This window comes from Leptopilina boulardi, unplaced genomic scaffold, assembly GCF_019393585.1.
Source record: "Leptopilina boulardi isolate dan_hultmark-lab unplaced genomic scaffold, ZJU_Lbou_2.1 LbouV2_328, whole genome shotgun sequence".
Lineage (NCBI taxonomy): Eukaryota > Metazoa > Arthropoda > Insecta > Hymenoptera > Figitidae > Leptopilina > Leptopilina boulardi.
The window spans coordinates 819,610-963,788 of record NW_026137894.1 but is presented as its reverse complement, the minus strand read 5'-3'; the positions used below and the strand labels follow the sequence as shown (position 1 = coordinate 963,788).

Genomic DNA, 144,179 nt, shown 5'->3' with positions numbered 1-144,179 from the left:
ACTATTTTATTGCAATTTCTTGCACAAAATACACCTAAAAGTGTAGAAAAAAATCGACAGCCAAATCCGAGTAGAGGAAGACACCTATTACCACCAAAAAGTCATCCAACCCATAAATCCAAAAAAATAAAAAAGTTCCCAAAAAAATTCAATTTTTCTTAGGCGGACTATTTTATTGCAATTTCTTGCACAAAATACACCTAAAAGTGTAGAAAAAAATCGACAGCCAAATCCGAGTAGAGGAAGACACCTATTACCACCAAAAAGTCATCCAACCCATAAATCCAAAAAAATAAAAAAGTTCCCAAAAAAATTCAATTTTTCTTAGGCGGACTATTTTATTGCAATTTCTTGCACAAAATACACCTAAAAGTGTAGAAAAAAATCGACAGCCAAATCCGAGTAGAGGAAGACACCTATTACCACCAAAAAGTCATCCAACCCATAAATCCAAAAAAATAAAAAAGTTCCCAAAAAAATTCAATTTTTCTTAGGCGGACTATTTTATTGCAATTTCTTGCACAAAATACACCTAAAAGTGTAGAAAAAAATCGACAGCCAAATCCGAGTAGAGGAAGACACCTATTACCACCAAAAAGTCATCCAACCCATAAATCCAAAAAAATAAAAAAGTTCCCAAAAAAATTCAATTTTTCTTAGGCGGACTATTTTATTGCAATTTCTTGCACAAAATACACCTAAAAGTGTAGAAAAAAATCGACAGCCAAATCCGAGTAGAGGAAGACACCTATTACCACCAAAAAGTCATCCAACCCATAAATCCAAAAAAATAAAAAAGTTCCCAAAAAAATTCAATTTTTCTTAGGCGGACTATTTTATTGCAATTTCTTGCACAAAATACACCTAAAAGTGTAGAAAAAAATCGACAGCCAAATCCGAGTAGAGGAAGACACCTATTACCACCAAAAAGTCATCCAACCCATAAATCCAAAAAAATAAAAAAGTTCCCAAAAAAATTCAATTTTTCTTAGGCGGACTATTTTATTGCAATTTCTTGCACAAAATACACCTAAAAGTGTAGAAAAAAATCGACAGCCAAATCCGAGTAGAGGAAGACACCTATTACCACCAAAAAGTCATCCAACCCATAAATCCAAAAAAATAAAAAAGTTCCCAAAAAAATTCAATTTTTCTTAGGCGGACTATTTTATTGCAATTTCTTGCACAAAATACACCTAAAAGTGTAGAAAAAAATCGACAGCCAAATCCGAGTAGAGGAAGACACCTATTACCACCAAAAAGTCATCCAACCCATAAATCCAAAAAAATAAAAAAGTTCCCAAAAAAATTCAATTTTTCTTAGGCGGACTATTTTATTGCAATTTCTTGCACAAAATACACCTAAAAGTGTAGAAAAAAATCGACAGCCAAATCCGAGTAGAGGAAGACACCTATTACCACCAAAAAGTCATCCAACCCATAAATCCAAAAAAATAAAAAAGTTCCCAAAAAAATTCAATTTTTCTTAGGCGGACTATTTTATTGCAATTTCTTGCACAAAATACACCTAAAAGTGTAGAAAAAAATCGACAGCCAAATCCGAGTAGAGGAAGACACCTATTACCACCAAAAAGTCATCCAACCCATAAATCCAAAAAAATAAAAAAGTTCCCAAAAAAATTCAATTTTTCTTAGGCGGACTATTTTATTGCAATTTCTTGCACAAAATACACCTAAAAGTGTAGAAAAAAATCGACAGCCAAATCCGAGTAGAGGAAGACACCTATTACCACCAAAAAGTCATCCAACCCATAAATCCAAAAAAATAAAAAAGTTCCCAAAAAAATTCAATTTTTCTTAGGCGGACTATTTTATTGCAATTTCTTGCACAAAATACACCTAAAAGTGTAGAAAAAAATCGACAGCCAAATCCGAGTAGAGGAAGACACCTATTACCACCAAAAAGTCATCCAACCCATAAATCCAAAAAAATAAAAAAGTTCCCAAAAAAATTCAATTTTTCTTAGGCGGACTATTTTATTGCAATTTCTTGCACAAAATACACCTAAAAGTGTAGAAAAAAATCGACAGCCAAATCCGAGTAGAGGAAGACACCTATTACCACCAAAAAGTCATCCAACCCATAAATCCAAAAAAATAAAAAAGTTCCCAAAAAAATTCAATTTTTCTTAGGCGGACTATTTTATTGCAATTTCTTGCACAAAATACACCTAAAAGTGTAGAAAAAAATCGACAGCCAAATCCGAGTAGAGGAAGACACCTATTACCACCAAAAAGTCATCCAACCCATAAATCCAAAAAAATAAAAAAGTTCCCAAAAAAATTCAATTTTTCTTAGGCGGACTATTTTATTGCAATTTCTTGCACAAAATACACCTAAAAGTGTAGAAAAAAATCGACAGCCAAATCCGAGTAGAGGAAGACACCTATTACCACCAAAAAGTCATCCAACCCATAAATCCAAAAAAATAAAAAAGTTCCCAAAAAAATTCAATTTTTCTTAGGCGGACTATTTTATTGCAATTTCTTGCACAAAATACACCTAAAAGTGTAGAAAAAAATCGACAGCCAAATCCGAGTAGAGGAAGACACCTATTACCACCAAAAAGTCATCCAACCCATAAATCCAAAAAAATAAAAAAGTTCCCAAAAAAATTCAATTTTTCTTAGGCGGACTATTTTATTGCAATTTCTTGCACAAAATACACCTAAAAGTGTAGAAAAAAATCGACAGCCAAATCCGAGTAGAGGAAGACACCTATTACCACCAAAAAGTCATCCAACCCATAAATCCAAAAAAATAAAAAAGTTCCCAAAAAAATTCAATTTTTCTTAGGCGGACTATTTTATTGCAATTTCTTGCACAAAATACACCTAAAAGTGTAGAAAAAAATCGACAGCCAAATCCGAGTAGAGGAAGACACCTATTACCACCAAAAAGTCATCCAACCCATAAATCCAAAAAAATAAAAAAGTTCCCAAAAAAATTCAATTTTTCTTAGGCGGACTATTTTATTGCAATTTCTTGCACAAAATACACCTAAAAGTGTAGAAAAAAATCGACAGCCAAATCCGAGTAGAGGAAGACACCTATTACCACCAAAAAGTCATCCAACCCATAAATCCAAAAAAATAAAAAAGTTCCCAAAAAAATTCAATTTTTCTTAGGCGGACTATTTTATTGCAATTTCTTGCACAAAATACACCTAAAAGTGTAGAAAAAAATCGACAGCCAAATCCGAGTAGAGGAAGACACCTATTACCACCAAAAAGTCATCCAACCCATAAATCCAAAAAAATAAAAAAGTTCCCAAAAAAATTCAATTTTTCTTAGGCGGACTATTTTATTGCAATTTCTTGCACAAAATACACCTAAAAGTGTAGAAAAAAATCGACAGCCAAATCCGAGTAGAGGAAGACACCTATTACCACCAAAAAGTCATCCAACCCATAAATCCAAAAAAATAAAAAAGTTCCCAAAAAAATTCAATTTTTCTTAGGCGGACTATTTTATTGCAATTTCTTGCACAAAATACACCTAAAAGTGTAGAAAAAAATCGACAGCCAAATCCGAGTAGAGGAAGACACCTATTACCACCAAAAAGTCATCCAACCCATAAATCCAAAAAAATAAAAAAGTTCCCAAAAAAATTCAATTTTTCTTAGGCGGACTATTTTATTGCAATTTCTTGCACAAAATACACCTAAAAGTGTAGAAAAAAATCGACAGCCAAATCCGAGTAGAGGAAGACACCTATTACCACCAAAAAGTCATCCAACCCATAAATCCAAAAAAATAAAAAAGTTCCCAAAAAAATTCAATTTTTCTTAGGCGGACTATTTTATTGCAATTTCTTGCACAAAATACACCTAAAAGTGTAGAAAAAAATCGACAGCCAAATCCGAGTAGAGGAAGACACCTATTACCACCAAAAAGTCATCCAACCCATAAATCCAAAAAAAAAAAAAGTTCCCAAAAAAATTCAATTTTTCTTAGGCGGACTATTTTATTGCAATTTCTTGCACAAAATACACCTAAAAGTGTAGAAAAAAATCGACAGCCAAATCCGAGTAGAGGAAGACACCTATTACCACCAAAAAGTCATCCAACCCATAAATCCAAAAAAATAAAAAAGTTCCCAAAAAAATTCAATTTTTCTTAGGCGGACTATTTTATTGCAATTTCTTGCACAAAATACACCTAAAAGTGTAGAAAAAAATCGACAGCCAAATCCGAGTAGAGGAAGACACCTATTACCACCAAAAAGTCATCCAACCCATAAATCCAAAAAAATAAAAAAGTTCCCAAAAAAATTCAATTTTTCTTAGGCGGACTATTTTATTGCAATTTCTTGCACAAAATACACCTAAAAGTGTAGAAAAAAATCGACAGCCAAATCCGAGTAGAGGAAGACACCTATTACCACCAAAAAGTCATCCAACCCATAAATCCAAAAAAATAAAAAAGTTCCCAAAAAAATTCAATTTTTCTTAGGCGGACTATTTTATTGCAATTTCTTGCACAAAATACACCTAAAAGTGTAGAAAAAAATCGACAGCCAAATCCGAGTAGAGGAAGACACCTATTACCACCAAAAAGTCATCCAACCCATAAATCCAAAAAAATAAAAAAGTTCCCAAAAAAATTCAATTTTTCTTAGGCGGACTATTTTATTGCAATTTCTTGCACAAAATACACCTAAAAGTGTAGAAAAAAATCGACAGCCAAATCCGAGTAGAGGAAGACACCTATTACCACCAAAAAGTCATCCAACCCATAAATCCAAAAAAATAAAAAAGTTCCCAAAAAAATTCAATTTTTCTTAGGCGGACTATTTTATTGCAATTTCTTGCACAAAATACACCTAAAAGTGTAGAAAAAAATCGACAGCCAAATCCGAGTAGAGGAAGACACCTATTACCACCAAAAAGTCATCCAACCCATAAATCCAAAAAAATAAAAAAGTTCCCAAAAAAATTCAATTTTTCTTAGGCGGACTATTTTATTGCAATTTCTTGCACAAAATACACCTAAAAGTGTAGAAAAAAATCGACAGCCAAATCCGAGTAGAGGAAGACACCTATTACCACCAAAAAGTCATCCAACCCATAAATCCAAAAAAATAAAAAAGTTCCCAAAAAAATTCAATTTTTCTTAGGCGGACTATTTTATTGCAATTTCTTGCACAAAATACACCTAAAAGTGTAGAAAAAAATCGACAGCCAAATCCGAGTAGAGGAAGACACCTATTACCACCAAAAAGTCATCCAACCCATAAATCCAAAAAAATAAAAAAGTTCCCAAAAAAATTCAATTTTTCTTAGGCGGACTATTTTATTGCAATTTCTTGCACAAAATACACCTAAAAGTGTAGAAAAAAATCGACAGCCAAATCCGAGTAGAGGAAGACACCTATTACCACCAAAAAGTCATCCAACCCATAAATCCAAAAAAAAAAAAAGTTCCCAAAAAAATTCAATTTTTCTTAGGCGGACTATTTTATTGCAATTTCTTGCACAAAATACACCTAAAAGTGTAGAAAAAAATCGACAGCCAAATCCGAGTAGAGGAAGACACCTATTACCACCAAAAAGTCATCCAACCCATAAATCCAAAAAAATAAAAAAGTTCCCAAAAAAATTCAATTTTTCTTAGGCGGACTATTTTATTGCAATTTCTTGCACAAAATACACCTAAAAGTGTAGAAAAAAATCGACAGCCAAATCCGAGTAGAGGAAGACACCTATTACCACCAAAAAGTCATCCAACCCATAAATCCAAAAAAATAAAAAAGTTCCCAAAAAAATTCAATTTTTCTTAGGCGGACTATTTTATTGCAATTTCTTGCACAAAATACACCTAAAAGTGTAGAAAAAAATCGACAGCCAAATCCGAGTAGAGGAAGACACCTATTACCACCAAAAAGTCATCCAACCCATAAATCCAAAAAAATAAAAAAGTTCCCAAAAAAATTCAATTTTTCTTAGGCGGACTATTTTATTGCAATTTCTTGCACAAAATACACCTAAAAGTGTAGAAAAAAATCGACAGCCAAATCCGAGTAGAGGAAGACACCTATTACCACCAAAAAGTCATCCAACCCATAAATCCAAAAAAATAAAAAAGTTCCCAAAAAAATTCAATTTTTCTTAGGCGGACTATTTTATTGCAATTTCTTGCACAAAATACACCTAAAAGTGTAGAAAAAAATCGACAGCCAAATCCGAGTAGAGGAAGACACCTATTACCACCAAAAAGTCATCCAACCCATAAATCCAAAAAAATAAAAAAGTTCCCAAAAAAATTCAATTTTTCTTAGGCGGACTATTTTATTGCAATTTCTTGCACAAAATACACCTAAAAGTGTAGAAAAAAATCGACAGCCAAATCCGAGTAGAGGAAGACACCTATTACCACCAAAAAGTCATCCAACCCATAAATCCAAAAAAATAAAAAAGTTCCCAAAAAAATTCAATTTTTCTTAGGCGGACTATTTTATTGCAATTTCTTGCACAAAATACACCTAAAAGTGTAGAAAAAAATCGACAGCCAAATCCGAGTAGAGGAAGACACCTATTACCACCAAAAAGTCATCCAACCCATAAATCCAAAAAAATAAAAAAGTTCCCAAAAAAATTCAATTTTTCTTAGGCGGACTATTTTATTGCAATTTCTTGCACAAAATACACCTAAAAGTGTAGAAAAAAATCGACAGCCAAATCCGAGTAGAGGAAGACACCTATTACCACCAAAAAGTCATCCAACCCATAAATCCAAAAAAATAAAAAAGTTCCCAAAAAAATTCAATTTTTCTTAGGCGGACTATTTTATTGCAATTTCTTGCACAAAATACACCTAAAAGTGTAGAAAAAAATCGACAGCCAAATCCGAGTAGAGGAAGACACCTATTACCACCAAAAAGTCATCCAACCCATAAATCCAAAAAAATAAAAAAGTTCCCAAAAAAATTCAATTTTTCTTAGGCGGACTATTTTATTGCAATTTCTTGCACAAAATACACCTAAAAGTGTAGAAAAAAATCGACAGCCAAATCCGAGTAGAGGAAGACACCTATTACCACCAAAAAGTCATCCAACCCATAAATCCAAAAAAATAAAAAAGTTCCCAAAAAAATTCAATTTTTCTTAGGCGGACTATTTTATTGCAATTTCTTGCACAAAATACACCTAAAAGTGTAGAAAAAAATCGACAGCCAAATCCGAGTAGAGGAAGACACCTATTACCACCAAAAAGTCATCCAACCCATAAATCCAAAAAAATAAAAAAGTTCCCAAAAAAATTCAATTTTTCTTAGGCGGACTATTTTATTGCAATTTCTTGCACAAAATACACCTAAAAGTGTAGAAAAAAATCGACAGCCAAATCCGAGTAGAGGAAGACACCTATTACCACCAAAAAGTCATCCAACCCATAAATCCAAAAAAATAAAAAAGTTCCCAAAAAAATTCAATTTTTCTTAGGCGGACTATTTTATTGCAATTTCTTGCACAAAATACACCTAAAAGTGTAGAAAAAAATCGACAGCCAAATCCGAGTAGAGGAAGACACCTATTACCACCAAAAAGTCATCCAACCCATAAATCCAAAAAAATAAAAAAGTTCCCAAAAAAATTCAATTTTTCTTAGGCGGACTATTTTATTGCAATTTCTTGCACAAAATACACCTAAAAGTGTAGAAAAAAATCGACAGCCAAATCCGAGTAGAGGAAGACACCTATTACCACCAAAAAGTCATCCAACCCATAAATCCAAAAAAATAAAAAAGTTCCCAAAAAAATTCAATTTTTCTTAGGCGGACTATTTTATTGCAATTTCTTGCACAAAATACACCTAAAAGTGTAGAAAAAAATCGACAGCCAAATCCGAGTAGAGGAAGACACCTATTACCACCAAAAAGTCATCCAACCCATAAATCCAAAAAAATAAAAAAGTTCCCAAAAAAATTCAATTTTTCTTAGGCGGACTATTTTATTGCAATTTCTTGCACAAAATACACCTAAAAGTGTAGAAAAAAATCGACAGCCAAATCCGAGTAGAGGAAGACACCTATTACCACCAAAAAGTCATCCAACCCATAAATCCAAAAAAATAAAAAAGTTCCCAAAAAAATTCAATTTTTCTTAGGCGGACTATTTTATTGCAATTTCTTGCACAAAATACACCTAAAAGTGTAGAAAAAAATCGACAGCCAAATCCGAGTAGAGGAAGACACCTATTACCACCAAAAAGTCATCCAACCCATAAATCCAAAAAAATAAAAAAGTTCCCAAAAAAATTCAATTTTTCTTAGGCGGACTATTTTATTGCAATTTCTTGCACAAAATACACCTAAAAGTGTAGAAAAAAATCGACAGCCAAATCCGAGTAGAGGAAGACACCTATTACCACCAAAAAGTCATCCAACCCATAAATCCAAAAAAATAAAAAAGTTCCCAAAAAAATTCAATTTTTCTTAGGCGGACTATTTTATTGCAATTTCTTGCACAAAATACACCTAAAAGTGTAGAAAAAAATCGACAGCCAAATCCGAGTAGAGGAAGACACCTATTACCACCAAAAAGTCATCCAACCCATAAATCCAAAAAAATAAAAAAGTTCCCAAAAAAATTCAATTTTTCTTAGGCGGACTATTTTATTGCAATTTCTTGCACAAAATACACCTAAAAGTGTAGAAAAAAATCGACAGCCAAATCCGAGTAGAGGAAGACACCTATTACCACCAAAAAGTCATCCAACCCATAAATCCAAAAAAATAAAAAAGTTCCCAAAAAAATTCAATTTTTCTTAGGCGGACTATTTTATTGCAATTTCTTGCACAAAATACACCTAAAAGTGTAGAAAAAAATCGACAGCCAAATCCGAGTAGAGGAAGACACCTATTACCACCAAAAAGTCATCCAACCCATAAATCCAAAAAAATAAAAAAGTTCCCAAAAAAATTCAATTTTTCTTAGGCGGACTATTTTATTGCAATTTCTTGCACAAAATACACCTAAAAGTGTAGAAAAAAATCGACAGCCAAATCCGAGTAGAGGAAGACACCTATTACCACCAAAAAGTCATCCAACCCATAAATCCAAAAAAATAAAAAAGTTCCCAAAAAAATTCAATTTTTCTTAGGCGGACTATTTTATTGCAATTTCTTGCACAAAATACACCTAAAAGTGTAGAAAAAAATCGACAGCCAAATCCGAGTAGAGGAAGACACCTATTACCACCAAAAAGTCATCCAACCCATAAATCCAAAAAAATAAAAAAGTTCCCAAAAAAATTCAATTTTTCTTAGGCGGACTATTTTATTGCAATTTCTTGCACAAAATACACCTAAAAGTGTAGAAAAAAATCGACAGCCAAATCCGAGTAGAGGAAGACACCTATTACCACCAAAAAGTCATCCAACCCATAAATCCAAAAAAATAAAAAAGTTCCCAAAAAAATTCAATTTTTCTTAGGCGGACTATTTTATTGCAATTTCTTGCACAAAATACACCTAAAAGTGTAGAAAAAAATCGACAGCCAAATCCGAGTAGAGGAAGACACCTATTACCACCAAAAAGTCATCCAACCCATAAATCCAAAAAAATAAAAAAGTTCCCAAAAAAATTCAATTTTTCTTAGGCGGACTATTTTATTGCAATTTCTTGCACAAAATACACCTAAAAGTGTAGAAAAAAATCGACAGCCAAATCCGAGTAGAGGAAGACACCTATTACCACCAAAAAGTCATCCAACCCATAAATCCAAAAAAATAAAAAAGTTCCCAAAAAAATTCAATTTTTCTTAGGCGGACTATTTTATTGCAATTTCTTGCACAAAATACACCTAAAAGTGTAGAAAAAAATCGACAGCCAAATCCGAGTAGAGGAAGACACCTATTACCACCAAAAAGTCATCCAACCCATAAATCCAAAAAAATAAAAAAGTTCCCAAAAAAATTCAATTTTTCTTAGGCGGACTATTTTATTGCAATTTCTTGCACAAAATACACCTAAAAGTGTAGAAAAAAATCGACAGCCAAATCCGAGTAGAGGAAGACACCTATTACCACCAAAAAGTCATCCAACCCATAAATCCAAAAAAATAAAAAAGTTCCCAAAAAAATTCAATTTTTCTTAGGCGGACTATTTTATTGCAATTTCTTGCACAAAATACACCTAAAAGTGTAGAAAAAAATCGACAGCCAAATCCGAGTAGAGGAAGACACCTATTACCACCAAAAAGTCATCCAACCCATAAATCCAAAAAAATAAAAAAGTTCCCAAAAAAATTCAATTTTTCTTAGGCGGACTATTTTATTGCAATTTCTTGCACAAAATACACCTAAAAGTGTAGAAAAAAATCGACAGCCAAATCCGAGTAGAGGAAGACACCTATTACCACCAAAAAGTCATCCAACCCATAAATCCAAAAAAATAAAAAAGTTCCCAAAAAAATTCAATTTTTCTTAGGCGGACTATTTTATTGCAATTTCTTGCACAAAATACACCTAAAAGTGTAGAAAAAAATCGACAGCCAAATCCGAGTAGAGGAAGACACCTATTACCACCAAAAAGTCATCCAACCCATAAATCCAAAACAATAAAAAAGTTTTCAAAAAAATTCAATTTTTCTTAGGCGGACTATTTTATTGCAATTTCTTGCACAAAATACACCTAAAAGTGTAGAAAAAATTCGACAGCCAAATCCGAGTAGAGGAAGACACCTATTACCACCAAAAAGTCATCCAACCCATAAATCCAAAAAAATGAAAAAGTTCCCAAAAAAATTCAATTTTTCTTAGGCAGACGATTTTATTGCATATTCTTGCACAAAATACACCTAAAAGTGTAGAAAAAAATCGACAGCCAAATCCGAGTAGAGGAAGACACCTATTACCACCAAAAAGACATCCAACCCATAAATCCAAAAAAATAAAAAAGTTCTCAAAAAAATTCAATTTTTCTTAGGCGGACTATTTTATTGCAATTTCTTGCACAAAATACACCTAAAAGTGTAGAAAAAATTCGACAGCCAAATCCGAGTAGAGGAAGACACCTATTACCACCAAAAAGTCATCCAACCCATAAATCCAAAAAAATAAAAAAGTTCCCAAAAAAATTCAATTTTTCTTAGGCGGACTATTTTATTGCAATTTCTTGCACAAAATACACCTAAAAGTGTAGAAAAAAATCGACAGCCAAATCCGAGTAGAGGAAGACACCTATTACCACCAAAAAGTCATCCAACCCATAAATCCAAAAAAATAAAAAAGTTCCCAAAAAAATTCAATTTTTCTTAGGCGGACTATTTTATTGCAATTTCTTGCACAAAATACACCTAAAAGTGTAGAAAAAAATCGACAGCCAAATCCGAGTAGAGGAAGACACCTATTACCACCAAAAAGTCATCCAACCCCTAATTCCAAAAAAATAAAAAAGTTCCCAAAAAAATTCAATTTTTCTTAGGCGGACTATTTTATTGCAATTTCTTGCACAAAATACATCTAAAAGTGTAGAAAAAAATCGACAGCCAAATCCGAGTAGAGGAAGACACCTATTACCACCAAAAAGTCATCCAACCCATAAATCCAAAAAAATAAAAAAGTTCCCAAAAAAATTCAATTTTTCTTAGGCGGACTATTTTATTGCAATTTCTTGCACAAAATACATCTAAAAGTGTAGAAAAAAATCGACAGCCAAATCCGAGTAGAGGAAGACACCTATTACCACCAAAAAGTCATCCAACCCATAAATCCAAAAAAATAAAAAAGTTCCCAAAAAAATTCAATTTTTCTTAGGCGGACTATTTTATTGCAATTTCTTGCACAAAATACACCTAAAAGTGTAGAAAAAAAACGACAGCCAAATCCGAGTAGAGGAAGACACTTATTACCACCAAAAAGTCATCCAACCCATAAATCCAAAAAAATGAAAAAGTTCCCAAAAAAATTCAATTTTTCTTAGGCAGACGATTTTATTGCATATTCTTGCACAAAATACACCTAAAAGTGTAGAAAAAAATCGACAGCCAAATCCGAGTAGAGGAAGACACCTATTACCACCAAAAAGACATCCAACCCATAAATCCAAAAAAATAAAAAAGTTCTCAAAAAAATTCAATTTTTCTTAGGCGGACTATTTTATTGCAATTTCTTGCACAAAATACACCTAAAAGTGTAGAAAAAATTCGACAGCCAAATCCGAGTAGAGGAAGACCAATTTTATGACCATTAAAGCGATTTTCGTCAACAAAAATTTTTCAAAAAAATTCAATTTTCCTTAGGCAGACTATTTTATTGCAATTTCTTGAACAAAATTCACACAAAAGTGTAGAAAAAAAGTGTAGCAACTATGTTTTGCCATTGTTTTATGACATAATCTCAAAATAAAAAGTAATTTTTAACAGCAAATAAAACTATAATAAAATTAAATTTCCATGCAAAATATTTTATCAAGTAATAATTATTTAATAATAATATTTATGAAATTTAAATTATTTAAATAACAATCAATTAATTTAATTAATTAAAATAATAATTTATATATTAAAATTATTACCGTAAAATGGGGTAAAGTCGGCCGGCGCTTTAAATCATTTTAAAGTTTAACTATTACTTTTTTCCAGAAGAAATCCGAGTTTTATTAAAAATGTAGTTAGAATTAATGTAAATTAATAAATGAAATACAATATTTAAGTGTTTAAAGCGCCGGCCGACTTTACCCGCAATCGCCGACTTTACCCCATTTTACGGTACTTTTTTAAATAATTAAAGAAAAATTAATTAAGTTAATTTTTTAAAAAAATTTAACAATTTTTATCTAAGAATTTTATTAACAACTCAAAAGAAATAAGTGATTTTTTCTTTATAAAAACTAAAATTTATTTGTCTTTTTTGTAGTATATTGTTTATATTTTAGATAATAAGAAAAATTATGTTCCTAAGTTTTAATAACATAAATATAAAAAATAAAAATAAATAATTCCATATTTAATTTTTTTGTTTAGTGTTGGTGTTACTATATATTTGAAGTTGGGTCGACTTTGGAATTATTATTTGTCAGGCTAGAATTGTGCATTCTTCTGTTTTTGTTTTGCGTTACAAGTTTTTGTTGCTTACTGATTCAATCAATTACTCATTACAACTGATTGTAAGACTGTAGTACATTTTTCACTGATTGTTATTTTTGTCACAAAATATAGGGTAATTCCCAGGAAAACTCTCATGGTCCTGGCAAATTCATCCTTAAGTAGGGCAAATCCTTGAGAAACCGTCTCAAGCATGGACGTAAGAAGTAAATGGACCCAGCACGTTGTATGTTTGATAGACAAGGGGGGTAAAACCGATCTTCGGTGAAGGGTGAGGCATTGGTGGAAGTACGTTGATAGGCCGTTTAGTACGCTTGCGCCGGCGCGCGTAATTTAAAACGAATAACATAATTATAAAAAGTAACTTGTAATAAAATCCGTAAATTTCAATCTAAAAAAATATGTTTTTCAAAAAAGTGTCCATTAAATTAATTAATAACATTTTTCTGTAAATATTTAATATGAAACAGATATTTTCCAAATACAAAACAATATGCAATAAATAAAATATAACACGATATAATAATGTTATTAATAATACAAAATGAATTATAAAAAAATTAATAAAAATAAATTATGAATAGATACATTTAAAAGAAATATGATCAACTATTTCTATAAATAATGAAATTAATAATTAAAAAATGTCACATAAAAATTGTTAAAAACATAACCTGTACCGTGAATAAACAGAGAAACACGAGATAAATACTTACCTGTGATATGTCACATTTTTCTTATTTCTATTTGTTTTAATAGTCCGAGAATTTTCACACGTTTTAATAATGCATTTTTCATATTTTTTTACCATGTTTTACTTATTCTAAGATTATAATAGAATGCATAATTAAAACCGCTAGACACATTGTCAACAAACAATAGTCGATTTCCATTTTGCATCGTCTGCTATACACGACGCAATGTTCGACCAATCACAGAATTTCCACCAATTCATGCGCACTGAACAGTTCTCCTCTTACCTACATGAGTCCCCACCCCGCAACTTTGTGCTGGGTCCATTTACTTCTTACGTCCATGGTCTCAAGCCATTACTAAGGCCTTGCCAGTGTGCCATTGCAGACCCTTACCAGAATCCAGGCGTACTGGGAAGGTCCCTGAGAGGCCTAGACCATAATTTCTGCACGGGTGACTCAAGTTCATTTCCAGGTGAATTGAAGAACATTTTGTTTGGAAGTGAACATAAAAATTGTGTAATGAACGTATATAGGTTTGCAGTGTTTTAAGGATGTCCTAAAAATACAAAGACTAACAATAATATAAGAAAAAAAGAAATCTAGATATAGAAAGACGCCTCGTATAAAAAATGCATGACAAACTCAATTGTTAAATTGCAATAATCATAAAATGGGTTTCCTTGTTTTTAATGGGTTCAGAGAAATAAAGTTTAAGTGTTCAACTTGGGACAGTAAATGTCAGTGAATTACATGATTGTCCGTCGTGTCGCGCGCGCGTGAGAGAGTGAGGAGGAAAAAGTTTACGCGAAATAATTGATAAATGTCCATGGTCCTCCGGGGGGTCAGCAAGGTTTTCGGAGAGTGAGTGAGTGAGTGAGAGAAAGAGGGTTTTGGTGGAGTGATTTACTGCGAAGTAGGGGAGTGAAAACTGTTGTCAGGGAGTACCGCCTGTGCGAACCGTTACAGTCGAGTGGGAATAAAAATTGTTTTGCTCGGGATAAAAAAAAAGAGAAGAAAAAAAAATAGTTGCCACAGCGAGTTCGCATGTCGTGCATGTCTATTAGACTGCATTTATGCGACATCGTCGACGCCAGGAAATGTCACTTTGAGTTCGATATTTTGCGGTTTCTATCAATGACACAAAACTTTCCTTTCTTTTTCCTCGCATTGAAAAGGTTTCAATTTTTAGGCGAAATCTTTTCAATACTCGTCGCGTTTTTGCTTTGAACAATTTCATTTCTATGGAGTATTACAAAAATGAAAAAAAGTTGAGTTTTTATTTTTTTTCTTCTCATTTTTCTGTATATATATATATATATTGCATTTTAATGTGCTATGTTCATGTTAATTATTTTATATATGTTATAAATTTAATTATTGGTTTTGTTAGATTTCGTTTAATTAAATATTTAATTATAATTTTATATTTTTTAAATCATGGGAATTTTTTTTAACTATTTTATTGTATATATAAATAAAATAGTGTATATGGAAAGGTTGCTACTTTGCTTTTAGCAATGCAGAAGTATATAGATTATATGTATAATCGCAGCGGACATAAAAGAGAATGCCTACGTTACCGACTTTATGTACGGCAGCACTCTCTCGAACTCGAAAATTTTGTCGCACATGGTTGCAGTTGAACAGGGGTTTTCCAACACTTGCACTTAGGTCGTTAATTTTAACGATCATTTAAATGGTAATTGACCAATCTAGTGGGTTTGCTTTGTCTTTTAACGATCATTAAAACCTATTATTTGAATACAAATGAAAATTCAAAAGGAAATCACATTCTAGTTTAATATCTTTATTTAATACAATAACATTAGTATATATATATATATATATATATATGTTAACAACACGCAACTATTAACATATTATTATAACTAAAATAGAATATATTTAGACGATTCTCCAAAAAGAGGAAATTTTCATGCTTTTGTTTTATATTATCTAAACATCATTAAATTATTTGCTTTTTTACATCAATTTAGTGAAAAATAGCAATTCGGTATGTCTTAACCTTTGAGTAATCGACTTTAAATTATTATGGCTTTATACTCAACATTCCAAGGGTTCAGGAATAAAAATTTACTTGACCTTAAATGACCTACAATTGTGTTTGAAATGTTTTTATATTGACCTTGAAATGACCTTGAATTGTCCGTAAATTGTCCTTGAATGACCTTGAATTGATTGTGAAATATAATTTAGTTGGCCTTGAATGACCTTCAATTTCCCTTGAACTGTCCGTGAAATGTCCTTAAATGACCTTGACTTACCCTTGAAATGACCATAAATTTACCTTGAAATGTCTTTGACTTGTTCGTGAATTAATCTTAAAATGTCCTTGTGTTGATCTTAAATGACCTTCAATTGCCCTTGAAATGTCCTTGAATTGACCTTGAATCACCTTAACTAGGACTTGAAATGATTCTGAAATGTCCTTAACTAGCTTTTGAATTTTCCTTGACTTCTCCTTTAAGGACCTAGACTTTCCCTTGAAATGACCTTGAAATATCTATTACTTGACCTTGACCGTTTCTAAAGGATTCGATACTTAAAATCCTGTTTCGATTATTCTGAAAGGAGTAAAAATTTGATTGAGTCAGACATTCCGAATCATTTAATGTTACATTCAGTAGTGTAAGCCAATTTTTGTCAGACAAAACATCTTACATTCTTGTAATTGACGGATAGTAAAAAAAAATTTAATAAGAAAAAAATTGTGAAATTTGTTATTGAGAGAGAGGAGATAATGATGTTAATTTTGGAATAAGTAGTAAAAGTTTATTTAAGTCAGACTTTCTATTTCATTGAATTTCCTAATCAGTATAGTGTATGTCAGTTTTAGGTGGCTAAAATGATTAAAATGATGATAATTAATAAATTTTTCGGTATGTCTTAACCTTTGATCAAAGAAAAATTTGTCAAGATAGGTAATATATTTCTTTGAATCAAAGAAATTTTTTTTCTGTGTGAAACCTTCCGTTTTCATCCAAGTTACGTTTTATTAAAAAAAAATTATGTCGTGACGGTCAGGCGACAAAGTTCGTAAATTTCATACTGACTTGGTGACATATAATAAACTTGATGAAATTGTTTGAAATTTGATGACAAGAATGAATGTGTATGGGTCACAGTTGAATATAAAATTAATCTGTGACAGAGAGAGAGAGAGAGAGAGTGTGTGTGTGTGTGTCGAAGAAAAGCACTAAAGCCCTTTCTATGAAAAGCTAGGGCAGCCTTTTGGGTTAATGGCGACGGTAGCTGCAGTGAAGTGGCTTGATATGCTGTTTTATTGGCCAACCGCGCCAGTTAGTCTTCGCTTAGGGGTCGGAGTTCGTCCGTAAACGTCTGGGAACCTGACTGCCGCGGTGAGGAATACGTACAGTCTACTGGCAATCGTAAATCTAGTTGCCGGCCTCTTCGACTTACCGCATTTCTCCTTGCCCTGACCCCTACAAAACGACCTGCAATTCTCATGTGCTAAATAACAAAACTTCATTTCATCCCTCTAAAACTCAATTATATTCTTCCATTCAAACGCATTATAAAACTATATATATATATATAAAAGAGAATGTTGTTAACCACGTTCTGTTTTTCGTGTTTAACTTTTTTTTTTAGTAAATAATTAGCTAACTTTAATACGTAAACATTTAACTTTAATTTTGAATAGGTATTAAAAAAAAGGTACAAAGTTACATGTATTTACTGTCAAAGGAAAATTTTCTGGATGTTTTTTAAAAAGTGTTTTTTCCGACTTTTACTTTTTTTGTTTGTAGTCATGAGTAGACCACCCTGGAAAAACCATGTTAAAAATTCATTAAATATTTATTGAATAATTATTCATTTAAAATACATTTTAATGAAAATAATAAAAATCAAACATTTTAATCATTAAGTTCCGTTTTATTGCACTGTTTCATGACTTTTTGCAATACTTTTTTATTTTATTTGAAATTTGGACAAAATATCTTTACATTTAAAAAAATAATCTTTATTCATATTTGCAAGGACAAGAAGTAAAATTCGAAGGCTTTAAACTAATGTGTATTGTCGCCGGAGAGCAACACCTGACGGGTGTAAAAAGTTTTCTAATTTTTCTTCTCAACGCCTTATGCATTTTAACAAAATATAGTATTTAATAATAATGGAGACCCTCTTTAAAAACGTAAGAATTTTACAATTTTATAAATAAATACTCTTTTGTGTATAATTATTTAATATTTCAAAATTATTACTCTCTAAATGTGAATTAGTAAAAATGTTTACTAATTTAAATTAGTGACTCACTTTTTGCTTTATAGAATTAGTTAAATTTTATTAATTGTTAGTAAATGTTACTAATAATTAGTAAAATTTTACTAATTGAGAAGCAAAAAGTGAATCACTAATTCAAATTAGTAAACTTTTTTACTAATTCAGATTAAGAGAGTAATGTTAACGTTTTTATAATTATTATATAATTTTATATGTATTATAAATTGAATCAATAAGTTCATGATGCCACACGGTGCGCCCGAAGGTGGTTTAAATAAAAATGAATTGGCACTTAAAAATTCTTTTTGATTATGATTCTTAGATGAATAACAAACTTTTGTCAATAGTTTTTAAAATCAGTTTACGTGTCCGATTTAAATAAAATTGAGTTTTTATATAAAAACAGTGTTTTATGGGGAATCAGAATTTATTTAATCTAATAAATACTGTAATAAATGATAAAATAATTACTTATTTTCAATTTTACATATAAATAATTATATTGCTGTAGTGTTTGTGTCCAATTTTAAAAAATTAAATTATAATGTTAAAAGAACGATTTTAAGAGTGACAAAATTTATTTAAGAGAGTCGAATGGTCTCTGAAATTTTTTGGCAAGAAGAGACCTTTAATTATCGCTCTATAAAACGGCAATAAACGTGAAAATGATAAACATTGATTTTAAAATACTTTCTTCTCGAAAGACGGACACTTTTTACAAAAGCAGCTAGAGATCCTTATCTTATATAAATTTCCAAAATCCTAAAAATTATACGAATCCATACAAAAACACGATTGCAAAACGAAAAGTAATATAATGACAGGTACATTACCTCCTGCCGCCGTCAGATGGCAGCAGCATGCAGGGCGCACAAAGTCGCAGCTGTTATTAGATTACTTTTCTACTTTTTGTTTTGCAACCATGTTTTTCTATGGATTCGTACAGTTCTTTAGATTTAGGAAATTTATAAGATGAAGATTTTGGCTGATTTTGTTAAAAGTGTTCGTGTTTCGAGAAAAATATATTTTAAAATCAATACTATTTCACGTTCAGAGCGATAATTAAAGCTCTCTTCTTGCCAAAGAATTTCAGATACCGTTCGACACTCTTAATGCATAAAAATAAAAACGAAACAAGAAAATAACTTTATTGTTAATAAATTTATATGAACCCAAATCTAAAACATCTATTATCTATACGCATATAAGTATACATTAAATAAATTCTGGTTCCTCATAAAACACTATTTTTACATATTTAAAACTCAATTTGTTTTAAATTGGGCACGTAAGCTGATTTTAAAACCTATTGAGAAAAGTTTTTTATTCATCTTAGAACCATAATAATCAAAAAAAATTTTTAAGTGCCAATTCATTTTTATTTAAACCTCCTTCTGGCGTACCGTGGCCATGTCATAATGATAATATAATTTCATATAGTACGTAAGCTTTCAGGAACCTTGCGGCAAGCTTGTCGCGCAATATTGCCAATCTTGCACGGCAAACATACCGCAAGCTTACTGCAAGCTTCATATGTTCTACCTAACCCATGCTTGCATGGTAAGCTTAACGAAAAATTGCAGTGTAAGGTTACTGCAAGATTGCTCAGTAAGCTTGCGTGGTCGCAATTTTAAGAATTTCGAACACTCTCGGAATATAAAATTCCGAAATCGTTTCGATACAATTAAAATACTGTAAAATTAAAATTTTAAATTTCAATATTATTAAAATCTACATAAAGTGCTTGAGGATTTTAATTTGTAAATGAGAAAGAACTGCATTATTCAGTTTCCCAAAATTGTATGATAAATTAATATCAAACAAATAATAATATAGAAAAAAATCTTAATACTACACTGATAAAAAAAAAGTTATCAATATTGTTAAATTTTTTCAATATTCATAAAATATTAAAATTCTAATGTGTATTTATTCTATTTCAAGTTTTATGACAAAATTTTTATCGATAAATCTGTTCACTTGAATAAAGAAACCATGTCAAATATAGATAAAGGTATTTTAATTCAAAGTGTCTCAGATTTTAGTATTCTATGTTTCTGAAGAAGAAATTCTAAATGATAATCTTATTTATAAATTAGAAAAACAATTGTGAAAAGAGAATCAAATTCTGTTTTGAATATGCAAAACTCTTTTAAAATACCCTTTATGTAAATATTCTTAATCTAATAATATTCCTATTTTTAAAAAAAATCAAAAAGCATATTCAAATATCTTTTAGTGATTCTTATAATTTTGGTCATTGGATTATATTATATTTCCGATAATTTAAAACATGTAATTCAAATTTATAGTCACATTCACAGAAAATTAAAAATCATTAAAATAATAAGCGTTGCAGCTTATTTTAATACCTTATAATTTTCTGTGTTTAGGAAGATTTCAAATATAAAATAAATTTCTTTTTTACTACTAGAATAACAATTTTTCAAAAGCAATAATTCTTTCGTTAATTTTGCAATCTTTTAAAGTAATTGAAACATATATATATGTCTTAGCGTAAACGAAAAGGTATATATAAAATCGTCCAAGGTAGTTTGATATTATTATATCAGAGCAGGATATAAAGATGTTTAACTTATAAAAATTGCAAGTGATTTGGTTCTGTTCGAAGTTATTTCTTTGAGAAATCTTTGGCTTTTCGTGTATATACGAGTACACTTTGGTATAATAAAAGTCACGTTCATTTGGAAAGCAGTGTAAATAGATGAAATCTGGACTTAAATTCACAAGTATTCATTCGTCGATGCTGGTCAGGACGTTGAAATAGTTTTCATTCCGGTAATTCCTTTTTACGTTTGAAAAATACAAGCCAGGAAGGTGTATATATATATATATATAGAGAGAGAGAGAGAAAAGTATATGTATGGAGCCTCGAGTGGAAATCCGTAGTAGCTTACATTTCTTCTTCCCACCTTCTAGCTTCCACTTGCCTTTGGTAAGGAAGCAATGTTGGTACGTACATACTGCCGCACACCAGTAGCATATCGCCGCCACTTGACTTACTCTCGCCTAACTTTTATTTCGGTTTGCTATGTTGCACGTATTCCCCAGTGAGTACCTTTCGTGTCTCTGCGCATAGCATCTTCCTAAGCCGAGAGGTGGTAAATTTATTTCCTCTCTATATATTCCGGCACGAAATACTTATATGGCAACGCAGTAAACCAGTAATACCCCTCTATACACAGCAGACGGTACAAACCATCCATCGCTTTCATGATGTATAAGAACGCAATACACTCCACTCACTCTAGGGGTTGTAAATAAACTATCTATATACATATACTGTCATATTCTAATTTACCAAAAAGAAATTGGAATTTCCAAAAAATCAATTACAGGCTGATTCTATTTTAATTCATGCAAGGGCAAATTGGTTTTAAAAATTCTAAATCAAGTTTAATACGCAATTTTTCTTGTTTTTTTAGGACAAATAAAGAGACACATATTTTTTTGTTTTTTGCGAAAAAAAATTTTTTTGTCTGAATTACGAGAATTTGAAAATTTTAAGGCAGAAAGTGGTTTTTAGGGCAAAACGTCTGACAAATTTTTTTCTTTTAAATCTTTCTAGTTTTTCAAAAATTAATATTTTTCAAATTTTGTTACTTAATTTAAGCAGTATTATTGATGTTCTTTCTTTGCTAATTTAAAAATATTTTGAAAATTAACAAAATTATCCGACATTTTTTAAAAAATTAAAAAACTCAATTTTCTCAGAAACATCATTTTTTATTTTCTTAAAAAATTTTTTGTGGTTACTAGATAAAAAAAAGGCTTTTTTCAATAAGTTTGATTTCCGCTTTTGAAAATAACAAAATTCATATTATTTTGGGTAATATAGCGGCATATATATTATTTATATATAGATTTTGTTTTTTGATTTTAATAGTATATTTTTTATCTAGTATCTACAAAAAAATGTTTAAGAAAATAAAAAATAATGCTTCTAAGGAAATTGAATGTTTTGATTTTTCAAAAAATGTCAGCCATTTTATTAATTTTTTAAAAAAATTTCAAATTTTCAAATTGGCTAAGAAAGAATATCAATAATACTACTGAAATCAAAAAATAAAATTAAAAAATATTGATTTTTGAAAAAAACTAAAAAGATGAGCAAAAAGAATTGTCAGACCTTTCGCCCTAAAATCACTCTTCGCCCTAAAAAATTTTAAATACTCGTAACTCATCCAAAAAAATGTTTTCCACAAAACAAAAAAATACTAAGCGACTACGAGAGTATTTACCGATTGAAATCTGTACAGTAGATCCCTACCTTGCCAATAGAAGTAAGTTTTGTCGATAAAGTAGAACTTTACATTACCAGCTGTAGATAAAGGAAAATCTAACATACCGACCGAAGTTGGTAAGTGTGGTCAACGAAATTTTCAAAAGAATATAAAATTATTAAAAAATACCCTTTCCAATAAAAGGTTAATCGAAATTTTTAAGACGTTTAGAACATTTTTTTATTTTACAATTAAGCAATTAATTTTTCAAGAATAATTAGTAAATTTAATCATTTAAAATTTTTTATTTTTTGAATTAAAACTATCATTTTCTGAGTATACATTCTAAATTTCATAAAGGTCCGTTCACTTTGTTCTAAGGTTTAATTTTTTAATTATAGACTGTAAAAAGCTTTAAGTTTTTAAATCAGAAGATTAAAAAAAATACTTTGATGTATTTAATAAATTGAAAATAATAAAAATAATAAATGTAATTGTAATTAGATGTTAGTTTTAGTTTCGACTTGTGGCTGAGTATATCATAGGTATAGGTGTAAATATTATAAGTTTCATGTCAAGTCAATGTATAAAATATGTATTTTGCTTAATTAGAATAATAATAAATTTTGCTTTTTACGCATACTGTTTACTAAATACCAAAAATTTGCTATTTTAATTCAGGAATTTTGTTTCTGTAGTACAGTATCGGTTTATGATAGTTTGCAAATCTTTGGTTAGAATCAGATATTTTAAACTCATTGCAATACATTTAAATAAGAAGAAACTTTTTTTTACAGAAATGTGATATTTTACAACTAATAATAATATTAATAGAAATTTTTTGTAGTATGTTTTATATGATATTAATAAACAAAACAAAATTCATAAGAAAAATAATCTTCGAGAGAACAATTAAAAAAACTGCAATACTAAAAATATATTAACAGTAATAAAAGTATATTATTACTTCATATATATATGTAACTTTAATTATGATCAACGCTCATCTAGCAGTCAACTATATTATATAGGAAACTTTTTAATAATCAAATTTCAATTAAGTAACCCCATTCTAACACGCAATCACATACTTTTATGTAATTTCCAAGACCTATTCTTATACTATACCCATAAAAAGATCTTTTGCTGAGGGACATTTATGACCGCATTTTTATTACTCTTTCATGTGACGATGGAGCTTTGTGTTAAATCTCAATATATCTTCTTCACGCTATTCGAATTTCATTTTCACGCTATAAAAATTGAGGGTAAACGCTTTTACCTAACCCTTATTTTATTTCATGCAATTAAACAGATTTTTGATGTGCCAATGTATATATTATATGGACCAAATAATAAAAGTAGATAATAGATCGCAATTGTACAAACAAAAAAATAAATTATATCATTATGGTTTCATTCTTGTATACGGAATTATAAATTTCTTCTTCACCCCCCCCCCTCGCTGATATACATAAAATTAAAAACATTTGAAACTCCCCTTGATTCATCAACATTAATAAACGTTGTTTCGAATGAATGTTGTTATATATAGAGTGGACTGATTCACATTCAGACAACTATATAAGGGTGAATAATATACAGAAACACAAAGTAATAAATTATCAGAATATGCAAATAAGCAGATGATAAAATGGCTATTACGCGCAGATTCTTCAGTAGTCCGTAATCTTGACGTTGGTAGTGCTTTTGCTGTAAGTATAGAGAGAATGATTGTGTGAGTGTATGTGTGAAAGGGATGGTTACTGGGTAAAGCTGACTCGCGAAATCGAGTAGCGAGAGAGTGCACTGAATATTGTATGTGGCATTCCCGTCCATCATTTGCAGAAGAAAAAAGTGGCATATTCCGTTGGCAGCATTGTAATCAGACATTCTCTTGAAATATATCCTCCTCGTGTTCGCCTTTGGTTATGGGCATCATCAGACCACGCGGATATATGCCAGACTCAACCATGCATATATATATCTGGGATATGAAAATAGAAAAAAAAGAAGAAAATAATGAACGAACTTCACCACCTGCCATATCGATGGAACATTTTAAAAATTTTAATAATTCAATAGATGTGTAAAATTTTTTTTGACAATATTAAGGTAAATGCACTAGTAATCGTCAGTGCATTATAGTTATCGGCAGCTTGTACATTATATTGTAAAAAATAAAATCTGTGTAAATTTCCTGTGTTATTAATTGTATGTTTTGATAAAATCAAACATTTCGGCATCGAAAGGATACAAATTCGTCGTGTAAATAGTGAATTTTCAATTAAAGAAGTATATTTGTTTGTGTCAAGGCCATGTACTGTCTAGATCAGCGGCATTTCTTAAAGTTCAGGCGAATGACAGATACAAAACAACTTCGCACACAGCACCCAAAATTCCCTGAAACTTGACAGAGCCTCACACGGCGAGGTTAGGAAACTTCAGTGGCAAGGTTCATACAAGTTTGTGTGGATGTTTAAATGACCACATGAAAAGAATATTTACACGAAACTTTGAGGAAATATTACACTAATATTACAATATTCACCTGCAATGTTCAGTCAATGTTGTGTCTATATCCACCTATACTTATTATATTAGTAAATGAAATTTTTATAACTACGCGAAAATGTAATTTCAATATTGACTGAACATTGCACGTTGATATTTATGTGTAATATTTCCTCAAAGTTACGTGTGAATATTCTTATCAAATAATAATAATTATTATTATTTATTTGTCTAAGGATTATCAATAATCGATACAAAGGAGCTCGAATACAATATTATACAATGTGATTTACAATGATATAACACAACAAATACAATAAAATATACCATCATACAATACACAATCACACTGAAAATTCTTTATTGATTAATTTTTAATAAAAATTTTGCTACTCTTCTAGCCGAGTTAGAATCCGGGTAATTTAAAATTTTCAACCATGTATCACTCAGCTCATTTAAATTATCAGTATTTTTTATAAAATGTTTTCGTTCTTCTATTAGTTCCCTACATTCTATTAAAATATGCAAAATATAATTCTTTTCGTTTAAAGTCTCCATACATAAATTGCAGTAATCATTTCTTTTAAAACAATAAGATTTTTTCATCCATACAAGTCTCGGTTGATATTTGTTCAATAATTTAAATTGAATAAACAATCTGTAGTCATCCAAAGGAATTCTTTTGTTTTTAAAAAAATGCGGCTCGTTTTTCATTTCAAGGTATAAGGATAGAGGAGTATTGAGGAGGAGGATTGCGCCCTCCGAAAGTCTTCTTGTTTAAGGTGACTTTCATATCAATTTAACCAACGTGTTTTAAATTTTTGTAGTGTTTCAAGACTTAAAGACTCCCAAGCCTCTCTCTCACCAAACTCCTCAAAGATGTTACCCACTTGGCACGCCCAATTAAATTTAAATTTCTTTGTTTCCACAGGTTTCAAAGCTCTCAATCTATTATATGCTATTTTTGGAAATCTATAATAAGAAAAAAATCTATAATAAGTATAGGTGGATATAGACACAACATTGATTGAACATTGCAGGTGAATATTGTAATATTAGTGTAATATTTCCTCAAAGTTTCGTGTAAATATTCTTATCATGTGGACATTTAAACATCGACACAAACTTGTATGAACCTTGCCAATGAAGTTTCCTAACCTCGCCATGTGAGGTTCTGTCAAGTTTCAGGGAATTTTGGGTGCTTTGTGGGTTGTGATTAGTAGTGTATAAAGTGAATTGAAAGTTAAGCTTATGTTTTTATCATAAAGTAATGAAACTACTTTTGATGGATTGAAAAAAAATAAGTTAATATTTAAATTTTTATTTTATTATTAAACTCTAAAACTCTTAATTCACCGTGTGTCAGTAATCGTAAGAGATGACGATAACTAAAAATTTTAAAGTACATAAACAACTGACTTTTTTTTATTGAGTGATATTAAAAACCTTTGTTTTCAATGTAAAAATAAATTTTATATATTATAATATTAATAGATTTTAGTTATCGTCAACCGAAAATTGGAAGAATTGAAAGTTATTTTATATTTTCTTTTATGACGATACCTAAAGCAGGAGGCTGTCGAAAACTAAAACATGTAGGTTTTGTGTAGTATTTCTTCGTCAATTAATTTAAAAAGAAGTATTATTGAATTTAACTAAAAAGTAAATTAAGAAAAATATTTTTGTTAATGTTAAATATGTTTTATTATATTAAAAATTTGTTTATAATTTCATATTTTTGATTTTTTATAATTTTTTTTCTTTTTTAAAATTATTTCTTTTTTAGGAATTTTATATTTATTTATTATAGAAAAGTAAAGTGTATTAAGGTCATTATGCAGGATTGACTGTATGGAAATTTTATTAAATTTAATAAAATAATTGATTAATAAACTTGTCAATATCAGTATGACAGCTATTGCAGTTATACTTTTGATACCAATTTAGGTTTCAAAAACTGACACCAATTTCCGGATCATTTCCAAAAAAAAAAAATGTTTCTAATATTGCGGAATCAATTTGATATTATAATATCGAATCAAAACGTTTTATTCCAAAATGATAGCATCAAATTAACAGTAAATTATTTTATATATCGCACTGCTTATTGATTTCTGTTTTCTCAAGTCAGGTAACGTCTGCGGCAAGGTTTTGTCTAAGTCGTTGACGATTTACATTTTGTCAGCGAATGCGTAATGAAGACTTTTGGTCGTGCATGGGGAATGGCATTGCCAGGAAGGAAGTGGAAAGCTGGAATGCGGGATGTCGTGGAGAGAGCTGGCCTGGAGGTGATAACTTCTGATTTACCGTATTCCCCCTCCCAAGATTCTTCCTGCTTCCTACGCCATGCCACTGGATTCTCATTTTCTTACCTATACACTCTCGCGTTTCGCGAGAGAAGAGGACTTCTACTCCAATTAACTTTTAATGGCATAGATAGGGAAACGTATGCCTGCCGAGGTCCGCTGCTGGCACTCTCTTGCTCTTCTAGCTTCTTCTTCTTCTTCTTCTTCTTCGTCCTCTTCTCTTCAACCATTCCCTTCTTCTCTTATTTCTCACCCTTTCCCTTGAAAAAACACCCCTTTCAACCCCTTTGGACAATTCTCCTCTACTCTGGGCATTGCTCCCTCCTTTTTACTCCCCATACCCTTTTTCCCATCACCAAACCACCTTCCATTCTCCAAGTGCACAGCCTCCAACCAGAAAATCTCAAGAGACAGCAGCAACTTGTTAAGTAATTAAGTGTCGTTCTAAGTTTCCGTTTAATAATAATTTAGTAACGCTCGTGAACTTACGAAAGCATCGCGGGACCCGTCCATCATCAGACGATATTTCTGTACAGATAAGTAAGTATTTAGTATCATTAAAAGGCTTCTAGTTGGCGCCTGAAGAGGGTAATTAAAAACATGATTTGTTCATCATTTCGTCTCTATCTATATATGTATACAGTTGAAGTCATGTTCCAAGTCGAACTTTAAAATCTATTTTCATTTTCAAAGTTCCTATATTTTATTTACAAGATAAAAGCATTAAAGGCGATTTTATTTACATTACCAGTAACAAAATTCTTTAATTTATGAATTGAAACGTTTAATACTGAAAGAGGATAGCATTTTTAAATAAAGAAATTTTAATTTCACAAAAGTGCTTAATTGCTTTAATTTTGACGGAAGAATATTAAATTGCTCTTGTGGAAATGCTCGTTTAATTTTGTTCATTTAAATTTTAAAAACATTAATAGATTTACCTATGGAGGTGTGCTGTTTTTCTTATTAATTTTTTGATTTAGCGTTCTTAGAATATTCGAAATCATAAAATTAAAAATGTTCATTTTGTACACTATTGACTGATGGTAAGAAAGATTCCTACATTACCAACATTCGATAACTTATGGGCTTTTCCATTTTCTACATTACCTACTGGTGATAAGGAAGATTCCTACTTTATCGACAACCGGTGATTCCTATATAATTTTAACTTCTCCATAGATAATGGTTATTTACTATTTATTTTACTTGTTTAAATTTTGTCAATTTTAATCATACTATTTTAATGTTAATTCTTCATTCTGCGGTATGTTTGTGACAAAATAAATTTTATTCTAGTTAATACCATTCTTCAATTATTCACCCAGAGAACTTTATTATTTCCCTGGGTGAATAATTGATGAATGGTATTAACTAGAATAAAATTTATTTTGTCACAAACATACCGCAGAATGAAGAATTAACATTAAAATAGTATGATTAAAATCACCGGTTGTCGATAAAGTAGGAATCTTCCTTATCACCAGTAGGTAATATAGAAAATGGAAAAGGAATGTTGATGATAACTGTTTTTGGTTGTATGTTTTATGATTTCTGCTGTTATAATAATCAAAAATTGCTATATTTTTATCTTTATCATTGTTATTCAACTTCAGATAGAAATTAATTTATGAATTTATATATTATAATTAGTGTATATTATGATTTGTATTGTACTTAAATGATTTTCTTCGTGGTTTCCTGGAACAAAATAAAGAAATAATAATATCATTAGGTACATACCTACCTTACCAGCAGTCGGTAACTCGTCGATTTTTCGACTTCGTACATTACAGATCTTCATTTTCTACATTACCGACTGATGGTAATGTAGATTCCTATTTTTTGCAGTAGTCGGTAACTCGTAGTCTTTTCTCCTAAATATATTGATTATCAAGGACAAGTATTTCTTTTAAGAAAATCAAGTTTAAAATTTTGAATCAGGTAGGTATGATGAAAATATAATAAAATTACTAATAATATTTCGACTGTAGAAAAAAATTATAGTTATAAGAAAATTATCTATTTTTATAGTGATTAAAAATCTCATGCCATTTAACCTAAGAGGCAATTTTATTTTCCTTTTTTTTGATGTTGACATTTACTTTTTCGTATTCTCCGCGAACGCATTATCCATTTTCTCGTGTCTTCTCCTCTGTCAGCCGACGTGTTATACTAGAAGTCGAGTATAAAAATGTAAAGGATGTTCCGACGCGTCGCGACGGCCCCCTCGGCAGATGTCACCTCGTCTGACTCATTTTCCATGGGGTTTCTCTTCTAATAATTTAGCTTTCCTTCCGCGGACTCTTCCTTGTCTTTCTATTATATTCATCCCTTTTTTTTTTTTTTTTTTTTTGAAGAACCCATTTGCATGTGTTTATAGCATATCTTTAAAAGACTGAAAGGTTGTCATGCACCACATCCGCAACGATTTATGAAGCAAGTCAATGTATGGAGATTTTAAAAATGTTTCTTAAAATGAACCCTCAGTTGTATATATTATATTTTGCAAAATGGGATCCCTTTTTAAATAATGACAGTTTTCCCGTAAAATATTAGGGAAAATAAATGCAAATTATTTCTATCGTTTATTTTTTCAAATATACAAATGTAAAATTTAGTTCCGGATATAATACATGGAAAAAAAAAGGAATTGCTTACAGATGCTAACTGATGTTTGCTATCAGATCTATCAAAATTAGTAACCACTGCTAAATTTTTTTCCTATGACAACGAAAAAGTTTGCTGTGATGAACAATATCAGTCTTAATTTTTAAAAATTTACTGTCACAGCAAACTTTTTTGGACCCCACAGCAAATTTGTTCGCTGTACCTATATATATTAGCTAACCTAATTTGATGTGACAGCAAATTTTTTCTATAGGTGTAATTTTAACATTAAAAACAAGATAAATTATTATTGTTATGGAAAAATATAATTGATAAATAAAATAAATTGAAGAAAAAGAAAGAAAATTTGGAGAAAAAAAAAAACTTTTTAGATCAATAATACAAATTTGATTTTGGTAATTTAGACACGGGAAGGATGTAAAATTCTTCTTTTGTATTCCACGAATGAAAAGCGATCCTTCCTATTTCTTTCACTTTACATTTCCCTTATCTTATCAACGACAAGGGTATGTGTGTACTATATGGCTCGTTTCAAGCGATATTCTCAATTTTCATTTGCCGACAGACGCGTACGTGCGCGGTATTCGCGAGTGAGGCGCGGAAGGACGATAAGTCTCTGATAAAAAGAAGGCAAAAAGGATCAGTTGGGGTCGGCACGAGTTAAGAAAGTCGCGGCATGGCACGGGAACGGTGGCAAAAATGTGTAGGTGTGTGGTAGACTAAGCGTCAGTTCAAGGGGGTTGGGGGGGGGAGGGAGAGGAGGCTGTAGGGAACCAAGGGGGTGAAGTCGATCGTTTGTTAGAGAAATTCAATAATGCAACCGACGGCTGACAAGAGCACCGCGACGACCCTTCTTCTCGAAGAGTGAGAAAGACGCTATATATAAAGAAAGAAGAGTTGGGGGTGGGGGAGGGGGGAACACCTTGTCATCGTTTATCAATCTGTTATTTCTTATACATGAAAAAGTCAACATAGTGTAAGAAAAATAAATTTTTAAAAAATCTTTGTCAAATTTCTATTTTATGCTTTTGATTATAATTTTCTTCTCATTCACCGCCTAAAAAAAATATAATTTTCTCAAAATTCATATGTTCTATCTTTATTTGTTTTGGGTCAAAATAAGTCAAAACAGCCATCTTAAAAAATTTTTTCACCGATTTTCATGGCACCTACGTTTTTTGATAGATATATGAGTCTACATTTACCCCATTAAATATTTTCAAAAAACATTAATTATTTTTGAAAATAATCGGGGGTTGAACTTTAGAGGTAATGAATTTTTCATTTATAACTCGAAAACGAGTAACGATAATTGGGTCGATTTTTTTAAATTAAAGCTTAAAGTCTATATTTTACAGTTCAATTAAAGTGATTGTTGTTAAACAAAAATTTACAATTGTTTTTAACAATTGCGATTTAAAATATTTTCTCAATGTTTTTGAAAACTCAGACTAGGCTCATTTGATGCGCAAAACTCTAACGAGTAAATTAAAATAAAAACTTACCCAGGTGGAAAAGTTCCCGGTAGTGACTACCGGTAGTCATTACCGCTCCCGCTACCGGAATATTCACTACCGGTAGTCAATACCGGTAATTTTTCCTAGACTACCGGTAATTTTTCCGGGACTACCGGTAGTCCCGGAAAAAATTACGGATAGTGATTACCGGTAGTAAAAAAAAAATTACCGGTAGTGACTACCGGTAGTACCGGAAAAATTACCAGTAGTAACTACCGGTAGTACCGGAAGAATTACCGGTAGTCCCGGAAAAATTACCGGTAGTGGCTACCGATAGTCTAGGAAAAATTACCGGTAGTGACTACCGGTAGTACCGGAAAAATTACCAGTAGTAACTACCGGTAGTACCGGAAGAATTACCGGTAGTCCCGGAAAAATTACCGGTAGTGGCTACCGATAGTCTAGGAAAAATTACCGGTAGTGACTACCGGTAGTGAATATTCCGGTAGCAGGAGCGGTAATGACTACCGGTAGTCACTACCGGGAACTTTTCCACCTGGGTTAGTAACTTTTAATCACGAAGTAGTATAAGGAGACATATCACCTATGGCCGGCTCTAACGGAATGTAGCCCTGTTTTCGGTATTCACAGTTCTCAAGTTTTCACCAATCTAATTACACTTGCGCCTCTAGAGGGAAATCTCGGTATTAAAATCACGTGTTTACAGAATACAGAGTTTAATACCACAATTTCCCGCGGTTGGCGCAAGTGTAATTAGATTGGTGAAAACTTGAGAACCGTGAATACCGAAAACGGGGCCATCTTTTATATACAACGATATGTCTCCTTATACTACTTCGTGCTCTTAATATTAAAGAAGTTATGCTCATTTTTCTGACGCCATGCAGCTAAAAACGCACACTTGTTCGTTATTTACCGAAAAGAGAATAATAATAATTCAAGTATTCATTACTTGTTAAATAATTTATTATATTTTTTACATTTGTAGTCATTTTCTCTCTATCTATATTATAAAAAGATATCGCCGCTGTCTCCAGTATGGGTCATTCCATGTCAAGTGTACCCAACCCATATTTTTGACAGAATTAGGTTAGGTTGATTACTCTTGACATGGAATGACCTATATATCTACCTACATTAGTATTGAAACGAACATAACCTCAAATTTCAAGTTCCGAGGTCTCAAAAATTCAAGGTCATGAATCAAACATAACCTTAAGGCGCACTCACACCGTTTTGGCTGTCTGCCTGCAGGTTACCATGGCAACGCACAGGTGTGAGTGAGACAAAAAATTTGAATATTCCGATTTTCTGTCGCACTCACTCTCATGCGTTGCCATGGTAACCTGCAGGCAGGCAGCCGGAGGTGTGGGAGCGCCTTTAAAATTTAAGGGCATAGGGTTCCACGATTCAGGTTAGAGATTGGTCAGAGATCAAACATAACCTCAAAATTCTAGAGCATAGGTTTCCAGGATTCAAGGCCTTAGTTCAAATATAACCTCAAAATCCAAGGACATAGGTCAAGGGGCCTAATTTTAATAAACAAAGTTCAAAAATTTTTAATTTAAAACATTGTGAAAATAATTTTTTACATCACCGTCTCATAATTATTATATATTGATGATATACATTTTCCATGAAGACAAATCTAAAATGAAGGGGAAAAAAATTTTTTTTTTTAAACAAATCTATTATTTTTGAAATATAAAATTTTTGTCATATGTAAGAAATAAACATAAAATAAAAATAGATAATTATTATAAAAAGCTTACTGATTTATATCCACAAGAAGATCCTTCAGCAGCAGGTGCGACTTTTACACATTCTCCACTTGATGTTACATAACATTCTAATCCCATGCAAACATTTTTAATACGCAGATCATGCTAACAGAAAATAAGTTTGAAACATTTGTTATTAAAAAAAAATATAAAGTAGTGAAAAGTTTGAAATATGTAAAAAAAAATTCCCTTACTTTGCATGGTATTGATCCCCTGCTAAATTGTTGACATTGATCTTCCAGAGAATATTGTGATCCGGGTAAAAAATTTTCTATTTTATCACCAATATTTGGTTTGTTTCTTAAACATGTAGTATTAGGATGACTAAAAAAAATGTAACAATTTAAAAAAAAAAATTACACTTATGCATTGAGTCATAAGAAATTATTTATTTAAATCAATATTTAATTTATTACTTCAAGTGAATTGTAAAATTCAGCAAACTGCAAGGCGACCAGTCAAATGAATTGTCAGAAAATGCAAGTTCCTTATGCATAATATAACCATCTTCACATAAATAATTTTTATTGTTGTCAACAGATACATCGTGTTTCACTCCCAGTCTATAACAATTAAACAATATTATTTTTTTAGTAACTATACTTTATTGAATAAATGAACAATTACCCATGTGCGAAAACCAACATGAGCCAATATTGGCCCAGCATTGTCAAATCGGGCACCAAGTCTTCGCAGACAATATTGGGCCAACTCTTGTGGTGTTAACTGCGGTTGGACTTTGGCAGCCAAGTATCAGACGTCATTACTGGGCCAATCTTGGCTGCCATTAGTGGCCCAGTATTGTCAAAGTTTAAAAAAGTTTAAAAAATTATAATAATTAATTAATTAACTAATTAATTTTTTATACATTTATAATTCAAGTCCTGACAGAAAGGACAATTGTTTAAACATTTGAAAATTTGTAACGCTCGCGGGAATCGAACTCGCAACCTACGCACCGAAGTCTAACACGCTAACCACTACACTATACATTTGAGGAACATTTCAGCCGTTAATGCGCCATTACTGGGCCAAGATTCGTTACAACTTTGGAAAAAATGACTTGTCAAAATAAATTCAACATTTCAGCCGTCAATGAGCCAATAATGACCCAGTAATAGGACACAGTTCGTCTCAATTATGGAAAAGTAGAATTACCAAGTATTGGTGCCAATATTGGCCCAGTAGTGTGACGGAGTTCGGCCCAATTATGGAAAATTGGAGTAACTGAGACGCAGTGCCAATATTGGCCCAGTAATGGGACAGAGAAGGCCCAATAATGGCAAATTAGAATAATCGAGAAACGGTGCCAATATTGTCCCAATAATGGGACGGAGTTCGACCCAATTATGGCTAATTGGAGTAACTGAGACGCAGTGCCAATATTGGCCCAGTAATAGGACAGAGAAGGACCAATAATGGCAAATTAGAATAATCGAGAAACGGTGCCAATATTGTCCCAATAATAGGACGGAGTTCGACCCAATTATGGCTAATTGGAGTAACTGAGATGCATTGCCAATATTGGCCCAGTAATGGGACAGATTTCGGCCCAATAATGGCAAATTAGAGTAACCGAGAATTGGTGCCAATATTGGCCCAGTAATGGGACGAATTGATCGCCAGTACTGGTCCAGTAAAGTTCGCCATACTTCGTCAGACATTACTGGGCCAATGTTGGCATTTCGCACATGGGTATAAGTATATATAAAAATATTTACACAAGTGTATTTCGTTAATTAAAATATGATGTATTTTACGACAAATCAGACACCAATTTACATTAAAATCTATATAATTATTTTTAAACTTTTTTTTTCTTTTAATACTAATTGAGACTTAGTTTCGCGAATTCCGCGACCTAGTTTCGTGCATACCGTGATTTAATTTCACGAATTCTGCGATCTAGTTTCGTTTCGCGAATATCGTGATCTAATTTCGCGTATCTTGTTTCTCGAATATCTTCTGAGAGACATAATTTTAAATTTTTTTTCAAGGACATTTCGAAAATTTTGCACCATTTATATTACTTACAAGTGACCAACTTCATGAGCAGTAGGTATGATTCCTTTAAATCCACCATTGTCTTCGACCATTCCTACAGCTTCTATCATATCTTCATCATTATTCTCATAATTGAGTATATTACAGGCAGCAGCAACATATGCGTAACCTAATTTATAAATATTTTAAATGTTTTACACCAGATTATCCATATAAGAAGAATTTTTTGTTGTAAGTTAATGCAAGCAAAATGGGACTGTTATACCTAAATAATAAATAGAGTAGAGTGGGGTGAAAAAGCCATTTGGGTTTTATATTAAAACTATTAAATAGTTTTATCAGACGCATTTAAAATATAAATTCAATTACCCAATCAGCACGAAAACTTGCAGCAAACTTGCAAGAAGCTTGCCGTGCAAGATAGCAGTGCAAACATGTAGCAAGTTTGGTCCAAGCAACAAAATGTACTCTTACGGCAACCTTGCAGGGCAAGCTTGCTGCAAGTTTGCAAAACTTAATACAATGCGCAGTTGTAAACAGAAGCTCCTACGGCTGCGCAATAAATTTTTTAGCCTCCAAATCTAGGTGCCCTTTATGTTTATTTAGTAACAAAACGTTTTGAAAATTTATTTTTAGTATTATACAAGCCTGCAACAAACTTTTTGCATGTTTGATGCAAGCTTGCTTAACTAGCTTGCCACAAGAGGACATTTTGTTGCTTGCACCAAACTTGCTACATGTTTGCACTGCAATCTTGCACGACAAACTTCCTGCAAGTTTGCTGCAAGTTTTCGTGCTGATTGGGTAGGTAATATGCAACTTTTAATTCTAGTTTGGCCGTTGTATCTATAATATTATAGTTTTTATTGTAAAATTTAGTTTTGAGTAAAGTAGCTTTTTCACCCCACCCTTCTCTATTTATAAAAAGAATGTTTACAAAAAATGTTGCTTACCCATTGTATCACAATATTTAAATCCTGATTCCCAATTGCACATGTCACGACTACATAAAAATTACAATGAATTACAAATAAAATTATATAATATGTTAGTAAATTTTCATAATAATTTCAAACTGTATACCATATTTAAATATATATATATATATATTGTAAAATCTATATATACCTTGTCATTGTTACAAATAAATCATAGTCTTTACGATACGCAAAGATATTGTTTAATAAAAAATGATGTCCTATTTCTTTTAATACTTTGTCGGCATCTATTTCATTTTCTTCGATCGCACTATTTTTTATAAATGGCACTTCTCGTTTTCCCTAGAATTATAAACATAATATGAAAAAAAAAAATAATATTCAATTAAACAAGGTAGGTATTGATGACTGTAATAAGCATATAAAATTTCAGGACAATCCATCGAAGTGTATTAGAGATAATTTGTACAAAAGATTTTGTGACATACACACATGCACACACACAAACACACACATATATATCCGGACATTTGTTTAAAACTTCAAATATATGGATTCTAGATAAAAATAAGCCCATATAACCCATTTTTAAAAAATCGAAAATTGCCACGAATACAAAGCTTCCTCGTGAGGAAAGGAAGCAAAAAAGAATTTTTCAAAAACTACTCTTACCTACAAAAACTACTCTCTTAAAATTAAAAATAAGTATTTTCAAAAATCCTTTCCATAAGAATTTCAAGTTAATTTAGTACTTAAAGATAGTCCTAAAAAGAATTTTACACGGAGAGAAATAGATGGTAAGAACTTATGATCTTAAGATGGTAAAAAGTAGATGTTATCCGGTACTATCCCAAATAGCACGGAAACTTGCAGCAAGCTTGCGGCAAGCTTACCGTGCAAGCTTGTCTGAGCTAGCGAAATGTCCCACCCAGGGCAAGCTTGTCGTGAAAGCTTGCTGTAAGCTTTCCAGGAAAGGTTGCTGCAATCTTGCCATGAAAGATTGCTACAAGATTGCTGCAAGCATACTAAGAATGATTGCGGCAAGCTTGCCGTGAAAGATTGATGTAAGCTTGCTACGTAAGGTTGCAGGAGAATTTCAACAAGCTTCTGGAAAGGTTGCTGCAAGGTTGCTGCAATTTTTAAAAAATACATTTTAAATTAAAAAAAAATTTATTTGTTTTCTAAATTTGAAAATCCTTGTGACTTTTATTATTATTAATTATGTCCTGTTTATTTTCATTTGGAAACTTAACGAGAAAATTTTCGAAACAAATTTGAGGAGACTGGGAATTGAACACGGATTCGACAGACACTAACCAAAGACCCTAACCGAGAACCTACTCGACCAACTATCAGAGAATAAAAAAATCTTGCTCTTAACCCTCGACTGTTTTTATGAGTTGAAAAACAGTTGAAAAACGGCGGGCTTTTTCAAAATGCTTTTAAATAGAAATTTTAAATCAATGTTATTATTGTTATATTTTGTGAAATTTATTTAAAATATGAAAATACTTATTGAAAAGATGAATAAAATTTTTTAAATGTATTAAACATTTGTTAATTTAATAATAATATTGATATATCTTATTATATACTTACTTTATTTAGCATTTTAATTTCTAGTGTTAATTGCCGTTATTTTTTCAATATACCATAATTTTTAACTAATTAAATTAATTTTTTATATTTTTAAAAATATTTATAATTTTTTTTTTGGTATTATTTTGTATATAATAAAATATTATAATAAAAAAATAATAAATAATTAATAATAAATAAAACAATAATAAAAAATAAATAAAAAATATAATAAAATATAATAAAACCTAATAATAAATAAAATAAAAAAACCAAAAATATAAAATTCAAAAATTAATTACAAAAAGAAAATTTAGATAGTACCCCGTACCATCTATTTATCTCCGTGTACAAAAAATTCACCCTTAAACTCAAATTCCCTCTAATATCCTCTGTAGGGTCAGTCGGGGTAAATCCGAACGGGGGGTAAATCCGATCGCTAATTATTTCAGCTTAATTAAAATTTTTAAAAATAAGTTCGATATGAGAATTTTTACCTCAGATCCTCTTGAAGAGATTCTAAGTATTATCCCATTTTTTGTTTGTTAATTAGCAACAGCATAAACAAAGATAACAAGTATTGCAAAAAAGATTGAAAATCAAAGATGACACTCTTTCAGTATTTTGTCTCGTATTTGAAGAAAAAGAAGCTAAAAATTCATTTTATTATTTATAATTGTTTGTTATGAATACTACAACAGAAACTATATTTGATTTTTGCCTTCTGTAAAATTTTATTAATAATATCAGACCGTTCGTATTTACCCAAGAAAATTGGAAAACTGGGGTAAATCCGAACGGTATTTTTAATAATTTTTTTTTACATCAAAGCCACACAAAATTGTTTTTATTTGATTACACTATTATTTTAACATTATAAAAGTACATAGAAAAAAGTTTTTCTTTCTATACGTATCCTCGTTAGTAATTAATAAGCAGAAACTTAATCTCTGTTCTCTCGAAGGAGTGTTTCAATTTTTTTGCCAAATGGTTTGTTGAAAAAAGTTTTTCAGGATCTTAATAAAATTTGGTATTCTACGGTTTTTGGGGTCGCTAATTACCAATTTGAAGTCAGTTTTTCAAAATTCAAAATGGCGGACGAGAATTAAAAAATTCATTGGATTCGCTCGAAAATTGTTACTCGGGGGGTTTCAGGGTTAGCAAATTTGATCATTTTTAAAAATAAGTTTTAGGAAAGTACGCCATTTTGAATTTAAAAAATTTGACTTTTATTTTTGTATTTACATTCAATCACTCCAAAATACTTTCTTTACCAAGTTTTGCAAAAATCCGTTATGATTTGATAAAGTTATTGAAGGTTTTAATTGTGTAATGCATTTTAATTTTTAACCTGTTTGATTTTTGTATTTATATATGATGCATTATTACATAATAGGTTTATTATCGTATTTTTTTTTGAGTTTTTATATAAGTTTAACAATTGCAATACTTTAAATTTATTTTCCCTAAGATTTTTCTGAAATACAGTGGCGTTCGTATTTACCCCCATATTTAAGGAAAGTTGCAAAGTATCGAGGTAAATACGAACGCTAAGTTTCCTGCGATTGTAATTTATCAAAAAATTTTTCTACCCCATAAAATTGTTCTATGGAAGTAAAGTAACAACTTCATGCACCAGAATACCGGAAGTATTTTTTTTTTAAAGAAAAAACTTATGTTATTGTTGAAACTTACTAAAAGCGTTCGGATTTACCCCAGTTGACCCTACAAGATCTTTTTAAAACATTAATTTCAAATTTAAAGGGGATGATTTTTTAAGTTAAAAGTAGTTTTTCGAAAAAAAATTTTTAGTGCTATTTTAACAATTTTAAATTTTTGAATGTGGTACTTTAGAAGTAAATTAAATTTTAATTCTGCCGTGAAAAAAATTGTTTGGTGAAAATGGTACTTGGAGGTTTACCTACCTATATTATTTAATTTTATATCTAAAACAATTTTAAAAATTACCGTCGATAAAATAATTCCAGCAATATTTAATCGGACCATTGGATCTTCTAATTGTCTAAATCTTAAATCAACTGCATTCCAATAGGTTGCAATGTATTTCTTAACATCCTCCACATTTCGACCAAGTTTACTATAAATAAATTATTAATTATGTTTTTAATTATTATAATAGTATTTTTATTAATTTCTTTTATCATAAAGTTTCAATTAATTTTCCAATACCTAATAATTGAAATTTGAAAAACAATGTCTAATATATAATATTATTAATTATTATAAAATAATTAAATATATTAAATTAATAAATATTACACTAGGAAAAAATATAATAACTTAAAAATAATAAATTAAATTTTTTTTGACCTGACAATGTCTTATTTCGAGGTATTGTGTGTTATGTCAAAAAAATTGGCGTCGCTAAATTTTTTTCCTCTTTAAATAATGACTTACTTGAATAATGAATTATCTACGAATAGCAAAATCTCTGGATAAACAATATCAACTTTGGAATTTGATGATTTATTTTTATTATATTCTTGATAAACTTTTTGCAATTTCTTCGGCCATTTAACTGGAAAATAAGTTTATTTTTAATTTTTTCTAAAATAAATACTTATTGTGAAAATTTTGTAATAAGTGTGGAGTTTTAATTTTTTTTTATTTATACGTATACCTTTATTATATTTCACGGGAGGCAATTTGTAAACAATGTGAGGAGTTGTTTGGCTCCATGGTATTTTCCAAAAATTATTCTAAAACGAAAGAATTTTTTTTTTTTAAAAGATCAATTTTTTGCATACGTAATTATTAAAATACAAATTTTTAATATATGTTCTACATACTTGAGAATAATTATAGTAAAAAGAATCTCTTATTCGTCTATTTCTCGCATTATGATTGTCGAGCATTCTTTGTGGAAGGGGTTTTATCACTAAATCGTCGCCGATGTGACCAAACTTTAAAAAAAAATGTTTAGTTCTCAAATTATTCATTTATGTGTATAATTTATTTTTTTTTTAATTTAAATGTTTAATTAGTAATTTAATTTTATGCTAATTTTTATTTGATATTGTATTTACCAAATTTATATTTCCATTATCGTCTTCCTCCATTGATACAGATGCCTTATTTCGTACATCATGCAAAGTTTTAAATTTAATATTCGTAAACTATAAATTAAAAAACCTTCTGTAAATTTAAATTTAAATTCTTAAAAAAAAAGAAAGAAGAAATGTATATTTTTTTATCTTGTGATTTAATTATTTTTTGTTCTACATGCACGATAAACGCGACTTTCCGTGCAGGTACAGCCGGCGGAAAGTAGGCTTTTGCCGCCCAACCACCGATAACGAACGGAAAAAATTTTTGCCGCCCGCTCAGTGACGTCAGCGGGTGGAAAAATATTTTGCCTCCCGCTCAATGAAGTCACCGGGCGGCAAAATTTTTTTCCGTCCACTACTCTAGAAAAGTAATTTTCTGCGGGTTATTTAAGACACATTTTTCAAGTTGAGTATTTTTAAATAATTAGTTCACCAAATTTTTAATATTTTTAAATAATGTTATAAAATATAATACTATAAATTTCCCTCAAACGTTATAAAAATATATCCAGTATCTTAAACATTTAATATTTGGTCTTTGATTTTACTCTAGTTTACTTCCTTAGGCGTTTTGTTTATCGTGTAATTGGACAAAAAACATCGTGTGCAACACGGGCGGAAAGGTCAATTCCTTACCTCGGGCGATTGCCGTCCTTGCTTCGCTCGTGCGGCAAAATTCACACTCGGTCAGGAATTAACTACTTTTCGCCCTTGCCACACAATGTACTATTAATATTACAAAAAATTGATAAAATTATTTTTAAGAAAACTTAAAAATTTGATTTTCCTAAAAATTGCTTCTCAAAATTTCTGAAAACTATCCGTGCAAAAAAAAAAAAATTTTTTTAAACATATCCTATAAAAAAAAATTTTGAAACTTACCTGTGAAAATTGTGCAACCACTTAATGTGTCTGAAATTCTATATAAATGAACGAAAAATTTGTTTACTACTTCTTTAACTTCAAATTTAACTATAAAATATTGATTTCTGTATACAAAAATAATTTAAAAATTTATTAAGTGTTTAATGTACTTTTTTATTTTTCATTGCTGTAGTAATTTAAAAAAAAATTATAGACCAAAAAAATGATTTTGTTCATTTGAACGTTCAGAACTTCAGGCACATATCACTTACAAAAATACTATTAAAAACGCAACCATCTTGAAAATTTGTTAACTTTGTTCAAAATTATCGTAGAAATTTTTTGAACGATTTTTGGAAAGATAATTCAATTTGCCGTAAAATTATTCAATTTTTTTTTTTGAGAAATAAAAACGGAGTGTAATTTTCAATTTTACTGAATTTTAATTATCTGAATTTGACAGGCTGCATTTTCTAAACAAGTAAATAAACAAAATTGAAATTAAGCTAAATAAAAGCTTGAAATTTTAGCTTTCAATTAAGCACAAGAATACTTTTAAATATTGACTAAATATCAAGTAATGACGGACGATTTTTAATGCAGCGACTCCACTGCCCAGATAGCACGTAATCTTGCAGCAACCTTGCGCAAAGCTTGCCGCGCAATATTTCCAACCTTGCACGGCAATATTGCCGCAAGGTTGCTGCAAGCTTAAAATGTCCCACCTGACCCAAGCTTGCATGGTAAGCTTGCGGCAAAATTGCCGTGCAAGGTTACTGCAAGATTGTTCAATAAGATTATCGCAATATTGCTCGGTAAGCTTGTGGCAAGGTTGCTTGGCAATCTTATGGCAAGCTTGGCGCAAGCTTGCGGAATATTAACAAAAAATTTTTTTAGGTTTACGAAAATGAGCACTATGCGCACTTGCAATCACAAGCACTTACGGCTGCGCAATAAATTTTTTTGACCTCCCAGAAACTGGTGCTCAATGCATATACAGAAATAAATTTCTTCCCTCCAAAAAAATTTTTTTTTTTTAAATTCCGCAAGCTTGCTCCAAGCTTGCCATAAAATTGCCAAGCAACCTTGCCATAAAATTGCCAAGCAACCTTGCCACAAGCTTACCAAGCAATATTGCGATAAACTTATTGAACAATCTTGTAGTAACCTTGCACGACTATCTTGCCGCAAGCTTACCATGCAAGCTTGTGTCAGGTGGGACATTTTAAGCTTGCAGCAACCTTGTGGCAATATTGCCGCGCAAGGTTGGCAATATTGCGCGGCAAGTTTGCCGCAAGGTTGCTGCAAGATTACGTGCTATCTGGGTGATCGCTTGACTCGCAGCTGACTGACAGGAACGAAATAGGTTAGTGGCGCTAAATAGTGCACCAATGTCTGTGTCAATAGTTATTAATGATTAATTTATTTCCCAATCATTTCTAATTATATTTAAAGTTTCCTAATAAAGAGTGTCGAACGGTCTCTGAAATTCTTAACCATTTAATTGTCGCCCTATAAAGACAGCACTGAACGTGAAAATGATAAACATTGATTTTAAAATACTTTTTTCTCGAAACACGGACACTTTTTTCAAAATCGGCCAAAATACCTGTTATTTATGGATGAAATAAATCAACTTTAACTTTGACTTTTATCATTTATTTATATAGAACAGTTTATTAAAAGAGAAAACGTGTACAAAAATACAGTGCACTTGACGCCATTTTTTAATGATCAAGAACAAGGAATATAGAAATTAGGTTAGATCATTTACACGCCATAGTTGATATAAAAGAAGATGTATGAACGCACTTTAACAATACCAACGATCCTTATCTTAGAAATTTCTCAAATCCGAAAGATTGTGCAAATCTATACAAAAACGCGATGATTGTAAAATGAAAAGTAGGAATGTAATATAATGTGATCAGCTGCGACATTATGCTCCCTGCATACTTCTGCCACCTAACGGCTGCAGGACGTAATAAAGCTATCTTTATATTATTTTCCTACTTTTCATTATTTACAATCGCGTTTTTGTATAGATTTGTACAATCTTTCGGATTTAAGAAATTTATAAGATAAGGATCCTTGGTATTTTGCCCGATTTTGAAAAAGTTTCAGCGTTTCGAGAAATATTTAAAATAAAATAATTTTAAAATGTTTAAAAAGTAAAATGTACTAATTTTGACACCAACGTTGGTGGCCCATTTATCGCCACTAGCCTCTTAGCCTAGGGGAGACCGGGGCTGAAAGTACCGGGGGTAAGTTGTGCCGATAAGAATATCTCAAAAACAAATTTTTCTTTTTGAAAAGTGGAAGTGAGAGAAGTATTCTTTTACTTATGCGCATCTTTGGCAACTATTTTGATTTTGTTTGCTTCACGGAATAATTAACTGTTAGTAATTTGGTGCTTTGGCGTCACTTACGTGCAAGTTTTCATGTTTACACTTTTTGGTCTATTTTTTGCATTTTTAAAGATATCGATACGTATTTTTTTTAAATGATCCAAATTTATCGAGGGATTCAATGGTGTATTGATCTTAACATTTTATTTATCTACTTTTTTAATATATGATAAAAGTGAGTATCGACGCAACGATGTTAATTGTGCTTTTCGCTTGGGGCTGGTTGTGCCGCTGTCAATCGCTACATAACCATAATCTACTATTGCCTCGTTTGTTCGAATAGTTATTCCAACCCGAAATCAAGAGAAAAATTGATTCAATGCATAGTTTGCAAAAACTTGGCACATTTAAAATGTGTGAAGGGTAAAAAAAAGGTCAGTTATATATGTGTGTCAATTGTAATTTCAATAAATCGCATTCGGAATAAGTATTCATGTATTCAAAATTATTTATTAATCAGAAAGTAGAGTTTTTACAATTAATTAACGATACAAATAATTATTTCAAAAAATATTTTAAAAGACTGACTAATTATTTAATTGTAAAATTTAATTCAGAAATGTTTATTTATTTACAAAAATCTATAAATGTTACGATTATTGGAAAAATCTTTTGAATGTTTATAATAAAAATACTTATTACGAAAATTATATTTTAAGTGACTGACTAACTATGCATTTACAGAATATAAGTCAAATTATGTTTATTTGTACTTACTAAAATCTATAAATCTTAAGATTGTTCCTAAAAACCTTTAAAAGTTTATAACAAATGATTAATAAATAATAGTAAATCATATATTGGCAATAATTATTTTATTTCTTACACGTAAAATCATTTGCTTCAACTGAAACAACTAAAAAATCTGTGAGGCACAACCGACCCCGGCGTCGGCACAACTCTCCCCAGCGCGGAGTTCAACGTGCCGTGTTGCCTCGCTGCACAAAATCATTTTTTACAAAAAAAACTGTTAAAAATTATCAAAAAATAATAATGGATTTAAAAACTACATTAACTTTTAAAATAGATAGACTATAGATTAAAAAAAAATTTCTCATTTTACTAGCATTTTATTTAGTTTTCTCAAAATCGGCATTTTCAGTTAGTATATGATACCTATACTATATGATTATTTTACGGTAAATTTTATAATCTTTCCAAAAATTATTTAAAAAACTTTCTACGATGATTTTGAACAGAGATAAAAACTTTTAAAGACATTTTTTTTTACCGGTAGTGTATGTTTGAGAAAAATCTAAATTTTTGAATATTCTTTTGAGCCACTTTATATATGTACATAAGGATAATAATTAAAAATATACTTACATCCGAAATAACTTTATAATTAACACCCTGTGGTGAAAGAAAATTTGGTTCAGCACTCCAAACTTTTGTCTTTTTACCAAGTAAAACACTGTTTTCAGGTTTTAAATATAACGTTAAACTTCTATTAAAAGTTTTTAGAAAAACTTGAGCATAATTTTTATATAAACATCTTTTCTTAATATTATGCTTGATATGAACGATCTCATATTTTGGAACTGAAATATTATATTTCTTTTAAAATGAAGTCCTAAAAATATAATTTTTTTTTATTTACCTGAATTTGATTGAAATAGCAACATTTTTTCTTCTTCAGTGAAAAAATCCGGATTCTAATTTAAATAAGAATTATTTTTATTAATGAAACTCATTTAATTATTTAAATTGAAATAATTATTATTAAGTTTATAATGTAAATTTTATTTTTATTTATTTATAATATTTATTTATAATATAATTTATTTATAATAAATTTTGTAATTTAATTTTTCTGATTTGTGAAGAAAATTAATTTTGTACTGTATTTTTTTTAAATCTCACCTGTTGACATTGCACATTTATCGCGCACATAATTAACATAATAATCGCGAAACGAATCATTATCTCCTATCAATATTACTATAAAAAATAATAAATTTTTTTATAAGCAAAGAAAAATAACAACAACTATTTGAGTTGAAAAAAAATGAATTTATGTGAGCTGTTGTCAAAAAGTTTTGCACCTATATCTATGTACGATAAATTTACTTTAAACATAAGTAAATAGTTTTTTAAATATTTAATGTACAGCAAACAAACAGTTAATATATATATGTACTTCAAATGATAATGTGAAATTTTAATTTTTGTTTTTTTTTTTTTAATTATTGACGTATTTCAAAACTGACAAAAATTACAACAAAAAAAACACTTGTTTAAACAAATCAAAGGTCATATGTAATACGAAGACATTGAACTATCAAGGATAAGAATATCTGATAAATTTATACAAGGATAAAAGTTAAATTCCGTAGAACGTGTTTTTTAAAACACATTTTTTTAAATCGCAATTAAATTGTTTTATTGTAAACAAGATAAAGTTTCAATAATAATTATTCATATATTTAATCACCTGTTGACTTTTGTATAATGAACGTAACTTCAAAAAAATTAGAAAAATTTTATGGTGATCATAACATAACCTCAAATAAAAAAAATGATTTCTAACCTGTATGTTTTTAACATTTTTGTTTTTTTTTAGGACAAAAATCGGAAATTCTATTCAATTAATATTTAAATTATTATTTTATTCATTGAAACATACTCTGCAATCGTAATTTTTTCTACACCCAGAGAAAAGATTTCTTTGATTTAAAGAAACCAGTTTCTTTGACTTGTTTTCTTTGATTCAAAATAAAAATTTTCTTTGAATGAAAGAAATTTGTGCATTAAATCAAATAAATACTAACATTGATCAAAGAAACATTTATTTGAATTAAATAATAAATTTCTTTAAAACAAAGATAATTTTTTTGAATCAAAGATAATTTGTTTTAAACAAATAAATTTTCTTTGAATCAAAGAAATCTTTTTTCTCGGTGTATGATGTTAACAAATTATTTAATAAAAACAATTTAATTTAATTGTTTTCTAATTTTTATTATCATTTATTATTATTTTTTATAATTTTTGATAAAAATATTATTAAAATTTTTAATAAGTAAAATGAGCTATTGTTTATAAAAATTGGAATTTTTCCAAAATGTGTTTTACTACACTCAGAAAAAAATTCGTTTGAAGCAACCAAATTTTGGTTAAATCAACAAAATAAATGCATTGATATACAGTTAACCAAACGTTTATTTAGCTCAATCAAATTTTTTCTTTGTACAAAAAATTTATTAAAATAAACCAAACAGTTATTTAGATCAAATAAATATTTATTTGAATTAAACAAATTTTGTTTGAACTAACCAAAAAATTGGGTAAATATAAAAAAATGGTACATTTGGTTCAAACATATCTTTTTTCTGAGTGTAGATTTTCCAAAATTGATTGGAATTAATTTTTCTAATATTTTTGATCGCGTTATAAAAACCGTTTTTTTAATTTGAGGTTATGTTATACGGTCAACATCTAAAAAATTTATTTTCATTTAGAAAAAAGTACGCTAATTATAGTCATCGGATGTCATGAGCCAAAAATTTTGAACTTTCAAATAAACGAAATTTTTTTTGCAACTTCTTTAAATACGAATTTTATTACAAAATATGGTTTTTAAATATCTAAAAAGGAGTTATTATAATTTAATAATTGTTTAATTTATTGTTTTATTTTACATGGCTATCATAATTTTTAATAATTTATAGAGATTGAAAAAAATATTTTGTTTATTTCAATGTTCAAAACTTTTGGCTCATCGGATGTCAGTATTTTAAAATTCAAAATGGTGGATTCAATATGACGGAAGATTTTTTAAAAATTGTTCTAATTCGCTTGAAATTTATTACTCGGGGGTTTTCAGGGGTCGCTAATTACCAATCTGGAAATAAATTTTGAAAATTCAAAACGCTGGATCCAATATATGCAGTATTTTTTCTAAATTCATCAAATTCGTTTGAAATTTATTATTCGGAACTTTTTAGAGTTATTGATTACAAATTAATATTAAATTCGTAATCAGTGACTCTAAAAAAAAACTTCAGGTAAAAAGTTTTAGTTTCCTCAAAAAAAATTTTTTATAAGTAATTTTTAATTTAAATAGAAAATATTCTAAATATTTTAAAATAAACACTAAAATTGAAATAGAAAAACTGGTGAATTAAAAATAACACACTTTTTTTTTTATAATTAATCACTACTATTTATTTGTTACGCTACAAAATAGTGTCTTTTGAAAATATTTTCGTCATTAAAACACGTTGCTTGAATAACGCTTCATTAAATTGTTGGTTTCGCCAATGTCACACAATTATATAAGTCAGGGCTAATGAACAAACGTTCGTGCGCCATGTCGTCAATCGAGAACTTAAATAAAAAAGAAAAAAAAAATAATTAAGTTAAACGAAAGAAAAAAAAAAAAAAAAAAGATTAGAATACACAAGATATTAAAAGAAGAAAAAAGAAAACAAAATATGAAAATGAAAGACGACTCGTGTTTTCAGACAAAAGTCAATTTAATAGATTCTTTAATTTATTTTTTAAAAAAACAAAATAAGAATCTTCATTAACTCTACATACATTCTAACATCAGGACGAGATAGAAAATGAAAAAAAAAAAATTAAAATAAAACAAACATCACTTGTACACACAGCTTACGTTTGAACTTCATTTCAGGATCATTTTCACAATTTTATCAGAACTATTTCTGATTTTTTTTGTTTCAGGCTTTAAATTTCCAATTTTCCTTATTTAATAGGAATTAAGAACTTTTTTTTTTAGCCCAATTCGGATTGTTTCCGAATATTTTTTTTTTATGATGTGAGAGAGGACTTTTTTTTAGGGGAGGGGAAAAGGATGATAAAGACAATTGTTGCGAGGTATTCAAATTGTTCCTTGCACTTTTTTTTTGTTTGTTTAAAAAAAAAAAAAAAAAAAAAAAAAATGAAAACTTTCATTCTTTTTCACTATTAGTGCACAAAAGAAAATAAAGTTCTTGTCGAATAATTATAATCGACAGTTATTTGCATTTTATACAACATCGACATTTGCACAGGTTTAGCGCCCTTATAGTGAGCACCAGCTTCTCTGTTCTTTTTTTTTTTTTCGTTCCTCTTTCTCTTGCTTTCTCTCTAACTATTGCAGATTCCCTTGAGGGACGCGCAACAACGGCTTTTCACTGATTGCAGATGGCACAGCCATGTTCCCATCCTGCTGATCAGCCCTGCGCAATCAATCGCCACGTCCTTGCATTCATCGGCCTCTGTTTCTAAAATAAGCAAATTAATTTTTAAAAATTTTTAAAAAAGAAATTCTATATGAAGAATTAGTCTATAGTCTTCATTTTATTTTTATTTTTTTTTTAATTTTGCAATTACATTTCAAATAAAACAATTCAAAATAATTCGTTGATTTCGATAAAGCAATATGCAGATTTGTAACAATCAAAAATTTAATCGACACATGGGGGTTTAAAATTTTTGAGTGATGGATTATTTTTTTCCAATTTTATTGTTTCATGCAAAATAAACAATTTGATGACTTATTTTATTTCTATATGCGTTACGTTTGTAATACAAATAAGTTTCTCTTTAAACTTTATTCTTTCTAGACATAAAAAAAAAAATTTTTAATTTATTCTAATTTTTGTCGATTTTTAAACCTTTAAACTGCACGTGGAAAAAAAACTCCCGCTTAGTGCTTTTCGCGGTCTGTCAGACCGCTATTTCTTTTTTTTTTGTTTTTTGTTTTTCTAGTAATTTTAAATTATGTAATGACAACTGTCGTATATATTTTTATTTTTTACATTAAAAAAAATTATTTCTACAATATTTTGTTGCAATTTTTTTATTTATATTACAATACTGTTTTTTCAATTTTTTTTTTTTTAACTTTGAAACAATTGTCATCTAATAGATTTTTATTAAATATAAAGCTACTGAAAACCTCCAGCTTCTATTGTACTTTGAAAAAAAGTAATAATCGAAATAATTTTAGATACCTAATTCATTTGAAATTTTACGACAAAAAAATATTTAGGTTAGGAATCTAGGGACAAGTAGATGTACCAACCATATAACACAAAAATATAAATAATGGCGCTAAATTTAAATATTTTTGAATCAGGAAAAATAATTCGTGTCGATTATATTTACTGTGTTGTAAAAATCTGCAAAGTTTTATTCAATATATATTTATATTATTTACTTTTATTGTTTTATTATTTATTTTTATTATTATATAAATAATATTTTATAATAATGTATTATTTACATAATAATAAATATAATCTATACATAGGGAGAATTATTTAAATATGGATAAAAGCGTGTATGCAAAAAAAAGTATGTGAACATTAAAAGTTTCATTTAAAAAGTCTTAAATATTAATAATAGGTATATATAATTGAAATTTTGAAAAGAATAGATTGAAAGTGTGATAATAGAATTTTCAGCAAAGATTTTTATTTAGAAGGGAAAATTAATTAAGAAAATAATAATTGAAACAGCGTGTAATAATAAATTCACAAAAAAAAAACCAATGGGAAAATTTTTAATGTAAATACATCGAACAAAATTAACTTAAATTTTGCTATTATTTTTTTGTAAACCTTCTGCGAATTGAATTTTTCTTTAAATACATAAAATATAATAATTTTTAAAAGTAAAAAAAATATTTTTCTTTGTTTTTTAACAAAAATGTAAACATTAAAAAAATATTTTTTTTTTGAAAAATTAATTTTAAACGTTCTAGAAAAGAAAAAAACTAATAAAAAAACAAATATATTTTCTGTTTATTTTTTCTTTTTTTTTGTCACACCCTTTTCTGCCTGACATAGAAAGACAAGTCTTAAATGTAAGTACATGGAAAAAATGCGTGAAATTAAAATAATAATCGCCATCACTGTCTGGAAGTGAGCTGGCTGAAACAAAGAAGATTATTTTATATTATCAGTGTAGAGGTGAGAAAAGTCAAAATTAAGGAAAATAATATAGTAGACGAAAGTGTTATGAGGTATAAGTGTGTTCTGTTATATTGATATGTGTAGATAGTCAAAGTAACCTTATTTGATATGAAAAAATGATTATATTCTCTAATTTTAATATAGATATATAGATATTTAACCACATCAGTATATGTTTCAGTTAACACTACGAAATGTAGTGACAAAAGATGAAGATCTATGTTGCGAATAAAGTTTTTTCTCGCATATATACAAAATGAAAATTTAAAAATCGAAGAAGTAAATTTTATAAAGAGTCCAACAACTGTCTCCATTTTTTAAAGAAGGGTTGCCACAAGAATACATTTTTTTTAATTACCCTGACAATAAAATTTCTACTGACAACTTTTTTTTTATTATTAATTTATAAATTAATAATAATAATTTAATAATTACTATTTTTTTCTTGAAAATAAGTAAAAAGATGATCAAAAATAAGTGAGAAAATAACTAATTTCAATATTTTCAAATTTTAATTAATTAAAATTTTTCATTAATAATTAAAGCATTAATAAATTTAAAATTTGAGTAAATTTAATTTTGAATAATTTGAAACATAAATCAATTGAAATTTAAATAAATTAAAATTCGAATAATTTAAAATATTTAAATCAATTCAAATTTTTATAATTTTAAACTTAAAACAATTAAAATTTGAACAATTTTAAAAATTTGTATGATAAATGAAACATAAATCAATTAAAATTCGGATGATTTGAAAATTAAATCAATTAAAATTTGAATAAATTGAAAATTCAGATAAATTGAAATTTAAATCAATTAAAATTTAAAAAAATTTGAGACAAAAATCAATTAACATCTTGACAAATTAAAATTTTGGTAATTTTAAACATAAATTAAAATGTAAATAAATCGAAATTCGGATAATTGGAAATTTAAACCAATTAAAAAATTTAGATAAAAAATAAAATTCGGATAAATTGAAAAAGTCAATTAAAATTTGGATAATTTAAAATTCCCTATAACTTGAAATTTTTTAATCAATTAAAATATGTAGATAATTTTAAACTTAAAAAATTTTTAATTTTTCACATTTTTAAATTTACATTTTACAAAATTTTTAAAATGCAAAATTTTTAATTTAGAGAACTGTCATTTGATCGAATATTATATCTGACAGAAAAATTTAGGCTCTAATTTTAAAAGTAACCAATCATAATTTTGTTTATAACTTTGTTAATTTTTAAATTAGCGTATTTTTCTGTCTGATATTATTCGGATAAATGAAAGTTCTGTACAATAAAAATTCGCCGTTTTAAAAATTCTGTAAAAATGTAAATTCGAACAAAATTAAAATTCGAATAGAGAAGAATTATTTCTAATATTATTTTTTTGTAAAATGAAAATTCATTTTAATTACTATTCTGTCTAATGAAAATTTGAGCAAATAATAATAATTCTCTTAAATTCAATGAAATAAAAAGTCTATAAAATAAAAACTCTAAAATAGTATATTTCGTAACGAGTGTGAATATTTGCAGATTTTTGAAAAAGTGTTTTTTTTGGGACGAGCTGTAGGCGAAGCGAAGCTTTGCCTACAGCTTGTACCAAAAAAAACACTTTTTCAAAAATCTGCAAATATTAACACAAGTTACGAACGATACTTTTCATGACAAGGTGCAAAAAAACGCACTTTTTAGCACGGCGTGCTAAAAAAGTGCCTCTTTTTTGCACCGCGTTATGAAAAATTAATTTTAGAATTCATTTATTCGTCTCTTCATAAATTTCACTGAGAAAAATGTTTTTTTCCTTAACAATTCCCTGACAAAAGAAAAATTTTTCCTGACTTGTGGCTACCCTGTAAAATTCAAGAAAATAGAAAAATCAAACGTCGAATAAAAGTCCATTCCAGTAGGTATATGGGACAATGACTATATTAATAGTCGTATAAATATAGGCAATGAAATGAGAAAACCACATGCGTAATAATATGAAATAAAAAGACTGCAGAAATGAACTTGAACAGAGAAAAAGGTTACGTTCAGTCAACAACATTATCTTACCATGACCTTCATCATCTGTTTCATTTCCATCGGCCGTTGACGAATATGACATCGAGCTGGCTGAACTTTTATATTTGTAGGGATAAGTTTTTTGATAAGTTACTTTACTTTGGGGATAATTTGCTTTTGGATTATTAGTCGAGCGATAATATGTTTTCACATAATTATGAATAACATAAGCTTTTTCCGTGGTTGTTGCTATTGAGGGACTATTATAATATTTATCGTTAACATATCTTGTTGTTTTAACCTGTGGCTTTTTCCAAGTTGTGCTTGGTGTTTTTTTAATATTATTATAAACAGGTGTTGTATATTGTGAAAAAACTTTATAGGGACTAACTGTTCTACTAGGTGTAGAGGGTGTTGAGTATTTATATCTAGTGTCGAAGTTGCTGCGAGTTGTAACCCATGGATACCTGCGTAGGTGGGGAGAAATATTCCATTATTTATTAGTTATAATATTCACGTTATTGTCAGTTAATAAGTATAACTTCCTTAAATTTTTTTTTATCTGTAAAATATGTATGTATTACTATCAAAAAAAAAAAAAAATTTGCCAAATATTTCTCATGAAATAGTAGTTATATTTCGAAAAACGTTATGAAAACCATCACAGAAAATTAAAAGTTATTAAAATAAGCTGCAACGCTTCTTATTTTAATCCAATTTTGCTTATTTTAATACCAAAATGGATTGAAATAAGCAAAATTTGATTAAAATAATAAGGGTTGCAGCTTATTTTAATACCTTTTAATTTTCTGTGATTTTTTTTAAATTAAGTAAGATATTTTTTGAAAAGTGTAAAATATTATTTCAAAAAGCCAGTAAGTATTCAAATATTTTCTTGTTTAATATGAATCAGACTGCATTTTATATGTCCGATTTTTTTGAATCTTTTTTTCTTTTATTAATTAACTAATTGAGACTAGCTTTCATGATTTTTTTTTCCATTTTTTTAGCAAACCGTTTACGAGATACGAATTTTTCAAAATTTTATTTTTGAATGCTCATAACTTACTCATTAAAAATGCATCAATTTCATCCTTTTTTTATGAAAATTTTACTACATATAATTTCTGTTAAAAGGATGAGCCAAAAGTTTTGAACGTTCATATGAACTAAATTTGTTTTGCTACTTCTTTAAGTACGAATTTTATTACAAAATATTGTTTAAAATATCTAAAAAAAAGTTATTAATTTAATAATTGTTTAATTTACTGTTTTATTTTATATAGTCATCATAATTTTTAAAAATTAATAGATTGAAAAAAAAAGTTCATATGAACGTTGAGAACTTTCGGCTCATTTAAAAGGAAATTTTACTACTTGAAAATTCGATATTATTAGAAAATCTACTTTATAAAAGTTCCAGGCCTCAGATTATACGATTCTTTCGTACTTTTTTTCAAAGAAACGACTTTTTTCGACTTATTTTAATAAAATGCGAATTTTTCGACTTGTTTCACATTTTTTTTTACAAAATTTTTAAACGAAATACGTTTTTTTAGTTTAGAATGCAAATCTTCTTCAGATCTTCTTTATTTCAATAATTTAACAAATTTTTAACTAAAATTCTTCACTAAATTAATTATTTTAAATCAACAAAAATTTTGAAATGAAAAATCACTTGAAGTTCAATTAATTTCAAAAATTTGAATTGTAAATCTTTGAAAATTCAATAATTACTTTTAAAAAATGTTATCAAAAATTATTTGATAAATTATTTTTAGTTCTTGTAAAATTTAATTATTGTTTGAAAATTAAAAAAAATCTTTTGAAATTCAATTATTTCTAAAAATTTCATCTTTAACTCTTCCAAAATTATTATTTAAAAAAAATTTTTATTTAAAAATCTGTAAAACTTAATTAAGTATTGCCTGAAATTTTTTTTTTTGACCATCAAAACTAAAAACTATAACAAAATTTTTAATTCGACTATATTGCTTAAATCAGACTTGAAAAAATTATAGAAATGGAAATTTAAGATTTTTTTTTAAAAAATTTGTCCTACTTAAATGAAATTTTGAAAATTTGTCTTACAATTAGTTCGATTCTGAAATATTCGAAATAAATTTTCTTGATAATATTCATTATAGAATTATTCTCATTACAGAATTAATAAAATGAATTTAATATCTAATAACATTAGTTATTTACCTAAAGTAAAATATTTATTAACCAATTAAATTTTGTTAAAATAAAAAAAATCGACTTTTTCGACTTTTTTTGGAAGTCGATCCGAGGTCTGAAGTTCAGTTAAATATAAATTCTATAAAATCAGAATTTTATTAAATAGAAATTCTTTGATATTAAAACTGGGCTCATTATAAAATCTACTTTATAAGATTCTGTTAAATATAAATTTGATAATTTTTAATTCAACTCCACAGAAATTTCGTCAATTCTAATTTGAACAATAATTATGCGTCCCCTTAAAATATCGTTTGAAAAAAATGTTATTTTTTTTAAAGTACATTTAAAAACACAAATTTAAAAAAAAAACTTAAAATTGATGCATTTTTAAGAAAGTTCAAAAATAAAAATGAAATTTTGAAAAATTCGTATCTCGTAAAAAAATCATGAAAGCTAGTCTCAATTAGTAATAAAAGAAAAAAAATTCATCTTATATTTTTAAAAATATTCGAAATTTAATTATTATTTAAATAAACGAAATAAAATTGTCAAATATCATATATGTAAGCAATTAATTTAGTGCCCGAGACAAATTTTGAATCCTCTGACACATGGCTTTCATTGAAAGACTTATTATGAATAAAATAAATAATCTACCTGTATTCCGTCGTATTTCCGTATTGCGAGTAATATGGCCGACTTTGTGTGACAGAATTATAATCTCGCCTTATGTAGGTGGGAACATTTTGAGTATAATCTGGAATGATGTTCTCGTGCTCCGCTACGCACTTTCCATTTAAGCAATACTGGAAATTCAAGTAAAATTTATTAAAAAAAAAAACTAAAATATTATTTTCTATTACTTATATAAATAAATTGTTTTCACTATATTTTTTATATTAGTCAACTAACCTGACCATCGCCACAAGGAGAACCTTCAGCTGCTGGTCTATAAGCCACACAGTAACCTGAGCCAGCGTCGAAGCAAAATAGCTGAGCACAAACACGATCGTCTTTCTAAAATAAGAAATAATAATTACTGTTTTCTATTTTAATTTTTAATTATTACTAATCACTAAAAAAAAACAGTGAAATTTCAAGAAATTATTTACAAATGAAATCTGTTACTGATTTTAGTTGTATATAAATTAATTTGATTCAATGATGATGAGTGTTCTTGAAAAAGACAAAATTGTTTGGAAAAAAAAAATTGTACTCATTTTTATAGACCTGTTTATTATTACTTTTGCGCCTGACGTTTGACATTTATTACAGTTATTATCCTCTCATTGGAAGAAAAAAAAAAATTTTGTGCAATGAACTCTCAAAGCAAGTTTCTCTCTCAGGGTCAAGAAATGAAAGTGAAAAGGACGAATTATTAAAATTTCTTACAAAGCAAGCGCTCGTTCCACGATCCTTTCGACATTGTGCATCAAGCGATAATAATTTTCCTGGCAATACTCTTGGCAGTGCTTCATCTTCGTGTGGCGCATTATACAGGCAAGTCGCTGTATCTCCACTGGAAAAAAAAAGAAAATAATATCATTCAAAACACGTTACAATTTATTTCTCATTAAGTTACATTGTCTTTTTTATTTTTTACAAACGATCGCAAAAAAAGCTACTTGTAATTTTCTGTTTTAATATATTATGGGCAATTCTCCAAAAAGAGAGAATTTTCATGTTTTTGTACTGTATCATCTAAATATATCTTATCAATGAATTATTTGCTTTAGGCAAAAAAAACATCATTTAAAAATCCCTTAATTATAATACTTTATAAAAAAAACTATAATTTTTAACCGGACTAATTTATGCTGCAAATTTTTTTTTTGAAAAAATATTAATTAAGATTAAAATTACTAAAATGACCAATTTTAAGTTCAAAAATGACATTTACGTGTAATTAAAAATAAACAATTCTACAAAACCAGAACAGAAAAAAATTCTTACAATTTTCAGAATTTTTAAGGACATGCGTGATTGTTGTGCTTTCACATATAAATATTCTCCTCAAAGTTTTCTTGCAAAATAATTAATAGATTGAGCTAAAATTTTATTCAGAACATTAAAAATAATACAAAGCATCGCTATTATATGCCAAAGTATTAATAATAAAAAAAAATTATTTTTAAAAAATTGCATATTTGAGAAAAATTTAATATGGCGGCAATACGATTTTAGTTATTTTTTCAAATATGCAATTATTTAATAATAACGAAATATTAATATACCCTGGCACGATAACAACAAATTCTTATATTAATATTATGTTTAAGTTCTCTACAAAATTTTAGCTGAAATTATCAAATATATTTTGCGAGAAAACTTGCGAAGAATTTTTATATGTAAAATTACAAGTCACATATGGACCTTAATAATAAATTATACAAAATAATTTAAATTCAAAAAACAATTTTTTAATCCACATTTATATTCAAAAATTATTATTTTTCAAAAACAAATTTTGAACTGAATCGTACTGCCGTGCAATACTGAAAAACCGTAACTTTATTTTTCCAATAGGTTATGTTGACCATTACAATTTTTCCTTTTGCAAGAATATAGAAATTGAAATTATGAAAAATTTCATCCATTTCAGGTAGAAATAATTATTTCTACCTTAACAAAACAAAATTTGATCGAAATTTTAATCTCATTATTTTTATAGAAGTGAAAATGTAATGGTCAACATAACCTAATTCAAAAATAAAGTTACGGTCTTTCAGCTTTGCACGGCAGCGTACCAGTCCATCATAAAAACACAGAAAATTAAAAGGGATTAAAATAAGCTGCAACGCTTATTATTTTAATCCAATTTTGCTTATTTTAATCCTTTTTGGTATTAAAATAAGCAAAATTGGATTAAAATAATAAGCGTTGCAGCTTATATTAATGCCTTTTAATTTGCTGTGAAAGAAAAAATTAAAACAATTACGAATAATTCAAAATTTTTGGAAATTATTCAATTTTAAAATTCAAAAAAATATTTTTTTAATCCAAAAACATTCAAAAAATATTGTACTTCAAATAGTTTGTTCTAAATCGTCTAATTGAGAACAAAAAGAAACAATTTAAAAAATTACGAAAAATTAACATTTTTTGAAAATTATTAAATTTTAAAATTAAAAAAAAAATGTTATCGAAAAATATCTAAAAATTATTTTTTTAAAAAAACTAATTTTGTACTAAATTGCATTTGTTTAGAAGAAAAAAAATTCTATTGTAACATTTTTGAAAACTTCAAAAATATTTTTAATTAATTTCATTTTAAAATCTAAATAGGTAGGTACATCTTTTTTTAACCTGAAATATTCGAAAATTAAATTTTTCGTAATTGTTTTAAATGTATCTTTTTGTACTCGACTACCACAATTAAGCACAAAATTTTGTTGAGAAAAACAATAATAATTTTTGAATATTTTTCAATAATTTTTTCTTTTTTAATTTTAAAATTGAATAATTTAAAAAAATTTAATTTTTCGTCTTTTAAATTGTTTCTTTATGTTTTGGTCTAGACAATTCGGTAAAAAAGTTTTTTTGAAAAAATAATTTTCAAATATTTCTGAGGAAAAAATATTTTTTAATTTTAAAATGTATTTATTTAAAAATTTAAATTTTCGTAACTGTTTTAATTGTTCCTTTTTTGTGCTGGACTAACACAATTCAATACAAAATTTATTTTTTAAAAATATTAATAGCTGGTTTATAAAACCTATTTTTGAAATTAAAAAGTAAATTTTATTATTCTGACCTATTCTGGATCCTTTTCGAAAATCGTTTTCCTACAATTTCCGGAATAATCAGAAGTGATGCATCCGAATTTAATCAGAAATTTTAACAAAGTAATTTTTAACCAGTTTTTAAATATGAGGATTTTAAGTGTCAAAAAAATTAACATTATATATATGAAAAGTAAACAATAATATTTGTATTATCAATTATTATTTGCAAATATGAACGCGTGAACAAAAAAAAAATAAGTAGAATTATTGTGTAATAAATAAAAGAATCACTAATTGTGCAACATATACTTGCTATATGCTTCGCGAAATAAGCAAGAAACAAATTGTTGTGTACGGTAACTTTTTTTTGTTGTTGTACACATATATTGCATATTTATATATAAAAGTTTCTACTTTATACAAATACGTACTTCAAAAAATGATGGAAAGACGATACGCTGCAATGGGACCACTTAAATCCCTTTTCAGTATGCCTGAGGTCACTCATGATGTAACCGTCTTCCCAGCGGCATTTTTCTGCTCCAGGTCCACCAAGGTAACTTGGTGGTGGCGAACCATCATGCACGGCTCCTAATCTGAATAAAAAAATTAAATCCTCCTTTATATATATATTACTTTCCCTTTATAAAACTTATGCAATCTATTACTTTTCTGTTTGTTGAATTTTGCAAACCAATGTATGTATTTACATTTTAGAAAAAAAATTTATAATAAAAAGTTATTACCGAATCAATTAATTCTACGCGAATTTGTAAATAAGAGAAAAATTATATAAATAATTGAAATTTTCTTTTAGCAAATAAAGTATTAATTAGAATGTAATAAAACAAAATTATTAAAATTTTTTAAGTGTATTTAGCTATGTAACATAACCCAGGCCTCGGATTATACGACTTTTTCCGACTTTTTTTTGACTTATTTTAATAAAATGCAACTTTTTCGATTTTTAAAAAATTATTTAACATTTTTTTAACAAAATTTTTAAACAAAATACGTCTTTAACAAATTTTTAACTAAAATTCGTCACTAAATTAATTATTTTTAATAATTTTAATGAAATTCTTCACAAATTCAATTATCTTAAACTATTTTTCAATAAAAATTTGTATTAAATTTAATAATTATTTATAATTTAAAAAAAAAATTTATCAAATAAAATTATCAAAAAATTTTAATTCAAAATCACTTGAAATTTAATTATTTGCAAAAATTTCAATAATTTTTCATGATTTTTATAATATTCTTGGAAAATTCAATTATCTAAAAGCATTTTTTAATTAAATACTTTTGGAATTCAATTTTTTTATATGATTTCAAATAAATTCTTCATCAACAGAAATCACTAAAAATTTCTCTTATTATAATTATTATCTGAAATTTAACACAATCTTTTGAAATTCAATTATTTTCAAAAATTTCAATTTAAAAGCTTTTAAAATTTAATTATTTCTAAAATTTTCTATCTAAAATTTTTTGAAATTTAATAATTTCAAAAGTCTTCGAATTATTTTAGTTTTGTCTACAATTTCTAATTAATTTTTCAGTAAACAGAAATTACCAAAAAAAATTTTAATTGAAAATGACTTAAAGTTCAATTAATTTCAAAAGTCAAAATTGTAAAACTTTGAAAATTCAATTACTTTTTAAAAATTTTATCTAAAATTATTTGATAAATTATTCTTAGTTCTGTAAAATTTAATTATTGTCTGAAAATTAACAAAATCTTTGGAAATTCAATTATTTCTAAAAATTTCAACTTTAACTCTTCCAAAAGTATTATTTAAAAAAAAAATTTTTTATTTAATAATCTGTAAAACTTAATTAATTATTGCCTGAAATTTTTTTGACCATCAAAACTAAAAACTATGATAAAATTTTAAATTCGATTAAATTTATTAAATCAGACTTCAAAAAATCATAAAAATGTAACTTTAAGAATTTTTTCTGGAAATTTGTTCTATTTAAATAAAATTTGTGAAAACTTATTTTATAATTAGTTCGATTTTAAAATATTAGAAAATAAATTTTGATAATATTCATTATAGAATAATTTTCATTTACAGAATTAATAAAATGAAAAAGTAAAATATTAGTAAAGTAAAATATTGATTAACCAATTAAATTTTGTTAAAATAAAAAAAAATAGACTTTTTCGCCTTTTTTTGTACCTTAAAGTCGATCTGAGGCCTCAAACTAAAAAATGATTTTTCAGAGAACGAAAAATATATTTAAAATTTATTACATCAATTTTTGAAAGATTTTAGTTTTACAGTTTTAAAAAAAAATTTCGAGTCAAAATTTATTGCCAAATAATAAATATTTAACATTTTTTGTTTTTTTCTTGAAAGTTATGTTATATAACAATCGTAATTTTTATCTCCTTTTTCTCTTTGAAAGATTGTCTACATTTTTGATTTTGTGTTTTTGATAAATAATGATTTTAAAAAAAAATATATAAAAAATTTAATTTAGGTACTTATTTATTAAATTTTAAACAAAATATTGTTAATAAAATCCAACTAACAGAATTATAGAAAATCTTTCAATGAGCAAAATGAGCTATTAAATAAAAATTACAATTGTTCACCAACTTTAAACAAAAAATATAATAAGTGAAATAATTATTATTTAACATGAAATTTTTGGGGAAAATAATTTATTTTCAAAATTCTACAACTAAATCTTTCAAAATTTGATAAAATTAATTTTATTTGTTGTTAAAAACAACTTTTTAGTTTGAGGTTATATTAATGGGCTAAAGAACATTTAATTTTCTTTTGTGTCCAAGAATTAATAATAATCATTCTCTAGTAATTTAGTAAAGGAAGTAACAATTTCCTTATATAAACAATTGTTTTTTTTTTCTATACAAATTGATTGAATTCGTGTGAAAATTCATACAATTGACTATATGGGGCCAATATACTTTCTCTTGTAATACGATGTACCACAATATTCTCTAACAAATCAGTTGTAATATCATAATAACGTGCAATTTTGTTTTCCTGATTCTTGATTGATTCACGTCAAGTCTTCAAAAAGTAAGGTCACTGTCAAATTATACTTGGCGTGAGCAAACATATAATCTTGGCTCATTTTCAGTAAACGATTTACTCTAACAAAAACTATAATGAATTTCTCGCTCTCAACCAAAGGATATATATACATATATAATAAATGCCGACTTTATGGTATAATTCTTTTTAAAAAAATAATTTTTTCTTCTTTTTTTCTATCAATGAAGAAGAGGAAGAGAATGAAAAGATGTGAAAAAGGAAGAAAAAGAAAAAAAAAGTGAATCAGAAAAAGGAAATAAGTTAATGTGTTTTTGGCAAATTAGCAGATATCATCGTTTAAGAGTATTTTCAGGATATTATTATTCGTGGGAAAATAGTTTATTCAATTCATTTACTGGAATCTTTGCAAAAAAAAAGAGAACATTATCTTAGGGTTTTTTCGGGGTCAGTGATTACAAATACGAAGTTAGTTTTAAAAAATTCAAAATGGCTGATTTAATATGGCAGACTTAATGACTTTTCAAAATTTATTTGAATCAAATTATTTTTTTTTCGGTTCAGAAAAAAATGTACGTAGGTCGTTTTAAAAACGTTTTAAATTTTTTTACATTGACTATGTTTTTTTAAGGACGTAAATAATACGAAATTAAAGTTCTCGCATGCGTACCTCACTAAAAAAAATGTTTTTAAATTTGCAATTACGAATAAAGTTTGTAATTTTATTTTGTGAAAAGTTTTTTAAATTGAAAATAAAAAAATTTATTTTTAACTAAACTTATACGGCTACTCCTAACCATTTATGTTGTGTTGGTCCTAACATACCACAAATCTGAAAAATAGTTTTTAACGCAAACAGAACTTTAATAAAAATTAATTTCAATCAATTTTATAAAACTTTAATTATACACTTTTCGAAAAATATTATTTTGAATTACATATTATCTTTTTTTTAAATATGTAATAAAATGAAACCATTTTTCAGTTTTGAGGTTATGTTAGGACTAAATTAAGTCATTAAGGCCAGGTCCAAGTGAGGCAGCGCCATCTACTTTGACCTGGCCTTAAGTATAGACTAAAAATTGAGCGTCTACATGCAATAATCGGTCGAGCACTCGGCTGAACGCTGTAATGCCAGTCAGACGGGTCAAAAAGTAAAAAAAAAAAAGAAAATGAAAATTTTGATTTTTAAAAAATAGTACCATACAGAAAATGAAGAGGCGCATCTTTTTTTCCTTTGAGATTTTTTTATAGGACGAAAATTTAATTTAATAAATCCAAAAAACTGAAAATATTTTTTTCACTATTTTCATTATATTTTTAAACATAAATCGTCGTAACTTCCACAAATATTAATGAAATCGATTAAAATTCGGTATACAAACGCATTAGGGTCTAGAGAACATTGCCGGACATGCTTGCTTATATACGAAAATAAATAAAAAATATGTACGAAAACAAAACACTATCGCCTATTATTCTAGCAGACGAAACTCTCCACGCGGCGACTCGCTAGCGCGCCACCCGCTTTTTCAAAAAACACTTATATTTTTGAAAGTTGTGAATGAATTGACTCGAAAATTTCCAAAAAACTTCTTTATATATTAATAAACAAATGTCTCACTGGAAGTTCTTTCAACTCGAAAGTTCCTCACAGACTTTTTCTCGGCGAAGGTAAGAAATCGTGATTATCGACACGTCATTAATAATAATAATAATTTATTGAATAATTAATGATTATAAATTTTTTTATTAATTTATCGTATTCTCTAGACCCTAATGCGTTTGTATACCGAATTTTAATCGATTTCATTAATATTTGTGGAAGTTACGACGATTTATGTTTAAAAATATAATGAAAATAGTGAAAAAAATATTTTCAGTTTTTTGGATTTATTAAATTAAATTTTCGTCCTATAAAAAAATCTCAAAGGAAAAAAAGATGCGCCTCTTCATTTTCTGCATGGTACTATTTTTTAAAAATCAAAATTTTCATTTTCTTTTTTTTTTACTTTTTGACCCGTCTGACTGGCATTACAGCGTTCAGCCGAGCGCTCGACCGATTATTGCATGTAGACGCTCAATTGTTTTTTTATTTTCAATTTAAAAAAAATTTTCATAAAATGAAATTAGAAACTTTATTCGTAATTGCAAATTTAAAAACTTTTTTTTGGACTTGAGAGAATTATGAAACTGAAAAAAATGTATCAAATAAATATTTATTTTTATCAAATAATTTTTATTTGAATTAAATAAATATTTGAGGAGAATTCTCAAAAAAATACGTTTTTGGAACGTTTTTAAACGTAAATAAAATAAAATTAAAAAAAAAAGTAGTAATAATAATAAAAATTGAAAATACTTACAAGTGACCAACTTCATGTGCAGCAACAATAATTCCACTAAAACCGCCAGTATCCTCGATGATAGCGACAGAATTTACTTTTTCGAGCCGCTTGTTAACGACACAAGCTCCACCAACATACGCGAATCCTGTACAAAAATTCTTGTTAATTATTATATTCATCAAATAATTATAATTTTTAAATTTTTATATATTATCTCGATTGTTAAAATACACTAACTGTATTTCGATACTTAAATCATTATTATTAATAATTCACAATTATTCCTTAATATCCATTTATATATTAATTAAATTAACAGTTAATTTGTAGTTATACTTAAAAAAAAAAACATACTAATAATATTATTACCCTCTTTTATTCAATCATTCAATTTTGTTTTTTTGTTTGTTAAAATAAAATACCAGAGCAATTCTAAAGTTTGCTCTTCCGTTGTATGTTGTTCAAGCCAAAAAAAATAATTTGTTAATTTTTATAGAGTTAATAGTAAAATTAGAATAAATAATAGTAAGTATATAGTAATTGATCACGACGACTTTCAAAGCTTCAATTTATTAATTATTATTTTCCTCAGTCGAAGCGAGCCTAGCCTTTGTAAGCGACATGCATCTAAATAGTGTTAATTTTTAGTTAGACTTGTTTTTTTTTTAAATAGTCTCGGAGAATGAAGAAGACTTTGTCAAATACCGTAAATTTTGAATTTTAATCAAAAACCTAATTATTCTAATTACTTAAAAATATTTTAATTTATTTTAATTTTATTTTTAATTTTGCAATTTTGATTATTTATAACAGAAAAATAAAACACAAAATTATTTAATTTTCAAATAATTAAATTTTTATTTAATGTAAAAAAATAAACATTTTTTGTAAAAAAAAGATGCGATTGAATAAATCGACAATAATAAAAAATTACAAAAAATAAAATTTGTAAAATAAAAAAAATTTTTTATATTAAAAAAAAATAGAAAATTAAAAATTACATGCAAATTTTAAATTATCTGCGATATGTGACAATAGTCCAGAATTATTCTTTGAGTTTAAGGATTTTTTTTTTTATTTTCAAAGACTTACCGACCGCGGTCCATATCAGAAATGCATCCGAAAGAAAAGAAAGTATTTAAATAAGATAGACATTTTAAGTATACAGTTTGGAAAAATTGGAAATAATAAAATAACGCATTTTTATGTATAAAAGGCGAGATGCATCTCAAAATTATTATTTTCAAAAGTCATTGAAAATCATTAATTATTAATTAATAATTAATCATCATTAATTTCTTTTTCATAATCATGAGACGACCTTTATACTCTCTATGACACATTTTTTAAAAATTAATTACACAAAAGAGTGGTTCTTAAAAACAAAAAAATTTCTCACCTATATTTATCGAAAAATATAGTCAGAAAATAATTTATTGTTTTTATCTCTTAAAATTGTTTTCATTCAATAAATTCAATTTTCATGAAATCGATATACTTATCGAAACGAATTATAGAAATCGAAATATAGTTTTTTAAAAAAAAATCATTTTTATAACTATATTACCACTCATTCAAGCGTCACAGAAAGTGAACATTAAAATGTGTGCAGAAGAGAAAAATATGTAGACAGAAATTTCTAAAATTATGAAAATACTGCCAAATTCCCAAAAAAAAAAAAAGAAATGAAAATAATTGCAGTGATGAAAAAAAATCAAGAACGAACAAAAATATTTCCTAATAATTATTTTTAGTCACAATAATTTTGTTTTTTTTTTACAGCTATAGAATAAAAAGTTGATAATTTCGCATTTGTGCAGCGAAAATCAGAAATAAAGGTCGAGAAATTGAAAAAAAAGAAGAAAAATTAACACAATTATTTTGTGCCAATGAAAAAAAAGTAAAAGAATGTAGAATGTGAGAAAAAAACTTATAATGTTTTTCGTTATTCACAATGCATTATTATATTGAAAATCCTGACCAAATGAGTGATTCCTCGTTGTAGGTGGTTGAGAGAAAAAAAGTGAGAAAATTGTGAAAACAAAAACCCCCTTAAAAGAGAAATAAAGAACAACCCGTACAGAAGAATAAGAAGAAGAAGACGTTTTCCACCATTTTTTTTTTTTTTGTAAATATTTCACTTCCAATAATAAATGTTGCTCATGGATATATGTAATAAAAAAATAAAACATTTTTGTACAAAAATTAAAACACAAAAAAATTAAGAAAAATTTTTTTGTAAAAAAAAATATTAATTTCTAATTAAATATTTTTTTAAAAATATTTAATTAATTTAATTTTTTCTCCCTCGAAAATAAACTAAAAAAATTGACTCAATCTGAACATTGAATCTTAAGAACCTGGACTCAATTTTCGAAGCGTTATATAAATAAATTTTATTTGCAATAAAAATATTATATTTTATTTAGAATTTTATTTAAAAAAAATATAATATCAACTTGAGTCTTGTTTAAAAATGATTTCACTCAATTAAGAAAATAAAATATTATTATAATGAAGAAAATAAATATTTAATACTAATAATACCAATAATACAAATAATAATAATAAAAATAATTATAATAATTAATTAAATAATAACAAATAAAATAAACAATATTTGATTTTCGAATAAGATAATAAAATTTATATTTTAGATAAAAAGGGGAATTTTTTATGTTAACAAGTGTAACAACTGTGTAACGAGAAAATCAAGCAACAGCGCCACTAAAAAAATGGCGCGAAATTTAAAAAAAACTCAAAAGTAATTTCTCTTAGCAAATTAATAAAATTTAAATATAATTAAATAAATAAAAAAACCAATTATTTAAATAATTAAATGTCAATAATAATAATAATTAATAATAAATAAAATAAATAAGAAATATTTAATTTTCGAATAAGATGATAAGATTTATATCTTAGACAAAAAGGGTAATTTTTCAGATTAGCAAGTATAACAACTGTGTAACAAGAAAATATAAGCAATAGCGCCGCCAAGTGGCGCGAAATTTAAAAAAGTTTTTCGACATTTCTCTTAGCAGATGAATAAAATTTATACATAATTAAATAAATTAAAAAAACATAAATTATTAAAATAATTAAATAATAATAATAATAATAATTAGCATGAAAAATACAATAAATAACTCAACTTGACATACAGAAAAACTAAGTCCAGGTTCAAAAATTAAAAAAATTCAGGTGCAATATATATTTTTTTGTTTGCTTTTATACTTTTTTTTTTGTATGAGAAACGTACCTGCAGTTCCTCTATTGCACACGTCATTCGCATATTGCCTCCTGCACATATCTAATCTGCAACGCAATAACAAAAAAATCTTTTATCATCGTTAATTAATGGACGATGACGTATGCTCCACGTCACGAGACAAGATTTCGACATAAATATCAACACTCTGATGTTTTAGAGAATTAATGTATAATATAATAAATATAATCAAGATACTGAAAAACACATAAAAAGAAAAAAAAATATTGTCAGCCCTATGGAAATTTTATTAAATTCATAAAAATGTTATTAAATCAAGAAACGACATGTTTACACGAATCGTTTTATGAGCCGCTGGTCGCAGTCCACCTCAATTCTGGGAAGTTAGAACGTTAATAAAAAAAAAAAATTTATATTATATTGTTTACATTTGTAACACATACATAATAATCGTCTAATAATAAAAAAAAAGAAAAAAAAAAGAAATAACAGCCAAGCAAATACTTCCTAGAAGCTTTCTTATATAGTGCATGCAGACAAGCCAAACACAAATACAATATTTAATGGAAAAAAAAAGAAAAAAAAGTACATTTAACAATATTATAATTAATATTAATATACCCATTAAATAAAAAAAATTTCATTTTATATTTTATCTCCCCAAAAAAACGAAATAATTTTTTCGTCAATATTCAACTGATTTACATATATATTATTTATTTCTACATCATGCTATGGTAAAATCTCAAATCTCGATGATAATTATTATTAATTTATTATTTTATTTTAATAAATGTCATAATTTTTTTTTTTTTTAATATTTATTTTAATTTTTCTTCGAGATTTGTGATCGATTTCTGATAAAAAAATTTTCATCCAAAGCGCAGCCTCTGTTAGAAAAATTTTTGTTAAGTTCCTTTCTCGATTAAAATAAAAAATCTATAAAATTCATAATTGTTAATAATAATTTTTAATTAATTAATAATAATCAATTTTTTTTGAATTTTGAAATAAATAAAAATATTAAATTAAATTTTTACTAATATTAAATTATTAATAAAAAAAAAAAATAATAAAAATACCAGGAGCATAATATTCGAGAAAGGAAATTAATTTGTTTCTAAATGAAATTAAAATTATCAATTACCCGTTTAGATTTATAAACAAACGTGAATTTAACGTCAACGTTAATAAATAATTTGGGATTACACGTATCTCGACAAGCACAAAACATACCTATATATAGAAAATTAATAAAAATGCATTATCAGTGTATAATAAACCATACCGGCAGTTCCCTTAGTGCAGCGACCGCCTTTCCTACGACGGCACATATCATACCTGTTTGTCGAAATAAAAATTTGACATTGAAAAATTAATTTTATTACCTGATACAAAATAAAAAAAAAAAAAAAATGAAATCTCCCATTATCAAAAGGTAAAAAAAAAATTTTCTCTTTCTAGGAAGTATTTTCAGACAAATTAAAAAGTTATATAAAGTTATAATTTTATAATAAATAAAAAAGAATAAATATAAAATATATTATAAATATTTTATATTTATATAACATTCAGTCGGTACTAATTTTAGTTGTTCTATTTTTTTTCTAGAAATTTTTTCTAATTATATTCTTTTAGAGGATAAATATGTAGATTTTTTTTGCAATTTGAAAATCGTCCCCCTTTTTATTATATTTAAAATAACCTTAAGAAAAGACACTCTTACTTTGTGACGGCAACAGCGATGTCGTAGACCGGAAGTCTCCTTTCGCGGAAAAGATATTTGCCCATATCCGTTAAGGCAGCTGCGGAATCGATGGCATCGCGTCCAACGCGATTTCGTTCCAAATAAGGTGTCGCGTCCCTGCCCTATAATAGGTGAAAAAAATTATTTGTTATTCAATTATATCATAATCACAGCTGTACAAAAAAAATTTTTTTCAAATTATGTTCAACAAAAAAAAATTCAAAATTTAAAAATCAAATATTTATTTGTCCAAAGTACAAAATTTTCAAACCTTAAAATGTCCATATGTCCCAAAATATAAAATTAAAAAAAAAGTTTTAAACTATTAAAAAAGTTAAGAGTACAAAAATTATTTTAAAAAATAAGATTAAAAAAATATAAGCTGTAGCCGATGGCTTTTTTAAATATATCCAAGAATGTATTTCACATTGTTCTTTCCATCTGAATGTTTATAATATAAAAATCTATCGTAAAAAAGTTCTTTCGACATTTTCCTAAATCCGAAAGATTATTTATGCGAATTCATGCAAAAACGCGATTGTAAAATGAAAAAGTTGAAATGTAATATAACAACTGCGACTTTATTCTCCCGCCATCTGACGGCGACAGGACATAATGAACCTGTCATTATAATACTTTTCTACTTTTCATTTTGCAAGTGCATTTTTGCATAAATTTGCACAATCTTTCGGATTTAGAAAATTTATAAGATAAGGGATCCAATCGAAAAATTTCTATATTCCGTTAACTTCAATCATATATATATATATATATATATATATATATATATATAAAAAACTCATGGCAAATATATTAAATATCAAATTATTTGAATATAGAAATTTTTCACTTGCTGCTGCACTAACATTTTTTCAGTGTGGAAAAAAAAATATTTTGGAAAAATAATAACTGGGGCCCTTCAAAATTTGAACTTTTGTCATCACGGGCAGAAAAATCACATGGCTCCAGAATAAGACAATTATTGCTATCTCAAATTTTTCGCTGATGAAAACAAAAAATAAATAATAAAATTACCCTGAGCTCCATGTCAGAATTAGTTTTTGTTTTGCTGTGAAGACTTTTTCTGATTATGTCAAAAAAAAAAAAAATGACGTAATGGGGTAAAATAGATTTAGATTCAGTGACGTCAAATACATATGTCAGACCCCCCAGGACAGAAAAAAAATTTATTTTTGTGTGCGACTGTGTAATTAATTATATATATATATTTTTTCAAATTTTATATTCTCGACAATCAATTTTTATAAATCCCCTCTCCACGCCCTATTAATATTTCCATAATTATACCTAATTTGGAAATAATATAAACGGCTTCTTATGGAAGACAAAAATTTCCAAAAAAAAAAAAAAAAAATATTCCAATGAATTCTAGATATGGAAAAAAAAGAAATAAACAGAAAATTAATTTTCAATATTTCTTATAAAGCTTTTGAAATAGATACTATATTATATGTATTAGTTAACTTGTAAATTATTCAAAAATTCCGATGAAGTTTTAAGATATATAGCTTAATTTACATCACTAAAAATTTTTTTGATAAATTAACTGAAAAGAGTGATTAGAGTCCGATTAAAAATTTTAACTTCTAAATTATTTGTATTATTATTATTAGTATTATTATTATTAATATTATTATTAATATTATTATTAATATTATTATTAATATTATTATTAATATTATTATTATTATTATTATTAACATTATTAGTAACATTAAGATTATAATAAGAAAAATTTTTTGACGTATTTAAAAATAATGAAATATATAAGAAAAAAATGATGATGAATATGTATTTTAAAGAGGAAATTTTACTCACGCGTGATATTATAATTCCAGCGATGCTGATTCTAATTTTGGGACCTTTTAGTAATTTGTACCTGAGATCCACTCCATTCCAAAATGAAACGAAGTACCGCTTAATTTGCACATTGTCACCGCCGTGCAATCTAAAAGCATATATGATGTTATTTTTTCTCTATCTTTTTTTTTTCTTTTTTCTTCATAAAAAAAAGGAGACACTTAGCAAATGATACTTTTCGACGAAACAATCATATCTATCGAATTCGAGGGAATTCTTTGAATAAAGTACTTATTCTATCAAAAAGAAGGAAACAAAAAAAAAACAAAAATATGTACTTTATTTTTGATGAATGAGTCAATGTTATAAAAGATAAAATGCATTATTTATTAAATTAAACTTTAAAATATACAAAAATTTAATAGAAACATTTAAAATTTATACAAATTTAATATAAAAATTTAATAAAAAAAAAATTTTTAATATATACAATTTTATTATTAAAATTTTAGCTTTAATTGAAGACAAATTAAAAATTTTTTAACAGATTCTAAAGTTATGCATTCATGTTTATGATGAAAATTTAAACAAATTTTTACTTTAAAGAATTTTTAGATATTAAATTTTTATTTGATAGAATTTTTCTTGACACGACTTTTTATTTTTAAAAAATTCTAATTTAACCGAATTTTAATTTAACAGAATTCTCATTTAATAAAATTTTATGTGCTTCGAATTTTTAAATGCTACAATTTTCAATTCACCGAATTTTTATTTGTACAAATTGTTATTTGATATGAATAAATGAAGATTCGGTAAATTAGAAATTTTGTCATTTAAAATTTTGTATCACTTAAAATTCTGTTGAATGCGAATTAATGCTAAATTAAAATTTGGTTAAATTAGATTTTTTTTTTGTTTGAATAAAAAGTTGAGTTAAAAGCAATTCTGTGAAAGAAAAATTCAGTACAAAAAAATTTTGTTAAATAAAAATTTGTTTAAAAAGAAATTTATTCTTTTAAGTGTTAATTCGAAAAATGAGAATTCGTCTAAAAATTAATTATGTCTAATAAAATTCATTAAATTGATAATTCTAATTAATTATTTTTATGGAATAATCATGCGCCTAAAATTGTAATAATAAAAAATTAATTACCTGTAACCATCGTAATCTACTATACAAAGAATTTCAGGATAAATTACATATGGCGCATCACGTTTCGATCTAACGCTGATCGATCTTTTCTTCCTGAATTTCTTTGACAAATGATCTGGCTCCATAAAAGCTATAAAAAAAAACAGAAAATTTTTTTTAATTTTATCCTTTTTTCAAAAACAATAAAATTTCAATATAAAATTATAATAAATAATAATTTTTCATTTTGTATTACATTTCTTATTAAATAATTTATCAGTGGTTAAATTCAAAATAAATAATAAAGGTAAAATAAAGAGTATTGAATCATTTTCCTTTTCAAATATGATACGCAAAAAAAAAAAAATCGCTCTCTTTGAAAAAAATGATTCTTCCAGATTACCAATTCAAAATATCATTAATATTTCATTACCGCTTCTTACTCAGAAAAAAAAATGATTTCACACATAAGATAACCGGAATAAAATTGAATATCAAAGCACCTCATTATATTTAAAGTAGTAAAAGGTCAAAGACCTCAAAATATTTTTTTTAAAATAAAACTTAAATCAGAAAAAGGGCTTAAAATTATTCATTAAAGAACATCATTTTTATTTTCTATTCTATTCTAATAAAAAAAAAAAAATATTAATTATAAAATCAATAATATAAGAAAATTTAAGACATTTTATTTGAAGTGATTTATAGACATTTTTCTTGGAATTTATAACTTACCAAAGTCACTAAACTCGTCGTTTAAAGGACGTTCTGAAATTTTGAATACAACATGGTGATGTGTATTTTTCAGGTTCCTTTTCACCCTCGTGACATTGGGCAACAGATGTGGCTCGTGAAGATTTTTAATTTGACTCACGACTTCATTTATCACACGCTGTGGAAGTGGACGAATCACATATTCCGATCCAATATTCCCATGCTAGATAAAAGAAAAATCAAAGGCGGTCATTTAAAGAAATAAAAAAAAAAAAAAGAAAAAAAAACTATATGCGAACTTGTTTTTACGACTTGATATTTCCTATGAATATTTAGTATCTCATTTTATATAAAATTGTTTCCTTCCTTCATTTCAAATTATCAACCTTACTTCCAAGAAATTTATATAAATGCTATGTACATTTTATTTTATATGAATTATTATAAAATCTAGTTGTGAATTTTATTACGCATTGTCTCTATTATTTTCGCAGTTGAACAAAATCCTGATTTTTTTTCTTGTTCCCTTTATGATAATAAAATGACTCATCTCTAAATTTGAATTAGTTAAAAATAACTCCTTCTTAGCAAAATTTTGTCTCACTTTTTGTTTCAGCAATTAGTAAAAAAAATTAAAAGAAAAATTTATAATTTATAAAAAAAAACGAGAATTTAAGAGAAAAAATTGAGAATTTAGTCCCGTTAAAGTAAATAAATTTCAGAAATTTTCAAAATAAAAATAGAAAAATTTTAGGAAAAAAATCAAAAAAGAAAAAAAAGCGAGAATTTTAGAACAATGAAAGGAAATGGAAAATTTAATAAAATAAAATAAAACGAAGAAATTGAAAGAAGTATAAGAAATTTTAAGAAATCCAAGAAAGAAAATTTGAAGGAAAAATTGAAAAAACTGGGAATTTTAGAAAATTAATAGAAAATGGAAAAATTCAAAGAAATACAAAATATTGAATAAAAGGAAAATCAAAAATATTTGAAAATTAATGAAAAAATGGAATTTCAGAAAAGATAATTGAAAGGAAAAATTGAAAAAAAGAATAAAAATGAGACAAGAATAGTAGAAAATTAATACACTGAAAAAAAAATTTATTCAATTCAAATACTCGATTACTTAACTATTATCAAATAAATATTTATTTGTATCAAATAATTATTATTTAAGTCGATTAAATGGTATATTTGTTTCAAATACAAAAATTATTGGTTCAAATACAATTTATTTAATTCAAATAAAAATTATTTAGTTCAAGTAAATATTTATTTAATAATACTCAAGTAATCAAGTATTTGAATTATTAAATAAATTTTTTTTTCAGTGTAAAAAATGGAAAATTTTAAAGAAATGAAAAAGGTTGAAGAAAAGGTAAATTAAGAATTTTAGAAATGCACCAACTAAAAGAATTTACGGGAAAAATTGAGAAAAATTGTGAGCAAGTTTATAAAAGTAAATAAATAAATAAATTTTATGAATTTTGAAAAAACAAAAAAAAAATGGTTGAAAAAATCGAATTTCAGAAAATAAAAAAATGAAAGTTTGAAGAAATTAAAAATTCCCTAGAGCAGAAGAAATAATAATTTCAGAAATTAAGATACGAAAAACTAGATTTAGTGAGAGAAATCGAGAATTTTTTTTTGTTGGTAAAAATTTATTTATTTAATTATTTTTTATTTATTAATTAATAAATTTTAAAAATTCCATAAAAACAACAAATTGATGGAAAAAATCATATTTTAAAAAGGAAAATTTTTTGAAAATTTGAAGAATTTGAATTAAGAACAATTATTGAAATTTTTTAATTAAAAAATAAATTGAATAAAAAATTCTTTAAAAAAAAAATTATTTTAATATAATGCGGAAGACGAAAAATTGAATACGAATTAAAAATAAAACTTAACGAGCGTTTTAGCGAGCGGTGCATTAAGTTTATTGGACATAAATGTTGCGATGAGAATGATTAGATCACCATAAAGTGTGATGCACTTATTCATGGGATTGGCTATTTCGAATTTCATCGCAAAATGCAATGCATCGCATCGGTCAAATTGAAGATGAGACAGAGAGAAAGAGTAGAAAGCGAAAGGTCAGTACAACACGGGGTCACTAAAAACAACGCTTTTGCGATTCATTACATAAGTGTGACCTAAAACGTTACGTGTCTCAACTAAAAGGTTTTGAACTTAAATGTTCAAATCACTAAAACATCGACAAGAAATCTTCAAGCTATTTAAAAAAAAAAAAAAAAAGACAACTTTTAATTAAATGCAACAGTCTGGAAAATTCAATTATTTTTAACCTTTGCGCATCCAAATGACACGCACTTTTTACGTAACTTATGATTTATTTCAAAGAATTACTTTCTCGAAAATTGATTTTATACTAAAAATAATTATACATGCACAATTTCATGTTCTCCATATTTTTTTTTTTTAAGAAATCAGTTGCAAATAATAAATTTAACGTGAAAAACTAATTTCTACGTTTACAAACAAAAATTGTGTGGAATTTTTATAAAATTGATTTATTTACATTAAAATCAAATCTAAAATTGGCTATACTTTACTTCAGTTAATTGATTATTATATTTACCCATTATTATTTTGTGGATTTTAATTCGTTAATATTTAAAATTTTTATTTGTTTTTAAAATATTTTTCATGTAGTTTTCAATGCAAAAAACCGTTTTTTTAAAAAAAGAATTAACACAATTTTTTTTATTTTTAAACTCTTTTTTCCCCCTTAAAAAAATTGGACCGAAAAATAAGAAAAACTTTTCAATAAAAATAAAAAAAAATTTTTTTAAAAGGATTAATGGGAACAAAAATTAAAAAATTAATATTTATTTTGAAAAAAAAATATTTTTTCAACTCAGACAAAAATCGAAATTTTTATATATAATTTTTTTTTATAAATGATAGTTTTTTTTACTGCTTTTGTAATCGAAATTTAAAAAAAAAATTTAATATTTTCTTCAACCTACAAATAAATTAAATTGTTTTTATTAATTTAAATCATTTTTTTATCAACCTTGAAAAAATTACGATTGCAGAGAGAATTTTAATGAGTATAACAAGCTATTTTTTTTTTTTTTTTATGGAAATTAGATAAAAATTGCGATTTTTGACTGAGTTAAAAGATAAAATCAAAATGTTAAGGACGTTTTTCCACGGAAATGCAAAACTCCATAAACGTCCGCCAATTTTTCAAAATAAACCCTTTTTCATATTTTCATAATTTATTGGAAAAAAACCTCAAATTTGTTAAGAACAAAAAAAATTAAGAGGGGCAATGTAGTAAAAAATGAAAAATAAGGGTTAATTTTTGAAAAACATGGGGTTAACATTTTTTTAAAACTTTTTTTGGCATTGAAAAGTACAAAAAAAAAATTTAAACCCCCTATTCACAAATAAAAATCCATAAAGATTTATTATTGTTGCACGGATTTAAAAGTAAAAATATTAGTTAAAATCTAAAAATTTTTCATCTCTCAGAAAACAAAGTATTTATTAAATAACTAGCAAAATTAAACGCGCGCAAGCGCGCCAAATTGATTATTTAATTGTTTGTTATAAAGAAATTAAAAATTAATATTATCAATAATAATTTAATTTATTAGAATATTATTACATATTAAATGATAATAATGAAAATTATATGTTTACAGGCCTCGGATTATACGACTTTTTCCGACTTTTTTCAAAAATACGACTTTTATCGACTTATTTTAATAAAATGCGACATTTTTTTTTACATTTGAAAAAAAATGTAAATAAAATACATTTTTTTAGTATAAAATGTAGATCTTCTTCAGATCTTCTTCAATTCAATTATTTAACAAATTTTAAACTAAAATGATTCTTCACTAAATTAATTATTTTTAATAATTTTAATGAAATACATCACAAATTCAATTATATCAAAATTATTTTTCAATTAAAATTTTTATGAAATTTAACAATTATTTATAATTAAAAAAAAATATCACAATAAAATTGAATTATTTTTTAAAAATTTCAATTCAATATAAACTAAAATTCAATTATTACCCGAAATTTTAATTCAAAATCAATTAAAAATCCAATAATTATCCAAAATTTTCAATTTAAAATTTAATTATTTACCAAGTTTTCAATTTAAAATGAAATAAAATTCAATTATTTTCTAAAATTTCTATTCGAAATTAATTATCCAAATTTTCAATCAATAATTTATTTATTTATTTACGGGAATTTAATAAACCTAAATTAAATTATTATCCAAAATTTCAATTTAAATTCAATTATTTCTCAAAATTTTCAATTCAAAATGAACTGAAATTCAATTATTTTCCAAATTGAAAATCAAATAAAATTTAATTATTCTCAAAAATTTGAATTCAAAATTAATTGAATTTTTAATAATTTGAATTTAAAAGCATCTAAAATTTAATTATTTCTAAAATTTTCCATCGAAAATTGTTTTTTTGAAATTTAATAATTTCAATTAAAACTCTAAGGAAATTCAATTATTTTTAACTATTTTAATAATATTCTTTGAAATTTCAACTATCTAAAACCATTTTTCAATTATAAATGATTTTCAAAATATTGTATTTTAATTACAAAACACTTAAAGTTTCATTTAATTGCAAAAATCTTAATTTAAAATTTTTGAAAATTCAATTAAATTCAAAAAATGTTTTCCAAAAATTGTTTAATAAATTATTTTTAGTTCTGTAAAATTTAATAATTGTTTGAAAATTAACAATATCTTTTGAAATTTAATTATTTCTAAAAATTTCAACTTTAACCCTTCGAAAAGGATTATTATTAAAAAAAAATTTTTTTATTTAAAAATCTGTAAAATATTTTTGTTAAAATAAAAAACAAATCCACTTTTTTTTTGGAATATAAATCCACTAAAACGACTTTTTGTGTCTTTAAGTTGATTCGAGGCCTGTGTTTTTATAATTAATATTTAATATAGGTATTCGTTGGCCCCTGGTACCTTAAAAATTAATTTTTAAAAATAAATTTTTTTCAAATTACTATCTTGTACGAAATTTCCTGGTGCATCTTTTTTCTCATCATAAATTTTTTGTACAATTTTTGAATCAATATACAACTTTAAAAAAAATTTCGTTGGTAAACGTTGTGTACTTCAGCTTCGTGAATTGAATTTTCAAATTTGGAATTTTAAAGAAACTTATTCCGAAATTTGGAAACACAATTATACAACTTTGGGAAAAATGAAAAAAAGAATTGTCAAAATTTGACCAAGAATTTTATTATTATATAATAAAAACAAGATGACACAAAACATTCAAAATAAATGCAAAGCTACTGAAACTTAACAGGAAATTTTTTTTAAATTTTCGATAAAAAAAAAAAATTATCTATCTTATAGAAAATATGCAAGAGATATATATAAAGTACATTCATAAGAAATATAATTTGAATCTCTATTTCGAGCAGAGGAAGAGCAATGTCAACGCCCCTAATTGTCAATTGTCTTTGAGGTGAGTGCACGTGCACGATGAATTGCAACCGGTATTGCTATAATTATAACATCATGAGGACTGGGCTAAGTTGATGAAAGATTGTTTGTAATAATAGACACACATACACATACACAATTTCGAAAGAAATATTAAGAAAGAATGGTTTCTTACAACGAGCACTTTCTCATCCTCGTTCCGGTGCAGCACAATTGATGCCATATTCTCTTCATCCTGGTAGGCGTCACCAATATCTGTTCCCGCCTAAAAAAAAAACAATAATAAACATGTATAATTATTTCACACCCATATTACACATTTACGAAATTAACCTCATTTCTATAATTTATATATCAAAATTTTCTTCTTCTTATTCAAAGAAAAACAAAATTGTTTTAAAAATTAAAAATTTGTACTACTTGATCATTGTAAACTTAGTTTATTTTATTTAAGAAAATAAATTATTAAAATTATTAGTAAAGCGATACCATTTTTATTTTTCCTTCAATTTTCTTTAATTAATTCTATTTCATTTTAATTTTTTCTACATAATTTCAGATCAAATGAACCAATGATATTTCAATTTTGCTCCAATTTCACGTAAATTTGGAGTAAGAATGATATTTTAATTTTTGTTCCAAATTTACTTAAAAGTTCGAGCAAAATTAAAATTGCGTTGTTTTTTATTCAAATTTATATTGAACTTGAGCAAAACTTTAAATGTAATTTCATTTTGACTTTGAATTTGATTTTTCAATTTCATTTTCACTTTCAATTATTCATTAAAAAATGAAAGTGAAAATGAAAATAAAAAACGAAAGTAAAAATGAAAGTAAAAATGAAAGTAAAATTCAATGTTAAAGTCAAAGCTGAAGTAGAAGGCAAAATAAAATTACCAGGAGCAAAAATTAAAATTCTTTTCTTTAATAATTTGGCGCCATTTTAATTATTGCTCCTTCGGATACAATTATGTAATTTTACTTTGACTTCCACTTCGACTTTGACTTTGAATTTCACTTTCATTTTTACTTTCATTTTTTAGTCACAAATTAAAAGTTAAAATGAAAGTGAAATTGAAAGTGAAAAATGATAATAAAAATGATAGTAAAAATTAAAGTGAAATTCGAAAGTGAAAATTGAAGTAGAAGTGAAAATAAAATTACATAATTACATCCCAGGAGCAAAAATTAAAACCGCCTCAAAATATTACAGAAAACAAGAACAAAAATTAAAATGACCTTCAATTATTACAGAATTTAATTTTTGTTCCAGTTTTCTGTAATAATTTGAGGCTGTTTTAAATTTTTGCTTCAAATTTACAATTTTTTTTAAAAAACTGGTAAAAAAAATTATAGTTTTGCAACAATTTTTTTTATAGATTTTTCCAATTTATCCAAAGTCATGGTATAAAATTAGAAAAATTATGGAATTTTTTTGTTATAACTTCTCAGATGATGCAAAATTTACAATAAATTTTCCAATTTTGAATCTTAATTTTAGTACCTGAAAAAATAAAAAAAAAAAAAATTTAGTTCTAAAAATTTTTAATTTATAGATCATTAAAATTTTTATTTTAATTCATGACAAGTAGAATTTCATAAATTTTAAAAGAGGCTTTGTAAAAAAAATTTCTATCTCTACTTTCAATTGAGTTAATCGTACTGTTTTCTTTAAGATTTAATTTTTATATTCAATTTTTTTTTCTTTTCTCACTGAATATACTCACTTCTGGAACTATCTCGTAATCCAATCCATTTGGTTGCGAATCATTTCTAGTGACTGTCAACATTGGCAAGTGTTCTCCCGACCACAGTCTTTCTGTTGGCTCCAGGGACAAATGGAAATCTCTTCCGAACGCCTTGAGATGCACTTCCTGTTTTGCATCTGGATTTCTCTTGTGCACCGAATGTAATACTGGCACCACTTGGTATATTGGTACTGAAATTAATGTTGTTCAATGAAATTTAACTTTAACTTTTCAATTCGCAAACAAATTATTATCATATGCAAATTGGATGATTTCATGGACAAACGCATTTTTCACAAATGCAATTCATTGATGTAAATTTTTATCATTATTATTAAACATAAATTCTTATTAAAATAATTATTAATATATAAATAAATTTCAAAATGTCTTTTTGCAATCATTTTTAATATTACGATGAAAAAAATTTAATTTATAAAAAAGAAATTGAGTTAAAAAAATTATTATTAAAAAACAAATTCTTGTTTTTATTCTGAAAAACAAAAAAAATTTGTTTAATTTAAAACAGAAATTTTTTTATTTCAAGCAAATACTTCATTTAAATATTGGACACTTTAGTTCGACAAACTCTTTGTGTGATTATTTTATCCTAAAAATGAATAATTTAAAATTCCATCCTATATATATATTTAAGTAAAGAAAAGCATATTCTGTTTATACTCAAATATTTTTAAAGTGTCAGAAATGAAAAATAATTTAAACCCAAAATCCAGCAAAGCTTTGATGTAAATGAGTGAAATAGATTAACATGAAATTAGAAAAAAAGGATTACATTTGATGATGTAAGAAATGAATTATGTACATATTATATATAATAACAATAAATAATATAATACAGATGTTTTATTTTCTATAAAAAAATTACTATTATTACAATTTGAGAATTATAATCGGATTCATGAATTGCCAATAGAAATCGTTAGTTAAAATTTTCATTTTAAAGAATTTTATTAGATATAATTATTTTTTAAATTATCGTTGTTTGAATTAATATTTGACAGAATTTCTTTTTATACGAATTTTACATTAACAGAGTTTTAGGTACCAAATTTTTGTTGGCAGATTTATTTTTTTTTAATTTCTTATTACCAATTTTTAATTTTAAAAAATTCTAATTTAACCAAATAATATTAATTTAGCAAAATTCTCATTTAACAGAATTTTAAGCGATTCGAATTTTCTAAATTCCAGAATTTCCAATTCACCGAATCTTCATTTGTTCGAATTTGCAGATGACCGAAAAAAAAATCGAAAGAAAGATTTTGGCGCGATTTTTAAAATTCATCAATAAGAAATCAAGAAAATTGTAATTGGTTAATTTTAAAATTCGCGCCAAAATCTTTTTTTTCGATTGTTTATTCGGTCATTTGCAATTTCGGACAAATGAAAATTCGGCGTTTTACAACTTCTGGAAAATAACAATTTGTGCAAAATAAAAATTCGGAAAAATGTAGGTAAGGTAAGGTAAGAAAATAAAGTAAAAATTTTGGTACATAATTTAAAAATTCGAATATCTTAAAATTCTGTTGAATGAGAATTCGGTTTCTTTTTAAATAAAAAGTTTGTAAAGAGAAATTCTGTCAAACAAAAATTTAGTACCTAAAAAATCTGTTAAGGAAAAATTCCTTCAAAAAAAATTCTGTCAAATATGTTAATTCGAAAAATGATAATTCGTCTAAAAAATAATATCTAATAAAATTATTTAAAATGAAAATTTTAACTAATTATTTTTATTGGAAAAATTCATGCGCCCCATTTTTAGTTTTCCCACTTGGAAAGATTCCCCGGAAAGTGACCCCTGGAGGTTCTATCAGAATTCCGCCGGAACTTCCAACGTAATTCCGTCGGAATTCCATCGGAGTTCCAAAGAATTTCCGATGGTGATTCCGACGGAATTCCGATTAATTTTTTTCAAAATTTTTAAAGTCCTAATTCCATTGGAATTCCGTCGAAATCCCATCGGAAATTCTTTGGAACTTCGATGGAATTCCGGCGGAATTCTGATAGAATCTCCAGGGGGCACTTTCCGGGGAATTATATTACTATTTCATTATCTATATATTATCATAATATCATTTAAAAAAAAACCAAATAATAATAAAAAGAAATAACCAAAATAATCAATGCACGTGCTTAACCCAAAGCCAGACACAGACATGTGAGTGATAATTTTTCAACAAATCTGGTTAGTTTTGAAGAATGAAAAAAAAGAAGAAGAAGAAGAAGAAAAGATGAGGTCACGTAGAAAACAACACATATCCATTCGCGACAATTTGTCGTTTAAGAAAATTTAAATATTCATAGAAATATTTCACGGCAATAAATTTAAGGATTTAAAAGTTTTTTTTTCGGATAAGAAAAATAGACAATTATTTTACGATATCTTTTTGCCAAATAGGTGGGTACCAATATACATTATTATTCTTTGAATCATTCAGTCAATGACCCATAATCTAATGCCTTTTTCTTTCTCCATAAGAACTTTATTTTAATATAGATGAAAATAAATATTATGACAAAAACAAAAATGGCTAAAAGCAACTTTATTTTAATTTAACGGAACAAATTGTGATATCGTTTTAGATCTATTTATGAAATTATGATTAATTAACAGTTATTTATTTATTTGGTAACGTAAAATTTATACGTGTCATTTCGCGAAAGATTTTCATTAAAAAATTTTCTTTTGACTGAAATATTTTTTTTCGAAATTTTTATGAAAAATTAAATATATATTTTTTTTAATTTGAACATTTTTTTGAAATTTTTTTTAATCTAGTCACTGATAAATATAAGAATATTTTTGCCATTTTTTGTGAAGGTGGGGTTTTTGTAATTAAAATACTATTTACAGTTTTTTTGTGATTATTCATAGATTTTCAAGTAAATTATTTATTTTATAAATACTTTTTCCCCGTATCGTTCATTTGTTTTCGAATTATTCTCAGAAATACATAATGTAAATCTTTGCATCTACACCCAAAAAAAAGTAATCTTATACTTAGAGGAAAATTCCTCTTCTAATATCCTCTAAATATTTCCTCTTAAAATAAGATTATTCAATTGAAATGTAGAATATTTTTATTCTTCATTTTAATGGAAGAATGACAAAAGGATTCCTTTTGTATTTTCCTCTTTAATTAAGATTTTCCGTTTTAAATTTAGAAGATTTAAAAAAAGGAAACGGAAAAAAATAATGTAATCGTTTGATCCCTTTCCCTGGGTATGATAGTTGTGAAGTTGTTTTTTAACCTTTCAGTTTTAATATTTCTGGTAAAATGTCAACAAAAAGGACAAAAAAATGGATTTGCTTTATTAAAAATACAGAAAATATAGTTAAATTCAAATTAAATGATATTTGGATATTTCTTGTGAAATTTTACTACTCAGGTAAATAGAAATACTATAACCCCATTTTTGAATCTTTCGAATTTTTTAAATCTTTTTATTTACTTTTTTAAAAAAGTTTTAAAACGTTAAATAATTTTATATATGACATTTTTTTCTGTCCTATAAAAAATGTTAACTTTTAAACATATCATCATGTTTTAAAATTATTTTTGCGCTGAAAATCTCGTTGATCATTACAACTGATTAATGAAAACTTATTTTTTGTATTTTAATTATCAATATAAAATGTTGATAATTAACCAAAAACATGACATTGTTAATGTTATATTAAAAAACAATTTTTATTATTATATTGAAATGAACTATTATAATTTTACTTAATTTTAATTTAAAAATGTATTTTCTGCAAAGATTTTATTATTTGATTGAAATTATAAATATTTTATTGATGGCTTTGACATTAAAAACAATTTTACGAGGTTTGGATGTCGACATTTAATTTAAGAGGAAAATCCTCTTAAATGAAGAATAATAATTTTGATACCAAAATTAAGAGGAAAATATGCATTTATTTTAGAGGAATCCTCTAGATTGAAAATTACTTTTTTTAGGGTGTAGCTTTAAAAATGTAAATAGTAGGCAAAAAATACCACTTTCGTATAAACAGGAAAAATTTCCTTATTTATCAGACTGCATTAAAAAAAAAAATATTTCAAAAATCTGATTTAAGAAAAGTCACATTTTCATTTTAGATTTAATTTTTTAAATACTTCCGTTGTAGTTACGTTATTTTTTACTATTTATCTTTAAAATATTCAAGAAAAAAATCGAAAAAATTTCAAAAAAAGATATCTTGAAGACGTTAAATTTAAAAAAAATCATAATTTCTATCAAATAAAGTAATAAAAAAATAAGTATTTTCTTATTTTTCATAAAGATTTCGAAAAAAATTTTCGAATGAAAATCTTACATGGAATGTCCAATAAAAAAAAAAAACTGAATTGTTGATTCGTTACTTTTTTTTTTAAAGCAATCAAAAAGTATAAAATAAATGTGCACACATAAGCTTCGAAAAAGTAGTTAAACTAAAAGAAAGATAAAGAGTGTAGAAGAAAAAGTGAAAAAGAAGAAATAAAAAAAAAAAAAATCAGCGCCTGAACGTCTGCAGTGGTGATAAACAGTTCTTTTTACTTTTCATTACCGGATTCGTGGTCCGTCTGGAACACCGACATCAGCTCCTCCCTCGTCATATGTTGATGGATCTGAAACATCAATTGTTTTATTGGTCAAAAATGGAATTTTCCAAATGGATATTTTTTTCAAAAATGTAAATAAAATCAATTAATAAAATATAAAATGCATTTATAAAAAAATTAATTTCTATCTAAATGTCTTTATAGGAAAAAAACCTCAGTTTTCGTTTAAAAAAAAAAATCGTTTCATTCGAAAAAAGTATTTTTAATTTTCATTTTTTTGGTCAATAAATTTTTTTTTTTTTAAATGTATTTTACCACTCGAAATTGTATCAAAAAATACTATCGAAACTGATATGGAAAAAAATTTTATATTTCATTATTTAAAAAATATTATATAAACAGTACCCCAAAATTGTTACTTCCTCCTACCGCAGAAAATATTTGTTCAAATGGGAAATTTTTTTTACAAAAAATTATCATCCAATAGAACTACAAATTATCCAAATTTTTAAGACCTCCATGAAATTGGCGTCAGCGCTGAAAATTGTTTTTCACCGAACCAAAAGTATGAAATTATTTCTTTTTAAGATTTTTAATCCAAATAATGCCTTGAGAAATACTTTTCAAGATAATATTATGTGGTCCCAAAATCTTTTTAAAAATCATTTCATATTTTTGGTCACGTGAAAAATAAATTTCGACGCTGAGCGTCGACGCCAACTTCATGGAGGTAATTTAAGCACGATTGGAGAAAAAAAAATTTTTTTTTCAACTTTGATCACTTTATCTGAAATCCTTCATGCAGAAATTAAAATAAAAAAATAACTACAAAAATTGAAATCTCTTATCTCTATATCTTATAATATATATATAATATCAAGGACATGTTCTGCAACCATCCGCGTATGTTTCACACCCAAGCAGCGAAAGTTGCTCCTAGATAATGTCTACTTTAGTGTCTTTCAAACGGAAATGTCTCGAAAGTATTTCATCTCGTTTTTTGACGTTATTACGATTAGAGACGAGAAATAATTTAAAACAGTATATATCTTTCTCTCTCTTTTTTTTCCCACACACATTTATGGTATTGTATTTTAATCCTGTTACAAAAAGAAAAAAAAAATTCCTGATATACTTCAAAAAAAAAAAATACATTTTTTTCTCTTATTTTTAGAAATTACTTTCCATTTAAATTGTGTGTGAAAATTTCTGTCACTTTCACGTGAATTAATTTTATTTACATTCATAAATGTCGTATATTCTTGAGAATTAAATACTTTTCAAAATAGAGATTAAAAGAAATTAGAAACAATTTTAAAAAGACAGATTTAAGATAAGAAATATTTTTGGGTGCTGAACTTTTTTATGTAATTGTTCTTGAGAAGGAACGTTCTCCGTAGTCAGGAAATGAAAAAGAAGGTGATGTAAGGATCAAATCATAAAAAAATTAGTTTTTGGATTCCTGAGGTCAATAAATATAAAGATACATCAAAAAATCAAGTTCGAAAAATTTCGGTATTAGGGGCCGTTCATATACACGGTACCCTGGAACCAATCTCAACCCTTAACATTCTCCCTTTCAAAAATCCCTGTTGCAACTTGTTCGGGGTACCTCACTGAATATTTTTCAACAAGAAAAATCAAAATCCGTCGGGCGCTTTTTTTTTAATTTCAATTTTTGTGATTTTAGCGCCAAATTAAAAAAAAACTGGTTTTTATAATTATTTAAAGTAAAATTCAACTTCCCATGGTCAAATTTTGTTCCAGAAATTATACAAAATCATAATTCCGGTAGAAATTTTTCTGTAGAATCGAAATCTGACATTGGCTTTCGAATTAAAAGCAGAGGAATCCCAGAAAATCTGGAAAACTGTAAATATTCTAAAAACAATCTCACCGTAGCGTCGTTTTTTCCAAATTGTCTGTTAAATTTTATAAAAATAAGAGCAATTTCAAAATTTATCGAAATTTTCCAATAAGTAACAGTTACATTTTCAAATTTACAAAACAAAATATTATAGAATGAACATTTTTTTGGCAGTGATTAAAATTTTGAATTTAAAAGTTAACAAAATCTAGGGTATGTTTACGACGTTTCTACTGATTTTAAATTTTCTGATTCAAATTTGCTTTCTGTTATTAAAAATGTAAATATATAAACAATTTTTAATTCGTTTCTAGTCTGTTTTTTTCCCAAGAAATTTGCGCCTGCGCCAATTAATCTTGGCTTTTTCACAAAGAACAATTTGTATATTTCGAAAACCAACGCAGCAGTTTTGTGGAATTTACCACTGCTGTTTGTAGATGGCGTAAGGAATTCTGTGTTTAATACAGAAAAAAAATTTCGACACAGAAAACTTGAAAAAAACGACAGTGAGATTGCTTTTAGAATATTTACAGTTTTCCGGATTTTTTTGGGATTCCTCTGCTTTAAATTCGAAAGCCAATGTCAGATTTCGATTCTACAGAAAAAATTTCTACCGGAATTATGATTTTGTATAATTTCTTGAACAAAATTTGACCATGTGAAGTTGAATTTTACTTTAAATAATTATAAAAACCAGTTTTTTTTTAATTTGGCGCTAAAATCACAAAAATTGAAATTAAAAAAAAGCGCCTGACGGATTTTTATTTTTTTTGTTGAAAAATATTCAGTGAGGTACCTCGAACAAGTTGCAACAGGAATTTTTGAAAGAGAGAATGTTGAGGGTTGAGATTGGTTCCAGGGTACCGTGTATACCACGTGGACACTTTAGGGGGGGAGGGGGGGGGGTTAAAAAAGTTTGAAAATGTCCACGATTTAATGCATTTATGTGTCCACAATGGGGGGCAGGGGGGGTCAAAAATCTGTAAAAAATTGTCCACGTGGTATATGGACGGCCCCTTACAATGCTTTCTCCATGAAAAAGCAATAATAATATATAAAATTTGTTCGATTTTTCAATATTTTAAATATAAAATAAAAATTAACGTAACTACAACGGTAATATCTAAAAAGAATTGAAATTAAATCTAAATTTGCACTGAAATCGATAAGTTTTAATTTTAAAATAAATTTTTGCAAATGGAAGCTGAAATTTTTTTTCCTATCCGCTTGCCAGGTAAGTGATTTTTACATTTTCAAGTTTAATAATCTCGAAAAAGAAAAATACGGCATTTTGAAAATTTGAAAACGGAAAAACAAACCTCTGCTTTCGTTTACAATAATTTATTTTTAAATTAAAAGTATCGATTTCGGTACAAATATAAGATTTATTAAAAAATTATTTTATTATTATTAATATTAAATTATTCAAAAATATTAAAAAACAATATTCACGAAGTTAAATTTTAAAAAATTATAACCTTTATAAGTTTTACCAAATAAAGAAATAAAAAATAAGTATTTTCTTATTTTTCATAAAAATTAAAAAAAAAAAAATTTTTTAATGAAAATTTGACGTGGAATGCCCCATATAATATTCGGCTGTCGACACCTCTTAATATTACAGAATAAATGCGTTTTCTAAATAAATATATCACTTATTATCAGACTAATTACACGGAGAAAAATGGATACTTAAATTTAGTATCTGTATATTCACGAGTAAATATATTAGATACTTAAATATGGGACAACTATCTATAGATACTCAGATTTAGTATCCTTGGATGTTTAATTCTATATATTAAATGCTACTATCCAAGATATTCACATTTAAGTATCCCAGATACTAAAACGTACCACCTAAACAAAAGCGCGCGCAAGCGCCTTGTAGTTTTTTCCTTTTTACGAACACTTTAATAACATAAATAGAAATTATATTTTTAAAAAATACTGTAAAAATAATTTTTCATTATAATAACAAAATTTTTTAGTCATACATTATTATTATTATTTTATGTAGTATTTTATCATTTTATATTCAAAAATGTTAAAATATACACTATGAAAAAAAATTGTTATTAATAAGAATGTTTATACATTTTTATTATGATAATGAATTATTTTTTTAATTTTAATGTAAAACATTAATTACTGCTAATTTTGAAAAATAATTTTAATAAAATTATGTTTTATTTCAACTATATTAAACATTTTATATTACAAAATACTGTAAAGATAATATTTCATTAATAATTAAATTATTGTAAAAAATAATAATGCAAAATTTTATTTAACACTTTTTTTAAATTGTCAATAATTAATTTTTAATATTAGGATTAAAAATATGATAATTCACTGTGATAATAAAAAATATGTCAGTAATTAAGATTAATAAAAATTTTTTTTACCCTTTTAATATTATATTCAAAACTTTTAATATTCATTTGTATTTTCGTATGATTTAGTTAGTGTAGAAAATATTAAAATATTATATAGAAAATTATTTGTTCCTAGTAATTCATATGCAATTTTAAATTTATAGTACAAAATTAATTTAGAATGTTTATTTTAAAAAACAATAATAAATAAAGAATTTGAAACTATGCTTAAATGTCACAAAATTTGTTAAAATAACATAAATTATTAAAAAGTAATTCTTAAAAATGTCAAATTTAAAAAATTTTTAACTTTATAAAGAAGAATCTTAATTTTATTTACCTTTTATATATAAAATATTAAGAATAACCTTAATCTTGATGAACGTGGAAAAATGTAAACAAAAAAAACATACGTTAACCACAATTAGAATTGTCAAAAGTCAAAACCTATAAACGAAACAAACGCAAGAACAACCAACTTCAGGTGTGGACAGAATGAAAGAAAGAAATTCACGATTATTATATGTAAAAGTTTCGGTATTTATATCAATTTCAATCAATTATTCTCATTATTTCATGGAATAAATCAGTTTTTCGATCATAATAAGGAATAAAATTATAAACAAACTTGAAATACAAATTTTTTAAACATATTTTGGAATCTCAAAATTTTTTTATATATATATTATACACTTGTCAACGATTTTCTACACGTGTGAAACACAGAGATTTTAGGTTAGTTTTTCGAATTGAATATAGCAGTGCGGCGTGACTTTTGCGCAAACGCTTATGTTACATTTAAATATCTAGAGATACTAAATCTGAATATATATTTTTTTACTAAGATACTATTTTTGAGTATATAGATGTTAGATTTAATTAAAAATTTTTTAAGTATATTTTGGATACTATATTTAAGTATCCATTTTTCTCCGTGTACATCAAAACAAATAATATATTCAGTATTGTTTAGGTTTTAAAGTTTATATCACTTTGTTGTATCTTTAACTAACTTGAGCAAAATAAACCTCTTTAACTATAATAGTATAATGATTATCTTGAATGTGGCACAGATGTTACAGATTCGTGTGTGTAATGCGGATCCCGGTTTATTTTTTTGGAGGGGAAGCGCATTTTGTCATTTATATTTAATTTCACTTGCAAGAAACAATAGTTAACTTGTAAATAAGAGCCTATTGCTTCAACTGATTTCGCCAACATAACATGTGTATATATATATATATATATATCGTATGGAAGTGTAGTTACACGATTCGCGGCCATTATAGAGGCATTGACCAACAGTTCTCTGAGAAAGTTTCGACACTCTGGGATGCCCGTATATCCGATTTACTCTCTGACAATGTTAACAATTCTGCAAGTTACATGGCAAATTCACTCTTGTCGCACCGCATATACACACCAAGACCGCAATAAACCAGATTCTTCGCTTTAAACATTGTACGGGCCTCAGTTGACCGCATTTCACACCCAAAATCATAAAATATAAAGTCCTGTCGAAAGACAATTATGCTATAAATTTCTTTATATTCTAATCATTGTATTTTGTTCAAATCACTGCACTTGAAATTTTTTTTTTTTTTTAGATTTTAAAAAGCCCTTACACTGTTCTGTATATATACTTTAAAGTTTATTGCTAATGTGAATTCTGCAACATTGTTGCATTATGCAGTTTTATAATATACTTTTAGTGCAATAATTAAATTGAATGAATATTATTATCCAACAATTTATAGGTTATCTTTTACTAAATATTTTTTCACATAAAACGCTTAGGGTGAAATCATATGAAGGCGTAAAGAGCAGGGATGGGTAGTAAATTGATAAAATACATTTTCTACGTATGCTAAGTATTTTATTCATGTAAATAACTGTAAACATTTGTTATAGAAATTATCCACGTATAATTTATAGTTGTATTAAACTTTGTAAAATTACCATATTTAATAAGGTTATGTTCATACTTTAAATACGGTACTTTTATATTTTCTGCATTTTTACCGGGATGCATATTTTTTCCATAATTATAAAATAACCTAATGACAATATGGTCTAATTCACAAACAAATAATTTGAACTTGTCTAAATTTGAATTTATACGAATTATACATTGGCCGAAATTTAAAGGTACGGTCACAATATCTCATGCATGCACTGTGAATGCATGCAGAAACATTTGGCCGGTCACACTTCAACGAAATCTAGTGAATAATTAGTAACTTTCTAGTTACAACCGAAATTTTTGGAAAATTACTAAAAAGTTACTAAACATTCACTAGAATTTGTTGAAGTGTGACCAGCCAAATGTTTCTGCATGCATGCACAGTGCATGCATAAGATAGTATGACCGTACCCTAATCGTCTCAAATTCTAATTTGATGGAATTTTTAAAGGAACGATTGTGAATTTAGCTTTACTTTAAGTAATCCCAATATGAATGTGGCATAAATGGAAAATGTCCTAATTTTTATTTCTTGTACAAGTTTCCCATCCCTGCCGATTGTCATGGTAACGTACAAGAGTAAAAAAAAAATAAATTCACTGTCTTTTTTACTCTTATACGTTATCATGACAACCTACAGGGCTGGGAAACTTGTAAAAGAAATAAAAATTAGAACAAAGGTTGGTTCCTATTGTCCCCACTCGCCATTTGTCATAATTCTCGTCAACTACCGCACCCTGCTCTAGTAAAAATTTAGTTACTTTTAATTTTAACAATAAAGTTACTAAATTTTTACTAGAGCAGGGTGTGGTAGTTGACGAGAATTATGACAAATGGCGAGTGTGGACAATGAAAACCAACCTTTTTCCATTTATGCAACATTCATATTAGAATAACTGAAAGTTAGGTTAGGTAATAATTCACCGAAGAGCCCAAACTATTATTATAGTAATTTTACAGTGTAACAAACCATGTAACGAAAATTTTGAATTACGTGTAACTGCGTAACCCTGGTAAAGCGTCAAATTTTGTAACTAGATCATGAGCATGAAAGGACGTTTGTCCTTCTCGCACATATAGTCTAGTTACAAAATTGGTTGTTTTACGTCTCTCCCTTATAAAAATGTCTTGCATCCGAAAAAAATGATGCTGTTATAATTTTAAATGCCAATAACACATCAAAAACTTCAATTTTTGTTTTAAAAAAAATTATCTATTATTATGAATAAACTTTTATTGTATATTGTAACTCTATATAAAGAAATGGGTGTACTTCCGAAGTAGGGGTACCTCCGATTTTAATAAAACTTGGTATACTAACGTATTTTGGTGCGCTGATTACGAAAATGATAGTGAAAATTGGCGCAAATTTGATTATCATGGTAAAAACCATAAAAAACACCATAAAATCATGGTTTTTTACGATTATCTCGTAAAAAACAAAAAATTTCGAAAAAAGTTTTAGACAAAAGTTGTAGATCTCAAAAAAACACACATTTTATGTTTTATGTATTTTTTACCAAAAGTCATTATTTTTCGAGAAAAATCCAAAAAACGAAAAACACCATGATAATGAAAACATATACAGCAGTCATGGTTAGACATATTATTTGACTCGTATACAGTATCATATTCACCATTAGTCAGGATCTAACGAATTCCGCAAAATACTTTCGGCCATATCCACCCCCTCTCGCCAAGGTTTTTTTTAAAAAGAAAAGCGAGCAGTACCTTACGCGGCCGAAGGCCGTGTTTACTATTTTGCGTTTACCGCTGCTGTGGACTCCACCCCACAATTTCCGCAAATTACTTTCGGACACATCCACCCCCTCTCGCCAAGATTTCTTAAAAAGAGAAGCGAGCAGTACCTTACGCGGCCGAAGGCCGTGTTTAATATTTTGCATTTACCGCTGCTGTAGACTCCACCCCACAATTTCCGCAAATTACTTTCGGACCATTTTTCTCGAAAAATAATAACTTTTGGTAAAAAATGCATAAAACATGAAATGTGTGTTTTTTTGAGATCTACAACTTTTGTCTAAAACTTTTTTCGAAATTTTTTGTTTTTTACGAGATAATCGTAAAAAACCATGATTTTATGGTGTTTTTTATGGTTTTTACCATGATAATCAAATTTGCGCCAATTTTCACTATCATTTTCGTAATCAGCGTACCAAAATACGTTACTATATCAAGTTTCATTAAGATCGAAGGTACCCCATACTATATACGAGTCAAATAATATGTCTAACCATGACTGCTGTATATGTTTTCATTATCATGGTGTTTTTCGTTTTTTGGATTTTTCTCGAAAAATAATGACTTTTGGTAAAAAATGCATAAAACATAAAATGTGTGTTTTTTTGAGATCTACAACTTTTGTCTAAAACTTTTTTCGAAATTTTTTGTTTTTTACGAGATAATCGTAAAAAACCATGATTTTATGGTGTTTTTTATGGTTTTTACCATGATAATCAAATTTGCGCCAATTTTCACTATCATTTTCGTAATCAGCGCACCAAAATACGTTAGTATACCAAGTTTTATTAAAATCGGAGGTACCCCTACTTCGGAAGTATATCCAAAGAAATAATTTATACCTTCGGTAAAAAAATTTTTATTTTTCATTTGCCGAAATACACAAACCTGATTGGTTGTTCACAATCTGATTGATAATGGACAACCAATCAGATTTTTGCATTTCGAAAAATCAAAGTAAAAATTTTTTTTTAACCAAAGGTGCAAATTCTCCATAACACGTTAACAATTAAACTTCCTGGCCATTTGCACAGGGTAATGAAACTCGAAATTAAATTGCAGGTACACAGGGATGAGTTGCCAAATTATAATGTGGAACGTCCCAAATGTTAAATATGTGAAATGCAACATTTGGGACATTCCACTTTAAGGTGCTTCTACAATAACTTGCAATTTGTATTGTTTTGTAACTTGCTTTTTACAGAAAAATGTATTAAAATAAAATTTACATTTGCTAATTTTAAAGAATCTTTCCGTGTATTAAAGAATAAATGCATAAACAATATAATACATTGCTTTTCTGTCATTTTTTTAATAAAAAATAAATAATTCATTGTTATTTCCTATTCATTTATTATAAAAGGATATAAACCTATTATTTTTCTAAGGAGATTCCTTCTATTTGCGCGACATGATCATTTGCAAGTCGAAGAAAAATTTTAAATTATAATTTGACAAAGCGATTTCTATCCATATAGTGTATACGCGGTAGTTAAGCATGAAAGTCATTCGTAACAGCTGTCTACTTAGGATTTAAACAGATTATTCTGTGGCTGAAATACTTGTGGGTCGTTTATAGAGAAAAGGCTAATATACACGGTGTGTTAACCTGACGATAAGTATTTTCTTTTCAGTAGGTATATATATATATATATAGTGAAGTAATGTAATCATTACATTGTAAATTGTTTGACATTTATAGTGTTCAAATATAAAAGAATCATTTTACGGTTCAACCAATCATGCATAACCGGTTTTACAAACAATAGTGTGTTATCCAATTTTAAGTGTGCAAATCCTATACTTCTTAATTACAATTATTTCCTAACTGCTTTACTTCAATAAAACTATAGTGGACAATAGTATGGATAAATGATTAACAGTGGATCATTTCAGTAATCCGGAAAATTATTTTTAAAAAAACTGCACTAAACTCTAAATATAAAAGAAGAAGTTCGAATTATCAAAAAACCGAAACTTTTTACTGAAGTGAGTTTATTTTCTATGTTTTATAGAATCCACTGTGGCTATATAAATCATAGAAGGTAAACTCACATTAGTAAAAAGGGTAAAAAGTTTTGATCTTTTGATATTTCGAACATTTGGAAGTGCGATCATACAAAAATTCGATTTTATTTTTTAAAGAAATAATTTCTTTAAGGCCAGGTCCAAGTGAGGCAGCGCCATCTACATTGAAACTAAAATTTTGGAAAATTTTCAACAGCCTTTTCTTGAAAACAAGCAGGTAAAATGCTTTTTCCTTTATGGATAATTGATTATTGGCAAGATATACACCAGCTAAAACTTTTTTTGAGTTAAAATAATAAAAAAAATGTCATGTCAATAAATTAAATATGAGCACTTTTTTCACAAAAACTGTAACAGTACTTTCTCAGAAATTACAATCAAAAATGCAATTTCCATTTGGAAAATTAATAAACGCTAAAAAATACACGACCTAAGATTTACCAATCACGAAAATAACAAAAAAAAAGTATTTTAACATAACATATTTTACTGATTATGACAGCCGTTTGGCAGGTTATATATGTCAACAGACGTTTCGCAGTTTTGCCGAAAGAAGGAGATTGGCGCTGTTGCTAACCACCTGAAATACATAATCTACCAAAGGGCTGTAACAATCAATAAAGCAGTATTAATATGTTAAATATTTAATAAAAATTTTTTTTGTTATTTTCGTGATTGGTAAATCTTAGGTCGTGTATTTTTTAGAGTTTATTAATTTTCCAAATAGAAATTGCATTTTTGATTGTAATTTCTGAGAAAGTACTGTTAAAGTTCTTGTGAAAAAAATGCTCATATTGAATTTATTGACATGAAATTTTTTTTATTATTTTAACTCAAAAAAAGTTTTAGCTGGTGTATATCTTGCCAATAATCAATTATCCATAAAGAAAAAGGAATTTAACCTTTTTGTTTTCAAGAAAAGGCTGTTGAAAATTTTCCAAAATTTTAGTATCAATGTAGAAGGCGCTGCCTCACTTGGACCTGGCCTTAAATCAAAAAAAGGAGGAGGACCCATAAGCCCTATATTTGGGCCATTTAGAATATTGATTTAAATGATTGAAATGTATTTTTTTACAAAGAAGAAGTATATTTTTGATGATTTAAGGTGAAACGGGGAAATTTTAATCATATTAACCTTTTGAAACGAAGGGTCTTTGGCAGACGAATTTTGTAAAAAATTGTTGGATTCACTTGAAACTTGTTACTCGAAGGTTTTTTAGGGTCGCTGATTGCGAATCTGAAGTCGGATTTTCAAAATTCCCGTTTCACCTTAAATCATTAAAAATATATTTCTTCTTTGTAAAAAAAAATACATTTCAATCATTTAAATCAATATCCAAAATGGCCAAAATATAGGGCTTATGGCCCCCCCCCCTCCTTTTTTTTGACACTACAACAATGCACAAATTTCTTGGATTTAAAGAAAATTTCTTTGGAACAAACAATTTTTTTTCTGGATGCACTAATAAATTGTAAATAAAACAAATTAGAATCAAATTAATAATAATAATATTAATTGATAAAAAGTAATTAATTTGTTTTTTAATCATATTGGAATTAAATTAACTCTAGTAGATACATAATGTAATTTATTTGTTAATATTTATTTAGAAACAGTAAAATAAATATTAGTATAAATGTACTCGGAACTATACGGGTGGCAACTTACTTTACGAAATGACTGGTTTATATTAAAATATTTATATTTTATATAAAAAGTATATAAAAGTCAACACAAAATGTACTATTGAATCTCATTTGCACTATTTTATTGTGTCTATTTTCTCATTTATCATTTATGTAATAAGTAAATATATAGCTAATGTGAATTTAAAAAATGTCTTGGTGTTGAAATTTTTTTTTCTTTTTTTAGAAATTTACTAATTTTTTCTTTTTTAGAACCTTAAGGTCGTTTACTTTCACGAGTTACTTTCACATAATCTCGATAAACTTTCCACAACTTTTTTTTTTTTTTTGGTTCCTGATTGCAATCATATATATTTATTAATTAAATGAAGTAACAAAATTTGTCAAATTATAAAATACAGAAACATGTCATTGAACCTTTATACACTTTAATGAATAATAAAAATTTTATTAGATTATATTGCATTTATTTTTTATTATATAATATGTATGTTTATTTTTTTCTTCTCTTGAATGAAAAACTAAATACCTTCACACGAGAAAGGAATCTCGACCCCGTATGGTTTTTTGGAATTTTGTGCAATTTCTTGAAGATCTGGTTATTATATCTTTTGATCTAGTTATTATGTTTCGAAACCAATCAGGAAATAAACATCCTATATATGAGAAATATATATATATATATATATATATATATACTTTTGCAGTTAAAAGCAAAGAAATAATATTGACTGCGGCTCATTGGACCATTCGAATATGGACTGACAGGCCATTAGAGACCTATAGACTAAAGCAAGTTGCATTATATACCATAATGATTGGAAATTATACTTATTTCCTGCTTTTACATCGATCCCTTATAGTTTCACCAAATATCCAATTTCCATTAAAAGTTTGTTTGCAACACGAAATTTCATCTATAAGAAACACTTTCCCAGATATATACTATATATAAATATATAGTCTTGCGATGATATTAAATCGCGTATGCATTACAGATACAAATTGCAAAATTATCTTACTAAATAGACTATTAAAGTTTTTAGTACATTCCTTTTATTTTTAGTGTAGTATAAATTTCAATTTAAATATATAAATTAAACAAAAAAAAATAATAATATGGCATATGTTAAAATTAAATTTTCACACATGTATATCTAAAAGCGGCAAAAAAAAAATTGTAAAACAAAAATCCTGTATCTAAATTAAAGATATATAAATGTATTTTAATAAATTTTTAAATACTTGTCTTGATTTCAATATAATTGCGGATAATTTGAAAACAGGTATGACTTAAAATTTCAAAGATAAGCGCAGAATTGTAAATCCTAATATAGGTTACAAGTCCTATTAATTTGAATCTAATAAAATTATTCCATATCTTTATTATAACACCTTATCTTTATTACATAAAGTCCAGTGCTTTATTAATTAGGCCTACTATTTGATCTATATAAATTTTAATTGATTCTACTATAAAAAAAAAAAGATGAATAATTCATGTAAAGCTGTTTCTTCATTTTCTATTTTCGATAAACATGAATATTATTTATATTTTTATATTTTATTATATTATTATTATTATTATATTTGGAGTAATATTATACCGAAGTGATTCCTCTTTTGTAATTCTTTTTGATTTTTGGTCTAAGCACTCAAGAAATGTATCAAAAAAAATTTTTATTTAGTATTTGAGTAAGCTTAAAACCTGTGTTTTACGTTTAAAAAAATTCAGTAGCACTAAACTTTACCGTTTTCAAAAAATATCTCATTAAAAAAAAATCTATTATTTGAGTGCTCTGGGTAATATTACTCCTTAATTCAATAATCCCCCACAGCACCGAAACTTTCCTAAAGATTTCCTAAAGATTTATTTGAAACGTTCGGAATATTTAATTGCAATGTTTAGTGAAAATTGTATGTAAAGATTTAAATGTCCCTCTTGAATAAATGTTTAGCTGAATCCGAATTCGAGGTCAGATTAAAAAAATTAGAAATGGCGGACCCAATATGGCGGAAAAAATTTAAAATTGATTCAATTCGTTAAAAATTCGGTACTAGGGGGGTGTTCGGGGTCGCTGAATGCAAATTTGACCTCAAATTTGGATTCAGAGACCCAAAAAACTCACGAGTACCAAATTTTTAAACGAATCGAATCAACTTTAAATTTTTTCCGCCATATTGGGTCCGCCATTTTGAATTTTTTAAATCTGACCTTAAATTTGTATTTAGCGACCCCAAAAACTTTTAATACGATGATATGATATTTTTTTGGAAACTTTTTTTTTCGACCGTATTGGGCCCACAAACGATTTTTCTATTAGACTGCGAAGGGGTTAAACCTAAATTTTGTTTAATTCAAAGTTAGTATATTCTTGATACGTAGTTAAATATATAAAATTTAAGTAAAAAATAATTGATCTAATAAATTATTTTATTTGTATTATATAATGCACTTTGGATAAAAATACAGTAAATTTAATATACATACAGAATAGGGTAAATGCACTAATTGCGGCGAGATTCGAGTCAAAACACCTTTGAAATAGAAAATTCGACATTTCTATTGTATAAACTCAATTTAAGACTTATTAAACTTAAAGCTTATGTTATTAAGATATTAAAAAAAAAATTTTAACTCTATAAAAATCGATTATTTAAACAAATATGAGAAATTAAAACTAATACCGTAATTTTCTATTGCGGCGAGTTTGTATCAGTTTCGGTGTATCAATTTCGGTGACCAAAATTACGTGTATTTTGAAGATAATTTGCCCGCCGAAATTGAAGCCAATGGAAATCTTAAAAATGTTTCAATTGCGGCGCGGAAAAAAATTTGATCTCAAATAATTAAATTAATAATTGTTTAAATGTGCATCTTTATAAGTATTTGTATCAAAAAAAGATTGAAATAATTTTTTTTAATCATTTGGCAACAGTTATATTAAATATAATAGTAATAATAGTTATTTTTTATGAACGCGCCGTAATTGGTGCACTCGCCGTAATTAGTACACTTACCCTTTACTTTAATCTAAAATTATTTCCAAACGATAAAGGAAAACAATTTTTTAGGTTAAGAATCATGTCAAAAGGTTGGTTTCCATTGTCCCCACTTGCCATTTGTCATAATTTTCATCAACTACCGCACTCTGCTCTAGTGAAAATTTAGTGACTTTATTGTTAAAATTAAAAGTTACTATAAAGTTAATAAATTTTTACTAGATCAGGGTGCGGTAGTTGAGGAGAATTATGACAAATCGCAAGTGGGGACAATGGAAACCAACCAAAATCTTTTTGACAATAAATAGAAAATAATCAGTGGAACATCTTAATTGTGAGACTTTGTATGGAATGGTAGCTTTTTTCGATACATAACGGGAACAAGAATCAAGAGAAAAGTAGGGTGAAACAGGTGTCAAAAATATGAAAATATGTCATATTTCAAACGTTCTACTAGAATTCCAGTAGAAATTTACATGCATCCATTATAAACTAACCCTTAATTTTAAATCAAACATAATTTTCATTCAAAGAAATAAATTTATTAATAAAATTAAATAAATTTATTTAACTGAAAGTAATAATTAAAAATTAAAAATATTCATTGTGTATATATAATTTTTAATAGATTCGAAAGTAAAAAAATGATAAATGAGTCTTTTTGAAATTTTTTCGTTAAATTTTAATCAATGATATCCGTTTTATTTCCTATTTCAGTGGGCGGTAAATATAAATATAAATATATATATATATATTTCTTTTCTTTTGTGGTACCCAAAGAGCGTTATAGTCGTTATAACAGTGAAACGCTCGGATGAGCGCGAATGATCTGTCTATATAGTAATTTACGGAAGTGGCTTTGATATTCAAGCAGAAACATAGTGATTATTCGAGTTACTTCCTAATTACAAAGTGATTTACATAAGAAGGTTCAATGCTTTGATTCCAAATAAGATCAAGCGATCGTATCAATTTCGAATGAACTAACGAAGGACGACTATTAAAGTTCATGGGCACTGGTTCTCGAATAATAATAATAATAATAGAAATCTTAATAGTATCAATTCATATTCTTAATATACATATCTATATATATATATACGCCACTTTCTACAACAATTTTTTCTTTTATAACCTCATTACACGTATTTATGTATTAATTATTTTTGTTATTTAATAATATTAATATTTATAAAAAAACAATTTTATAATTAATTAGCATCATTATTTTATTAAAATCGATCATTATACAGATAGAAATTAATAATATCAATAATAAATTGAAAAATTATTTAAAAGTCGGAAATAGGTTTAGATTATTAAAACTCGGCAGCAGAAATATACCAAAAGGAGGTTTTATTATAAACGCAATATCTATTTCGTCATAATTATTATTATTATATTATTATTACTATTATTATTTATATTATTATTTATATTATTATTTATATTATTATTTATATTATTATTTAAATAAAAAAGTAAATAATATATTTAATAAATTATTTTTTTCGATTTTTGGAAGACATAATATAAAAGGTATAAAAGAAAAAACACTCTCTTTCACTAAATTTACTGAACATTGAACTAAATAATATAATATTGAATCTTTTACGTACGAGAAATATTATTATTGAAGAGAGGTGAAAATAAACGAAAACATTCGGACAATTAGTTTTATGATTTTTCTATCAAAAATATATGAGGCAAAATTCCTGAAGTGATCCAACTTTAAAATTGAAGGTTTTCGGATCGGACTGAAATTTGCACAAACTTTAGTACTATATTATTAAGTTTTATGCAAAACTGTAGAGGGGGGAGGAGGAGGTTCCAGTTTTTCATCAAATGTGAACAGTGGATTTTTTAAAAAATTGTAACTTCTAAATGGATGAAAAAAATTTTGACCTATATGTTTTCGAAAGATGTTTTTGTGCACTTTCGAATGGTGAAAAATCCAAAAGTATTTTTCATTTTCAAAAAAGGGCTAAATTTTGAATTAAAAAAAAAAAAATATTCACCATTCGAAAGAGCACAAAAAAATCTTTCAAAAACTTATAGGTCAAAAATTTTTTTCATTCATTTTGTTTTCATAGTACTAAAGTTTGTGCAAATTTCAGTCCGGTGCGAAAACCTTCAATTTTAAAGTTGGATCACTTCAGGAATTTTGCCTCATATAAAATATAAATACTAAACAAATAATACAACAAAAAAAAAATAATAAAAATAAAATCCTATTAAAAGCTATAAAACAAAATATTTAAAGCATATACGTTGTCAAATATAATAATTAAACCCATACGTTGGAGAAATTTAGAATTTGTACTTAAAACTAAAAAATAAACATTAAACAAAAAATAATAAAAATAAATGAAATGATAATCAAAACATAAAGTAAATTGAAAATATAAATAAAAGGTTATGTTAATTTATCAGACATTTAAATAAATAATTGCAGGTATATAAAATGTAAATAATTAATAAATATGTTAATAAAAACATAAAATAAATTGTAAAGAAATTAAAAGAACATACAGATAAAATAATAAATTATTGAAAAATTTTAAAATAGGGAAATAAATTTCAAAAAAATGAAAATTTAAAAAAAATATATAAATAAAAAAACAATAAAATATTATAAAATAAAATAAATGAAAATAATTTTACGTACCAACAAATTAAATAATTTACATTTTTAGAAATATAAATAGAAACAAATCAAATAAATAAAAATAAAATGGTTTAAAAATAAAATTAATAATGCAATTAAAATAGGTATTTACAAATATTAATTAATCACAGTTTTTACAATTTGCAAAGTCAAAATTAAAACTAATATAAAATAAATATTTAATTTAAATAAAAAAATTAATAAACTCACCCCGTAGCATCGTGTGAACAGTTGAACGACCACGAATAGGAGGAAAGTGACGCGAATCATCTTGTGAAGAAAAATTCCTGATTGGCTGCGCCACATCGCTGAAAAACGAAAAATAAAATTTATACATTCAATTATTTTTTTCTTTTTCAAACAACAATTATACATAAATAAATGGGAAATAAATAATAATTATGTATAAAAAAAAAAATTGTAAATAAATTCCGTTGGATTTTATAAAAACGTGTCATAAATGGGAAATAATTACTATTTAAAGTGTCACTTTTAATAGCGCAGTAATTAGAAATAACAGTGCTTTTATTTGAATGAATTTTCTTTTTTATCCATTTTTTTTTTTTTTTTTTTTTTTTTTTTGCATAAATGGTAGAAAAATACATAAATAAACGTTAAAAACCAACCTTCATTGACACTTCATGAATATTCTGAAACACGGGAATTATGTTCGCGGAACTATAAAGCAAATTAAGTGCGTGCGCGCACACACAGACATACATATACTGGCAAAGATTGCGGAAGGAAAGTTTATAGCAATGAATTAAAACTTCTAACGCGCCTGAAAACGTTAGAGTTGAGAGCTCACAATGTGAACGAACAAGAGCAATTAATTTGAATCATATGTGAAGTTGGCTAACATCTTTACTTTTCATCACTTAGTATTTTTTAACTGTTAATTACACCTTGATAAATTTACGCAGTATAGATATATAAATTTTGGCCATTTAAATAATTTTATTTTAGTCAGTATAATAAACTTTTATTTAGTTTTTTTTTTTTTTTTTTTTTTTTAATTTATATACCTATAGGAAATTAATTATTATTATTTCATCAGGAATATAAAAGAATAATTATAATAATTTATTTCGTCAGAAATATGAATTATTTCATCAGAAATCAATAAATTATTTGAAAAACAAAAATTTATCCCTAAATCATATTAATAATAATAGTTGCTTATGACAAATAAAAAAAAATATTTTCATCATTCGGAAATAAAATTAATTTCCTATTAACTGCGCACATTTATGATAATTTTATAAACAATAAAATATTTAACCTATAGACTTGGATGTGAAATCAATTAAAAAAAAAATTTTTATTACTGAATTATAATAATTATTCATATAAAAACAATCATAAAAATTTCCTGTTAATGAATGATAATATTATTTTCAAATAGAAAGATTCGTGTTCTAAAAAATTTAAACAATTTTCATTGTTAATTTTTTTTTTTTGTTAAATTAATGTCTCTGCAATTTTTTTTTTTATAAATTTTGAAAACTGGAAAAAATTGAAAAAATATGTGCCTTAAGTTAATTAGTTTCTGTATTTAAAAATATATTAATAATTTTTTAAATGTTTAATTTACTTTTAAATTTTTCATTGACGTAGTAATTTAAAAAAAAAAAAAAATAATAGTCCAAAAAAATAATTTTTGTTCATTTGAACTTTCAGAACTTCAGGTACATTAAATATTTACTTATTGAATGAAACTAATCTAGCGTAAATTTTCAATGGCATAAAAAAATATTTTTTAATTAAAAATTAATTTCATTTTTTATAAAAAATTTTAAATATTAAAATACATTGAAAAAATTGTGTTTAAATTTTTTTTTTCAAAAAAAGATATTTGTATGAATAAATTAATTATTGTCATCATCGTCATCATGATCTCTATCACAATAATTAATTATAATAATACTTAGGTGCTTATAATATAACTAATATAATAATGTAGTAATTGGTTTTAATTAATTATAATTACTACACTACATTATTAGTGTATTAAAGAAAAATCTAATGCAATAAAATAAATCATATGATAAATAAGATAAATAATATAAATAATATAAATAATAATAAATAATATAAATAATAATAAATAATATAAATAATAATAAATAATATAAATATTATTACACTATTATGAATATTAATATTAATATTATATTACTATGGATAAATAATGAAATAAATATTTATTTATAAATTAGTGATAAAAGAATCATCGAGAATATTTTTCAGCATTGTATATAATCCGGGGTTTCCCCAGTAATAATACAATGCTAACGAAGTGTGCCAACTGCGTAAAAATAAATTTTGTTGGAAACAGCTTCTCTGTGGTTAATGGCTCGAAATTTAAAATAGGTGTCGAAATAACATTCATAATTAAATAATACAAAAAAATAATACAATAAACTAATAAAAATAATAATAACAATAATAATTTAATAATAATAATAATAATAATAATAATAATAATAATAAGAATAATAATTCCTATTTTATATTTTGTGTGTTCGATTCTGGTCTGCTTGTCTTTTTACAATTTTATACGTTGATATTCATTCTATTTATTTAATTTTTTTTTTATTTTATTCGTTGACTTTTTTTTATTTATTAAAAAAATTTAAAGTTAAAATTTTTTTAAACAATTTATGCAGAATATCTTCAAGTAAAGGAACAAAGTCGCAGTATAATAACATAATAATAATAATTTTAGTAATAACAACAATAATAACAATAAAATTGTATTACCATAGTATTGTAAAATAATTAATTTTTTAAATAATTTACTGATGAATTAAATAACTTATCGAATTAATTGATTTAATATAATTAAATAATTTAAAAAAAAAAATATTTAAGAATATACTTATTTAAACTTTTAAATAAACATTTGTAAATTTAACGGATTTTGAAAAAGGAGACGAATACACCAAAAATTGAAGGTTATTTTTATTTTAGTTTTACGTAAAAGTACTTTTTTAATTATATAAAATTAAAATCAATTTTTATTTATTTATTTAATCACAATATATACGGGCTTACAAGAAAAAAGAATAGAAATGCCCTTTAGTGCAAAAGCACTTAGTAATTTAAGAATATTATTATGAGTATAATTACAAAATAACCAAATCATGTAGGTGACTTGCAAACTAATACAAAATTAATTTTCGCAAACACAAATTCTATTTGTGTTGTACTGTTGCCTAAGTAGTTTGACTTGTTGAATTGGATTCTGACCAATCTCTGATTTCTCAACCCCTTTGAAGGAACAATAACAATCGACCAATCTGTTAATTATTTAAAACAAAAATAATAATAGGCCCAGAAAAATAATTCTAGAAGAGAATTTTTGAATCATGAGTAATATCGTTGAATATTTTTTATGTATTGAAGACTTAAATTCTAACATCAAAATGGTTTGTATTAAAATTTAATATCTATTTTATTCACTTCGTAACTATCATAAAACATAATTTATAATTTTTTGCTTAAGACCACCCAGGTAGAAAAATTAACATTACTAACGTTACTAATATTACTAACGTTACTAATAATATTACTAACGTTACTAATGTTTCTAATTCTCATTCGCACTTCCATTCCCACTTCCACTCTTTCTAATTCTCATTTCCACTTTCACTTTTTTATTTTCATAACCACTTCCACTTTTTCTAATTTTTATTCCCACTTTCCTTTTTCTAATTTTCATTCCCACTTCTACTCCCATTTTTTCCACTTCTAATTTTCATTAGCTGTTGCCATTTCGACTAAAACTCTTTCTAATTTCCATTTACACAACCATTTCCACTTTTTTTAATTACCATGGATGGAAATTAGAAAAAGTGAAAGTGATAATGAAAATTTAAAAAATTAGGAATGGAAGTGGGAGTGAAAATATAAAAAACTTGTAATGAAAATAAAAAAGTGGAAGATGAAATGGGAATGAAAATTGGAACAAGTGGAAGTGAAAGTGTGAATGAGAATTAGAAAAAGTGGTAGTGGCAATGAATATAAAAAACTGGAAGTGGAAATAGGAATGGGAATGAAAATTAGAAAAAGTGGAAGTTGCAATGAATATAAAAAAGTGGAAGTGGAAATGGGAATGAAAATTAGAAAAAGTGGAAGTGAAGTGGGAATGAGAATTAGAAAGAGTAGAAGTGAGAATGGAAGTGCGAATGAGAATTAGAAAAAGTATAAGTGGAAATGGGAATGAAAATTATAAAAAGTTTAAGTGGAAGTGAAAGTGGTAATGGGAAAGTAGTGGCAAAATGGTTGTTTCAGTGTAATTTTCATTTTATTATAATTATTAATATTATTCATATTATTAGTCAAATACAGTGTCAGGCTGTAGTTTTATATATGAATTTTCCATTTTCACATAGAAAAAGAACAATTTTTATTTTCTATTTAAAAAAAGGCTGTCGCAAATTTGTCAATAATTACGTATATTTTCATGTTTGTTTACATTTGACGAGTTGCACCTGGCCTTAAGTTTCCTTTTTTCAAAGCATATCACAAATTATTATTTAAAATATGGCAAATAGGTGAATTTTTTTTCTACTCTAAAAATAAATTCTCAAATCCAAGGACATGATTAAAATCAGTTTTTAATCACGTTTCCTGTCTCAATCCAACATCCGTCGGTCAATCACATTGCAACGTGTGTTGATTATTGATTAAGTTACAATTGTTTTTTTTTTTTTTTTTTTTTTAAACAAAGTGTATAAAGATAATAATTTCTTCGTTTTTCAACCGTTTATCAGATGACCGTAAATTTTAGTATTATGTCTGAATTTGAAATTGTTTTATCAGATAACTATTACTTATAAATATATATTCAGTATTAGAATGAATAACAGATACATAGGTATATACAGAAGCATCATGGGGGATTTTGCAATATATAAGTAATTAGTATCGACAGTTGGCGTTAACTGCAATGGTATACACGTTATATATATTGTTGTGACTGGAGTGCTCTTCGTGCAGATAATCGAAAGTCATTCATCGCCATTAACTGTGACTTTATGAGCTTCTCCAAGAATAATACCAGGAACCAACTATTGTTGTTTTACAATCAGCTAAGCGTAATCTTACATATTTTTTTTTATTCATTCGAGAGTTTCTTCATTAAAATTTTCTTTTTTGCAATTTGTTGTTACAAAATTTTTTTTTATTGTTTAAAGGAAAAATATATAATATAGATGTAAATATAACGCTCGTTAAGATGACGAAGAAAATGTCTCACTTTCTTTTACTATTAAAGATTCTCAGGAGAGATGATGTTGTTCATTATGTAACTAAATATTGTGCATAAATTATGTAAAATTATTCCCTCCGACTTTCATGTAATTCATATATCGAAATGTTCATTCTTCACAGCTCACTAGATTTTTGTTATAATTATGTATAGCCTAAAGGATATTTTTTTTTATGAATAAAATTTCTTTTTTTTGGGGGGGTTTATTGATCATTTCTTCTTTTTTTGGCTCCTTTTAAATTACAGAAATTATAAATGATTGATCAAAATATCATTAAATGAAATACAATTACTCAATTATAAAAGTGAGAATTGTCTATTATTTATGACGGAATGATTGAGAGATAAATTTCTAATAATAGTCTTTATCACTTTGTAGCCGCACTAATAATTCTTGCACAACTCTATATATTACTATAGAGAAAGAAAGACCCTTTCGTTAAAATTTTTTAAAATGACTTTTAACAAGATTAATTAATTTTCACACATATATATATATATGTAAAAAGTTATCAAAATTGACAATAATTGATCATTTAGTCTATTATTATTGATATATGTGGCACGAATCATTTGGAACATTAACCCTTTGCGGCACAGTGGTAACCCAGATTACCACCTATTTTATTTACAACTTTTCTTACTGTATTTTAAGTTTTTTTAAGCAATATTCATTATTTTTTTTTAAAGTGAATGAGAACATATTATTAAATGAAACGAAAATAAAAGTAACAATATTTACGCAAAATTATAAACAATTATAAATAAATAATTGTCAAAAAAACTCATTATTTTGGAAAAAAAATTCATTACCGAAAATTTAGGTAAAAAGGGAACCGATATTTTGTACTCGGAAGTTTTTGGGATCGCTGATTACGAATCTGAAGTCTGTTTTTAAAAATTCAAAATGGCGGATCCAATATGGCGGACAATTTTTTAAAACTTGCTTGGATTCGCTTGAAACTCGTTACTCGGGGGTTTTTGGGGTCGCTGATTACGATTCTGAAGTCAGTTTTTAAAAATTCAAAATGGCGGATCCAATATGGCGGCCGACTTTTTCAAAACTTAATTCAATTCGCTTGAAAATTGTTACTCGGGGGGTTTTTGGGGTCGCTGATTACGAATCTGAAATCAGTTTTTAAAAATTCAAAATGGCCGATCCAAAATGTCGGACGACTACTTGAAAATCTAATGCAATTCGTTTGAAATTTGTTACTCGGGGGGTTTTTGGGGTCTTTGATTACGAATCTGAAGTCAGTTTTTGAAAATTCAAAATGGCGGATCCAATATGGCGAGCGAAAATTTTAAAAATCCACGAAATTTGCTTAAAACTTGTTAAAATTACAATGATATGTAGAAAAAATAAATATTAAACTGCAGACGACACATAAATAGAGTTCGGAATGTAAATTATTATGTGCCTTTAAAAAAAACTCCTCCGAAAAAGGTGTCACATTTTGGACTCTTTACTGTAAATTGCACATAATAATTTAAATTTCCAACTCTGCTTATGTGTCGTCTGCAGATAAATATTTATTATTTCTACATATAATATAGTTATATTAATTACATAATTATTTTGTGATTGATTGTAGTTACAATGAACTTTTTATACAAAAACCATTGATGTTCGAGTTGAAGACTTAAATAAATCAAAAATATTCAATAAATTGCAATACTTTAATAATACAATTTTATTAGTAATATTATTATTATGTTATTACTGTGACTTCGTCCTTTCTCTGAAGATATTCTGCGTAAATTGTTTTAAAAAAATTAAACTCGAAAGCAAAACTTACATTAAAAATATATAAATAAATGAAAAAAAATCAAAGGTATAAAATAAACAAAATAATTAAAATAAATTGATTAAATATCAAAATATAATATGGTAAAAAGACAAACGGAAGGGAATCGAACACAAAACATAAAATTATAATTGTTATTATTATTTAATTATATTATTACTTTCGTTATATTACGTTTTTGTATTTAATTAGGAATATTATTTCCACATATATTTTAAATTTCGCGCCACTTACACCATATACGCTGTTATACCCTGAAAATTTATTTTTACACAATTGGCATACTTGGTCAGCAATGTATTATTATAGGGGAAACCCCAGATTATATATAATTCTAAAAAATATTCTCAATGTTTCTTTTATTACTAAACAAATTGTTTATAAATATATTCATTTCATTTTTTATCGATAATAGAATAAAATTTTTGCAGTAATAATATTAAGGAAAAAATATTGCAAAACACAGCGTAGACTATTATTATACTGGTGTACAAAGTTTCTTTTATTTTTACAATTTGTTAAGTCAGGTCAGGTCAAATTAAGTATCAAATTTTCTTTTCATTTTTTTACACTTCAAAACGTCCTAACATAAAAATAAATGTGGAGGGAAATTTTAAACAATTAAAAAACCTTAAAAAAAAATAAAAAAAATGTCAAATATACACGATTCAAAGATCAGCATTGCAATCGTTATTTTGTGAAACAAGCATAAAGATCGCACAACCTATATTTTTAACCTATGCACTTTAATATTTGTTTTTAAGAAAATAAAATATATAAATTTTCAAATAAAAAAAGAAAAGTTTTAAAATAATTTTATCAAAATAAATATATAAAAGTTTACGTAAATTTAAATTATTCTTTTTATAACTAACTCCAAACTTATCCTGTTTTAAATTTCTTTTCTCTCAATTTCATTCATATAATTAATTTTCATTCATAAAATATTTTCCCCAACAATTCAGATGAATCGTCCGATATTCTTAACGCACAAGTATTTATAAATCTGACAATGATTAATGTCCATAATTTAATAACGATTAGTTGCGATGCAAAAAAAAAAACCACAACAATCTAATAAATTACATTTTTCGACCAAGCGCGACCATACACACACACACTGTATCGCAAAAATAAATTGCGAAATATCTAACGAAATGTATCTATATAAGAATGTAACCTGATGCCCGGAATATATAAAAGTTGAATGAATCATTTATAAATGCTTATAAAGTAAGTTGAAACTTTTACTCTCTCACGGTGAATCTGCTGCTCGGGATTTGTGCGATCTTTATGCTTGTTTCACAAAATAACGATTGCAATGCTGATCTTTGAATCGTGTATATTGGACATTTTTTTTTATTTATTTTTTTTTTTTATTTCTAAACTTCAGTTAGAAGTTTATGGGTTCTATCGTTTACTAAATTATAGACTACATTTTCTAATTAGCGTTAGGGGAGTGATTCCTCGTATAAATGTCGCGTTATGTTATCCTTGTCGACTTTTCATCTCACTATATATAATACAATAACAGAGTGAATAGCCCATATATATATAGATATTCACGCACACTAGAGAATGACGGAGATTGACTACTAGATTTAAAGGGCAACAGGTTTCGATGCAATCGTGTATATATATAGCGAGCTGCCTTATGCAATAACTTTTAAACACTTGAACATGTAAAATAATCATTATTCTTAAGTAAAGAAAATTCTTTTTTCAATAGAGAGAAATTTTCAATTATTTTTCTTTTTTATTCGATAAATTTCTCTAAATAAATAAAGAAAAATATTTTTTTTTTTTTTTAATTTTTCATTGAAAATATTTTATTTAAATAGAATAATAACAATTTGAGAAAAAAAATTTTTTAAATTAGAAAAATAAGGTAAACCTCTTTTTATTTTGTCAAATAAAAACTAAATTACAAAAAAAATATTAAATAATTTTTTTTTATAGTTCACGGAACACTTCACAAATGCTAATTTTCTCAACCACTATTATAATTATTTATTTTTATGGGAAAATTAACTAGATTTATGCTTTGGGAACTACTTACAACATTATTAATATGAATTTATATATATACGTAACAATATTTTCTGTTATAAATTTTTCTCAACATGAAAAACCAAGGAGGTTCGCATAAACTTGACAATACGAAATATATTATTGATATATATATATATGATATAGTTATGTATTCCATATAAGAATAATATTTATTACACTTGATATTAATTAAACGTATTATTCGTATAATAATTCGTGTAAATTGACTTGATTCATAAATAATGAATAAATTAAATATTCAATATGGAATGAAACGGAAGGCAGTAAACAAAAAAAAAAGGTGGAACTAAAAAGTGCAGAAAATATGTATTATAAGAGACATCCAAAAAGAATTTTGCATTCAAGGATGAAATAATTATTGTGCCAATACGTTGAAGGATAAGGTCAATATTCTTATATTCATTTTGAAATATACTTTTTTTTTTTGTTTTTTAAATGCACGATTGAAAAATCAAACTATATGCAAGTCCCTTATATTTATAAATAAATAAATACAAAATAAAATGTCCCCTATTTTTGTTCATATATTATTTATTTATATTTATATAAATATAAAAAAAAACGATTAAAGGCAATACAAGAAATAATCGTATATATATATATGAGACGAAAAATTAACGTCAATAAGACGAAAGGTCAGAAAACAGGAAAAAGACATGGAATTTCAAGAAATTATTATTCTTGGTATTTTAATTAAGTCGATATTCTTTTTTTCTTCTCGTTTTTTAAAGAACGGTAAATAACCTAAAATTGGCTCTCTGTCGGAATTTTGAGAAACTTAATTAATTTCACGGACATTTCGTGTATATAATGGATAAAATATTAATTATTTTTTAATTAATTAATAATAATAATAATAATAACATAATATTAATAATAATAATAATAATAATAATAATAATAATAATACAATATAATGTAACAATTAATTAATTTAAATAAATAAATTCAATTTTCTTCATCAGTTAAAAAAGTTACTTTTTGAATTTCGCGCCATTATCTTGTTATTATTATTGTTTGTAAAGTTGGTACTGTTGATACTGATTTTTAATTATGCTGCTTGGTTTCCATTGTCCCCACTCGCCATTTGTCACAATTCTCTTCAACTACCGCACCCTGCTCTAGTAAAAATTTAGTAACTTTATTGTTAAAATTAAAAGTTACTATAAAGTAACTAAATTTTTACTGGTGCAGGATGCGGTAGTTGACGAGAATTATGACAAATAGCGAGTGGGAATTTTGGATTTTTGTCTTTTATTAATTAACACGATAGAAAGAGAAATAAAAATATTAAAATGTCTGATAAAATAGGTAAAAGTCACTAGACCGCCAATCCCAATTGTTAGAATTTATAACCTAAAAATCGATATCGAAAAAATTGAAATTTTAGTAGACACTTTTAATTGATTCAAAAAATTAAATGAATAGAAAATAAGTCACGATGACAAAAAATTAAATATAGTAAACATAATATTAATATATCTACCCAAGAAGCACGTAATATAACCTCAATATCAAGGTAATATTACATGTAAGATTCGTAATATAACGTTGTAATATTACAGTAATCTTACAATGATCTTAAAATGTCCGCCTCAAGGTAATATTACCGGTAATGTTACTATAATATTACGCGCTAATATTAAGGTAATATTACAGTAATATTGCAGTAATATTACAGTAATATTGCAGTAATATTATACCGTAATATTAAGGTAATATTACAAGAGAATATTACAGTAATATTATGGGAACATTTCTTTACGAAAAAAATCTACCCATCCAGGGAATCGAACCCCGAACTCAAAGCACACGAGTCCAGAGTTTTACCAACAAGCCAAATTGACTTATAATATATTTACGTTTTTTTATGCTTTATGAATAACTCAAATCAGTCTGTAATATTACTGTAATATTACCGTTAATATTACAGTAATATTCCCGGTAATATTACCTTGAGGCGGACATTTTAAGATCACTGTAAGATTAATGTAATATTACAGCGTTATATTACGAATCTCACGTTTATTATTACCTTGATATTAAGGATATATTACGTGCTTCTTGGGTATCGACTTAATTAAATATCTATTGTAATTACACTTTTATTTTGAAAGTTTGTAAACGCAGAAAGTGCAAATTTCATATATATATAGTGAAAGTAATATAGACTGAATGATTAATGCTATTACATTGGAGTGTGATTTTGTTATTAATATGCACACTGAGAAATATCATATGAATCAGTACACATGATAATTCACACTTCACGTATCATTGCATATATCACTGCACACATGTGTTCTTTGACATATACCCGAACGACATTTGCATCGCGCTTGCCTATATATATATAATATACATATATATATTTGTGTCTGCAAATATGAACTGTAACTTTTGTGCCCGAAGCGAGAAGCTTGAAAAGACATCTGATTCAAAGGGAATCGATAGAATCGCGTATTGATATTGGAAGAACGTGATATTTTGCTTCTTACAAGCTCTCTTATATGCTAATGTCATTCGTCTATATACTTTCAAACATAATGTGCCTCTATATGTCTCTGTTTCCATCGAAATGATTCCTCTTTCATTATACATACTAAAATTTTATACTCACAGTCCATCACTAGAAATACCACTCGTGCAATTCGAATATCAATTTTTTTTTCATTTAAAAAAAAACTTTAATAAATCACTCATTTTATATTTAACTTCAAAAAGAATATTATACGCGAACTGAATGATGGTTTACAAGAATATATATTTAGTAAGAGAAATTTGGTAAATAATTGGGTGGGAGAAAATGTCCCTAGAAAATGTAGTATTATTGCAAAAATACCAATTGTAAATTAACAACCCAACCCTGTGCTGTGGCAATTAGGGTTGGTTTCCATTGTCCCCACTCGCCATCTGTCATAATTCTCGTCAACTACCACACCCTGTTCTATAGTAAAAATTTAGTGACTTTTTTGTTAAAATTAAAAGTTACTAAATTTTTACTAGAGCAGGGTGCGGTAGTTGACGAGAATTATGACAAATGGCGAGGTGGGGACAATGGAAATCAACCATAATAAAGCTCTATGTACAATAGTAACACGAACGTTATGCATGAAACAAAAATAGATAGAAATATACTTCTGTCCTTTTCTATCTCATGCAGCGCGTTCGCAAAGCTATTGTGCGTTGACTCTAACTTCTCAAATGCGCCAGCGCCACTAGACAAATGCCCCACTCAGCAAAAATTTATGGGACGCATGAAAATGCACCACCTGCCATTTGTCGGAATAGTCATTTAACAGAAAGGCAAATATTAGAAACGCCAATTAACGTAATTGTCATTTGACTGAATTGCCATATAACAGAAATGCCACTTAACGGAGTCGCTACTTAACCGATGTGTCAAATAACAGAAATGTCACATAACCAAAATGACAAGTAACCGAAATGTCAATTAACAGAAATGTTATTTGACAGAAACAACAATCAACGGAAAAGACGCTTAACCGAACTGCCAGCTAATAAGAACGTTAGGTTACGAAAATGACACATAACCAAATTGTCATTTAACGGGACTGCCATTTAACAGTTTTAACATTTAACGAAATTAACAGTTAACAGCACAGTCAGTTAACACAATTGGCATTAAACGAAATTGACATATAACTCAATTGTCAGTTAACAGGATTGTCAACTATCAGTCTTGACATTCAAAAGAATTGACATTTCACGAATTTATCATTTAACGGAATTGTCAGTAAACGAAATTGTCATTTAACATAATTGTCAGTTAACGTAATTGTCATTTACCAGAATTGTCAATTAACGGAATTGTCATTTAATAAAATTAAAATTTAACAGAATAGTTGCCTAATGGAATTACCAGTTAACAGCGATATCAGTTAACAGAAATGCCATCCAACGGAATTATCATTGAACGGAATTGTCAATTAACGAAATTGTCATTGAACGTAATTGTCATTTAACAGAATTGCTAGTTAACATAATTGTCAGTTAACAGTAATGTCAGTTAACGTAATAGTCATTTAACGGAATTAACATTTAACGGAATTGTCATTGACTGGAATTATCAGTTAACAGCAATGTTAGTTATCGGAATTGACATTTAACAAAATTGTCAGTTAACACTATTGTCGCTTAACGGAATTGTCGTTAAACGGAATTGTCGTTAAACGGAATTGTCATTTAACAGAATTGCTAGTTAACTGAATTGCCAGTAAACGGAATAGACATTTAACAGAATTGTCGTTTAACGGAATTGTCATTTAATGGATTTGTCAGTTAACGGAATTATCAACTAACGGAATTATTAATCAACGGAATTGATATTTAACGAAATTGTTTTTTAACGGAAATGTCATTTAACGGAATTGACATTTAACGGATTTATCATTTAACAAAAATGTCTTTTAACGGATTTGAAACTTAACGGATAATATTTTATTATGTGAGTTTACTCTCTATCGAATCTATAGTTTTAGTTTTGTTATAAAATCGCGCGAAATTTAAATGTAACTATAGATTTGATAGAGCGTAAACTCACATACTAAAATAGTGTCTGTTAAGTGACAAATCCGTTAAAAGCCATTTCTGTTAAATGACAAATCCGCTAAATAACAAATCCGTTAAAAGACAATTCCGTTAATGGACAAATCCGTTAACTGTGAAATCCGTTAAATGGCAATTCAGTTAATTGTCAAATCCGTTAAAAGACAATTTCGTTAAATGACAAATCTGTTAAATGTCAAATCCGTTAAAAGACATTTCTGTTAAATGACAAATCCGTTAAATGGCAAATCCGCTAAATGACAAATCCGTTAAAAGACAATTTCGTTAAATGACAAATCTGTTAAATGTCAAATCCGTTAATTGACAATTCCGTTAAATGAGAATCCCGTTAATTGACATATTCGTTAAATGACATTACCGTTAACTGACATTGCTGTTAACTGACACTTGCGTTAAATGTCAAATCCGTTAAATGACAATTCTGTTCAATGACAAGTCCGTTAAATGACAAATTGGTTACATGACTATATTGTTAAATAACGATTTCGTTATATGTAAATTCTGTTAAATGACATTTTTGATAAATGACAATGCCGTTAAATGTCAATTCCGTTAAATGACATTTCCGTTAAAAGAAAATTTCGTTGAATGTCAATTCCGTTAATTGATAATTCCGTTAGTTGATAATTCGGTTAACTGACAATTCCATTAAATGACAATTCCGTTAAACGACAATTCTGTTAAATGTCTATTCCGTTTACTGGCAATTCAGTTAACCGGTAATTCCGTTAAATGACAATTCCGTTTAACTACAATTCCGTTAAACGACAATAGCGTTAACTGTCAATTTTGTTAAATGTCAATTCCGATAACTGACATTGCTGTTAACTGATAATTCCAGTCAATGACAATTTCGTTAAATGTTAAATCCGTTAAATGACTATTCTGTTAACTGACATTACTGTTAACTGACAATTCTGTTAAGTAGCAATTCTGTTAAATGACAATTACGTGCAATGACAATTTCGTTAAATGACAATTCCGTTTATTGACATTTCAGTTACATGTCATTTCGGCTATGTGACATTTCTGTTATTTGACTCGTCGGTTAAGTAGCGACTCCGTTAAGTAGCATTTCTGTTATATGGCAATTCAGTCAAATGACAATTCCGTTAATTGGCGTTCCTGATATTTGCCTTTCTGTTAAATGACAATTCCGACAAATGACAGGTGGTGCATTTTCATGCGTCCCAAATTTATTAAGGCTATTCTACAATACTTTCTTTACATTGATAATTTTAAAAAACCCTCGGAAAATAAAATTAATATCAACTGTGAATAATTACTAATAATAATTAAAAACATTTACTTTTAATAAATTTTTAAAAATAAAATTTCAATGTAACAAATATTAAATAAAAATAATATTATTTAATAATTATTTTTTTTAAATATTAAATATTTCTAATTGTAATTAAAAATTATTACTTTCGATTATTATAATCTAGAAGACTATATAAATGTTTCAAAATCTAAAGCGTTTCTTTATGGTATATGTGTGCATAAAAAAGCCTGTAATTACCATTCATAATGATCGTTAAAGACCATTATTAATTTTTTTTTTCTTTATCGAAGACTATTCAATACCAAAAGCAACAATATTCCTGAGGTCAGTGTCTTAAGGATTAATAAAAAAAAAAAAGAAGAAAAAAAAACTATATAAATATAAACTATCTATTGAGCAATGAGAAGTGGATGTCCTTGATCAGCAATGCAGATGCTATTCCGCTATATAGAATTACATCTCTAAGGCAGTAGTAGTTTGAATGCTTCTAGTGTCAACTCTACTTTCTCTAAATGTATTTTTACATGTAATCAACTTTATTTAAATACACGCGCATGTACCAATGCATGTTTTAAATGTAGTCGAGTATCATTTAAACAGTTAATAATTAACTTGATAATCAACACAATATATGAAATATTTAAAAATAAAAATGAACCCAAAACTAAAAGAATTTGAAGAAATAAAAATTGACAATTGTTTTTCTATTGGTATGTCCGTTACTGCGAAACGCTCTCTGTTGATAATTTTTTTTAACTATTGAAAGTTGATTTTTTGAGCTACGACCAAATAAAGGTTGGTTTCCATTGTCCCCACTCGCCATTTCTCATAATTCTCGTCAACTACCGCACCCTGCTCTAGTAAAAATTTGATGATTTTCTTGTCAAAAATTAAAAATTACTAAATTTTTACTAGAGCAGGGTGCGGTAGTTGACGAGAATTATGATAATTGGCGAGCGGGGCAATGTCAACCTTCCGGCGTATAACCTCAAATTTTGAAAGACTATGGTGCCGTCACGAAGTAGTATAAGGAGACCCCACTGTCCGCGGGAAAGCTGAAGCCGTTTTTCCCGTTTCTCTTACAATTAACGGAGGTGTCGAACCCTAACGGGCAATTTTGATACTTCCGAAATTTCGTCTGCTAAAAGTGACATGAGTGATGTAATCATGGAGAATCTCCATGGATATAAATATATAATTATTTATATTTTGTAAAAACACAGTAACGAAGTAAAATTAGTAACTGCAAATGAATATAAATTATTAAACTGTTTAAATTTTATTTTAATTATGGTTGTGATAAAAATATACTTTAATAAGATTTATATATTTAAAAAGAAACTCATCATTATTATTTGGATTGCATTGAAAATAGTTTTGTAAATAGATTTATATTTTGTATTGCCTTTAGCACAATTTGTCTAGCAACCTTTAATGGAACCACTAATCATATTTCCCTACTTTTCTTTAAATTATTTACAAAAACCAGAAAAAAACAAAGCGATATAAAAACAATCAGTTTATGCAGGTTATGTCACGGCAGCCATTTTGCGAAAGTTCTATGTGTTAGTAACTGTATGTATACACATTTTGTATCAGTGTGGGTAACTAGTTCCCAACTTTTCCGATAGGTTCAACACCTCCGTTAATTGTAAGAGAAACGGGGAAATCAGCTTTAACTTTTCGTGGGCTTAATATAGCAATGGGTTATATAGTTATATTTCCCATTATATTTCTTTCTTTTAAAAAATATAGAAGTTAAAATTATGGAAAATTTGATTTGAATTTGATACAAATAATTATTTCTACCTTCCATAGATAAAATATTCCATAATTTTAATCTCTTATATTTTTTGTAAAAGAAGAAACAAGGGCAACATAACCTAAATAAAAAACCAAGTTACGGTATTTCAGTTTTGTACGGCAATATGAATGCGAGAAGCACAAACGTATATTTTTATCTCTTTCATACTCATGATAAATATTTATTTGTTTCAAATAAACTTTATTTGATTTAAATAAAAATTTCATTGATGTTGCGCGCGCAGTAGAAAAGAAGAGGGAGAGACACGCTATCCCTACTCTTCTATATGCACTTCCTTATTTTAAATCAGTAAATTTATTTATTTTTCTAATTATTCAGGTAGTTTTCTCTAGATTTTTTTTTATATCTTTCAAAAATTCTTTGAATCTTTTAATGCCGAGGGTGTTTATAAGTTATCATAAAATTTTTTCAAGGCTTTGGTTTATCTAATTTATGCTTCGGATTTAGAGGAAAATTGTTGAAATTGAAAAAACCGGTAAATTCACTGTTTTTTTGTTATTGGACTTGAAAATCCCATCAGGACTTTAAATATTATATAAATTATTTAAAATAAAATAAAACATAAGTTACTGAACACAAATTTCATTTGAAATATCATCAATACAAAATATATGTAATTATTTTACCATAAAAACTATTAACACTTACTTTCTTTTAAAAAAATCATCGCATCAAATTTGAACTTGAAACTTAAACTTGAAATTTATTGACAATTATAATATTTTTAATGTTTAAACAATTGAATAACGATTTTCGATGGTACAGAAACACTCTTCTTTACCTACTGTAAGTATTAGATATTTGTTTCTGCAGTAAAATTGTTAAATTTTTTTTTAAATCTATGAGACACTCAAGTCCCACCCGTACCTAGAGGGTTAATTAAAAAAATAAATTTTGTAATTAAAAAAATTTGTGTTTTCTGCTAAAACTAGATTATTTTCCATATAGATATAAATTTGTTGGATTCTTATAACAATAAAACAAAAATTCCGAAAAAGTTATTTTATATATTATATTGTGAGAATAATCTTGGAATTGTTTTCAATATATGAGGAACATTTATAATGCGTGACACTGTAATTCTCATGCTTTGTATGTCAGGGAGATGATACGTCACACGGCAAAAATGATCGATTACAAGTTTTCTCATTATGAAAAAGAAATTTAATGAGACTAATTAAATAGTTTTTACTATATATTTTAAGATATTTGTTTTTCCTCTAAACTAATTTTTTCTTTTTTTAACATCAATTTTCAAATAGTAATTTATGTCTTTTTTTTTTAGAAAATCCGCAAAGATTACCACTTTTAATATTAAAAAAAAAAAAGAAATCTTTATCTCGATAAATAATAATCTTAAATGAAGATAAAAAAAATAGGAAGACTCTTCGACAGTAAATTAGAATTAAAATAACATATATTTTATTTGAGAGAAAAATTTTCTTTAGATCTTTATAAATTAAGTAATAAAATTAAATCTTTTTTACTATTATAATTTTTTTCAATATAAAAATATAAATTTATTTGTATATTAATAATAATAATAATAATCGTTAACGCAAATTTCATATACATATAGAGGACATGTAAGTATTAATTATTTCTAATCGTCTATGACCAATAATTAGTGTTTATGGTACCACACTGATTATACAATAATTATAATTACAACATGAATATTTATAAGTAATCATATATAGATATAATATAAAAACCTATAAAATATTTGCAATCGATTTCTCCGATTTTCAAAATAATGAAATCAAATATATAGGTATTTATAAGTATACTCGAAATTTATATATGAATTTCAATAATTTAAATTTTTTAACTTTGTGCATTATACTTCCTGTGTTAAAAAAAAGTTATAGAATTAATTTAATCATGCGTTAGAAAGTCACGTAACTTTCGATTCAAATTAATTAACGAATGCCACTTTCCTCATTATTTTCTTTTTCTTATAGATATATAGGTACAACGTTCCCTCCCATCGCAATCGATATATATGTATCTCTTTTTAGCGAGCACTCAAAGAGAAAAGTTTAAATTGTTCATATGCGATCAAGAGACCTGATATTTTCAAAACTATAAATACTATATCACCAAACCTACTATTATAATATACTTTCAATATAGTGTGAGTATATAATGACTGTATTTAGAAAAAGTTGATAATCTCAAGAAATTAGTGCAATTTCGATATATTTAAATAGAGAGAGAAAATTCGAAAAAAAAGTGACCTTGATTTTCAGGGAAAAAATTTTACAAAATGTCACCTTGAAAGTATTTGACGTTATATATATATTACAATCTCTCATTAAGACGATTAAGGCGCAACAGACACTTGTCTAATAGAATATTAAAAATTTTTTTTTCTCAAGGTCGATATCATTCTTCTTTTTTTTTTTTTTGTTTTTCGAAAAATTAATTATAAGTCCACGGTAGTTAATGATTTTTTAAAAAAAAGAGAAAAAAATATCTCAGATTCGAATCACTGGAAGGCCATATTATTTGAATCTACATATATATATTTCTCTTTTGTCTACTGCCGGATATATTGATTCCATAAGAATGTGCAGATAAATCCAGATATGTAAGTGCAATATATGTATGTATATATATTGTTTAAGAAAAAACAAATAAAGAAAGAGAAACGCGAACAAGAAGGACGTAAATTGAAAAAGTCGATCGCACTTTACGAAACACTTTGACGACAAAAAAAAAAGAAGAATGTGGACTTCCATTTGATCGGAAATCAATTTTATTCCCTTTTTTTTAAAAAAAAAAAAGATAAAATATATTAATATATTAGTATAAAACAATTAAAACATATTTATTAGAATAAAAGAAAAATAAACGAAGCAAAAACGGTGTTAGAAATAGAGAAATTTAATTCTCAAGATACGTATAATAATAAATATTATAATAATATACGACTGTCAAGAAAGCTAAAAATAATAAAAATATGAATATTTATATGAAGATTAAAAAGATATATAATAACTGAGATTAATATATTCATTATAATGAAGATAATTATTAATTAAAAATTAAAATAAATTATTGTGGACAGAAATAAAAGAATAATTGATATAACTATTTATAAAAAAAAAAGGAAGCGAGAAATTATATATTTATCAATTTATTATTTAAATAAGACCTTCGTATTTTGTTGATTGAAATATAAACTTCATTTTTGTGAAGATAAAGATATACTTTCAAAATTCATCATCGTCTATTCAAATTGGCCAAATTATCAGATGTTAATATCAGTATTGTATTTTAATTACATACACACCTTGCGAAAAAAAGATATATATATATATATATATATATATATACATCGTCACTGGCCGTGACACGTAAATTCCATTTCACTCATAAAGTGTGAAATTAATACCATCAGACAATGTATTATATTCCACAATGACATCGTGCCTCTAACAAATTAACAAATCAGCTTCCCATCTTTTAGAGCATCTTGACATGAAACATTTTCACGTTTCAAAAAATTACTAATTATTTCCTGTTTTATAGTGTGTTATTCACTCACCACATTTTTACCTAAACATAAATTGATTTATAATTACTCTTCAAAAATAGTACCATAGAACGGAAGTCATAGATTATAGTACAATTTTTATTTTTATTTCAATAAAATTTTTTTTTTAATTTTTATAACTTTAAACTTTAATTAAACTTCTAATTTTGTATTATTCCTTAATTTTGAAATACGTTACTTTTTATTAATATAAATTTTATTATTTGCTAAATAATTAATTAAATAAATAATATAAATAATAATAATAATAATATTAATATTAAGTTTATAATATAAATATAAGTAATAAAAATGAATAATGAAATTATATAAATAAAACAAATATTGAAAAAGAACAAATTTTATGTTCTTAACTACTAATTTTGTAATTTCACTGAAAAAATTGTGGTTAGTACAACTAAAATTCTGCTGAGTCTAACCAGATTATAATGTTAAATATCCCCTTACTAATTTTTCTAGTTATATTTTTGTTAAAATAACTACAAAGTATTTTTTAACCAAATGCACCTACAGGGTGTCTAGCATTTTTGCCAAATAAAATTCCATGATTTTTCCAGGTTAAAAAATTTTTTTTCCAGTTATGTACTATTTTAACAAACAATAACAAAAATACATTAAATGTACAAGATTAAATTAATTTAAGTGTCTTTTTATAGTAAACTAGTAATGAATAAATTTAATTTTTGGCATTTTCTGGCTTACGATCGAATTTAGAGGAAGGAAAAAAGTCGATTTACATTACAAGAAAACTCAAAAAAGTCGCTTCTTTTATTTTTAAATAAATACAATTAGTAAATACTTTATTATCAAACAATTGTAATTAGAAATTAAATAAATTCTTAATAATGTTTCATAGGAATATTTTCAAGAAATTTTATTTACAATATTTCATAATTAAATGAATTTTCAAAAATTCAATTCATAATAGGAAAAATTGAAAAAATAATTTAAAATTATTTAAAAAAATAAAAACTGTTCGAAATATTATTTTAGCAAAGTGTACGAATTCAGAAGTTTAGAAAATATTTTAAATAATTAAATTTTCGAAGAACTTCATTAAAATATTATTTAAAAAAATAAATTTAGTAAAAATTTTTAGAAATAACTGAAATTTGAAAAAGTTGTTGTTTAAAATTTTTATAAGTAAATAAATTTTTTGTGAGTTACAAGTAAAAATTTTTAGAAATAATTGAATTTCAGGAAATTTTAAATTAAAGCTCATAAATTTTAATTAATGAATTTTTTTACATCAGGTATTTTAGATAATTGCAGTTAAAAGAACTTTCAAGTGAAAAATATTTTAAATAATGGAATTTTTAAAGAATTTAATTAAAATTATTAAATATAATTAATTTTGCGAAGAATTCTAGTTAATATTCTTTCAAATAATTCAATTTTGGAAAATGTGAATGTTATTCCAATAAAGTCGTATTTTCTTTAAAAAAAATGTTTTAGAAAATATCGGAAAAGTCACATAAAAACGTTTATGAATTTTGTGTTTCCAAACGCGGTTGTAAAAAAAATTCTTACACGAAATATAAAAATTCCAGGACCTGATAAAAAATTCAAGAACTTTTCCAGGTTTTTCAGGTAAAAAAAAAAAAAAATCAAGGACTTCTCCAGGTTTTCAAGGAATTCTAGGTGGCTAGACACCCTGGACCTAATAACTTCAACTAGAACTTTTTTTTATACACTACCGTCGAAAATTGTCGGTACGATTAACGTGCGAGGAGTGGAAATTCGGTGCGGACTTTAAAGCAAGATATTTTAAGTTAGAAAAAAATTAGAGGTTTCTAACTCAGATGGTTGGAAAGCTGATAAAATTCTGCTTCCGAATGTATATAAAGAAATTTTTTTTTGTATTTATAACACCGAAAAGATTTCAAGAAAAAAAAATGCAATTTTCGTACTTTCGTACTAATGTTTTTGACTTCCGGCATAATCTAGAATAATGTATGTATGGAAAAATTTGACAATTTTACAACATAATCTTTAAGATCTCAGCTTTAATTTGCATTTTTGTAACTTAAAAAATGTTTTGTGGTTCCTGAAATATGTTAAAAAAAGTTCCGAGCATTGTTTTCTACAACTCAGCCGTCGATCATCACTTTTTGCTGCCTCGCTGCTGGCTTGTAGAAAAACATGCTCGAACATTTTTTAACATATTTCAGGAACTACAAAACATTTTTTAAGTTTTCAAAAAAGCAAATTAAAGCTAAGAACTTAAAGATTGTGTTAAAGTTTTGAAAACTTAAAAAATGTTTTGTAGTTCCTGAAATATGTTAAAAAATGTTCGAGCATGTTTTTCTACAAGCCAGCAGCGAGGCGGCAAAAAGTGATGATCGACGGCTGAGTTGTAGAAAACAATGCTCGGACCTTTTTTTAAACATATTTAAGGAACCACAAAACATTTTTTAAGTTACAAAAATGCAAATTAAAGCTGAGATCTTAAAGATTATGTTGTAAAATTGTCAAATTTTTCCATACATTATTCTAGATTATGCCGGAAGTCAAAAACATTAGTACGAAAGTACGAAGTAGTAAATTGCATATTTTTTTCTTGAAATCTTTTCGGTGTTATAAATACAAAAAAAAAAGAAAAAATTTTCTTGATATACATTCAGAAGCAGAATTTTATCAGCTTTCCAACCATCTAAGTTAGAAACCTCTAACTTTTTTCTAATTTAAAATATCTTGCTTTAAAGTCCGCACCGAATTCCCACTCCTCGCACGTTAATCTTACCGACAATTTTCGATGGTAGTGTATATCATTCTGAATATAATACAATTTACATACAAGTAAAACAGTAAAAATTGGAAAAATTTTGATAAGTTAAATTTTTTTTTGAAATGCAAGAAAACTATTATTCAAACAGTCTATATAAGAAGAGATATAATTTATATGTATACAAGTTAGTTTAAATAAAGAAATAATAACTTTGTCCTCCGATTGAAGCGTGTTTTTTTATCACACGGCGGATGAATGCATAATCAAGGTTTTCGAACAGGGTATATAATGCAATTATATTTTGCAATGTAATATACTTAATTGAGTCAACGATTTTTTTTCTCTTTTCAAATAGTTTCGCTTTTCAATTCAATATAGAATATATATATATATACACATTCCAACGATTCTTCTCGCGCTAAATGGATCTAATGAATACATATTACCAAAGTTAGAATACATATTATGTACAATTGGTAAAGTGTCATAATAATAATTCAAATTGTTTAAATGTGTGATAATTGAGTTATAATTTCTAAAGCAAACCCGACGAACTACTTTACGATCTTTTTCCCTCTTCTCGTTTAACTTATACTAAATGGATCTAAATAGTAATGTAACCAAAATATTGTATTTTCCAATAAATGTCAATGAATATATTATACATATCTATAAGGAAGTAAAATTCAAATGAACAGAAGCCATTTGTTACAAATCGTTACTTTCCTTATTTTAAGAATGTGAAAAATACAAAAAAATAAATAAATTCCATTAAAATAATCTTATACTTGTCTATTATCAAATAAATATTTCCTTGAACCAAATATTTTTTCAGTTAATTAAATTTTGTTTCAAATACAGAAATTATTTGTTTAAATACAATTAATTTGATTTAAATAGAAAATAATTTTATACAAATAAAAATCATTTAATGCACGGGTCAATCAATTATATTTCGACTGAAGTTGTTGCTGAATAATTTTTAAAAATTAATATTATTTTGCAGGAATTATTTTGAAGTTATCAAGATCACGAAATGAAAAGAATTTTATTAAAATTTTAATTATTTATTGTAAAATATGAATTTAAAGTATATGAGGTGCTGAAAACTGTCAATTTTTTAGCCATTAGAAAATATGCAAAAAAAAACATAGAATTTACCATAAAAAAAATGGAATGAATAAAAGAATAAATAAATTTATCATGATTTATCATGATATAATTATTTAAATATGTGAAATAATATATAAAATATAATTTTCAAGTTCACCTGTCAAATAACCTAAATTTGCAAATTTCATCTATTAAATCATGTGAGAAAGAGAAGTCATTAAATTCACTAAATTGAAGAAAACCTTACAAAATATAAAGTACCTGTGACTAACTTTTAGTTTTTCTTAACACTTTCCTCCTTTTTTCTTTATAAATGTGAAATAAAAAGCAAGAAAAATTGGCACTTTGCTTATTTTCACTATTTTTAAATGTAAATAACTTTCTTGGAGAAAACTGAAAAATTACAAAAAAAAATATAAAAATTTATCTTTTGAATGTTTGCGAAGTAAAAATACATACACAAGAGAATCAAATATGTTAATACAAATCATTGATGACTCCTTATTAAAATATATATGATAAAAACTGATTTTGATTTACACATAATTAAAAAGGAACTTTTAATCCTTTTAATCAAGATAAAACGATAAAACTAACGTTAACATAACCTATAATTTGGTTACTTCTTATATTCATTTCTTTAGAGCGCGTCACAGATATGCTCTAATTTACATATACCTGCAACATTAGAGTATTTCGATTTTATCATTATATTTACATTTATTAATATATTGTAATCTATAATATCGAAGTTATTACAGGAATATTACTAAACTTTTTATTAAATTAAATTTTTTTGTCTATAGTAAACATTTTTTTTGACAAATAAATTTGTTTTTATTTGTTTGTTTTGTTGAAATGGTACAAATAAATTTGTGACTATTTACGATAAAACTTGATAACAACATTTACACGGACATTTTGCACAGGGTAGTTAAACTTAAAGGTTGTACACAGGGATGTGTTGTTAAATTAAGTGAAACGTCCCAAATGTTACATTTCATAGACACATCATTTGGAACGTTTCACTTTTATTGTTTAATTTGGCAATACATTCCTGTGTACAATTTTTGAGTTTCATTACCCTGTGCAAATGGCCATTAATGATGTGAGTGATAGTTTTGGGTAAAAGTGTTTGACAAAATATTTTATTTTAAAATAAATAAAAAAAAAACTATTTAAAAAATGTTAATTTATAGACGATTTCTTTTTAATCAAAATTAAGTTAAGAATAACTTTTTTTTTGTCTAAAATTCAAAATAAATTATATTGACATTTTTGCTGTAAGTGTATATCAAAATAAATAGAATACTTTTGAGTTTAGTTTTTTTTTTCTACGAGTGTAAAAATTATCGTATATACTTTTTTAATTACAACAATAGTTGTTCTATTTTTGTGTGCTATGCAATTATGATTGCGATAGACGCAAATGGCACTTAATTCCACTCGAAATGCCACAATTGTTCAGAAATTACATAGCAATAAAGAGTGTGTCTTAAATATCAGTTAGGGGAATAGAATTAATTCCCATGAAACCACTAAGTGTTTGTATAAAAGCCACAAAGTCACAGAAACAATCGAGTGACTTAATTGTTTCAAAAAGTTGGTAGATGTCATGAAGTAATATTACAGATGTCATATCTCTCTCTCTCTATATATATATATCGCATTACACCAACTCCACAGGAGTTCCATATTTAAAAAAAAAATTCACAAAAACTATCCGTGCATTTTATTACCTAATAAATTAACATATGATTTATATGACAGTTAAATTTTAATAAAATTAATTTAAAAAAATAATTTTCTTCCCTAATTCATTAGTAAAATTAAACTGTAATTTAAATTCATGAAAATTTTTCATTCAGAATTTTTTTTTCAAAATTTACTATATTTTTTGTAATTTAAAGGTTAAATTCTTGCTTTTAAAACTGTTTGTGGGAAAAACGATTTTTTCAATATTTTCGGAATTTTTTAAAATTTTCGAAATTTTGAATTTTTTAAAAATATATCCGGTTTTTTTTATACTACGTATTTTTGTGTATTTTGTATGGTGTTTTTTGTAGTAAAAAGTTTCCATATAATTTAATTCGAAGAGAAAAAATTTTATTTTATAAACAATAACAAATTTTGTTGTTTAAATAACACAGGCCTACAAAATTTTGGGTCACTTCTGTTACAAAGAAAGGGGAAGGTGATTTTTATAGGTTTTTTGACGTAGAATACGAATCCTACCTCAAAAATGGCACATCACGTCAAATTTTTTGTAATATTGGCTTAAATGGTTAAATGGTTCGAATTATTATTTGATATAATTTCTATATAACCGATTTTTCATATAACAGAATTTTTATTTAATCGAAAAATCATTAAACAGAGTTTCTAATTGATAGAATATTCATTTGTCCGAAATTGAAAATGTCCGAACAAACAATCGACATAAAGATTTCGGATTATTTTTCGGTTAAGTAAAAATTCTGTAATATGAAAAATCGGTTATATGTAAATTATATCAAATAATAATTCGAACAAATGAAAATTCATCTGAAAGAATAAAATGAAAATTCTATGCAATGAAATTCTACCCAATAAAAATTCTTTAAAATGCCTATTATGTTAAATGAAAATTCGAATAAATAAAAATTCTGTGAAGTGAATTTTCGATTATATAAAAATTCTATAATATAGAAAATCGTTTTGATGAAAATTCTGCAAAATACTAATTCGAACAAATACAAAATTCGGCTCAAAAATAATTATGACAAATGAAATTTCATAAAATTATAATTCTAACTAATGATTTCTAGAACATAATCACACAGAAAAAAAGGTGGGTAAAAAGTTGTAAAGATAGAGGATACAAGTCGTTAGGATACAGGGTAAAGGATAAATTTGTGATGGATAAAAATGTTACTAAAATATTACTAGAAAAATGGATGTCATATTTGAGTAAACTGTCTAATTTTAATAAAAATATTAGTAATTTTACACTTAACTTATTAAATCCACAAATTTTATATAAATAAGTAATTGCACGTGGAAATATTTTGCCTATAATTATTGTCTATTAATAAAAATATCTTTGACTAATATAACTGACAGCTGACGACAGTGCGTAAATAATCAGAATTGGGAAATTACAACTCAACGTCTGTATTGTTGCACGAAAGCAGAGTTGGGTAGTAACTGAATTTTTTGTGCATATTAGGCTGTGTCAGTTCATCGAGATATTTCGAGTTCAAGATATGACGTCAGAGGCCTGGAGAGACAACAAACAGACGACACAATGTTATTCTTACGGGGGGAAGAAAATTTGTTTCCACTTTCATCAATTTTATTCATACTTTGAACATGGAAAACGCTTATTGAAATCTAATAAAATTAAAATGTGTGTTGATAATTAATTTTGTTATATATTTGATTCAATTGCATTTATAGATTCTCTGAATTCGTGATAAAATATAAATTTTGAGGTTAGGGGTGTTTGTTTACTAATCACATTTTACACATATTAGTCAAAGATATTTTTATTAATAGACAATAATTATAGGCAAAATATTTCCACGTGCAATTATTTATTTATATAAAATTTGTGAATTTAATAAGTTAAGTGTAAAATTACTAATATTTTTATTAAAATTAGACAGTTTTCTCAAATATGACATCCATTTTTCTAGTAATATTTTAGTAACATTTTTATCCATCACAAATTTATCCTTTACCCTGTATATCCTAACGACTTTTATCCTCTATCTTTACAACTTTTTACCCACCTTTTTTTCTGTGCGCATGCGTCCCATAAATATTTATTTGAATCAAATAATATTTATTTCAATTAATTTAACTGCATATGTGAACCAATAATTTTTGTATTTTGAAACAAAATGCAATTTAACTAAAATAATAATTATTTAAAAATATTCATTTAATAGTCAAGTAGGGTCAGTCGGGGTAAATCCGAACGGGGGGTAAATCCGAACGCTAATTATTTCAGGTTAATTAAAATTTTTAAAAATAAGTTCGATATGAGAATTTTTACCTCAGATCCTCTTGAAGAGATTCTAAGTATTATCCCATTTTTTGTTTGTTAATTAGCAACAGCATAAACAAAGATAACAAGTATTGCAAAAAAGATTGAAAATCAAAGATGACACTCTTTCAGTATTTTGTCTCGTATTTGAAGAAAAAGAAGCTAAAAATTCATTTTATTATTTATAATTGTTTGTTATGAATACTAGAACAGAAACTATATTTGATTTTTGCCTTCTGTAAAATTTTATTAATAATATCAGACCGTTCGTATTTACCCAAGAAAATTGGAAAACTGGGGTAAATCCGAACGGTATTTTTAATAATTTTTTTTTACATCAAAGCCACACAAAATTGTTTTTATTTGATTACACTATTATTTTAACATTATAAAAGTACATAGAAAAAAGTTTTTCTTTCTATACGTATCCTCGTTAGTAATTAATAAGCAGAAACTTAATCTCTGTTCTCTCGAAGGAGTGTTTCAATTTTTTTGCCAAATGGTTTGTTGAAAAAAGTTTTTCAGGATCTTAATAAAATTTGGTATTCTACGGTTTTTGGGGTCGCTAATTACCAATTTGAAGTCAGTTTTTCAAAATTCAAAATGGCGGACGAGAATTAAAAAATTCATTGGATTCGCTCGAAAATTGTTACTCTGGGGGTTTCAGGGTTAGCAAATTTGATCATTTTTAAAAATAAGTTTTAGGAAAGTACGCCATTTTGAATTTAAAAAATTTGACTTTTATTTTTGTATTTACATTCAATCACTCCAAAATACTTTCTGTACCAAGTTTTGCAAAAATCCGTTATGATTTGATAAAGTTATTGAAGGTTTTAATTGTGTAATGCATTTTAATTTTTAACCTGTTTGATTTTTGTATTTATATATGATGCATTATTACATAATAGGTTTATTATCGTATTTTTTTGAGTTTTTATATAAGTTTAACAATTGCAATACTTTAAATTTATTTTCCCTAAGATTTTTCTGAAATACAGTGGCGTTCGTATTTACCCCCATATTTTAGGAAAGTTGCAAAGTATTGAGGTAAATACGAACGCTAAGTTTCCTGCGATTGTAATTTATCAAAAATTTTTTCTACCCCATAAAATTGTTCTATGAAAGTAAAGTAACAACTTCATGCACCAGAATACCGGAAGTATTTTTTTTTTAAAGAAAAAACTTATGTTATTGTTGAAACTTACTAAAAGCGTTCGGATTTACCCCAATTGACCCTAACCGATTACTTGAATCAAATTGTTTTTCATTGTACAAAGTTGAGAATTTTAGAAGTAAAAAAAAAAAATTGTGATTTTCGTATCTTATATTGACGCGATATTTTATATCAATATGGAAAATCGAATTGTTTTTTAAATATTAGAATTGAACTATATTATATAAGGTGAAAAAAATGATGTCGAATTTTTTATTGCAACTAGTTTTTCGAAATGTTTGAAAATTTTTATAGTCACTCTCTCCTTTTTCTCAGGGTCGTCTTCAAAGTGCAATAAGAGAAGTAGTATAAGTAACACATATATATTTATACTACTCCAAAGGAACCATATATGTATATATATATATATATATATATATATATATATATACAACACACATTCCATTGCAAACTCACATAAAGCTTGCGGCTCCACGTAGCACATAAATTCCAGCACCAGGTCAGCAACTTCATCACCTTGATGCATTTTTCCGGTTAGACCAGTCAATGCTTATTGCTCACATCTCAAGGAGTCCGGAAATTGTGTTTACCTTATACACAGGAAAATCGCACATATGGTATATATACATACAAGAGTTCTGTTCATTACATACTTTATAGGTGGACTATTATACAAAACTTGTGCAGAATGTCTTCGATATATATATAGGTATATGGCAACTCTCATTCCACAAAGTTTAATAGCCTTTCTTCTTTTATGTAAGGCACTTGTTTTTCATATGAAAGTTGTCCCATCCATTTCCACAACGCGGCATTTCCTTTATTTCTTTCCTTATTGTTGGTATTGTATATATATATATATTACTCTCGTTTTTTGTCATTTAAATAAATTAGCTCCATATTTAGAAAATCAGTATTTTAATTGTTGTATAATTTTTTTTTGGGATATTTAATTATCGCACTAATTAGTGAGAACGAACTTTGTTTTTCTTTAAAATATTAAAACACTTCAAATGTGGTAAGCAAAAACCTAAATTAATTATACTAATGTACAACGTCCCAAAAATCTTATATTAATTTGTGGATTTTTTCGTAGTCCTGATGAGCTGTGTTCGCAGCGAAAATGCATTAGAAAATCAATAAAGACTAACTAAAGAAGAATTTTGTTAATTTTAATTATATGGACCAAAGGCCACAAGCTTGAAAATAGTATTTGATATATTAAGGTCCTAGAAAAAACACTAATTTAAAATATAAAGAAAAAAATTATCAAAGTTTATTAAAAAAAAAAAATTATACACTTTTTGAAAATGATAAAAAAAAAAAAATTTCTCTTTTATGTCAAGAACGTAACAATCAAACACGTTATGTTTACAGACACGCAAGCGTTTTGAGTATATAACGACTGATGAAGAGACTTCAATGAGAGATACAAGTCTCGGGGACATTGCGTACGCGAGTGACTGTGACTTCAACGAACGCATTGTAGAATAATAATGACTCGCAAAAGTCCATTGCAGAGATTTCAATTAACATACATATATATATATACACGCATAAATTTCAATTTTTTCTGTAATTGATTTTTACCTATTATTATTGTTATTATTGGGGTGGGGGATTTTTTTTTTTTATTTTTTTTAATCGAATGCAAATATAATTCATATATTGAAAAATTTATTATCTTGAGCAATTTATAATATTTCATTGTTCATCGCTACAGAGAAATACCAATAAAAGTGACATTTTTTTCGAATGAGAATATATATTGTGAAAATAAGCTAAAATAAACAATGAATAATTTATTTGACGTTTTGACATAATGATAATAATGTGTGTATATATGTTACAAAATTTGGGACTCGTATGTAACATTCAAACAATGTTTTCACAGCTCCAGACAGATGTATACTTTCTTAATCTGAATCAGTGAAAAGTGGGTTACTGATTTAAAATCAGTGAAAAATTCACTGATTCAACCAATGATCTTCACTGAAAATTAGTGAAAAGTGAGTCACTGAATTGCAATCAGTGAAAATTTTCACTGATTCAGATTAAGAGAGTATAGGTACTGACAGAAAACATGGGAGATTTTATTAAATTATTATTTTTCATTTCAGGCAAAATGTAAAGATTCGATACAAATAATTCAGTTCAATGTATTTATTTAAACAAATTTTTCTAGTTCCTTTTTAGTTAAAAATTCTTCAAGTTTGATTTATGAACATTGAAAATTGATTCTAATTAAAAAGTTTTTGAAATATTTTTCGTGATAAGAACCAAAATTTCCAATTTCTATAAGTGATTTAAGATTTGAGTTAGAATAATTCTCAAAATTTTCAATCATAATTTTTTTTTAAAAGAAGGTCTAATTCAAAATAATAATAATAATAATAATAATAATAATTTTCAATAAATTTAAAAATTATTCAAAATAATTTTTTTTTAAATTATTCAAAATTAATTTTTCTATTTGATATTAATAATAATGTATGATTTTTACTTTTTGAGGACAAAAATTTAATTTATAGAAAAAATTTATAGAAATTAAATAAATTTATAGAAAAAATTTGTATTGAAAAATAATGAAAATTAGGAGAGAAGTTCAAATTTTTCTGTCAGAATTTTGAGTTCAATTAAAAAATTTATTAATATTTAGAAACTGTTTTTCTAATTTTAAATTCTCAATAAACTAAACTAAAATAATTTAATTTATTTAGAGGTGACAGTTTAGAAAATTAGAAAAACAGTTTCTAAATATTAATAAATTAAATTAATAAATAATTTTTATACCTTTGGCAGAAATGCTATTGATTCAATAGCATATTTTTCTCAGTGATAGTTAATTTTAATTCTAAAACAAACATTATTTTTCTTTAATTTTTTCCTAATTAAATATGGTTTTAGGTTCTAATGAATGCCAAAAAAAAACACAACGCTAAAGAATATAAATTTTGATTCGTTAAATAGAATTTTTTTTTAAATTTTACTTCTATTATTTTTATTATTTTTTATGGAAATTTTTTTTATACCTAAAATTTCATCATGATTCTAAATAATAAATCGTATGGATTTTTAAAATATTTTCATTTTTTCAAAAAAATAAAAATTTTAAAATTGTCAAAAATAATTTATTTTTTCAAAATTTTTATAAATAGAATAATTTTAAATTCTAAATAATCCCCCCCCCAAAAAAAATGTTTTCCTCAATGAATAACGTAAATTTAAATGGATTAAAATTTTACCTTTTCCTTTATTTAAGAATAATTTTATGGAAAGAGAGTTTGTTAGACAGAGAATTTATCAGCATGAAAAAAATTTAAATAAATTTTCCGATAAAAATTATAGTTGAAGTAGAAAAATTGATTATTAATTTATTTACGTTGTAAATGTTTACTAAAAAAACAAGAAAATGACAATTTTTGAACTTTCTTGAAATTTTAGTCTCTTAACTATGATTGGACTAGAAAAATCTTATTTGCAGTGAAAATCCCTCTCCATTAGTTTAAAAATTCAGAAAAAAAACTATGTTCCAAAAAAAATGAATTTTGCAAATAAAAGTATATATTTCATATGTTAACCTAAAAGTATGAGCCGAAAGTTCTGAATGTTCATATGAACGAAACAGTCGAGGGTTAAGAGCAAGATTTTTTTATTCTCTGATAGTTGGTCGAGTAGGTTCTCGGTTAGGGTCTTTGGTTAGTGTCTGTCGAACCCGGGTTCAATTCCCAGTCCCCTCAAATTTGTTTCGAAAATTTTCTCGTTAAGTTTCCAAATGAAAATAAACAGGACATAATTAATAATAATAAACGTCACAAGGATTTTCAAATTTAAAAAAAAAAACAAATAAATTTTTTTTTAATTTAAAATGTATTTTTTAAAAATTGCAGCAAGCTTGCAGCAACCTTTCCAGAAGCTTGTTGAAATTCTCCTGCAACTTTACGTAGCATGCTTACAGCAATCTCTCACGGCAATCTTGCCACAATCATTCTTAGTATGCTTGCAGCAATCTTTCATGGCAAGATTGCAGCAACCTTTCCTGGAAAGCTTACAGCAAGCTTTCAAGGCAAGCTTGCCCTGGGTGGGACATTTCGCTAGCTCAGACAAGCTTGCAGCAACCTTTCCTGGAAAGCTTACAGCAAGCTTGCACGGTTAACTTGCCGCAAGCTTGCTGCAAGTTTCTGTGCTATCTGGGGAACGTTTAAAACTTTTGGCTAATCTTAAAGTGAAAACTATTTTCTTTTAAACATTTTTTAAACTAAAAATATAATGGTGAATTTTCCACCGTCTATATAGTATCTGGTAAAATTTTTTCAAAATTTTTTATTTATTAACAGTATTATGTAAAGTCTTCTTATAATGATAAAAAAATATTTACTGTTAATAAATTACATATATTAATTCAAGTGCAATAAATCATTGCTAATAAACCACTAAAAAAAACAAGATATGTAATTAATAAAATATTCATAGTGTCTGAAGAAGGAATATGAATAACAAATAATAAAAAAAAAATACACAACGGATAATTTGAAATCACAATCATTTTTTTCTTATCAATTGCAATCATGATAATGAATTTGATGAAAAATTTTATATAAAAAAAATACAAATGATTTTTTCTAATTATCTATTATTGTTTATTTATTATAGTTAACTATATTATAATTTTCCACTAAAATTCACCCGCGAAGTCAACGTATTATTTCTCGTCTATTCAAAGTCGACTTTTTTTTTAATTCATTCTATAAGTCAATCGAAGTCATCAACATACATACATGTGTCTCAAAATGAATAATTAATGTATTACAACTACCTATACTGACTCATGAAATTGGCAAAAGATTCTTCGATCAATCAACTGTTGTGTATATATGATGTAATTAATAAATGAGAAATTACATAATGCCTAATCATATTTCCAATATTAAAAAAAAAAAAATTCATTTTTTAAATTTGTAATTATTTTTCGATTTTCAAATTTTTCCTATTAAACGCAATAGATTGAATATTGGAAAAAAAAATTAATTTCCCTATTCTCGATATGAATTGTATTTTTTTGACGCAAAATGGAAAATATATTTCACTTCGATAGTTTTCTATATTATAAAAATTTGTGCAAATAATTTTCTATGTGAAAATAAATTATTTATTTATTATTCTTTTTCGTATCGAGTGTTATTGAGCTATTTGACATTTTTATTTTATTATACGACTTTTTTTCCTTTTTTTTTATATAGGTGAGATTTTCAATAAAATTAAATTCTTTTTGTGTCATTTTGTTGTAAAATATATCTTTTTCGTAATCGAAATGATGTAATAAAAATGATTATTTTACAGGCCTTTATATTTACGATTTGAGCCGTTAAAACAACTGCGTGATTATTTTGACACTCCACGTGTCAACTTGACCGCTTAATTGCATTCTTCACGTTTCAATAATCGCCATAAAATTCAGTGGCGTTCGTTAATTGAATCAAAATTGATATTCTATACACATACAAATTTACACAAATTTGTTTTTTTTATATAAAAAAAAGGGAAAAATAAGTCAAATAAAAATTTTAAAAAAATATTTCACAACAAATTTTTTTCAATATTCTAATGTAAACAATTTTTAACAAGCAAAAAAAATTGGACAAAGAATATAAATTTAAAAAAAAATTTATCGCATATTTTTTAATGAGCCTATAAATATTTTGTTTATCAGGAGAAAAGAAACTGAATAACCATTTTATGGCAATTAAAATTTTATCATAAAAATTAGTTAATCGTATATAATAAAAAAAGGAAACAAAAAAGAAATAAAACTTGGAAAAATATAAGAACAATATAAGGAGAAAGGCGCTTTGAAAGGTTCGAGATTTTCAGTAAAGACAAAAAGATTGTTTCAATCACTCAGTTGAATTTTGTATGTACAAGCATAAAAATAATATTTGTCACTCGTAAATTACATTGTTACAATCCTTTCATAACGAAACATGTATACTTCTATATATATATATATATATATAAGAGAAAAATAGTGTGAGACTTATTCCCATGAAAATATTTACTACCGGTCACAAACAAGAAATTCCAAGAGAGACACTTTTTAGTTTGAATAATTTTATATATCTTCAAAAAAAAAAAAAAAAAAACTCATGTACGCGTTTTTCGCTTAAAAGCTACTTTGAATTTAAAATTCTTCATTTTATGTTTATACCTATATATATTTAAATTTTCCTCTAAACCGGAACTTGGGAGTTTAATTAAATCATTTTTCACTCAAATTTAGACAGAACATTTTTTTTCATATATTTTTTAATTTACAATAATTTAAAAAATTTTCAATTTTTCAATTCAACAATTTTTTTTCATTTTGTTTGCAAATTTTTTCATTTTTTAGAAAAAATTTAATTTCCCACACCTGCTTATGTATTATTTACCAAAATTTTTTTAAATAATTTTTAATTTTTTACAAAACTTTTTTTTTTAAGGAGGTAAAAATAATCGCGCAATTACAGTGAGAAAAAAAATTTAGTATTTGCAACAAAATTGTTTGATTAGGCAATTTTGGTTCTTGTAACGAAATTTTGGTTGGCTGAAACAAAGTCGTAGAGTTATTTCAACCAAACATTTGGTTAGGCTAACAAAATTATTTGATTGGACATTTTTAAATTCCAACCAAAATTTGTAACAAAATAATTTGGTTAACACAACAAAATTGTTTGGTATAAAAAACCAAATGTTGTCCTAACGAAAATTTGGTTGCGACAACCAAATAATTTGATTCGCTCTCAGCTCATTTTACAAAAAAAAACTGTTTGTTTGATCAACCAAACATTTTTGTTGACCTAACAAAAAAAAATTGGTTGTGCTAACCAAACATTTTTGTTATGCCAACAAAAAACACTCAACCAAATTTTTTGGTTGACTCAAACAAATAGTTTGGTTGCTTAAATACCAACAAAATTTTTTTGTTGGCCCAACCAAATTTTGGTTGCTCTGACTAAACATTTTTCTCAGTGTATTAATACTGAAAAGTTCATTTTTTTAATTTATCAGAGAATTAAAAATTGCTCTACAATAAATGCAATAAAATTTCATTTTTCCACAAATTTTTTCTACAAAAAAAAATATCTTCTTAAAAAATAGAATTAAAAAATTTTAAAAGTAAAAATTTTCCATTCGATTTAGAATTTTGAAAAAAAAGAAAAAATGAAGATGATCTCAAATTTGTAATATTAATAGTTCCAATCTTTCGTTCTAAACTACGAAAAAAAAAATTAATTTGAAACAGGTGTTCACTCTGCAAGGGATTTTGAGTAAAAAATTATTTATTTAACCTCAGAGGTGATATCTTACGCTTATTAAAATATTATATATGGTCATATTCAAATAAATGACTCTGGATCTTAGAAAAGGTAGTGGCAGACCAGAATTTTTTTCTTTTTTTTTTATTTATTACGGTTCAACCTCATTTAAAGAATCCGAAGTCGTCTACCTTGAACGACTATCGAATCATTTCAGTTTTTTTTTTGTCATTGATGCAAGTTTAGTTTATTTCAAAATTTTTGTGTTTTATCGCAAAATTCTCTCATCCATTGAAAAAGTTGAGGATAAATCCTTCACGTTTTCTCCCTCAATATACGCATACATATAACATTTTTTTTTCAAATACAAAAATAAAGTTAGATCAAAATAAAAAAAATTTGTTTTATATTAAAAATTATTAAAATTTAATTAAAAAAATTTTAAAAAAAATAAATGTCACAAAAAATTAAAGAAAGAAATGAATTAAAAAATGAAAACTAAAATTCTATAATTTTTTCTAAAAAATTTTAATTAATTTCTTTCCTCATACATTAATTTATAAAATATTGTCACATGAATGATTAAATATTTGTGCGTCATATACTGGCAATTTTCAGTCGAAAAAAAGAATTTATTGAAATTTTAAAGAGGACCATAACGGAGAAATGAAAAAAATTTTCAATTGAGTGACAATAAAATATTCAAAAAAAAAAAAAAATTTTCAAAACCGTTATTAAGAATCAATAATCAAAGAATATAAAATTATACATTATTAAATTAGTATCGAATCTTTATATATATTTACTCGAATATATAGATTCCTGATGCCAATGAAAGATCGTAAATTATAAAAGAAAAATTATTTAAATATCTTCCAAACCAAATTTTTAATCCCGGTTGACATGCACACGCGCGCACAAAAAATAAGAAAAAAAAAAAACTAAACGAAACATTCACACGGCAGTCATTTTAGTTCGAATCAAGCAAAATATTCTAATTTCAGCTTGAGTCATTTCTTGTTTCGTGATTTCTGAAAAACTTGTTCTCACTTGGTCATTAATGGATAAAAGAAGGTGAAAAAAAACGAACAAACTGGTCTTTCATTTCACATAATATGACCAACGAAAATTACTCTAAACGGAGAGATTAATTATGCCAGATTTTTTTTCTTTTTATCAAAAAGAACAATTACAAATAAAAATTATTAAAAATATTTTCTTGGAGCAATTTTTCATATGTATAAAAAAATAATTATTCCCTCATAACAAAAGGATATCCCTAGGATATCCATATCAATGGTCGATATCCTAGAATGGTCCCCAGGATATCTTGGGATATCCCTAGGATATCCAAACCGCCGGTCTGTGGGACATCAACAGGATATCCACAGGATATCCCTAAGACATCCACAAAATATCTATTGGATATTATATCGCAGGATATCCAAGGGATATCCTCAGGATGTCCGTGGGATATTCTTAGGATATTCACGGGATATTTAATATCTCAACATATATTTTTAAAGGTTAAAATTGTTAAGCTAATATAATGAATAATAATATAATAAAAACAAAAATCTTATGAACTTCTAATTTATTTTAAATGAAGATTTGAAAACCATTTTTCAAAGTTTTTAAATAAACTCATACACTTGATGTATAATTAATATTAATAGTTATTCGTTATTTGCGGGGAAGAATTTATATTGTTTAAAGCCAATTTATTTTCTGACAATCACAGAAAAAACTTGGACTCATTTTTGTTGCAACTCATTTTCTTTTGGGTATCGAAATGAGTATGGGACAAACTTCATGTTATTCAAAATGATATTGGCTGGAATTTCAGATTTCTAAGTTGGCATCATAAGCAGAGTAATTTTGTATTTCAATTATTGTTTCTAATATTTCAACAACACCAGAAAGATTATTTTGACCAGTACGAATATTTAGAAGTTTTTAAATAAAAATTATTTATTATTATTTACGTAGATAATAATTAATTTCATAAGTTTTTAAATTTACCGCTATTATTTAAGTTGGCAGTACCGTTCCTGTTGTCAAAACACATGTTTTCATTTTTCTAACCTAAAAACATATTTCCTTTATTATTTTATTACGCGATTACAAGCAATTTTTAATCAAATATATTAAGTCTAGCGTGTTATTTACTTCTTTGTAATTATTATATTTCATGTTTTTGTGCAAAATTATTCGTTATTTCACAATATTTTTCCATTTTTCTTTTTCTCAAAATGAAACTTGCCTGTTTCATTTTGATACTTTTACCTTAGAACTCGAAATGAGACAACCAGTTTCATTTTTGTTGCGAATCAAATTGAGTATAGAATCTATACTCAATTTGAATTCAGGTTTTTTCTGTGATATTAAGCATATGAATAAAGGAATGAATCACGAATGAGAAAAAAATTAGTTAATATTTTTTCAAATTAAACAACTTTCTCGAAAAACAAGTTGCATTTTATTTTATTTATATAAAATTGAATTCACAGAATATTCTCACTCGTAGTCTCATATAATGACTTTAAAAACAGTATCCTGAGAATATCTTCTTGACATCCAGAAGATATACTGAGAATATCCTGAAAATATCTGTGGGATATCCTGACGATATCTATGGGATATCTGGAGGACATTTATGAAAGTCTATAGAGATATCCAGAAGATATCCTGTGGATATCCTCAGATATCCATGGAATATCCAAAGGATATCCAAACCGCCGATTTTTTGGATATCCTTAAGAGATCCTTTTGATATCCATAGGACATGCCTAGGATATCTGCGGGATATTATCAATATATCCCAAGATATCTTGTGTTATTAGGATTACAACCAAAGAAATGTTTTATTTGAACCAAATATAATATATTTGAGTTAAATAAACGTATATTTGTCTCACAGTCTATTTAGTCTATTTATTTGGCGTAAATAAAATTTTTTATTTAAATAAAATAAAAATTTATTTGAATCAAATAAATATTTCTTAAGCTCTTAGACAAATACATCATTTCTCTGGGTGTATTAATATATATATAGAAAATTCGATATTTTTTTATAACGTGATAATTTTACAATAAATGAAAAAATTCGGCTTAATTAAAATTTTCAATAACTTTTGGATTATTGATATTTTTTTTAAATAAAATCAAATCTTGTTTGATTCAAAGAATGTTAATTTTCCATGTATGAAGAATATACAGTTATGGTTTTGAATTTTTAATCGACCTTATCTTTTTCGGACCTGAGTTTGTTTTTACTATTACATATAGCAATATAATATATACTAAAACACAAATTAGAGAAATAAAAATCTGATAAATTAGCGGGCTCGACTGATATGCGTGATTATTTTATAGTATTAATCATTGGCTTTTTAATAATTTATGGGATTCTTTTTCTAATGGTGACGATGTCGTCATGAGAAACATTTGTTTTCTAGTCACTGCTTTTGAGAATAATTATTTTTCACTTTTGGGGGGTCTTAATTTGTCATAATAATGAATTTTTTTTTTCCTTCCTTTAATATTACACAAAAAAAAAGGCAAAACTCGTTTTGAACATTTTAAAAAGGATTTGAAAGACTTTTTTTTGACAAATTTATCATATATACAAAAAAAAATATTTCAACTGTACACTGTATGAAAAATTAGAGAAATATATTTTTATATTTCATTTTATATTTATATTCAGCAAAAAGGTGTTTATAATGATGAGAAAAGGTCGAATGACTTTAGTGACACATTTTCCTGTTCTAAAATTTCAAAGAGTTGTGTCTTTTATTGGCATATTATTCGTAATTTTAATGTTTATTTTCCTTCATCTCTAACAGTTATAAAAGTTACGAAATTTATGAAAGAACTCACAAAAAAAACTTGGATTTTACAACCACAATTGTGAAAAAAAATAAAAATAAATGATACTAAAAATTTATACATTCTACTGCGGGTATTCAACATTTACATTTAAAGCTATATTTGAAAAACAATTTACTTTTTAAGACTCTGGTTGAAATAGAAACGTAGAAAAAATATTTCCGCCCATGTTAGTAAAAAAAAAAGTGGATATAAATTTGTCGCGCAAGCAATAGATTATTAAAGAGAATCTTAATATCGAAACTTTCTGAACTCCTGAAGTGTCACTAAGAAAGTTATAATATATCCTTGCAAAAATCACGTTGTAGAAAGTTGATAGTCTTATCTTTTTTCACAATATATATATAAATATCACTTTTGATAAAACAAATTTCAAATAATCTCATTTTCATATTATTGATAAATAAACGAATAAATAATTATTATGATTAATAGAGAAAAAAAGGATCAAATCAATTATATATATTGCAATTATTTCAGAACATAAATTCTAACTTTCATATTTAGAGACTCAATCTATAGACATTGAAATCGAAGAATCAGCATCATTTGTATAGCTAATAAAATAATAATAAAAAAAAAATCAATGGAACAAAAGATTTATCAACACAATTGTATTTTAATTAGCAAAAGAATGTAAATATTTTCACATCAATGAATTTTAAATTGATTAGGCAACATTCTACTTCCTTCAATAAAAAAAAATTTAATTAAATAAAAGAATAAACAATTTAATTGATAAAAAATATAAAATTTAATTAATGAATGAATTTTATAAAATTTAAAAAAAAATTAATAAAATCATGAGATTTACCTTATAATTGCTAATTTGAATAATTTTTGTTTTTCAAAAAAAGGCCATTGACGCATTTCGTAGTAAAAGTATATAGTGACAAGAATCGCGATTACAATCACATTAACAATAAAGTAACACTTGTTTTCTTGGTAGAATAAAACGATTGAGAGTAAAATTGCCCATAAAAAAATCGGCAGAATATCTCAGACTCAAATCACCTGTTTGATCTTGATATTTAACCGACTCGTTAATCATTTAAGAACCAAGGAAATCGATCTCTGTTGATCTCTTGCAGTCTATAAATATATACATGCGAGATGATCAAGTATATGTATATATACGCACATACGTTATTAATTATTACACTTGAATAAATAACATTTCTATAATCTTTCATGTAAATCAATATTTATTTCATTTTAAATTCTGCTCTAAAAATGCATTTAATAATACGAATATGCTTCTCTGACAGCGGAATGTTGTTTCTATAAAGGATTACAATTATTTTTTTTTTGTTTTTTTTTATCGTGGCAAACACAAGTTCTCGATTATTGATAAAAAAACAAAAAAATATATATACTTGATTTTTAATAAAAAATTTTTTATATTTTAATATTATTATTATTTTATAATTATATTATAATTTTTAATTAATGAAATATGAAATAAAACTGAAAATGTATCGTTTATTACAAATTGTAAAATTCTTCTAGATTTTATTCCCTAAATATATGTCTTTTCTGAATTTCAAAAAACCCCTTTTTCTGTCGTTGCAGTTATTTATTTACTGCTTATAAACTTACACGAGAATTTTTATTATTTTTGAACTGGAATTTTATTTATAGATATAGATAACCTCTTCGTAAATGCAAAATTCTAAGACGTTATGTTA

The 144,179-nt window shown here is 26.3% G+C and overlaps 2 protein-coding genes across 5 annotated transcripts; both read right to left on the bottom strand.

Annotated features, from left to right (window-relative positions):
• Positions 1-32,075: 32,075 nt before the first annotated feature.
• On the bottom strand, positions 32,076-45,492 carry LOC127285026 (A disintegrin and metalloproteinase with thrombospondin motifs 5-like). Its single transcript, XM_051310788.1, has 14 exons — positions 45,448-45,492; positions 45,174-45,388; positions 40,555-40,644; positions 40,318-40,431; positions 40,149-40,227; positions 39,926-40,046; positions 39,476-39,605; positions 36,120-36,271; positions 35,945-35,994; positions 35,022-35,160; positions 33,404-33,550; positions 33,182-33,311; positions 32,979-33,092; positions 32,076-32,854 (listed from the first exon to the last, which is right to left on the bottom strand). Exons 1-14 carry the CDS (start codon positions 45,470-45,472, stop codon positions 32,795-32,797), a joined length of 1,566 nt encoding a protein of 521 aa, XP_051166745.1. The 5' UTR covers positions 45,473-45,492; the 3' UTR covers positions 32,076-32,794.
• Positions 45,493-48,320: 2,828 nt separating this feature from the next.
• LOC127285041 (venom metalloproteinase 3-like) lies at positions 48,321-132,091 on the bottom strand. Of its 4 annotated transcripts, none has more exons than XM_051310825.1 (17): positions 131,762-132,091; positions 102,053-102,150; positions 84,536-84,596; positions 79,942-80,153; positions 78,390-78,479; positions 72,748-72,949; positions 72,034-72,163; positions 70,896-71,025; positions 69,036-69,178; positions 68,598-68,650; positions 64,096-64,222; positions 59,126-59,290; positions 56,362-56,488; positions 55,882-55,986; positions 55,627-55,775; positions 52,837-53,252; positions 48,321-49,078 (listed from the first exon to the last, which is right to left on the bottom strand). In XM_051310825.1, exons 1-17 carry the CDS (start codon positions 131,829-131,831, stop codon positions 48,942-48,944), a joined length of 2,415 nt encoding a protein of 804 aa, XP_051166782.1. In that variant the 5' UTR covers positions 131,832-132,091; the 3' UTR covers positions 48,321-48,941. The 4 variants fall into 4 exon arrangements, with proteins under 4 accessions (XP_051166782.1, XP_051166781.1, XP_051166784.1 ...); XM_051310824.1 differs by lacking the exon at positions 68,598-68,650 and adding an exon at positions 67,340-67,395 and having other exon boundaries at positions 131,762-132,090; XM_051310827.1 differs by lacking the exons at positions 52,837-53,252; positions 68,598-68,650 and adding an exon at positions 67,340-67,395 and having other exon boundaries at positions 131,762-132,087.
• Between the last annotated feature and the right edge of the window lie 12,088 nt (positions 132,092-144,179).

Bases quoted from the DNA above. Each gene is read 5' to 3' on its own strand.
- LOC127285026 (XM_051310788.1), bottom strand. From the start codon at position 45,472: ATGTTGCTATTTCAATCAAATTCAG. The intron at 39,606-39,925 runs GTAAGTCATTAT...ATTTATTTATAG, and splicing joins GTAGATAATTCATTATTCAA to TAAACTTGGTCGAAATGTGG. The intron at 33,551-35,021 runs GTAAGTAATATA...TAATTGTTATAG, and splicing joins GCTCATGAAGTTGGTCACTT to ACTGGGAGTGAAACACGATG.
- LOC127285041 (XM_051310824.1), bottom strand. From the start codon at position 131,831: ATGCATCAAGGTGATGAAGTTGCTGACCTGGTGCTGGAATTTATGTGC. The intron at 69,179-70,895 runs GTGAGTAAAATT...CACCTATTATAG, and splicing joins CTGGAATTATAATATCACGC to GGCAGGGACGCGACACCTTA. The intron at 55,987-56,361 runs GTAAGAAATTTT...TTCTTATTTTAG, and splicing joins GTGGAACGAGCGCTTGCTTT to AAAGACGATCGTGTTTGTGC.